General features: G+C 45.1%; 2 protein-coding genes across 4 annotated transcripts in view; both read right to left on the reverse strand.

Annotated features, from left to right (window-relative positions):
- Positions 1-18,198: 18,198 nt before the first annotated feature.
- Positions 18,199-92,493, reverse strand: LOC136572954 (alcohol dehydrogenase 1-like). 3 transcript variants are annotated; one of them, XM_066574001.1, is made up of 10 exons: positions 92,440-92,493; positions 80,862-80,908; positions 61,968-62,069; positions 58,273-58,414; positions 35,027-35,114; positions 32,782-33,001; positions 26,561-26,821; positions 26,281-26,416; positions 24,130-24,268; positions 18,199-18,553 (listed from the first exon to the last, which is right to left on the reverse strand). In XM_066574001.1, exons 2-10 carry the CDS (start codon positions 80,898-80,900, stop codon positions 18,529-18,531), a joined length of 1,152 nt encoding a protein of 383 aa, XP_066430098.1. In that variant the 5' UTR covers positions 80,901-80,908; positions 92,440-92,493; the 3' UTR covers positions 18,199-18,528. The 3 variants fall into 3 exon arrangements, with proteins under 3 accessions (XP_066430098.1, XP_066430097.1, XP_066430099.1); XM_066574000.1 differs by lacking the exon at positions 92,440-92,493 and adding an exon at positions 85,109-85,159; XM_066574002.1 differs by lacking the exons at positions 80,862-80,908; positions 92,440-92,493 and adding an exon at positions 85,109-85,207.
- Positions 92,494-132,244: 39,751 nt separating this feature from the next.
- The window catches only part of LOC136572955 (alcohol dehydrogenase 1-like), a 135,162-nt gene continuing 123,227 nt past the window's right edge, over positions 132,245-144,179 (reverse strand). Inside the window, exons 8-9 of the mRNA XM_066574003.1 lie at positions 138,002-138,140; positions 132,245-132,427 (exon numbers count right to left, since the gene is read on the reverse strand). Of these exons, the coding sequence (XP_066430100.1) occupies positions 132,403-132,427; positions 138,002-138,140 (164 nt within the window). The 3' untranslated portion in view covers positions 132,245-132,402. The remainder of the gene's footprint in view (positions 132,428-138,001; positions 138,141-144,179) is intronic.

Raw genomic sequence — 144,179 nt, forward strand, 5'->3', positions numbered from 1 at the left:
TGGTCTTTGCTTTAGGGGGCTTTCAGTTGGAGAGGAGGTCTGCGACATGTGAGGTGATGGGACGGCGCCATTTTGGAGGCATGCTGTAAGTGGGGAATATGTCTCTTCCCTCTTGGCTGAGAGTGTGGCGGGGGAGTATTGTTTGCACTCACCCGTCCATGCGGTGGTTGTCTCGGTAGGAAGCCGTCAGCTGTGACCAGGGGGAGCCGCTTCTTCTTCTCTGTTCTCTGTCTCTGAAGCAGGGGAAGCCAAGGAATGCTCTGCAGGAGCGCGCTGTACCCTGGAGGCTGAGAAGAAGTCGTTCAAGCGCTTCAGTTGTGTGCGGGAGGCTCTGCGTGCCATGACAGGAGAGAGAGGTAATCAGCCGACGCTGCTAAAGGAGAGAGGGACCCGTTGGTTGCTATAAAGTCGCTTCCAAGTGGGTTCTGGAGAGGAGCTCAAGGATTAAGCTGCCATGTTCCTGCTTTGACAGCCCTACCTTCCCCCCTCCCTCCGCTGTGATATCGGTTTTGATATTTGAAAACTTCAATAAAACTTGATTGAAAAAAAAAGGAAAGGGTGTTCAGCACAGCTGGAGGGGTGTGATAGCTGACAGGTGCATCTGCCTGTTTGCAGACAATGTGAATCGCCTGACTTTTAAAACAAGTAGCCACCATCTGTCTTACTTGGCACAATTTTTGATCTAGGAGACCCTTTATTGGCCTTCTGTTGTTTTCAGTGAAACCCCTGTACTACGATTGACCCCCTATACCACTGTCACTATTTTAACCAATTTTTAGAAGAAGACAGTGTTCCCCAGATGTGTTGCTGTATCCCCATACAATTTGGGGGTATTTAGCTGCACTGAGGACCTTCTGGAGGAAAAATTTGATTTGATTGTGATTTTTACTCCCATTGGCCTTATTGGGAGCTGTAATCGACCATCCCAATTCAGGATGGTTTTCATTAAACCGGACCAATACCAGCACAAATTGATTATTCCATTAATCACTGATTAATAGCTTAAATGCTTCAGAGCAGTAGAATTATCTACATTGTGTGGAATGCTCCATATGGTATAACACTATGTGATATTATGTTGCATCATGCCAAATGACAAATTCATATTTGTGGCATATCATTAACACAGCTCTGATACATCATTACATGACATCAATTAATAAGGCAGGAAAGACTAAACATACTACCTTTATCCGAACTTCATGTAGTTTTGGTGGTTGAACCTCCACTGTTTTAATGGTAAGTGGCTGACCTGCGCCCCAAGCAACAGCTGCTCTGCATTTTATAACCTGTAATACAATTAGCGGTAGGGAATAGGTAATCTATACAGTATATGCATACTAATATTATAAATGTGAAAGTAACTCTGTGTGTTACCTTTTCACGGTTAAACCGCTGAAGCAATTTTAAAGAAATTTGGCAAGTAGATAGCTTCCATCTTTAGGAAGGACATAGGCTATGTTTTATGCTGAAAATTTATTTGGTGATGCCTGCTGGAGCCACATGGCAAGTCAGAAAGGAAGGGAGTGCACATCATAAGCTATGCCTACACAAATGGGCAGACACATGAGTGCAGATGTCTTTGCCGCAAGTATGCGATTATTAAGCTAGCAGGGATACCCATTGTTGCCCAGGATTAAAACTTGAACGAAAGACACATTAACATTAATTGAGATTTTAAAGAAAATTTGTGTTGCCCATAGCAGCCAATCACAGTACAGCTTTTATTTAACATCAGCAGTATAATAAATAGCAACCATTCACAGCGCTGCTTTTATTTTACCTCAGCTGTGTAAGAAATGGTTTCCTTTTGATAATCATCCTATCTATTTTTTGGTCTTCTTTTAATATACCACACAAGGGCAAGTCAGGTCTAACATACAGCTTTGCTAGAGCTTTATATTCCAGCAAAAGATTACAAGACCAAAAACGTAACGTACAGAACTGCGCTAACATAGCGTATTGCAGTTACATTCCTTTCACTATTTCAACTTTTTACAGTTTAATATCCAGCAAAACAGATCAGAGTAAAAAAAAAAACAAATTCCTCAGCGCAACTTTTTACAAGTAAGTCTTACCGGCCTGTAGTTTCCCGGTTCACTTTTTGACCCCTTTTTATTGGCACCACATTGGCTATGCTCCAATCCAGTGGAACAGACCCCTATTGACTCCTTAATGCCATCAGGACCTGGCAATTTGTATATTTTAATCTTTTTAAGATGGCTCTGCACTTCTTCCTGGGTTAGACTGGTGACATTTAGTGAGAGTTTACTTTATCAGGCCTCGGTCACACGGGCGATTTTCTGTGCGATATGCGCATGCGATGTGCGATTTTCTAAAACGGTATCGGACACATGAGCGCTTTTTATGCGCTCGTCCGATAGATTATAGAACAGAAATCGCAGATCGCACCTATCTGTGATCTGCGATTCCTGTTCTCTTCTCTATATGCGCTCAATGGGGCTGGCGGCAGCAGCGCCGACCCCATTGAGAACATATAGTAGACATATCATTCTCCTCTGCCACAGCTGTAACAGCTGTGGCAGGGAAGAATGATGTTTGCCCATTGAATTCAATGGAGCCGGCAATACAGCCGGCTCAATTGAAAGCAATGGGCTGCTGGCGATCGCACGATGAATTTTCGGGAAGGGCTTAAAAATATAAGCCCTTCCCTGAAATTCATCCAGAAATGTGTAAAAAGTAAAAAAAAAAATACTCACCTTGTCCCGGCAGACGGAGTTCAGTTCTGAATGACATCTGAGAGCTGCCCCTGATTGGTCCCTGCGCTGAGCCAATCAGAGGCAGCACTCACTCACCCATTCATGAATTCATGAATGGGTGAGTGAGAGCTGTCTCTGATTGGTGAGGCTGTGACCAATCAGAGGCAGCTCATTCAGCAGGCGGGGATTTTAAATCCCCGGCTGCTGAATACTACTCACAGCAGTTCAGGAGAACTGCCGGCGGGCCGCGGCTGAAATCCGTCTGCCGGGACAAGGTGAGTATATTTTTTTTTTTTACTTTTTACACATTTCTGGATGAATTTCAGGGAAGGGCTTATATTTTTAAGCCCTTCCCGAAAATTCATCGTGAGATCGCCCACAGCCCATTGCTTTCAATGGAGCCAGCTGTATTGCCGGCTCCATTGAATTCAATGTGCTGGACAGCTCCGGCCCATTTCTAATGAAACGCGGCTAGGAGCAGTTTTTTCGAGCGATTTTTCGGCCCTGGTCACACGATTTGCGGATGCGCATCCGTCATGCGATCCGCAAATCGCGGGAAAAACGCCCGTGTGACCGAGGCCTCACTCTCTCTCTGACATTTCATTTTCTTCTGTGAATACACTGGAGAAAAAAATATTTAATAGATTTGCTCTCTCCTCCTCAGCCTCTACAATTTTTCCTACATTATTTATTAAAGAACCAACACTTTCAGTATTCTGCCTCGTTCACATGAGCATGGTTTACATGCTGCTTGGTGTGAGCACTTCCATAGCAACCTATTGGTTGCTATAAAAGCGTGGTTTACACGCTGCTGTAGTCGCATGTAAACCACAGTCGTGTGAACAAGACCTTAATCTTATTACTATTTATATAACTAGATTGACCCGATGTTCGCTGCATGAACATAAAATGTTTCAAAGGGGGTGGTTGTGAACGTCTAAACCTGCTTGGTTAGCTGATTATTTAGAGTGTCACTTTGTATTTGGAGCAGATATCTAATATAAAAAAGCCTACATGTCTCTCTCTGTTTGTCTGTCTTTCTCTCTTTTTGTCTGTCTGTCTCTCTGTCTCTCCCTGTTTGTCTCTTTCTCTCTGTTTGTCTCTCTAATTGTCTGTCTGTCTGTCTCACTGTCTGCCTCTCTCTCTATCTGTCTCTCTCTCTGTTTCTGTCATTCTATCTCTCTCTCATTCTGTCTTGGTATCGCTCTGTCTGTCTGTCTCTTTCATCCTCTGTCTCCTTCTATCTGTCCCTCTCTCTCTGTCTCTTGCTCTCTCTCTATCGCTCTCTCTTTCTGTCTCTATAGCTCTCTCTATGTCTCTCTATCACTCTCTGGGTCTCTCTATCGCTTTCTCTTCCTTTCTATTGCTCTCTCTGTCCATCGCTCTTGTTCTGTCTGTCTATCGTCCTCTTTCTGTCTGTCTATCACTCTCATTCTATTGTATTCACAATTATATTAGCAGCACTTAAGTCCCCGGTGTCTTTCAAGGCCGTATTAGCAGGCGAGGAGGGAAAAACTGCAGAGCCCAGCCTGGGTCCGGATCATGACCCAAAACAGAAATCCTAAAAAAAATATGGTCTAGGCAACATCAGATGTATCCAAAATATTTTCTTTATTCCTCCATAAAAAAGTGGCGACATTTCGGTCCGTCCCAGGGTCTTTATCAAGCTCCTTGATAAAGACCTTTGGACGTGTCGAAACGTCATCAGTTTTTTATGGAGAGATAAAGAAAATATTTTGGATACATCTGATGCTGCCTAGACCATACTTTGTTTATCACTCTCATTCTGTCTGTCTATCGCTGTCATTCTGTCTGTCTATTCCTCTCTCTCTGTCTTTCTATCGCTCTTTCTGTCTGTTTCTCTCTGTCTCTATTGCTATTTCTATTTGTCTCTCTATCGCTCTGTCTGTATATCACTCTCTTTACGCTCTCTCTGTGTTTCTCTGTCTCTCTATCGCTCTCTCTCTGTCACTGTATCACTGTCTCTCTATCATTCTCTCTGTCTGCCTCTCTATCACTCTGTCTCTCTATTGCTCTCTCTCTCTGTTTCACTATCTATCTCTCTCTTTCTATCGCTCTCTCTCTCTGTCTCTCTATTGCTTTCTCTCTGTCTTTCTATCGCTCTTTCTCTCACTGTCTCTCACTCTATCACTCTTTCTGTCTCTCTATTGCTCTCTCTAAATCTCTCTATCGTTGTCTCTCTCTCTCTCTATCGCTCTTTCTCTCACAGTCTCTGTCTCTATCGCTCTCTCACTCTCTCTAATGCTCTCTCTCCCTTCTGTCTCTCTATTGCTGTCTCTCTTTCTCTGTCTCTCTATTGCTCTTAGTTGGACAGTGTATGGTGCAGTTTAGCAGATTATGCTGCATTGCTTAGCAATGTTTCACTCATTCCAGTGCATGCCTGAAGCACAGCAGTGCATGCCCATAGATCAGGGGTGTCAAACTCATTGTCACCGAGGGCCGCATCAGGCTTATGGTGACCTTCAAAGGGCCAATTGTAATACAGTATAGTAAGGGCCTGTTCACACAAGTGTATTTGCGTACATAATATGCAGTGAATAGAAGCCATTGATTTCAATGAGTTCATTCACATGATGTATATTTTCACACATTTGTTGCGTACTATGCACCCCAATAGGCCATTGAAATGAATGGGCTGCGCAAATACATGGTGAATGGGCAGGAAACCTGTGTATTCACTGCATATTTGCACACCATTTCAGTGGGTCCATCTGCGATCTTTTTTTGCATGTCCAAATATGCAGGCATAAGCCATTTTTGATTACGCAAATACGCAACGTATTTGTGCAACCGAAATACGATTACACCCATGTGAACGAGCCCTAATAGTGACCCCTATTGTGGTCTCAGTAGTAATAGTGACTCTGATAGTGGCCCCAGTAAAATAGTGACCCTCATAGTGGCCCCAGTAAAAATAGCGACCCTCACAGTGGCCCAATTAGTAATAGTGACCCCCACAGTGGCCGCAGTAGTAATAGCGACCTCCATGTATTGCCACTAGTCTTCTAGTATCTGATTGGTTCTCAAGCACTGTGGCTCAGCCAATTAGAGACAGCATTTAATGAACCAATCACAGCCATTCAGTAAGATTCAATCAGAGTAATCACTTGCTGGAGGTGGGGTTTCAAACCCCGTTACAAGCAAGCGATGTTCTGTCAGAGCTGAGAACTGCCAGGAACAGCAAAGACCAGCAGGAGGACCCAGAAGGTGCCTGCTAGGTCAGTATGAGACATCCCACGAAAATAAGACCCTGTGCCTCTTTTGGGACAATAATAAAAAAAAATAGTAGGGCTTTTTAAGGGGTAGGTCTTTTGGGGAAACATGGTGGGAGCAGAGACAAGCTCTAGGATGGGAAGAGGTGAATATGTGAAGTCCCTAGGAGATTTGCCTGATCTTGTGGGAGTTCTGAAGATCTCCCCTTTTTCTGGCAAAAACATGATATGTCCTAAAAATACATAACACCTAAAAAATGGCTCCTAATGTGTCATTATAAGCACATACGTTTTCTGTCTACCATTATTTAATCATTTACTCGATGCACATTCAGTGGGAATTTATCAAACTAGCAACTTTACAATTACTTCTGACAGAATTTGACATAAGTTAAAGTAAATATGGGCAACCGAAATGTATACAAAATTTATTAAGATACGTTTACTGGGAGCTTTTCCCAGAGTATAAATAACACTTGAACTTAGGACTCAAAGCACAGTTTTTTCAAAGTTCAGCACTGTTAGGGCTCTTTCACATGGGTGTCTCTCGCAGCATGTGCTGTGGGCATTACAGCCCAGACGCAATGTCGGCAGAGACCACATACTGGCTGCATATGATACGTGGAGAAATAGAGCCTGCTGCTGTAGTGACCCAGCGAGTCCTACAGAACATTCACAATACATTTGTCCTGTCTCACCTGTCTGGATGCCATCCCTGAATCCAGAAGGTGCCATCTGTGGGAGAGACCCTGTGTCTCCCCTTCTGCTCTAAGCAACAGAGCTCAACCCTGATGTCAGCTGGTCTCTCATTGGCTGACAGTCAGTTTTAATCTTACTGGTGCAGAGCCCATGGGCGGGAAGCAAGTTACGAGTCCCTATGAAAGAGTGCAGGAGAGAGAGGTTATAAAAGGAAGTGACACAGAGCAGTTAGGCAGACTCAGCCAGGAGCGAATGAGGAGAGGTTGCATTTCTGTAGTCGGCGACAAGGAGTATTTCAGCAATTATCATTTCCTAAAGTAGTGTGTGGTGGTCAACCTGCTCTCTTGGCATCCTGCAGCAGAGAACACAGAAGATCCTTCCAGAGGCCTATCTTCCTCTAACAGTGAGTTATAGCTACCCGGTGAAGATAATACCAGGATTAGCCATACAGCCACTTGTCCCTCTCAAATCCTACAGTTAAATTTGACGTAATTGTTTCATCTGAATCACTAGCGGGGAAATTGTCTAACAAATCAAACCTTCAGGAAAATAAGAGAGAGTGTTGAATTTAAAGTATTATAATAGAGATGAGCGAACGTACTCATCCGAGCTTGATGCTCGGGCGAATATTAGGGTGTTCGGGATGCTCGTTACTCTTAACGAGTACCACGCGGTGTTCGGGTTACTTTCACTTGTATCTCTGAGACGTTAGCGTGCTTTTCTGGCCAATAGAAAGACAGGGAAGGCATTACAACTTCCCCCTGCAACGTTCAAGCCCTATACCACCCCCCTGCAGTGAGTGGCTGGCGAGATTAGGTGTCACCCGAGTATTGAAATCTGCCCCTCCCGCGGCTCACTACGGATGCATTCTGACATTAGTTCAGGGAAAGTGCTATCGTGTTGGAGCTGCTATAGGGAGAGTGTTAGGAGTTATTATAGGCTTCAAGAACCCCAACGGTCCTTCTAAAGGCCATAAATCTTCTGTATATGCGCTCAATGGGGCCGGCGGCAGCAGCGCCGACCCCATTGAGAACATATAGAAGACAAATCCTTCTTTTCTGTAACAGCTGTGACAGAGAAGAACGATGTTTGCCCATTAAATTCAATGGAGCGGCAATACAGCCGCTCCATTGAAAGCAATGGGCTGCCGGCGTGCGCGGGGTGAATTGTCGGGAAGGGGTTAAATATATAACCCCTTCCCTGCAATTCATCCAGAAATGTGTAAAAATAAAAATATATACCGGCGTATAAGGCGACGGGGCGTATAAGACGACCCCCCAACTGTCACCTTATACGCCGGTAATATAGCGGAGCAAAGAATAAAAAGCATTACTTACTTCTTCTGACGTTCTGCGGCGCTGCTGCAGGCTGTTGCTCCCTCCTGGTCCACGGCAGACTATTGCTTTCTCTACGAAAGGCTTTAAATCCCTGCCTCCAGAAACACATGTGCCTTCAGCCAATCACAGCCAATGACAATGATGTCATTGAATGGCTGTGATTGGCTGTGGTTCTGGAGGCGGGGATTTCAAGCCTTTCGTAGAGAAAGCAATAGTCTGCCGGGAACCAGGAGGGAGCAAGAGCCTGCAAACACCAGGAGGGAGCGACAGCCTGCAGGAGCGCCGCAGATCGTCTGAAGAAGTAAGTAATGCTTTTTATTCTTTGCTCCACTGTATTGCCGGCGTATAAGGTGACAGTTGGGGGGTCGTCTTATACGCCCCGTCGCCTTATACGCCGGTATATATTTTTATTTTTACACATTTCTGGATGAATTGCAGGGAAGGGGTTATATATTTAACCCCTTCCCGACAATTCACTCCGCGCACGCCGGCAGCCCATTGCTTTCAATGGAGCGGCTGTATTGCCGCTCCATTGAATTCAATGGGCAAACATCGTTCTTCTCTGCCACAGCTGTTACAGCTATGGCAGAGGAGAGCGATCTTTACGCTGACAGTGCGGGGGGGGGGGGGCCCACTCTTGCCGCTATTGTGGCTTAATAGTGGGACCTGTGAACTTGAGATGCAGCCCAACATGTAGCCCCTCGCCTGCCCTATCCATCACTGTGTCGTTCCCATCACTTTGTAGAATTGCCCAGATTTTCACAAATGAAAACCTTAGCGAGCATCGGCGAAATACAAAAATGCTCGGGTCGCCCATTGACTTCAATGGGGTTCGTTACACGAAACGAACCCTCGAGCATCGCGGGAATTTCGTTCCGTGTAACGAGCACCCGAGCATTTTGGTGCTCGCTCATCTCTAATCATTAATTCAACATTACTGTATCTTGCTTGTGTATTATTGCATTCTTGAATATCTACCCTAAACCCTAAGATACTTGCAAAGTTAACCCGTTGTTGCAAAATACCAAAGTTAGTAAATCTGCTCACTCTCAGATTGCTAAACTAAACTGGACTTGTCTCCATTATTTCTGCTCCATCTTCCGGAGTGTGCAACCAGAGTGTGGCGTCACAGAGAGTATAAAGACAGTGGAAGACATTATGGCTAGGCTGCAGGCTATCTTTGATAAACATACAATGTTGGAAATAAAGAAATGCTTCTTTAGCCCTTTCCAATCCACTGTCTGACGCCTTCCAACATACTGATTGAAGCCTGTACAGCTCTAATGTCGTAAGACGTCCGGCAGGGTATTCTTACTGTATGTTACTGGCTGCTTTGTCGTTGGGGGCCTCTCCGGCATGTCACATACTGCAGTACTGGCTCTAGCCAGCAGATGGTACCATTGTAAAATGGTAGAAAGAGAGAACCCGCTTGGAAACTCTGAATCCAAAATTAGATTGCAAAGGGTTAATAAAAGACAAAAAGTGGGGGAGACTCTATGAGAATATGCACTGTCCCTGCAGGAGGACATGAAGGCCATAATAAGGGCCGATCCTAAGGAGCCCGCTGGTGCTGACTAGGCTCTTAGGGAACAGTTTATTGACTTGGCTCATTAACAGAGACTCTCAGGAGTCAGTTGAAGATGCTGTCGGTGAAGCACCACGATAGTACATTTTTACAATTTAAAGAACTGGCCATTGCTATTTTGGGTATGGAGCCTAAGGTGAGAATGAATGCGTTGATTGACGTGAGCTTGTCCCCCCCTACAAGGATGATGTGTACAGACAGGCAGAACAATCTAGCAGCTGACCCGCAGTGTTGCCGTACTGTGTCCGAAAGTCAGCAAGCTAGAAAGCCCACGTTCAATACTCCAGCTCTTACTGCCTGAGTGCTGGTTACCACCAGGACCATATCGGACGGCCGGAGTCTATCCATGCCCCTCGCAGCCATTTTGTGAGCATTGCCGTCAAAGCAGACATGATATCCCAACGTGCTTCAGTTTAAACGGACAACCCCTGGGCAGAAGGACCGCCGCCCGGTAGGACAGACAATCTATATATATAAAGCTGAAAGCCCTCACTGACTCACTGACTGACTGACTGACTCACTGACTCACTGACTCACTGACTGACTCGCCAAAAGTTCTCCAACTTCCCAATGTCGTAGAAACATGAAATTTGGCGCAAGCATAGATTATCTCCAAAATAGGAAAATAAATTGGGTCCCAACTCGATTATTCAATTCTAGCGCAAAAGAATTGGCGTCGAAATTTACCATACATAATCTGAATCACTCACTTCCCAATGTCATAGAAACGGGAAATTTGGCAGGAGCATTGATTATGTCATAAATAGGAAAAGTTAATGGTTCCCAACTCGATTATTCAATTATATGCGCAAAAGAATTAGCGTCCAAATTTTATGTGCGGAATGTAATTTTCTCACTTTCCGGTGTCATAGAAACGGGAAATTTGGCACGAGCATTGATTATGTCATAAATAGTAAAAGCTAATGGGTCCCAACTCCATTATTCAATTCTATGCGCAAAAGAATTAGCATCCAAATTTTACGTACGGAATCTAATTTTCTCACATTCCGGTGTCATAGAAACGGGAAATTTGGCACGAGCATTGATTATGTCATAAATAGGAAAAGCTAATGGGTCCCAACTCGATTATTCAATTCTATGCGCAAAAGATTTAGCGTCCAAATTTTACGTGCGGAATGTAATTTTCCACATTCCGGTGTCATAGAAATGGGAAATTTGGCACGAGCATTGATTATGTCATAAATAGGAAAAGTGAATGGGTCCCAACTCGATTATTCAATTCTAGCGCAAAAGAATTGGCGTCGAAATTTTACGTGCGGAATGTAATTTTCTCACTTTCCGGTGTCATAGAAACGGGAAATTTGGCACGAGCATTGATTATGTCATAAATAGGAAAAGTTAATAGGTCCCAACTCGATTATTCAATTCTAGCACAAAAGAATTGGCGTCGAAATTTTGCGTGCGGAATGTAATTTTTTCACTTTCCGGTGTCATAGAAACAGGACATTTGGCACGAGCATTGATTATGTCATAAATAGTAAAAGCTAATGGGTCCCAACTCCATTATTCAATTCTATGCGCAAAAGAATTAGCGTCGAAATTTTACGTACGGAATCTAATTTTCTCACTTTCCGGTGTCATAGAAACGGGAAATTTGGCACGAGCATTGATTATGTCATAAATAGGAAAAGCTAATGGGTCCCAACTCCATTATTCAATTCTATGCGCAAAAGAATTAGCGTCCAAATTTTACGTACATAATCTAAATCTCTCACTTCCCAATGTCATAGAAACATGAAATTTGGCACAAGCATTGATTGTGTCATAAATATGAAAAGTTAATGGGTCCCAACTCGATTATTCAATTCTAAGCGCAAAATAATATATAATAATAATAATAATCTTTATTTGTATAGCGCCAACATATTCCGCAGCGCTTAAGAATTAGTGTCCAAATTTTATGTACGTAATCTAATTCTCTCACTTCCTGATGTCATTTTATATGAAGGAAACGTCGCATGGTTACCTCCACGTGGTGTTTCCTGGGTAACGCAGAGAACTATGCAAAATGGTGAACATATGTTTTTCCTCAGTATCTCTAAAGTAACCACGACTTCATAAGATTTTCCGTGTGAACACCAGATAAACACCAGTACCAAATTAACTCGGGCGAAGCCGGGTATATCAGCTAGTAGGTTCATATGTGGCAAAGGGCATTTCTAAATATGTAGTTCACATCCAGGGAATACTGGTGGTAGATGTGCCTGACAAAAATGAACCAATCATCACGCTTGGCATGAATATATTAAAGAACTTCTATGCAGAGATGTTAGAAGCGCTGCAGAGTAATGTGCACGCAGCATACCAGGCCCAACGAGCTGTACTATAAAAGCCCTATCAGCTCAGCAGCGATTTGCGAATCTGCAAGGCCATGTGAGAAGAGCCCACGTGAAGGACATCAGTCCGGTTGTAGTCTGGCCAGAGTCTGAATTTTTCTTCTGATGCCAGACACATCCAGGCTTACACAGCTGTGTCTGTGAAGCACTAGTGGAGCCCATTCCCATAGATGGTCACCCATATCTACTGGCTGCCGGAGCCTGACTACTGTGACTAATGGAAAGGTGCTGGTCCGCCTCATCAATATTGGAAATATCTCTGCACAGCTAAATAAATATACTGCTGTGGCTTAAGTGTCTCTGATTGAGCCCAGTGATGTGTTTGAGAGTGAGACTGACAGTGTGTTGCAAGGGGCACAGTCTGCAGAGGCAGGTCCTACTTAAGCTCCCTCCTGGCTCTCTGAGCTACATATCGGGGATATTCAGACATCTCTTGATCAGGTGCAGAGAATAAAAAATGTGGCTCTAGAAAAGAAAGATGCTTTCAGCAGACATAGCCTTGATTCTGGCCAGATCAAGGACCTTTGCCACTCTATCCGAAACCAACGGCCATGTGCCACTTAAGGAGCGATATAGGCCTATTTCGCCTTCCTCATAGCACCAAGTTAAGAATATGATTTAAGAAATGAAAGATCATAATGTTATTCGAGAGAGTTATAGTCCCTGGGCTGCTCCCATAGCACTTGTAAAGAAAAAAGATGGAGGCATCTGCTTCTGTCTGGATTACAGAAAGCTTAATAGTGTGGCACACAAAGATGCCTATCCTCTCCCTCATTGTGAGGAGTCTCTGACGGCCTTGAGTTCTGCTGCATATTTTTCCACTCTGGATCTGACCAGTGGATATTGGCAGGTACCCATGAGTGAGGTGGATAGAGAAAAAACTGCCTACACCACCCCTATGGGGCTATTTGAATTCAACTGTATGCCCTCTGTAACATTCCTGGCACTTTCCAAAGACTACTTAGGCCATAAAAACTTTGAATCTGTCCTACTATATTTAGATGACGTAATCATTTACTCCAGATCCTGATAACGTAAGCACTGTAAAGAATTGGTCTTCTAAAAACTTAAATGATGTCAGGAGCTTCCCAGGGTTTGTGGAGTATTACAGATGTTTCATCCCCAAGATTGCGCAGATTGCAACTCCATTACAAGAAATTTTGCACGGTCATCCAAAAGAAACTCTTAGTAGTCCCATCGCCATAAACTGGGAAGAAGAGCAAGAGCAGGCCTTCCGGGTCTTAAAAGAAAAGCTAACTACTCCACTCATTCTTGCTTATCCTGATTATACACAGATGCTAGCTCTAAGGGTGGCTTCACATGAGTGTGTTTTTGTGCGTACATAGGTGCGCACCCATGTACGTGCAAAAACATGCGTGAATGCAGGTCCGTGCATTGTTTTCAAACAGCTCTTTCAGCAGGCAGGGATTTTAAATCGCTGGCTGCTGATAGATCAGCACCACAGTGCAGGGGACAGCAGGAGACTACGCGGCTGAGCCCCGGAAGCTGAAGGGAGGTTAGTATGTATTTTTTTCTGCTTTTTAAACCACTTTTTCTGGATTTTCAGCGAAGGGCTTATAGTTAAAGCCCTTCCATGAAATCATTTGAAGGGGTTGCCGGCAGCAGAATCCTCTACCGCAGCTGACATGTGTGACAGCTGCGGTAGAGAATTGAAGAGTTCCTCTGCTCCATCTGTCACAGATGTGGCAGATTTAGCAGCAGGGAATTCTTTTAACTAGCAGGGATGAAAGAAACATCTGCCGAATGCGGCAGATGTGTTCTTCATCCCCGCAGGGGTCACGACAGCGGGGGGCAGGTAAGTATATTTTTTATTTATTTATTTATTTTTATTTTTTACACTAAAATTTTCTTTTTCAGGGAAGGGCTTATATGTAAAGCCCTTCACTGAAAAAGAATGCAGGGGTGTCGGCTGAGCATTGTTTTCAATGGAGCCGCCAGCAGTAGCTGCTGCTCCATTGAAAACAATGCGGGCATTCCCTATGGTGCACGCATGTCCTATCTTTGCAGGCATACGCCTGTAAAGCACGGACATGTGAACACACCATAGGGAATGCATTGTGCAAATAGAAGTGTGTTTTTGTGCTGCTGCCACCTTTATAGCATACACGGATAACAACCCAGTTGCCCATCTGAACTCTGCTGAACCAGGGGCATTGAAACAAAGATGGTTATCCTGCCTAGCCAACTTCACTCTCCAGGTCAAATACCGCATGGCAAAGAACAATAGAAATGCTGACGCTCTCTCTCGATTACCCACTAAATTAGACAATATCCCTAAAGAGGACACATGGGAAAACGTTGAGATGCCAGATTTCACTTTATTGCAAGCCCACCAGAATCACCAAACTAGTTCTTCTAAATGCCCAACAGAAGACACTTTAAAAAATGGTTTCTATTATAGCAAGACAGTAGGACCTTCGGAGAATTACAAGAATATTTGCTCACGGGAGCCATCCCAAAGGGTATACTGCGTAAATCCATGGACCTCGAGTTCCAGCAATTATGGAGACAGCAGAAAAGCCTGTTCTTGAAGAAAAATATCATATACTGAAGTTCTATTCATCCTGCCTCTGGACATCACCTACACCAAATAGTAATTCTCCGCAGTGATGCCAACCAAACATTCCTTTCCCACCATGATCAATCCAGACACTTTGGAGTTCACAAAACTGAAGCTGTGATCCACCAGCACTTTTACTGGATTGGCATGAGGAATGATATAGAAAAATGGTGTCAGGAGTGCACAGTTTGTGAAATCAAAAGAAGAGCCCCATTCCATCCCATCATTACCACCAAACCCTTGGAAAACCTCGCCATTGACCATCTAAATGTAGAAACCAGTAAGTCCAGTTATAGCTTTGTCCTCATGTTAATTGATCACTACACAAAGTTCACAGTTGCCATCTCTGTCAAAGACCTCACTACCTGAACTACTTCCGCCATCTTCTGGAAACACTTCATTTTCAGTTATGGATGCCCTGATCATATATTTTCAGATAGAGGACCCGCGTTCGAATCCCAGCTCTTCCAGGAATTATGTGACACTTACGAATGTAAGAAGCTCTGTACCACCACTTATCACTCTCAAGGAAATAGACTCTGTGAAAAAGCCAGTCAGACCCTACTAGAGTTACTCAGAACCATCCCAACCAAACAGAGAGAATATTGGCCCACATTATTACCAGAATTGATCTACACATACAACAATACCCCACATTGTTGCCTCGGATACAATCCCTATTATCTGATGTTCGGCTGTCAAGATCTAAAACTAGAATTCCAAAAAGCTGATGATCACAACCCAATGCCCAAATCCAATTAGATCCAAGACCACCAAAGATGACTCAAAGAAGCTCAAGAAATTGTCGACACCAGCTTAGAGGAAAAAAAGAGAAAAACAAGCTCGTGATTTTGACAAACATGCCCATGCTTCAGACCTACAAATTGGAGACTGGGTCTGGCTGAAGAAAGAACACCATGTCAGAAAATTAGATACCCATTGGGAACTCACGCTCTATATAATCATCACAGCCATATCCCCAGAAAAAAAGGCTTTACCGTATAGCTCATCTGGATGGAAAAATTCAAGTTGTCCACTATAATAGTCTTAAAATTTGCAGCACCCAACCTGTTTCACCTACAGATTCAGAAGAAGAAGTGGAAAACACCAAATCTACTCCCCAATCAGCCCAAAAATGTCCATCTCCAGTCAGCCTGGAAAATCAATCACTCTGGTACTTGAATCCGTTCTCACGTTTAGTATACCACGCACCAGCAACTGATTCCACAGAAACATTGCCAAGTCCTTTAGCTTCAAGTTCTTAACCCCCAGTTCATCCACTTCATCTAATTTAACCAATTCCATGCCAGCTTTGCCAACACCATCACCTACTCCTAGAAGATTACCAGCATTGTCTACAGACCTAAGAAGATCCACAAGGTCCAAACATGGCCTACTACCACCAAGATTTTGAGAATAAACTAGTTCTACAAGCTTCAGTTTATCAATCCTATGGATTCAGATATACCTTTATTTTTTTATTACAAAATTTGCCACAACCAAGCTCTGTGACCTGAGAGACTACTCAGAGTGCCCTACCAGTTCCAAGTTTAAAAAGTAATTGCAATTTTTAAGATATATGCCTCAAGAGACTTCTTGAAGTTTGCTACCAGTTTGTTGTTTATGCTCACATTTCTTCTGCCCTCTTTCCAGAGACGCTTGTATTAGTGCACCACAGCATCACATTGTGGACTCATTATGTTTCCTATGGACTCTTGCACATCCTAGTGGCTGTCATGCAGTCAACAGAAGGTTTGCCAAGAATCAACCTGTTGTTGTTGTTGCATGTTTTCTTCCAGGTTATATTTGCTAAACCTTGCATGGGACTCCAAAAAAATGTTGTGCTGTGTTTGTTGCTTAACCTCAAAAATTCCCTTCCTTACATGTTTTCTACCATACAGTACATTTCTCATGCCTTTATTGCATCAAATGTTATGCATTTTCTTTGTGCCTTTGGGGAGAAGAGCTATCTACGTGCCCAATAGCAAGCTGGGAGTTAGCATTCAGTCCTTACCCAACCAAAACCACCTAACCTAACAAAAACCTCAACTTATGTACTGTCACACATACCTGATAGGCACACCTTTCCACCCCTCATAGTTCAATACAGCCTAGGGTGGCTGTGTTTTTTAAGTAGGGGGAGCTGTAGTGGCCCAGCGAGTCCTACAGAACATTCACAATACATTTGTCCTGTCTCACCTGTCTGGATGCCATCCCTGGATCCAGAAGGTGCCGTCTGTGGGAGAGACCCTGTGTCTCCCATTCTGCTCTGAGCAACAGAGCTCAACCCTGATGTCAGCTGGTCTCTCATTGGCTGACAGTCAGGTTTAATCTTACTGGTGCAGAGCCCAAGGGCGGGAAGGAAGATACGAGTCCCTATGAAAGAGTGTAGGAGGAGAGAGATTGTAAAAGGAAGTGATGCAGAGCAGTTAGGCAGACTCAGCCAGAAGCAAATGAGGAGAGGTTGCAGATCCATAGTCGTCGAGGAGGAGTATTTCAGCAGTTATCGTTTCCCAAGGTAGAGTGTGGTGATCAAACCCACTCCCTTGGCGTCTTACAGCAGAGAACACAGAAGATCATTTCAGAGTTCCATCTTCATCTAACAGTGAGTTATAGCTATCTGGTGAAGTTAAAACCAGAATTGGCCATACAGCCACTTGTCCCTCTGCTTCATCAAATCTTACAGTCAAATCTAACTAAATTGTTTCATCTCAATTCACTAGTGGGGGAATTGTCTAACAAATCAAACCTAAGAGAGAGCGTTGAAGCTAAAGTATCATCAATTTAACATTACTGTATCTTGCTTGTGTATTATTGCATTCTTGAATACCTACCTTAAATACATCTTCAGAAAATTGTAAAGTTAACCTGTTGTTGCAAATTACCAAAGTTAGTAAATCTGCTCTCTCAGATTACTAAACTAAACTGAACTTGTCTCTGTTATTCTTGCGCGATCTCCTGGTGTGTCCAGCTAGAGTGGGCATCACCGTGACAAAGTTTAGGCTTCCGGCCATACCTACAGTGAGTTCATTTGGGGCGTTACACTGCAATTTATTTCTCCTGTGTATCGATACACAGTGCCCACAAGCAGCCAAAAACAGTGTGTTACACATGGGATGTACGTGTGTGTAATACGTGGTGACAATCTACCCGTATGAATGAGCCCCTGGGCTGGTTTCACATCTGCATCAGAACCTCTGGCAGGAGCTTCTGTCAAAAAGGCGGCTGAAAATACCAGAAGAAAAGATACTACATGCTGTGCTTTTTCTTCCATCCCAAATCCGGGCAGCTGGGTGGAAAGCAGGCGGACGCAACTGAATGTTGCAGGAACCGGAATCTCCACCGCAGTTGTGAAACAACCCTACATAGATTTCTTGTTGTGTACAAACAGCATGCCAGGCAAAACTGCTACATCCTGCAATAGGCATAGCCCAGTGTAACAAATGATACAAGCCCTGTGGATGTGTTTAGTGTCCTTCAAATCCCCATATCGTGTACCAACTCTGAGGCCCTGCAGTTGGCAGAACACAGTGTATCAGTTTATATCTAGAGTATTCCTTTAATTGAATTAAACAGGCTTTTCAATTTACACTAGATATAATAAAGGATGCACATCTATTAGTTTATGTAGACAATTTTCCTGCTCCTACTACCGAAATGACAGAAAAAAAAATATTTGCACACAGTTTTCAGAGCTATACAAGGCAAAATTGTATTATTTATGACAAATACTCGACAGCAGTGCCAATATTTAAAATAAGACCTCACAAAACTGGAGCTTCATATAACAATAATCCATCTGGACAGCTCAAATGTGTTATTAATGCATGCTGCAGTACAAGGAGAACCCTGGTAGATCTTCAAAGCTATTGGTACACACTGACGATATTCTGTAAAATTCAACTTTCCGTTATACAATCAAAGTGAATACATTTCTTGTAATAAATGAATATTGCATCTTGCATGTAGACAATGTGGGGGATTTCTTCATTAGATGAGGACCAGGATTACGCTCTTCAAAGACACACCACTGAACGGATACTAGCAGAAGAAAATACATTTGTTAGACATCAATGGTACGTACAGTATCTAACTATATGCATTTTTCAAGTTTTAACCCCTTAATGACGCGGACCTTTTTTTCCCCCATTTTCGTTTTTTCCTCCCCCCTTTAAAAAAATCACAGCTCCTTTATGTATCCATCGACGTTACTGTATGAAGGCTTGTTTTTTGCGGGACAAGTTGTAGTTTTCAATAGTGCTATTTAAAGTGCCATATAATGTACTGAAAATATTTTTAAAATTGGAGTAAAATGAAAAAAATCGAAATTCCGCCATCTTTTAGTGCGTCTTGTTTCTACGGCGCACAAAATGCAAGAAAAACGACATGATAACTTTATTCTATGGGTCAGTATGATTGCTACGATACCAAACTTGTGTATATTGTTTTTTACTATACTATTCTTTTTTTTTCAGACATTTAATTTTCTTCAATTATTTTCTGCGGTCATCTTGTGCGTGCAATAACTTTTTTATTTTTCCATCGACTTAGTTAAACTAGGGCTCATTTTTTGTGGGATGTCCTGTGTTTTCCATTAGTACTAATTTGGAATACATACGACTTTTTGATCGCTTTTTACTGTGTTTTTTCTGGGAGACAGGGTGACTGAAAAAGTGCATTTCTGGCGTTCTTAATTTTTTTTTCAGACAACATTCACTGTGCGGGGTAAATAATGTGCTACTTTGATAGATCGGACTTTTACGGACGCGGCAATACCAAATATATATTTTTATTTTATGATTTAGATTTTTTAATTACAGATATGGCAATAGGGGGGCGATTTAAACTTTTATTACTTTTTTTACAATTAAAAAAACTTTATTAATCTTTTTTTCACTTTACTTTTAAGCTTCCCTGGGGGACTACAATATGCGATGCTTTGTATAGCATTAGGTCATACTGCATTCTGACAGGCAGCCCATCAAGCCACCCCACGTGGGATGGCTTGATAGGCAGTCTCCCAAGGCAGCCCTGCGGCCTTTCAGAAGGCCCCTGGCTGCCATGACACTTGCACGGCTCCTCCGACCTCACCGCCGTACGGGACCCCCGAACATCGTTTGGGGGATTTAAATTCTGCTGTCACTTCTGACAGCAGAAAATTCCATGCAGGAAAAAGTGTCATCCACGCTTGCTTGCAGAATAAAATGTATAAAACCAGACGCGTATCGGCTGCACAGAGCCTTCGTCAGTGGTATACCACTGACGAAGGCTCTGTGCAGCCGATACGCGTCTGGTCCAGAGATGTGTATACCTGGCAAATTTTAAATATGTTTAAATAAAGGAAGATTATACATTTTATTCTGCAAGCAAGCGTGGATGACACTTTTTCCTGCATGGAATTTTCTGCTGTTTAAGCCCAGGACCGGGGGCAGGTGAACCCGTTTGAGCAAGCAGTGGATCGTGAGACATATGAAGTGAGCAAGTTGACAGCACAGCACACTATTGTCAAGTGTCTTTTTCTTTGGTGTCACTTCTGACAGCGGCATTTAAAGGGTTAATAGCTGCAATCGGCCGAATGGCTCATTACAGCTATTGCCCGCGGGTGTCAGCTGCAGTAAACAGCTGACGCACGCGCTGTATGAAGAGAGGTCGCCCAGCGACCTGTCTTCATACATACCCCGACGCTCCAGGACGTAAATGTACGTCCTGGAGTGGGAAGGGGTTAAAGGCCACTGTGAGGAAATATTTATCCATCCCTAAAGAAATGCTGTTTCTGCTAGGATTATATTTGGATGTTCTGGAGAAATTGCAATAAATTCCTTAAAAGGAATATGTCATTAATATAAAAATGATATTTATAGAATTTGATAATTTTTTAAACAGATTTAACGATTTCTGATGTTTTTTTATTTATTTCAATGCTACAATCTATAGTATATTAAAAAATTGCCATGTAAAGATAACAGAATTCACCCTTCACAATGGCTAATCACAAACAGATATCTATGCAGGAAGAAGCGCTGCTTCTACATTTGGGGGGTTGCTAGAGAGTCTTGTGACATCATTAATGACATCACATAGATTTCCTCTGCAGACTGGGGTAACATGGCAGGCAGAGATTACAAGATGTATCTATGAATTCAGATCATTGTAAGAGTGCCTGTTACTGCTGTTTATCAGCGATCTGTATGTGTGGACAGTAGGGAAAACATGGGTAATGTGTTCCCTGCTAACCTATGCCCCCATAGTAAAATGAAAAATAGATGAATAGGGTAAAAGGTAAAAAAACGTGAAGAAATTTTAAAAAAGCCGCCTAATTATAAGGTGTTCACCTCTCCAAACTCTGTATACCAATTTTAGACATCCTGCCTAATAGATGAATGTTATATAAGTGCCAGATACTTATGCATTAATACATTCCTGTCACACAGAATGTGTGTTATGTGCAATAATTACTTCCAATACCAATTTTAGTTTGTTCTACCATGACCCATCAGCTTTTGTGCCCTTAATAAAAAAAAATTCTATGCTTTGCTGATTATAAACCAGAGGCTGCAGCTAAAGCTCAGAGAAAGAAATACATTTATAGCTCACTAGCTGATATACCCGGCTTCACCCGAGTTCATTTGGTACATGTGTTTACTTGTTGTTTACACAGAAAAGTTTATGAAGTCATGGTTACTTCAGAGGAATAAAATATTTATACACATAGAAGTTTTAGATTTTACTCAGACTGCATGTACCAATGTCCCTCTGCAGAAAGTACCACCCCTCCCACTCTCCTCACTATTTACCCTTAAAGGTAACGCCCCTTTTAATTCAAATTTACCCCCCAGATTGGAGGTTTCAGCCTTTTCTTAGCCTTGAAGGCATGCTTCATCCCTGCAGCCGATGGCTGCTTCCTTATCTTTTTTATCTACTTTGACTATATGCACATAGAGGTCAGTTAGATTGTTCTCATTATATACACACAGAGATCAGTTATATTATCCTCAGCATATGCACATAGAGGTGAGGTAGATTCTCCTCAGTATTACACACAGAGGTCAGTTATATTCTCTTCAGTATATACACATAGAGGAGTATTAGATTCTCCTCAGTATATACACATAAAGGTGAGGTAGATTCTCCTCAGTATATACACATAGAGGTGAAGTAGATTCTCTTCAGTATATACACATTCCTCCGTATATACACATAGAGGTGAGGTAGATTCTCTTCAAGTATACAAATCATTTCCCTGGGCTTTATGGTTTCTGATAAAAGAACTCTCTCGTATCGCAGATTGTCATTGTGTTTCACGCTTGGAATTAAATATTGAAGTTGCGACACCTTTATTTTGTGTTGTACAGATGTGTGTTATTAGTTACATTACATAGGGGGTCACTTACTTTCACGCTTAGAATTGAATTATCAAGTTATGACCCTTTTACTTTTCCTATTTATGACCTAAAGAATGCTCATGCCAAATTTCAAGTTTGTGCACTACAGATGGTTGTTAGTTACATTACATAGGGGTTCACTTACTTTTGCACTTAAAATTGAATAACCAAGCTATGAACCCTTTACTTTTCCTATTTACAACCAAAATAATAGTTGTGCCAAATTTCAAGCTTCACGTTTGTACGACACCGGGAAGTTAAGGATTTAGATTAGTTACATTACATGGGGGGGGGGGTCACTTTATTTTGCACTTAAAATTCAATAATCAAGTTGTGATACCTTCATTTATCCCATTTAGGATCTAAAAAATGGTTGTTTACAAATTTCATGTTTGTACGATACCAGGAAGTTAGAGAATTAGATGAGTTACATTACATAGGGGTCACTTACTCTTGCACTTAGGCATCCTACCCACTTGCTTTTTTGTTTTAACGCTGCTTTTTTTTAAAGCGAATGTCAATGGGACTTTCTAATGTGAAAAACACATTGCAAGTTTGTGCTTTGCAATTTTTGTGCAATGTGTTTTTGAATTAAAAATGCAAGTGGGTAGGAGCCCTTAGGATTGAATAATAAAGTTGTGACCCCTTAAAAAAAAAAAAAAAAAAATCTTTGTATAGCGCCAACTTATTCTGTAGCGCTTTCCGGCAATTTTATTATTACCCCCACCAAGCTGGTTACTCATTTTACCGACCTCAGAAGGATGAACAGCTGAGTGAACCTTGAACCGGCTACCTGAACCACGCAGGGATTGAAATTGCAACCTTCAGGTCATAAGGGAGAGCCTAGGACTGCATTTCTACTGCTTAGCACTCTGCACCACAGGGAATTTTAATTTTCCTATTTAGGACCTAAAGATTGGTTGTGCCAAATTTCAGGTTTGTATGACACCGAGAAGTTAGAGAATTAGTGTCAGTCAGTCAGTCAGGGCTTTCGCCTTTATATATATAGATACAGGGTTTTTGGTTTTCGCGCTATAGAGAGACATCATATATTACACAACGTGCAAACATTTGATACTGTTATTCATGGGAGAAATAGAGAATTCATTTTAGGGTGAACATTATTCTTTTTTCTTCCTATTTCTGACTATTTTCCCCATCAAAAAGATCTACAAAATTAATATGTATTGCAATTTTAAATAATATGAAATCCCTATATATGTAAAAAAAACAAAACTCACTACTTTTTTGGGATAAAAATTTTTTAAAAAGCACCATTAAAATGCAACTCCAAAAGGTGAAGTTTTGCTCTGGGCATGAACACCTAAAACACCGAAACGGTTAATATTTTAAGCCATTTATCATCTGTAGTAGGTTTGTATAATTTTTGTACACTAGGTATATGAGTAAGTTGGACCTTTAAAGGCATTTTGTCTTTGTAAAATTCTTTTTATAAACTTATACTTTTTGCTCCCAGTAAGATTCCGAAACTATACTCCAGGTGTAAGCCATGCTCTGAGATATCCACCAGGTCATGTGAGAGTGCCAAATCCCGATTCTTCCATTTCCAATGATGTAGCGTACCTTACGGGCCTTTTACTTCCAGCCAGGGGAACTGATCGTTACATCACTGGTGACGCAGTGTTCATTCCCTGACTGAAACTGCTGAATTCTCGGTCGATTAAAAACTACAGTGTTTGCTGTCCAACTGGTCATTTCTAATACCGATAAAGTCTGGGATGGTGGAAGTCTGGGACACTGCAGTACGTCCGAACTACATGAGGGAGTGCTACCAAATGCAGTTTTAGACTCTGACTCAATGGGAGTGCGCAGAATCGTTCAGCTCAAATGTATGCGTTCAATAACTTGAATCTACAGCGTGAATGGCTATAGGAGGCTGGAGTCTCAATAAGTATGTGCTAAAGTGAAGTAGGTGGGACTAGACTTTATATTATAGCGTGGCGAAATGGGCGGAATCAGTGCTCTGAGGGTGGAAGCAGTGCTCCAGGGCTACCGGTACTGTACTACTCATAGGAATGGACACAAGGTGAGCTCAGCAGCAGAAATAAAGTATGCAATTTGAATGCTGGATCATATCTTATCACAGGATCATATCTTAGGGTGTGCTAAAAATGGACAATTTAAAATTAAGCTTTGACAAAACCCCTTTAAATATAAATATAATTTTTAGATATAGTAGTTTACAATTGGATTATTTTAAGACTTAAAGCATACCTCTCTCCCTTGCGCAGAAGTTCAAATCCTTCATTGATCTTCTCAAGTGGTAATTTGTGAGTTATCAGCCCATCAAACTCAAATTTCTTATTCATATAGTCATCCACAAGTTTTGGCACATCATCTTTACTCTTCCAACCTTTCCCAACAAATAGAATTGTTATACATAGTCCAGATGAAGCCGTTGGCAAAAAGTGCATCAGGTGTGTCACCCCTTATTCCTCATAGATGCTAACTTCTTGCCCTCACTTCTATTCTTCAGACTACTTATTAGTAATATTGTATGTAATGACTTATTCGGTCTGCACATGTACCCTCTGCTCTGGTTTGAAAAGTCCTGTCGATAAGGTTGTTGCTATATAAAAAAGATTACTATTAATTATCATTTTTATCCACATGATATAAAAAAAAAACCAACATACAAGGGTGGAATTGTCTTTTTTACAGTGTTTACTTTAACCTGTGAGGACAGCCAATAAACATTCCTCCTCCACTTTGTGAGTGTCTGACCACTGCCACTAATTGATGAAGGGAGGGAGAGAGTAAGTATGAATGAAAGTGAGGAAGAGGAAGATTGACAAGACAGACAAGGATTACCTATCACATTCCCTCTAGTACTTTCCCCATCTGGTCTGTGCTTCTATCTGTCTCTGCCATGTACTGTACTGGCTGCAGGGATATTAAAGGATGAAGATAGAAAGCATAGGGTCAATAATGTAAGGCGCATTGGGTTACCATCTTGGTACTTCTATATGTTTTACCTTAGTAACACTGATGTGATGTAAATGAGAATAATTACTATAGAATAGTTTACTTTAAATGCACCCATTTCGTTATTAATTTAGCACCCCTTTGCACCTCACTTTAGTAACTCTATGGGGCACATTTACAAAACTGTTGTACTAGTTTCTGCCCAAAAAAGGCGTAAATTTTTGTACAAACAGGTTTTTGATGAAAGAATTGCGACTTTTCTTTCTGCGCCGACCCAGACATTTTTTAAAGTGTAGGGGGCATGGCCACCCTGGATCGAAACATTTATGTATAATTTAAACCAAAAACTGGTGAAAAATTATACCAGAAATGTACACCAGGTCGGACCTGTCGTATATCTCTCTAAAGGTGCACTGGAGAGCCAGGTATTCTCTGAATAAACGAAGAGGTGCGCGCCTCTTTATGTATTTAGTGCACGATGCATCAAGGAGAACTGTACTAAGCCCAGGGCAGGAAATGCAGGTTTAGTAAATTTTCCTCTGTGTCTCATATAATCCTCATGTGTCTCATATTAGAAGCTCCAATTTGCCTCACAGTACTGGGTTTCCTCGTAAATAGGTCACTGTCTTATATTCATTTTTGTTCCAAAAAGGGTACAGTATCTTATTTTCGGCGGAAGGAGCCTTATATTCACCTGTTCCACAGTGTCCCGATGCCTCCCGATGGTCTTCGGCGGCACTGCAGTCAATTGCCTCCTCCTCATCGCACAGCTGAGCTTCTTCCTGGTGACGGGGCTTTGAATACCCTGCCTCCAGCAAAGTGATGTCATTCACTGAATGGCTGTGAAGGCTCATTGAGAGCCGGCTGTGATTGGCTGCTCGATTAGCCAATCACAGCACTCGCTTTGCTGAAGGCGGGATATTTAAAGCCCCATCACCAGCAGAAGCTGAGATAGCAGACAAGGAGAACTCAGCAGTTTCCCGCAGCACCGCCGGAGACCATCGGGATTCAGCGGACCAGGTAAGTATTGATTTTTTGGGGAGGGGCATGATAATTAGGTCCTATTTAGGTAGGTCTTACTATCAGGGTAGGACCTATTTTTGGGGCAACACGGTAGCATTAGCAATGCGAGATATATGGGATTAAAATGAGGCAGATGTACTTTAGTAACCCCAATGTGCCAAGTTTTAACTAATGTGAGCTACATGGTGTTCTTAATTTAGTAACTCCAGTGTGCTTCATTTGACCCAAATTCACCTTGATTAACTGTTGGTGTTCAGCTCAGACATTCACCTGTTGGCAGACTCAAGTAAGTTGACTTTTATAAAATGTGGTTGACTACCTCTGCGTTGCACAATGCAAATGAAAATTAGCACCAGTGGCACAGTCTTTACACAAGTTCTAATGCCAGAGCTCAAAAAGCTCTATTAAATGTATTACCTCCAAAAACGGCTCCATGCAGAATTCGCCCGGTCAGCATTAACATTGGATCAAATGTCATGGTAGCATTTGAAGGAGCTACGCCTACAATCACAGTTTTTCCACAGCCAAAGAAACTGGATGAAAGAGCAGATGTCTAATGAAAAACACAAAAAAAAACTAAATAAAAAAATAAATAACAACTCATTATGACTACTATGGTTACTGTTCTGCCAATAGATGGCTAACATTTATTATTTGATAATTTACGATAGTAAGAAGGTTTTTGTCATCCACATACCATGACTCCAGTGTTTCCAATAACCTCAAAGGCATAGTCTACTCCGCCATCAGTCATCTCTGCCAACACTTCATGGATAGGCCGGTCGTAATCTTTGGGGTTGATACATTCAGTGGCTCCAAACTCTTTGGCTTTAGCAAATTTGTCGCAGTTTATATCAACTGCAATAATCTTGGCTGCACCAGCTACTTTACATCCAATAATCACAGACAAGCCAACTCCTCCCAGACCAAATACTACGCAGGAAGAGCCGGGTTTAACCTGTAACAAGAAAAAGTTGCTTCAAATACTGGAAATGTGAAAAGCCAAAGCATAAACGTGTTTTTCCAGTCCTGTAAAATTGATGATCTCTTTTCTGGATGAGTTATCTATACCACATGAGCCTGGCTCCAACACCAGACACCCTGCTGATCAGCTGATGTGAGTCTTCTGCCACGCCGCAGCTCCTTCACAATTCTATCACTTGTTCAGTGACCCAGAATGGTACTGCAACCCTCTACCATTGACCTTGGAATCAAATACGAAAAATCCTGACAATTCTGTTTTAAATTTACAGTGTTCACTGTGGAGCTTAAATTACATGTTCTTTGTTCTATATACTACTAGTAATTATTAGGGAATTATAGTACCAGTGTTTCTTGAGGCGCAATGTGCCACACAGTTGTGCTAGATGGTACATCCATTATGATGCCCAGACATCACACACAATGCTCTACTACATCCATCCTGACCCCACACATTACACAGCTCTACTAGATCCATCCTGATTCCCAAACATCACACACACAGCTGTACTACATCCATGCTGATTAACACATTACACAAACAGCTGTACTACATTCATGTTGATGTGCAGACATTACACACAGAGCTGTACTACATCCATGCTGACCCCCACACATGATACACACCGCTTTACTACATGCATCCCGATTCACATATATTAAACATACAGCTCTACTACATCCATGCTGATGGCCAGACATTACACCCATCCTGATTCCCACACATTACACACACAGCTCTACTACATCCATCCTGACCCAACACATTGCACACACAGCTGTACTATATGCATCCTGACCGCACATATTACACAAACAGCACATTACACACACAGCTCTACTACATACATCCTGATTAACACACATCTCACACACACAGTACACTACACACAGCTCTGCTACATGCATCCTGGTTCACACACACAGTCATTACACACACAGCTCTACTACAGCCATCCTGACCTCACGCATTACACACACAGCTCTACTACATCCTGATTAACACACATCACACACACAGCACATTACACACAGCACTGCTACATCAATCCTAACCCCACACATTACATACACAGCTCTACTACATCCATCCTGATTCCCACTCATTATACACGCAGTATATTACACACACAGCTCTGTTACATCCATCCTGACCCCACACATTACATACACTGCACATTACACACAGCTCTGCTACATGTATCCTGATTCACACACACAGCTCATTACATACACAGCTTTACTACATGCATCCTAATTCACACACATTACACACACACAGCTGTGGTACATCCGTGCTGATTTCCAGACATCACCAGCTCAACAGACTTGTGTGTACAGTGATCAGCCCCTGGTCATGCAATCCCTGACTCCACACACACAGGTGATCACATGACGGTTGCATCATCACAGGTCCTGCTGTCGGCTTATCCAGTATACAGTACTTTCTACCAGAGTGCACAATAGCTCCTCCCACAACAGTGAGGCCACCGCAGGTTTTTTAGCTCACCGGATCTCTTTTACCAAACCGCAGAATGGCTCCTCTCACAGCAGTGATGTCACCACAGGTCCTTCAGCCCACCAGATCTTTGTGATGGCGGTAGGTCAGTGTCTTCTGTCAGGACCGCTAAGTTGTGTCTGAGATAATAATAGCTTAGTTGTATTCTCAATTTTTTATTTTTGGCCTCCCCTTCCAAGAGCCCCAACGTTGTTGTTCTTCTGTCGGTCAGGCTCTGTGTTTTGGCTCTGTGTTGTAGGATCTGTGATGATGTCACCAGGGGTGGAGCATGAGACGCACACACATACATACTAACTGACAAGCGGTCGTTAGTAGTTTGACTATTGCACAATAATAGAACATTTCATGAAAAAAATAAGTTTTTTGTTACCGGATTCCAAAAGCATAACTTTCTGTCAATGTAGCAGAATGAAGACACTTTTTGGCAGGACGAGCACCACCTCAGCCAATCAAAGCCAGCACTCGATGAACCAATCACAGCCATTCAATGATGCGGCACTCGTGAACTATTTAGAGCAATCGCTTGATGGAGGCGGGGCATTCAAGCAGCATTACCAGTTAGAGATGCTCCATCAGAGTTGAGGACTGCAACGGATGGGGGCCAACGGATGTGACCCAGATGGTGCCTGCTAGGTTAGTACTGCTTTCAATTTTCATGTAGTGTAGCTAGGGCTTATTGTCAGGGTAAAGATTATATTTACTTATATTACTATGTGGGAACACTAAGAGAAGCACTATTACTGCTTAGGGCTACTGAGAAAATCACTGTCTGCATGGAATACAAAACATGGTGCTTTTACTGTGCAATGTACTATTAACCTCTGAGGCACAATATCGGGCATTGTGTTTGGCACTATTATTTTAAGGATACTGTCTGTGTGGCACTATTGTTATGGGGATACTGGTAGTTATGATAGCATTATTTCTGAAGCATGGTATTTGGGGTCACTGTACAACACAACAGGTACAGTAATAGGGGCAGATGGGGCAGGAACAGGCACAAAATTGGCAGTAGCAGCATGTCGACCTCCTACAGTCTGGCTTCCGACCCCAACACTTGACAGAAACTGCCCTTACAAGGGTATCAAATGATCTCCTGACAGCCAAATTGAGGGGCGATTACTCCCTACTGATTCTCCTCGACCTCTCCTCAGCATTTAACACAGTTGACCACAAACTCTTCCTCAGTATTCTTCGCTCCATCGGCCTAAAGGACACTGCTCTCTCCTGGTTTTTCTCCTACCTATCCCACCACTCATTCAGCGTCTCCTTTGCTGGCTCTACCTCCCCTCCTCTTCCCCTTGCTGTTGGGGTCGCCCAAGGCTCAGTCCTTGGCCCCCTCATTTTCTCTATCTACACAGCCCCTATTGGACAAACTATCATGAGTTTTGGCATCCAATACCACTTCTACGCTGATGACACCTAGCTATACACCTCTTCCTGTGGCATTTCTGCACCTTTCCTCCAAAACATCACTGACTGTCTGTCCGCTGTCTCTAACACTATGTCCTCTCTCTACCCAAAACTAAACCTCTCTAAAACTGACCTACTGGAGTTTCTGCCCTCTACTAATCGACCTCATCCTGACATCCCCATCTTAGTATGTTGTGCCACCATAACTCTCAGACAGCATGCCCGCTGCCTAGGGGTCATATTCGACTCTGATCTCTCCTTTACCCAATACACCCCTACATCCAATCTCTTGCCCAAACATGTCAGCTGCACCTCAAGAACATCGCAAGAATCTACTCTTTTCTCACTGTAGACACGCTAAAAACGCTTATTGCTGCCCTCATCCACTCTCGGCTCGATAACTGCAACTCGTTGCTGATTGGTTGTCCCCTGCACCAGACTCTACCCCCTCCCATCAATCCTGAATGCTGCAGCCAGGCTCACCATCCTGTCCAGCTGCTACTTGGATGCCTCTACCCTGTGCCAGTCACTGCACTGGCTGCCCGTTAAATACAGAATTCAATTTAAATTCATTACCTTCATCCACAAAGCCCTCCACAGCGCAGCGCAACCCTACAATGCCTCCCTCATCTCAATCCATCACCCAGCCTAGACTCTCCACTCTGCTAACGAAATTAGACCGCGCGCCCCTCTAATTCAAACTACTCGTTCCCGCCTCCAAGACTTCTCCAGAGCACCACCAGTCCTCTGGAACACACTACCAAAGTCTATCCGGGCAATCCAGGACTCACAAAACTTCAGGCGTGCTCTAAAAATGCACCTCTTCAGGTAGGCATACCGCATTGCCTAAACGAACCCCTCTGTATGCCACCTGACAACATGCTCCCTGACCTACTGAGTGCAATCCCTGCTAGCCACCATCAACTGCCCCTGCAGTCATACCGATTCTGCCGTCACATGGCTAAATGTCTGACCCTTGTTTATGTGTATAGCATCCCTCACTCTCCACCTCGCCATATTGTGCACATCTCCAGCCCCTTTACCTTCTGTATCACCCCATTATTTGTAGTATGTAAACTTGTTGGAGCAGGACCCTCACTCCTATTGTTTCAATCAACTGATTACTATGTAACCATGGTTCTGTAATTTTTGTACTTTTGTCTTTCTGTATTCCCCCTGTCTTTTTAAGCGATGCGTAATATGTTGGCGCTAAACAAATAAAGATTATTAGTATGTACTTTGTGTAAGTTATTAAAAGGTAGGGATGGCGCTGGAAAAGTGAAAAGTCATAGACATTTGTTTTGCAAACTTTACGAGACAAGTCGTGGCTGGAAAAACTCATCACGAAACTCTGGGCTGGATGGAAAATATGGGAAAAGTGAGCAACTCCTGTCAGAGAGGATATAATAGTACTGTAGTCTCTTATATGGCCTTCAGAGTAACCATACAACTGGTAACTACCACAATATTGTCACTGTGTGGTGTAATATGTCTTTGTACCATAAATTTATTAAGGAATAGTGTGACACTATTATTTGGGCATTGTATAGAGGTATTATTGGTCTTTATTCAGTAACAGCAATGTAATATTCATCAGTCATTATTTAGTAGTAATGATATGGTGGGGCAGTAATAATTAGGCTTGTACAGTGGTATTACTGGCTTAGCTTTCGTGTAGGATGTTTTGTTCAGTAACAGCATGAGGATGACATTCAATTAACCACATAAAGTGGAATCAATATTATATGACAACTGTATATCTTTTTTTTTCTATTTACATTTTTTTTTTTCGAGAGGCACAACATATGCCTTGGTATTGGGGCTTGTGCGCATGATCTTGTTAGACCCCAGTAATACCCCTGGGACATGCATTGTACATGCACATGTATTAAAACTTTGAAATAACGATGGGAATTATTTTACTGTTCTTTTATTAAAGTAATTAATAGAGATGAGCGAACGTACTCGGATAGGCACTACTCGTCCGAGTAATGTGCCTTATCCGAGTACCTCCCCGCTCGTGCTGAAAGGTTCGGGTGCCGGCACGGAGCGGGGAGCTGCAGGGGAGAGCGGGGAGGAACGGAGGGGAGATCTTTCTCTCCTTCTCTCCCGCCCGCTCTGCCCCGCTCCCCGCTGCGACTCATCTGTCAGCAGCGGAGCGCCCCGAACCTTTCAGCACGAGCGGGGAGGTACTCGGATAAGGCACATTACTCGGACGAGTAGTGCCTATCCGAGTACGTTCGCTCATCTCTAGTAATTAAACATAAAATATACTAGTATACAAATTTATATGCAAGTGGATTTCTAGCGATGCCTGCACTTGTATGGTCTGTCATTAGCTGCCATAAAAATAAACCTTCAAAGAAAAAGGGACTGGTAAAAAACTTTTTAAACTATTAATGTACAGAACTAAGACGGGAGGGGTATCATCGCTCCTTAGGGAGAGCACCTAGAAGGTGACTGAGGAGAATTATAAGACAATGCATGCTCCGCTGGGAAATATATTCAAATAATTAAGATGGAACAATACCTCTGCAGCGCCACCTATTGGGTGGCAGCATTCCTGCAAATCAATGCACGACTCGTTATACAGGTCTTTGAAACAATCCTTGGGAATTAGAAATTGCATTCTAATGCAACAAATATGTCAACTTTCTGTTATTCTTTGTTTATTATAATATCTAAGAAAAATTATTGAAAAGAAAACCAAGCTAGAATCCATGCACAGACAGCTGTTTCGGGGTGTTTGCCCCTCATCAGTGTACAGTAGGTTTCTGGCTTAGATAGTGAGATGCCTATGACGTGGGTCAGGGTATCATCCCTCCTTAAGGAGAGCACCTAGAAGGTGAGTGAGGTTTTCAATTCCCAATCATTGTTTTAAAAACCTGTATAAAGGGTCAGACATTGATTTGCAGGGATGCTGCCATCCAATAGGTGGCGCTGCAGAGTTATTGTTCCATCTTCCTTATTTGCATGTACAGAACTAAATCACACCTAGAACTTACCTTAGCAATATTCACAGCAGACCCATATCCGGTAGAGAATCCACAGCCAATGAGCCAGACCTTATCCAGCGGTGCATCCGGATGTATCTTAGCAACTGCAATTTCATCAACCACTGTGTACTCTGTAAAAGTACTGGTATTGACAAAGTGATAAACAGGTTTCCCCTTGCAGGTAAATCTAGTAGTGTTATCCAGAAGTACTCCACTGTATTTTCCAATGCTATTTTAAAGAAATAGAAGGAAATCATTAACTGGAAACCTTCTATAATATAAGGTTTGTCATGGTTATGGAATTATCTAGTAAATTTCAATTAGATTAAAGAGGTTATCTCACCTCTAGCTCTTTTGCTGCAGGAAGCAAACAGTTCTACACATTGCACTGCGGCCCGGGTTGGTTTTCCAGGCTGAGTCCCATTCAGTTCAATAGAAAACATCCTGCAGTACCAACCTGGGTCATTCTGCAGGCTGCAGCAAAATAGTGAGAAGTGGGACAAGCCTATAAAGTGTTGCAGGGTTGTCTAAAGAATTAGAAATGCTAGAGCTATATTTTAACCCATTTAGGACCAGGCACAGTAAATTTACGGCGCTTAGTCCTGGGCTTTAAACCCAGATGATTAGTAAGAATACAGCAGGGGTTTAACCCTTTCCAATCCAATTTTTGATTCAGGGTTTCCTAAAAAGATTTCTTTTTTGCTGTTATACAACAGTGCCATCTGCTGGCTAAAGACAGTGAGTGTGCCAGAGAGGCTCCGACAGCAGAGTAGCTGGCAATAGACAGTAAGAATACCCTGTCGGACGTCTTCTGACATTGGAGCTGTGCAAGCTTCAATCAGAATGTAGGAAGACGTCAGACAGTGAATTGTGTTAAAGCCTCTGCTTGTGGAATAAATCAGAAGCATGTCGGGATGTCAGCTGTTAGTGACAGGTGAGAACCTGCGGGAGAAGGCAGGAATGGGTGTTAACCCTTTCTGCCTTCTCCTTTCTCTAGTGCACAGTGTTCAATGCGCGCTATGTACTAAAGAGTGAAAGTTAAAATCGTTCTTTTACTACGCGACCCGGCTTCCGCGATCCCTTGTCACAGCAGAGCTACTGGGTCCTAGCAGACATTGATCAGCTCTGCCAGTGACAAATGTCACTACAGGGGATGTTTTCCCTGTAACTCGGGCTCCTATGGATGCCCCAGCTACAGTGGAAAGTGTCAAATAAAAATAAACTAAAAACATGTGAATGTCCCCCAGAGGTCTTATATAACAACATGTGGGGACATAGATACAAAAAAAAAATAATTACATAAATAAGTAAAACAAAATTACAGAACAAAATAAAAATATACACGTAAAAAAGAAAATAACCCAATGCCAACCAAAACAGTTGCCATATGCGCCCTGCAATCCAAACCATACATATTATATATCAAAATGTTAAAAAAATTAGGAATCCATTCCTATACTTTATTTTAGTGTAAAGATACTAGTTTTAAAAAAATTACTATAAATGTTAAAAACATCTTTTAAGCTTTTTATCCCCAATAAAACTAAAAAGAAGGGGAAAAAAATTAATGAAAAACACTTTCCAGTCTAATTTGTATTCTGGTTTTCCTAGGGTGCTTATTCTTTTTCTGCCATTATACAATGGTGCTATATGCTGGCTAAAGCCAGTACTGCATGAGGTGACATGTTGGAGAGGCTCCGACAGCAGAGAGCCTGGCAATACACAGTAAGAGAACCCCTGACGGAAGTCTAGTAACATCGGAGCTGTACAGCTTTAAATCATAATGTCTTCACAGGCCAGACAGTGGATTGGAAAGGGTTAAAAGCACCACATGGGTGAAATCCCTAAAAAGTGTCTGGTCCTTAAGGTACAAAACAGCTTGGTCCTTAGGGCGTTAATAAACACATTAAAAGTCAACCTCTAGCCAAAATTGATTTAATCACTGTTGTATTTAATGTGAACACAAAGTTTCCTCCATTAAGAATGACAAAGAATGGACAATCTGAGCTGCAGAATACATTACAGAAGATATCTTCTAGTAGGGCCAATGTATCTAAGCACTAACTAGGATGAATATTAACTTGAGATTTCAGAGCCCCACATGCCAAGTGACATTTAGAATATTGGATTCTTGTGTTTGTCTGAAGGTCTCCTGAAGCACCAGATTTTGGGTACAAGTGTTACTTTAGATTCACTATATCTGCAGCTCCGAGGTTAAGAGAATGTTAAATTATGAGATTACATAAATCCTTACTCAGATTTGTAGCACAGATTACTGTCTGGATTTTTACAACATCTGCATGATCCACATTGAGGAACAAACAATGGAATGACTTTATCTCCTGTAAGATATAAAATGTGAAATGAATATATTGTTATTTTACTGTTTAGTAAGCAAAAACTTATACATGAATACTCAAGTCCATTAACTACTTTTTTTTTCCAAATATTTTTATTAGTCATTTTCAAAGCATACAAATAATTAAATTCTTACAGTAGTAAATGGATGCTAATAAAGAACATATGCTGTTAGGTACATTGTAACAGACTTTCGGGTTATGCTGCTATATAAAAACTTAGGTAATAAAAGGTGGCCATTGCTGGCACCTCAACATATATAACAACTAGAGACGAGCGAGCATACTCGTCCGAGCTTGATGCTCGTTCAAGTATTAGGGTGCTCGAGATGCTCGTTACTCGAGACGAGCACCACGCGGTACTCGTCTCGATTAAACGAGCACTGAACATTGAATTCAATGGAGCCTGCAATACAGCCTGCTCCATTGAGAGCAATGGGCTGCCGGCGAGCGTGGGATGAATTGTCGGGAAGGGCTTAAATATATAAGCCCTTCCCTGCAATTCATCCAGAAATGTGTAAAAATAAAAAAAATATATACTCACCTTGTCCCGGCAGAACGATGTTAGCCCATTGAATTCAATGGAGCCGGCAATACAGCCGACTCCATTGAAAGCAATGGGCTGCCGGTGATCGCGGGATGAATTGTTGGGAAGGGCTTAAATATATAAGCCCTGCCCTGCAATTCATCCAGAAATGTGTAAAATAAAAATAAAAATATATACTCACCTGGTCCCGGCAGATGGAGTTCAGCGCGGCCGGCGGCAGTCCTCCTGAACTGCTCTGAACAGCTGTGAGTAGTATTCAGCAGCCGGGGATTTAAAATCCCCGCCTGCTGAATGAGCTGCCTCTAATTGGTCACAGCCTGACCAATCAGAGGCAGATCTCACTCACACACCCATTCATGAATTCATGAATGGGTGAGTGACTGCTGCCTCTCATTGGCTCAGCGCAGGGACCAATCTGATCCCGCTGAGCCAATGAGAGGCAGCAGTCACTCACCCATTCATAAATTCATGAATGGGTGTGTAAGTGAGATCTGCCTCTGATTGGTCAGGCTATGACCAATCAGAGGCAGCTCATTCGGCAGTCGGGGATTTTAAATCCCCGGCTGCTGATTACTACTACTCACAGCTGTTCAGAGCAGTTCAGGAGGACTGCCGCCGGCCACGCTGAACTCCGTCTGCCGGGACCAGGTGAGTATATATATTTTTTTTATTTTTACACATTTCTGGATGAATTGCAGGGAAGGGCTTCTATATTTAAGCCCTTCCCGACAATTCATCCCGCGATCGCCGGCAGCCCATTGCTTTCAATGGAGCCAGCTGTATTGCCGGCTCCATTGAATTCAATGGGCTAACATCGTTCTGCCGGGACAAGGTGAGTATATTTTTTTTTATTTTTACACATTCCTGGATGAATTGCAGGGAAGGGCTTATATATTTAAGCCCTTCCCGACAATTCATCCCGCGATCGCCGGCAGCCCATTGCTTTCAATGGAGCAGGCTGTATTGCCGGCTCCATTGAATTCAATGGGCTAACATCGTTCTTCTCTGCCACAGCTGTTACAGCTGTGGCAGAGGAGAACGATCTTTATGCTGACAGTGCGAGAGGGGGGGGATCTCACTCTTGCCACTATTGTGGCTTAATAGTGGGACATGGGAACTTGAGATGCAGCCCAACATGTAGCCCCTCGCCTGCCCTATCCGTTTCTGTGTCATTCCCATCACTTTCTTGAATTTCTCAGGTTTTCAGAAATGAAAACCTTAGCGAGCATCGGCGATATACAAAAATGCTTGAGAATGGGGTTCGTTACTCGAAACGAACTGTCGAGCATCACTGCAAGTTCGACTCGAGTAATGAGCACCCGAGCATTTTGGTGCTCGCTCATCTCTAATAACAACGAAAATTTGCATTGCTTTATATAGTTGCATACATCTTAATCCTATACTAATGAATACATTTTAAAATAATTTTGTTTATTGTTCTAGTATCGGTAATGGAGTAGTAAGATGTAATTGTAAACATAGGTGGTTAAACCAGCTTAGATCATTAATATTTTACATTAAAACAAAATTTTTTTAACTCAAATTGCTGCCAATACTTCCAAACATAATTGAAATTATGTAAACAGTTATTATTTTTTGCATATAGTTTTTCATAGCAGTGGTGGTCTGACAACATGACCAACACTTCTTTAAGAGTAGGGGGGGATACCTCTCTCCACTTTCTCACTATAGTATTTTTTGCAGCTAGGAAAAAGTGGCAAATCCATTTTCTGTTTTTGCTGGGCATCGACTCACAGTCTAGGAGAAGAAGGAACAATTGCGGAGAGTAAGTTTGCTTTACCCCAGTAATAATTTGTATATTGTTAAATATTTCTTTCCAAAATAATTGAATTTGGGGGCATTCCCAGAATAAGTGGAAAAGTGAGACCTCATAGCCACAGTTTCTCCAACAATTCTTGCTAGTGTTTGAGAAACATTTAGCTAGTCTCGTAGGTGTGTAATACCACCTGGATAAAACTTTATGGTGGGTTTGTAGTAGACTAGGTGAGAGGGTGGCTTTGTTTGCCCAGTTGAAGGATTTCAGCCATTGCGAGGGATGAAATTTTTTTCTTAGGTCACTCTCCCAGTTTAATAAGTGAATTCTTTTGACGTTGTTCATGTTGTCAGAAATATTATCATAAGTTATTCTAGTTAGTGAGATTGGGGAGGTAGTACATCTGTGAAACAAGGATTCCAATTCCCTAGGAAAAGAGAGACTCTCCACGTGAGAGCTGTGGAGAAAGGAGATGATCTTCATATATGTATAAGCCTCTGTGTTAGGTAAGTTAAATTTGTTTTGAATTGAGTTGAACATGAGAGGCTTTCCCTTTTCCAATAGGTCCGAGACATGTTTAATCCCTTTTTTGTTCCAATCTTTGATATTTAAATCTTGTATAAAATACGAGAGAATTTCCAAAGGGAGATTTACTGGAGTATTCCTGGGGGAGGATTTAAGTTTATCCGCCAGTAAGCTCCAACAGTGTAGAGTTGTTTTCATTAAAGGGGAAAGATGTTGTGCATGTATGGGCGAGGGGATCTTGGGGTATAAGATTCCCATGATTGAGGCTGATATCAGAGAGCCTAAGGTTCTGCTATGGTTTCTATATTTTTCTATGTAGCCCCATGGAGGAAGTTGGGACTCTCTCAGCCATGCTCCATATTGATTTATAATAATTGCTTGATAATAAGCTAGTAGGTTTGGGACCCCGATACCCCCTTGCTTCCTGTGAAGATATAAGATTGAAACAGCCAGTCTGGGTTTTTTTCCATTCCAGATAAAGCTTAGTAATTGTTTTTGGAAGTTGTGAATAATGTTAGGGGGAATGGGGTAGGATAGTGTACGGAAAATGTAAAGGATCTTTGGTAAGATCAGCATTTTATATATCGCTTTTCTGCCAAACCAGGAAAATTTTCTTTTTTAGGTTGGCCAGTTCTTTATTAAGTGTAATTATTAGTGGGTCTAGGTTAGACTATATGACTTTCGACATAGATTGGCAAATTTTGATTCTAAGATGGGGTATTTCTGATTGCCACTGAAAGGGGAACTCTTTTTGGATATCTACTTTTAATTTCTTGTCTATGTTGATTCCCAGAATTAATGATTTATCTGTAGAGATGAGCGAACGTACTCGGATAAGCACTACTCGTCCGAGTAATGTGCTTTATCCGAGTACCTCCCCGCTCGTCCTGAAAGATTCGGGACGCACTGCGGAGCGGGGAGCTGCAGGGGAGAGCGGGGAGGAACGGAGGGGAGATCTTTCTCTCCTTCTCAACCACCCGCTCTCCCCTGCTCCCCGCTGCGACTCACCTGTCAGCAGCGGAGCGCCCCGAATCTTTCAGGACGAGCGGCGAGATACTCGGATAAAGCAAATTACTCGGACGAGTAGTGCTTATCCGAGTACGTTCACTCATCTCTATTTATCTGAGTTTAATTTGTAGTAGGAAGCGCAACTAAATTGTGAGATACATTCGCGAACATCTCTCAAGGAGCTTAAAGGGTCAGATAGGTACAAAAGAACGTCATCGGCAAAAAGTCCGATTTTGTGTTGTCTTAAGCTAATTGGGAACCCTCTTGTCGTGGATTTCCTTTGTGAGTCCACGGCCTACTCAAATGGGAAATGTTTGCACCCTTCCAGATTAATTAATTGGTTATGAGACTGTGCGCACAGTCTGAAGCAATCACACTGACACAAGTTCAGCATATGAAAACTTCCTCAATTCTGCTTTATTTGTGGGCGCGCAGCCTCTTTTAAAGAGTTTAACATATCTGCCCATCTGGGCAGGTCAAAGATTACATAGATACAACGTATTGTTTAATTATTGGATAAGCATCTTTAAAGGGGTTGTCCCGCGGCAGCAAGTGGGTCTGTACACTTCTGTATGGCCATAATAATGCACTTTGTAATGTACATTGTGCATTAATTATGAGCCATACAGAAGTTATAAAAAGTTTTATACTTACCTGCTCCGTTGCTGGCGTCCTCGTCTCCATGGTGCCGACTAATTTTCGCCCTCCAATGGCCAAATTAGCCGCGCTTGCGCAGTCCGGGTCTTCTCCTCTTCTCTATGGGGCTCCGTGTAGCTCCGTGTAGCTCCGCCCCGTCACGTGCCGATTCCAGCCAATCAGGAGGCTGGAATCGGCAATGGACCGCACAGAAGCCCTGCGGTCCATGAAGACAGAGGATCCCGGCGGCCATCTTCAGCAGGTGAGTATGAAGACGCCGGACCGCCGGGATTCAGGTAAGCGCTGTGCGGGTGGGTTTTTTAACCCCTGCATCGGGGTTGTCTCGCGCCGAACGGGGGGGGGGTTTAAAAAAAAAAAAACCCGTTTCGGCGCGGGACATCTCCTTTAAATTCTTTCATCATCCGGTCATCTGTTATTGCCCATCACGTGGTAGCAGTCCGGAGAGGGCAGGACGAGATGAGTGGGTTGTCTTGGACTCACGTGTGGTTTCTTCAATATGATTGGAGGTTACAGCTTGAACTATTAATTGCATAAATTTCCCATGTCATTTGCATAAGTTTCCAGTAAAACTGCTTGGGTTATTATTGCGGTAGCTAAAAGCGGTACTGCTTCAGACTGCGGTTATTTATGTCTGATGTACCCCAGCTAAAGTTACTAAGAATCGGGAAATAGAGCGTTCTTGCTAACTGCTAGCTTCTGCTTGCATCTATAGGAGTTTAGAGAATGGAAAGTTTCAACATTTTTACTAGAGATGAGCGAGCACCAAAATGCTCGGGTGCACGTTACTCTGGACGAAATTATCGCGATGCTCAAGGGTTCGTTTTGAGTAACGAACCCCATTGAAGTCAATGGGCGACCCGAGCATTTTTGTATATCGCCGATGCTCGCTAAGGTTTTCATTTGTGAAAATCTGGGCAATTCAAGAAACTGATGGGAATGACACAGCAACGGATAGGGCAGGCGAGGGGCTACATGTTGGGCTGCATCTCAAGTTCCCAGGTCCCACTATTAAGCCACAATAGCGGCAAGAGTGCCCCCCCCCCTCCCAACAACTTTTACTTCTGAAAAGCCCTCATTAGCAATGCATACCTTAGCTAAGCACCACACTACCTCCAACAAAGCACAATCACTGCCTGCATGACACTCCGCTGCCACTTCTCCTGGGTTACATGCTGCCCAACCGCCCCCCCCCCCCCCCGCACGCGCGCGCACAACGCAGTGTCCACAGCGCACACCAAAGTGTCCCTGCGCAGCCTTCAGCTGCACTCATGCCACACCACCCTCATGTCTATTTATAAGTGCGTCTGCCATGAGGAGGAACCGCAGGCACACACTGCAGACGGTTTGCACGGCTAGGCAGCGACCCTCTTTAAAAGGGGCGGTGCGATAGCCCACAATGCTGTACAGAAGCAATGAGAAATATAATCCTGTGCCACCTCCATCAGGAGCTGCACACGTGGGCATAGCAATGGGGAACCTATGTGCCACACACTATTCATTCTGTGAAGGTGTCTGCATGCCCTAGTCAGACCGCGGTTTTTTATAAATAGTCACAGGCAGGTACAACTCCGCAATGGGAATTCCGTGTGCACCCACAGCATGGGTGGCTCCCTGGAACCCACCGGCTGTACATAAATGTATCCCATTGCAGTGCCCTGAACAGCAGAGCTAACGTCAGATTAAATGCAGGTGGGCTTCGGCCCACACTGCATGCCCCATCCAGACTGGGGTTTTTAATTCATAGACACAGGCAGGTACAACTCCCTGTGGACCCACAGCATGGGTGGGTGCCAGGAAGCCACCGGCGGTACATAAATATATCCCATTGCTTTGCCCATCACAGCTGAGGTAATGTCATGTTTAATGCAGGTGGGCTTCGGCCCACACTGCATGCCCCAGTCAGACTGGGGTTCTTTAGAAGTAGACACATGCAGTTACAACGCCCTGTGGACCCACAGCATGGGTGGCTCCCTGGAACCCACTGGCGGTACATAAATATATCCCATTGTAGTGCCCAACACAGCTGATGTAACGTCAGCTTTAATGCAGGTGGGCTAAAAATTAATTGGATTACACTGTAAGCGAGGGCCCCAAAAAATTGGTGTACCAACAGTACTAATGTACGTCAGAAAAATTGCCCATGCCCAACCAAGAGGGCAGGTGAAACCCATTAATCGCTTTGGTTAATGTAGCTTAATTTGTAAGTAGGCCTGGAGGCAGCCCAGTTAAAATAAAAATTGGTTCAGGTGAAAGTTTCAACGCTTTAATGAGCATTGAAACGTATAAAAATTGTTTACAAAAATTATATGACTGAGCCTTGTGGGCCTAAGAAAAATTGCCCGTTCAGCGTAATTACGTCAGGTTTCAGGAGGAGGAGCAGAAGGAGGAGGATGAATATTATACACAGATTGATGAAGCTAAAAGGTCCACGTTTTTGATGGTGATAGAGAACAATGCTTCCATCCGCGGGTGCAGCCTACGTATTGTTTAGATATCGCTGCTGTCCGCTGGTGGAGAAGAGAAGTCTGGGGAAATCCAGGCTTTGTTCATCTTGATGAGTGTAAGCCTGTCGGCACTGTCGGTTGACAGGCGGGTACGCTTATCTGTGATGATTCCCCCAGCCGCACTAAACACCCTCTCTGACAAGACGCTAGCCGCAGGACAAGCAAGCACCTCCAGGGCATACAGCGCGAGTTCAGGCCACGTGTCCAGCTTCGACACCCAGTAGTTGTAGGGGGCAGAGGCGTCATGGAGGACGGTCGTGCGATCGGCTACGTACTCCCTCACCATCCTTTTACAGTGCTCCCGCCGACTCAGCCTTGACTGGGGAGCGGTGACACAGTCTTGCTGGGGAGCCAGAAAGCTGTCAAAGGCCTTAGAGAGTGTTCCCCTGCCTGTGCTGTACATGCTGCCTGATCTCTGCGCCTCCCCTGCTACCTGGCCCTCGGAACTGCGCCTTCGGCCACTAGCGCTGTCGGATGAGAATTTTACCATCAGCTTGTCCGCCAGGGTCCTGTGGTATAACATCACTCTCGAACCCCTTTCCTCTTCGGGTATGAGAGTGGAAAGGTTCTCCTTATACCGTGGGTCGAGCAGTGTGTACACGCAGTAATCCGTAGTGGCCAGAATGCGTGTAACGCTAGGGTTACGAGAAAGGCATCCTAACATGAAGTCAGCCATGTGTGCCAGGGTACCTGTACGCAACACATGGCTGTCCGCACTAGGAAGATCACTTTCAGTATCCTCCTCCTCCTCAGGCCATACACGCTGAAAGGATGACAGGCAAGCAGCATGGGTACCCTCAGCATTGGGCCAAGCTGTCTCTTCCCCCTCCTCCTCATCCTCCTCATGCTCCTCCTCCTCCTCCTCAACGCGCTGAGATATAGACAGGAGGGTGCTCTGACTATCCAGCGACATACTGTCTTCCCCCGCCTCTGTTTCCGAGCACAAAGAGTCTGCCTTTATGCTTTGCAGGGAACTTCTCAAGAGGCATAGCAGAGGAATGATGACGCTAATGATTGCAGCATCGCCGCTCACCATCTGGGTAGACTCCTCAAAGTTTCCAAGGACCTGGCAGATGTCTGCCAACCAGGCCCACTCTTCTGTAAAGAATTGAGGAGGCTGACTCCCACTGCACCGCCCATGTTGGAGTTGGTATTCCACTATAGCTCTACGCTGCTCATAGAGCCTGGCCAACATGTGGAGCGTAGAGGTCCACCGCGTGGGCACGTCGCACAGCAGTCGGTGCACTGGCAGATGAAACCGATGTTGCAGGGTGCGCAGGGTGGCAGCGTCCGTGTGGGACTTGCGGACATGTGCACAGAGCCGGCGCACCTTTCCGAGCAGGTCTGACAAGCGTGGGTAGCTTTTCAGAAAGCGCTGAACCACCAAATTAAAGATGTGGGCCAGGCATGGCACGTGCGTGAGGCTGCCGAGCTGCAGAGCCGCCACCAGGTTACGGCCATTGTCACACATGACCATGCCCGGTTGGAGGCTCAGCGGCGCAAGCCAGCAGTCGGTCTGCTCTGTCAGACCCTGCAGCAGTTCGTGGGCCATGTGCCTCTTCTCTCCTAAGCTGAGTAGTTTCAGCACGGCCTGCTGACGCTTGCCCACCGCTGTGCTGCCACGCCGCGCGACACCGACTGCTGGCGACGTGCTGCTGCTGACACATCTTGATTGCGAGACAGAGGTTGTGTAGAAGGAGGAGGAGGGTGGTTTAGTGGAGGAAGCATACACCGCTGTAGATACCACCACCGAGCTGGGGCCCGCAATTCTGGGGGTGGGTAGGACGTGAGCGGTCCCAGGCTCTGACTCTGTCCCAGCCTCCACTAAATTCACCCAATGTGCCGTCAGGGAGATATAGTTGCCCTGCCACCTGTGCTTGTCCACGTGTCCGTTGTTAAGTGGACCTTGGCAGTAACCGCATTGGTGAGGGCGCGTACAATGTTGCGGGAGACGTGGTCGTGCAGGGCTGGGACGGCACATCGGGAAAAGTAGTGGCGACTGGGAACCGAGTAGCGCGGGGCCGTCACCGCCATCATACCTTTGAAAGCCTCCGTTTCCACAACCCTATACGGCAGCATCTCCAGGCTGATAAATTTGGCTATGTGCACGTTTAACGCTTGTGCGTGCGGGTGCGTGGCGGCGTACTTGCGCTTGTGCTCCAACACTTGCGCTAGCGACGGCTCGACGGTGCGCTGACAGACATTGGTAGATGGGGCCGAGCACAGCGGTGGTGAGGGTGTGGGTGCAGGCCAGGAGACGGTAGTGCCTGTGTCCTCAGAGGGGGGTTGGATCTCAGTGGCAGGTTGGGGCACAGGGGGAGAGGCAGCGGTGCAAACCGGAGGCGGTGAACGGCCTTCGTCCCACCTTGTGGGGTGCTTGCCCATCATATGTCTACGCATGCTGGTGGTGGTGAGGCTGGTGGTGGTGGCTCCCCGGCTGATCTTGGCGCGACAAAGGTTGCACACCACTGTTCGTCGGTCGTCTGCACTCTCAGTGAAAAACTGCCAGACCTTTGAGCACCTCGGCCTCTGCAGGGTGGCATGGCACGAGGGGGCGCTTTGGGAAACACTTGGTGGATTATTCGGTCTGGCCCTGCCTCTACCCCTGGCCACCGCACTGCCTCTTCCAACCTGCCCTGCTGCTGCACTTGCCTCCCCCTCTGAAGACCTGTCCTCAGTAGGCGTAGCAAACCAGGTGGGGTCAGTCACCTCATCGTCCTGCTGCTCTTTCTCCGAATCCTCTGTGCGCTCCTCCCTCGGACTTACTCCAATTACTACTACCTGAGTGATAGACAACTGTGTCTCATCGTCATCGTCCTCCTCACCCACTGAAAGCTCTTGAGACAGTTGCCGGAAGTCCCCAGCCTCATCCCCCGGACCCCGGGAACTTTCCAAAGGTTGGGCATCGGTCACGACAAACTCCTCCGGTGGGAGAGGAACCATTGCTGGCCATTCTGGGCAGGGGCCCGGGAATAGTTCCTGGGAGTCTGCCTGCTCCTCAGAATGTGTCATTGTAATGGAGTGAGGAGGCTGGGAGGAAGGAGGAGCAGCAGCCAGAGGATTCAGAGTTGCAGCAGTGGACGGCGCAGAACTCTGGGTGGTCGATAGATTGCTGGATGCACTTTCTGCCATCCACGACAGGACCTGCTCACACTGCTCATTTTCTAATAAAGGTCTACCGCGTGGACCCATTAATTGTGAGATGAATGTGGGGACGCCAGAAACGTGCCTCTCTCCTAATCCCGCAGCAGTCGGCTGCGATACACCTGGATCAGGAGCTCGGCCTGTGCTCACACCCTGACTTGGGCCTCCTCTTCCTCGCCCGTGTCCACGTCCTCTAGGCCTACCCCTACCCCTCAGCATGGTGTATTACCAGTAGTGCAGAAACAGAACACTGTAATTAAATGTGCCGCTTATTGGCCTGTGGTTGGAGGCTGACTTCGCTTACGGAACGCACAGCAGAGGCAGGAAAGAATTTTGCGCAAGCCTGCTGTAACACTTAGCTGGCTGCGTATGAATTAGGACAACTACCCCCAGCAGAGACCCAGTACACAGACGACAGACACAGGCAGCCCAAATAGATTTTATTTCCCAAATGTTTTTGGAAAGGCCCACTGCCTATATACACTAAATATGTCTTCTGTCCCTGCCTCACCACTACTGGCCCTGGACAATGTAAAATTACTGCAGACTGTTTCACTGTGGACAGGAATACAGCGGTGATGTAAGAGGCAACACAGAGGCAGGAAAGAATTTTGCGCAAGCCTGCTGTAACACTTAGCGGGCTGCGTATGAATTAGGACAACTACCCCCAGCAGAGACCCAGTACACTTGTGGGCAGGAATACAGCGGTGATGTAAGAGGCAACACAGAGGCAGGAAAGAATTTTGCGCAAGCCTGCTGTAACACTTAGTGGGCTGCGTATGAATTAGGACAACTACCCCCAGCAGAGACCCAGTATACTGAGGACGGTCACAGGCAGCCCAAATAGATTTTTTTTCCCAAATGTTTTTGGAAAGGCCCACTGCCTATATACACTAAATATGTCTTCTGTCCCTGCCTCACCACTACTGGCCCTGGACAATGTAAAATTACTGCAGGACGCAATGCTCTGCACGGCCGATATACAAAAAAAAAAAAAAGTGCAACACTGCAAAAAGCAGCCTCCACACTACTGCACACGGTTAGATGTGGCCCTAAGAAGGACCGTTGGGGTTCTTGAAGCCTAAAATAACTCCTAACGCTCTCCCTATAGCAGCTCCGGCACCAGCAGCACTGTCCCTGATCTCTGTCAGAATGCATCTGTGGCGAGCCGCGGAAGGGGCCGATTTATATACTCGGGTGACACCTGATCTCGCCAGCCACTCACTGCAGGGGGGTGGTATAGGGCTTGAACGTCGCAGGGGGAAGTTGTAATGCCTTCCCTGTCTTTCTATTGGCCAGAAAAGCGCGCTAACGTCTCAGAGATGAAAGTGAAAGTAACTCGAACATCGCGTGGTACTCGTCTCGAGTAACGAGCATCTCGAACACGCTAATACTCGAACGAGTATCAAGCTCGGACGAGTACGTTCGCTCATCTCTAATTTTTACATATAAGGAAGTAAATACATTGGAAACATACGGAATATATCTATATTTGTAGAAGAATAAACAAAATCGAATAATACTATCATTGGTATACAGGATGCCTACATTTATAAAAACAGGTCCCCTGTCCACATGAAATGTATGTCCATTGTCCCGAAAATATAGATATGGCCGATATCCACTACACTCTAATCTCAGCAGACATTCTGATTGATTCTGCCAGGGGCTCAATTATCATAACGAATAATAAAGGAGAAAGAGGGCACCCTTGGTGGGTACCATTGGATATGTAGAAAGCAGAAGATAAGGCTCCATCCACCAGAACCCTGGGAGAGGGCCTCGCATACAAGGCCTGTACCGCATTAAGAAAGTTGTCGCCCAGTCCAAACTTCCGGAGGACAGCAAAGGCAAACCCCCAGTGAACCCTATCGAACGCCTTCTCTGCATCCAGGGAAAGGAGAAGAGAAGGCGTCCGACTCGAGCCCATCAACTCCACCAGGTTCTGGGTTCTCGGTGCTCCATCTCTAGCATTTCTGCCTCTCGTGAACCCCACTTGGTCATTGTGTATGATCTCAGGCAAAACCTCCAATAATCTTGTTGCTAATATTTTAGAGTATAGTTTTGTATCTGTATTTAAAAGCGAAATGCGTCTAAAGTTCGCTGGGTTAGTAGGGGGCCTGCCTGGTTTAGGTAGCGTAATTATTGTAGCTTGTAACATCTCCTCTGGCATTACCCCTTTTGTCATTGAGTCGTTGAAAGTAGAGGTTAAATATGGGGACAAGATAGGTGCGAAAATTTCATAATATTCGTTGGATAGGCCATCTGGACGCAGGGATTTGTAATTTTTGGATATGTTTATAGCTTTGTTTACCTCTATGATAGAGATAGGTTTATTGAGAGCTTCTTTTTTCGAGCCCACAGAGGGAAGAGTCACGCTATTTAAGAATCTATTTATGATGTCTGGGGAAGGTTGGGGAGTATTTGTGTTATCTTTTAAATTGTATAGATTAGCATAGAAGGATTTAAATTGTTCTGCTATCTGTTGGGGATGGGAGATTTTGGTTGTAGGGTCAGTTATGTTATTGATGTACGGGATTTTTGCTTTTATTTGCCTTTTTTGCCAGTTTAGCCATTAATTTTGTAGGTTTATCTATATGGGATGAGAAATTAGCTCGGGAGTAGGTTAGATTTTTATTATAGTAGTCTAAAAGGGTTTTCCTAAGTTCTCTCCTCAGAAGAACAAGTTCCTGCTGAGAGTTACTTTGAGGGCTTTCTTGTTCTATTTTTTCTTGTTTTTTAATTTTTTCTAGTAGGGTGTTGATTTTTGCTTGTTTCTTTTTTCGTTCTTGTATTTTTAATTTTATTAAAACCCCTCTAAATCACCGCCTTATGGGCGTTCCATAGAGTAAAATTGTTTATGTCTGGGTTTGTGTTTAAAGTAAAGTACTCCGTCAGAGCTTTTCTGATTTGTTCCTGGATGGTGGGAGATTTTAGCAAATATACATCATTGCACCATATTCTTGTTGGGTTAAAGGGGGAGCTAATGTTCAAATTTATGGAGATAGGAGAGTGATTGGTCCATGTTGTTGTTCCTATTATGGAACTTGTGACAGAAGTGAGGGTCCATCTGTCCACTATAAACAAATCAATACGAGAGAAGGTTTTATGTCTCGTTGAATAATAGGTAAATTCCTTTGATGAAGTGTTAAGGCATCTGAAGGTGTCATATAGGCCTTCCTTGTGTAGCCAAGGTTGTAGAACCGCCGCTGTTCTTCTGCACGCTGTGGAGTCTATATTTTTATATGGTATGATATTGAAATCACCGCAGATGATTAACTTGCCTCTATGGGTTTTTTTTACTTTCTTAATTAGCTTATTTAAGAACGATATTTGCGCTTTATTGGGTGCATATATGTTAACTAGAGATGAGTGAAAGTACTCGTCCGAGCTTGATACTCGTTCGAGTATTAGCGTGTTCGAGATGCTCGTTACTCGTAACGAGTACCACGCGATGTTCGGGTTACTTTCAGTTTCCTCTCTGAGACGTTAGCGCGCTTTTCTGGCCAATTGAAAGACAGGGAAGGCATTACAACTTCCCCCTGCGATGTTCAGGCCCTATACCAACCCCCTGCAGTGAGTGGCTGGGGAGATCAGGTTTCACCCGAGTATAAAAATCGGCCCCTCCCGCGGCTCGCCTCAGATGCGTTGTGAGATAGCTGAGGGACAGTGCTGTTGGTGCCGGAGCTGCTATAGGGAGAGCGTTAGGAGTTAGTGTAGGCTTCAAGAACCCCAACGGTACTTCTTAGGGCCACATCTAACCGTGTGCAGTAGTGTGGAGGCTGCTTTTAGCAGTATTGCACTTTTTTTTTTTTTTTGGTATATCGGCCGTGCAGAGCATTGCGCCCTGCAGTAATACTACAGGGACAGAAGTGGTGGTTAGGCAGGGAGAGTGTTAGGAGTGATTGTAGGCTTCAAGAACCCCAACGGTCCTTCTTAGGGCCACATCTAACCGTGTGCAGTAGTGTGGAGGCTGCTTTTTGCAGTGTTGCACATTTTTTTTTTTTTTGGTATATCGGCCGTGCAGAGCATTGCGCCCTGCAGTAATACTACAGGGATAGAATTGTGTAGGCAGGGCCAGAAGACATATATGGATTGAATATACGCAGTGGTCCTTTTGAAAAAAATATTTGAAAAAAATCTATTTGGCCTGCCTGTCACTGTGCTCAGTGTTCTGGGTCTGTGTCTGCTGGGGGTAGTAGTTCTCCAAATAAATACGCAGCCAGCTAGGTGTTACAGCAGGCTTGCGCCAAATTATTTCCTGGCTCTGAAATCACCGTCTGTTGCAGTTAATAACATTGCAACACTGCAGTTCCGTCACACAGTCCAGGGCCAGAAGACATATATTATAGATTGAATATACGCAGTGGTCCTTTGGAAAAAAATCTTGAAAAAAAATCTATTTGGCCTGCCTGTCACTGTGCTCAGTGTTCTGGGTCCGTGTGTGCTGGGGGTAGTAGTTCTCGAAATAAATACGCAGCCAGCTAAGTGTTACAGCAGGCTTGCGGCAAATTATTTCCTGGCGTTCCGTAAGTGAACTCAGCCTCCAACCACAGGCCAATAAGCGGCACATTTAATTACAGTGTTGTGTTTCTGCATTCCTGGTAATACAGCATGCTGAGGGGTAGGGGTAGGCCTAGAGGCCTAGAGGACGTGGGCGCGGCCGAGGACGCGGAGGCCCTAGTCCGCGTGTGGGCACAGGCCGAGCTCCTGATCCTGGTGTATCGCAACCGACTGCTGCGGGATTAGGAGAGAGGCACGTTTCTGGCGTCCCCACATTCATAGCATATTTAATGGGTCCACGCGGTAGACCCTTATTAGAAAATGAGCAGTGTGAGCAGGTCCTGTCGTGGATGGCAGAAAGTGCTTCCAGCAATCTATCGTCCACCCAGAGTTCTGCGCCGTCCACTGCTGCAACTCAGAATCCTCTGGCTGCTGCTCCTCCTTCCTCCCAGCCTCCTCACTCCATGAAAATGAGACATTCTGAGGAGCGGGCAGACTCCCAGGAATTGTTCTCGGGCCCCTGCTCAGATTGGGCAGCAGTGGTTCCTCTCCCACCAGAGGACTTTGTCGTGACTGATGCCCAACCATTGCAAAGTTCCCGGGGTCCGGGGGATGAGGCTGGGGACTTCCGGCAACTGTCTCAAGACCTTTCAGTAGGTGAGGAGGCCGATGACGATGAGACACAGTTGTCTATCAGTGAGGTAGTAGTAAGGGCATTAAGTCCGAGGGAGGAGCGCACCGAGGATTCGGAGGAAGAGCAGCAGGACAATGAGGTGACTGACCCCACCTGGTTTGCTACGCCTACTGAGGACAGGTCTTCAGAGGGGGAGGCAAGGGCAGCAGCAGGGCAGGTTGCAAGAGGCAGTGCGGTGTCCAGGGGTAGAGGCAGGGCCAGACCGAATAATCCACCAACTGTTTCCCAAAGCGCCCCCTCGTGCCATGCCACCCTGCAGAGGCCGAGGTGCTCAAAGGTCTGTCAGTTTTTCACTGAGAGTGCAGACGATCGACGAACAGTGGTGTGCAACCTTTGTCGCGCCAAGATCAGCCGGGGAGCCACCACCAGCAGCCTTACCACCACCAGCATGCGCAGACATATGATGGGCAAGCACCCCACAAGGTGGGACGAAGGCCGTTCACCGCCTCCGGTTTGCACCGCTGCCTCTCCCCCTGTGCCCCAACCTGCCACTGAGATCCAACCCCCCTCTGAGGACACAGGCACTACCGTCTCCTGGCCTGCACCCACACCCTCACCTCCACTGTCCTCGGCCCCATCCAGCAATGTCTGTCAGCGCAGCGTCCAGCCGTCGCTAGCGCAAGTGTTTGAGAGCAAGCGCAAGTACGCCGCCACGCACCCGCACGCTCAAGCGTTAAACGTGCACGTAGCCAAATTTATCAGCCTGGAGATGCTGCCGTATAGGGTTGTGGAAACGGAGTCCTTCAAAAGTATGATGGCGGCGGCGGCCCCGCGCTAATCGGTTCCCAGTCGCCACTACTTTTCCCGATGTGCCGTCCTAGCCCTGCACGACCACGTCTCCCGCAACATTGTACGCGCCCTCACCAACGCGGTTACTGCCAAGGTCCACTTAACAACAGACACGTGGAGAAGCACAGGTGGGCAGGGCCACTATATCTCCCTGACGGCACATTGGGTGAATTTAGTGGAGGCTGGGACAGAGTCAGAGCCTGGGACCACTCACGTCCTACCCACCCCCAGAATTGCGGGTCACAGCTCGGTGGTGGTATCTGCGGCGGTGTATGCTTCCTCCACTAAACCACCCTCCTCCTCCTCCTCGAACGCAACCTCTGTCTCGCAATCAAGATGTGTCAGCAGCAGCAGCACGTCGGCAGCAGTCGGTGTCGCGCGTCGTGGCAGCACAGCGGTGGGCAAGCGTCAGCAGGCCGTGCTGAAACTACTCAGCTTAGGAGATAGGAGGCACACGGCCCATGAACTGCTGCAGGGTCTGACAGAGCAGACCGACCGCTGGCTTGCGCCGCTGAGCCTCCAACCGGGCATGGTCGTGTGTGACAACGGCCGTAACCTGGTGGCGGCTCTGCAGCTCGGCAGCCTCACACACGTGCCATGCCTGGCCCACGTCTTTAATTTGGTGGTTCAGCGCTTTCTAAAAAGCTACCCACGCTTGTCAGACCTGCTCGTAAAGGTGCGCCGGCTCTGCGCACATTTCCGCAAGTCCCACACGGACGCTGCCACCCTGCGCACCCTGCAACATCGGTTTAATCTGCCAGTGCACCGACTGCTGTGCGACGTGCCCACACGGTGGAACTCTACGCTCCACATGTTGGCCAGGCTCTATGAGCAGCGTAGAGCTATAGTGGAATACCAACTCCAACATGAGCGGCGCAGTGGGAGTCAGCCTCCTCAATTATTTTCAGAAGAGTGGGCCTGGTTGGCAGACATCTGCCAGGTCCTTCGAAACTTTGAGGAGTCTACCCAGGTGGTGAGCGGCGATGCTGCAATCATTAGCGTAACCATTCCTCTTTTATGCCTCTTGAGACGTTCCCTGCAAAGCATAAAGGCAGACGCTTTGCACTCGGAAACAGAGGCGGGGGAAGACAGTATGTCACTGGATAGTCAGAGCTCCCTCCTGTCTATATCTCAGCGCGGTGAGGAGGAGGAGGAGGAGGAGGAAGATGAGGAGGAGGGGGAAGACACAGCTTGGCCCACTGGTGAGGGTACACATGCTGCTGGCCTGTCATCCTTTCAGCGTGCATGGCCAGAGGAGGAGGAGGAGGAGGAGGAGGATCCTGAAAGTGATCTTCCTAGTGAGGACAGCCATGTGTTGCGTACAGGTACCCTGGCACACATGGCTGACTTCATGTTAGGATGCCTTTCTCGTGACCCTCGCGTTACACGCATTCTGGCCACTACGGATTACTGGGTGTACACACTGCTCGACCCACGGTATAAGGAGAACCTTTCCACTCTCATACCCGAAGAGGAAAGGGGTTCGAGAGTGTTGCTATACCACAGGAACCTGGCGGACAAACTGATGGTAAAATTCCCATACGACAGCGATAGTGGCCGAAGGCGCAGTTCCGAGGGCCAGGTAGCAGGGGAGGCGCGGAGATCAAGCAGCATGTACAGCACAGGCAGGCCAACACTCTTTAAGGCCCTTGACAGCTTTATGGCTCCCCAGCAAAACTGTGTCACCGCTCCCCAGTCACGGCGGGAGCACTGTAAAAGGATGGTGAGGGAGTACGTAGCCGATCGCACGACCGTCCTCCGTGGCGCCTCTGCCCCCTACAACTACTGGGTGTCGAAGCTGGACACGTGGCCTGAACTCGCTCTGTATGCCCTGGAGGTGCTTGCTTGTCCTGCGGCTAGCGTCTTGTCAGAGAGGGTGTTTAGTGCGGCTGGGGGAATCATCACAGATAAGCGTACCCGCCTGTCAACCGACAGTGCCGACAGGCTAACACTCATCAAGATGAACAAAGCCTGGATTTCCCCAGACTTCTCTTCTCCACCAGCGGACAGCAGCGATACCTAAGCAATAGGTAGGCTGCACCCGTGGATGGAAGCATCGTTCTGTATCCCCCTCAAAAACGGGGACCTTTTCGCTTCATCAATCTGTGTATAATATTCCTCCTCCTCCTCCTGCTCCTCCTCCTGAAACCTCACATAATCACGCTGAACGCGTAATTTTTCTTAGGCCCACAAGGCTCAGTCATATAATTTTTATAAACTATTTTTATACGTTTCAATGCTCATTAAAGCGTTGAAACTTTCACCTCCACCAATTTTTATTTTAACTGGGCTGCCTCCTGGCCTAGTTACCAATTAAGCCACATTAACCAAAGCGATTAATTAGTTTCACCTGCCCTCTTGGTTGGCCATGGCCAATTTTTCTGATGTACATTAGTACTGTTGATACAGCAATTTTTGTGGGCCCTCGCCTACAGTGTAATCAAATGAATTTTTAGCCCACCTGCATTACAGCAGACGTTACATCCGCTGTGTTGGGCAATGCAATGGGGTATATTTATGTACCGCCGGTGGGTTCCAGGGAGCCACCCATGCTGTGGGTCCACAGGGAGTTGTAACTGCATCTGTCCACTTCTAAAGAACCCCAGTCTGACTGGGGCATGCAGTGTGGGCCGAAGCCCACCTGCATTTAACATGACACTACTACCTCAGCTGTGATGGGCACTGCAATGGGATATTTTTATGTACCGCCGGTGGGTTCCAGGGAGCCACCCATGCTGTGGGTCCACAGGGAGTTGTAAATGCATCTGTTTCCACTTCTAAGAACCCCAGTCTGACTGGGGCATGCAGTCTGGGCCGAAGCCCACCTGCATTAAACATGACATTACTACCTCAGCTGTGTTGGGCAATGCAATGGGATATATTTATGTACCGCCGGTGGCTTCCTAGCACCCACCCATGCTGTGGGTCCACAGGGAGTTGTAAATGCATTTGTCCACTTCTAAAGAACCCCAGTCTGACTGGGGCATGCAGTGTGGGCCGAAGCCCACCTGCATTAAACATGACATTACTACCTCAGCTGTGTTGGGCAATGCAATGGGATATATTTATGTACCGCCGGTGGCTTCCTGGCACCCACCCATGCTGTGGGTCCACAGGGAGTTGTAAATGCATCTGTTTCCACTTCTAAAGAACCCCAGTCTGACTGGGGCATGCAGTGTGGCCCGAAGCTCACCTGCATTAAACATGACATTACTACCTCAGCTGTGTTGGGCAATGCAATGGGATATATTTATGTACCGCCGGTGGCTTCCTGGCACCCACCCATGCTGTGGGTGCACACGGAATTCCCATTGCGGAGTTGTACCTGCCTGTGACTATTTATAAAAAAACGCGGTCTGACTGGGGCGTGCAGACACCTTGACAGAATGAATAGTGTGTGGCACATAGGTTCCCCATTGCTATGCCCACGTGTGCAGCACCAGATGGAGGTGGCACAGGATTGGATTTCTCATTCTGCTTCTGTACAGCATTGTGGACTATCACCCCGCCCCTTTTAAAGAGGGTCGCTGCCTAGCCGTGCCAACCCTCTGCAGTGTGTGCCTGCTTTTCCTGTGGCAGATGCACTTATAAATAGACATGAGGGTGGCGTGGCATGAGGGCAGCTGAAGGCTGGGCAGGGACAGTTTGGTGTGCGCTGTGGACACTGGGTCGTGGGGGGGGGGGGAATTGGCAGCATGTAACCCAGGAGAAGTGGCAGCGGAGTGTCATGCAGGCAGTGATTGTGCTTTGTTGGAGGTAGTGTGGTGCTTAGCTAAGGTATGCATTGCTAATGAGGGCTTTTCAGATGTAAAAATTGTTGGGAGGGGGGGCCCACTCTTGCCGCTATTGTGGCTTAATAGTGGGACCTGGGAACTTGAGATGCAGCCCAACATGTAGTTCCTCGCCTGCCCTATCCGTTTCTGTGTCGTTCCCATCACTTTCTTGAATTGTCCAGATTTTCACAAATGAAAACCTTAGCGAGCATCGGCGATATACAAAAATGCTCGAGTCGCCCATTGACTTCAATGGGGTTCGTTACTCGAAACGAACCCTCGAGCATCGCGAAAAATTCGTCTCGAGTAACGAGCACCCGAGCATTTTGGTGCTCGCTCATCTCTAATGTTAACCTATGTGATTGGGGTTTGGTTAAGCGATCCTTTCAGGATAATACATCTTCCTTAACTGATCGCAAATCTGTTCCTCTAAGGAGAAATGTTGACTCTCTTTAAAGGCTATTAATACTCCCGCATGTTTTTTTATTTTGAGCGTTAGCCGAGAAAATTTGGGGAAAGAATTTGTTTGTGAATTTAGAACAAGTATGTTGTGTGAAGTGCGTTTCTTGGAGACAAAGCACATCTGCATTAGATGTTTTTGCGTCTTTCCATATCATCGCCCTTTTAAAGGGTGTGTTTAGACCCTTCACATTTTGTGAGTATATTTTAATAGACATGGTAAGATATAAAGAAAATTTCTTTGTTTGGAGTCAGTTTGGCAGCATAGTTAACAAACAAAACAAGCAAATCGTAACATGGTAAACCAAACACAGGTCTTCTATCGGTTAAAGACATGGGAGAATATCTTTTAAAGATACGACTGAAGACCTGAAACTTAGAACGTGTAAACCAATGTGAAAAATCAGGCATAAAAACCTGGTTCTTTTGGGGGACAGAAAGTTTGCCTTGCAGTTTAAGCCTTTTGTATAACTCACGTTACTTGATAAAACCAGCATAACAGTTCCTTGGGGGAGTCATTCGGGATTGAGTTGTTCTCCTCATGGGGGAGTAGTTGGTAGCGTGCGGCGATTAAAGGCCTTTTGGGGTCTTTGAGGTTTGGTCATTTGCGGGTTTTCTGGGAGCAAAATATCCCATTTTGATAAAATTTTCTCTCCGGCTTCTGGAGAAGATATTATATGCAAAGTGTTGTTCTTGTGGATTAGTATTTTTGCTGGAGAGCCCCATTTGTAAGGGATTTTGGCAGATCTTAGAGCAGTGGTCACCTGAGAGAAGGTCTTCCTAGCTTGGATTGTGGATTGCGACAAGTCTGTGAAGAGACTGATGTTAGCATATGGGGGTGGAAGAGGACGGGAATTTCTGGAGGATAACATCAACTCTTCTTTTATGTGGTAAAAATGTAATCTTGCGATTACGTCGCGTGAAGTAGAGTCTGGCAGGAAGCTCGGCTTTACCAGTCTGTGGGCTCTGTCAATGATGCAGTCTTGTTCTGTGGCGTTAGGAAGAATGTTTTTTATTAGTTTAGTGAGATAGCTTTTTAGATCTGCTTGAGTTACATTTTCTGGAATACCTCTAAATTTGACGTTATTCCTTCTACTCCTATCCTCCAAGTCGGTCAGCTTGTTTTTTATAGATTCCATCTCTTCCTTTAGAGTATAGTGAGCGTCTATTAAATTGTTATGAGAGGCTGTAATTTCGCCTATTTTGGTCTCGATGTGATCTGTGCACATTTCTAGTTCCTGTACGGAGCTGTTAAATGTGGAGGAAAGAGCCTTGATGTCCTTTTGTAAGGACCCATGCAGGGCCAGCATCATACTTTTAATAAAGTCCTCCGATGCTGGGAGGCTGGATGAAGGAACATTTTTAATTAAGACTTCATCTGTTATGTCTAACAGTAGATGTGGGCTAGATGAGGGGGAGAGACGAGGTCTCTGTTTCTCTGGGCTTGTAGAGAGAGATGAATAGGGAGACTGGGAGTGGGGGCTCTTCAGCGCCATTTTAGGTGTGTCTGGCGCGCTGATGTCGGGCCTTTCGGCGCTGTCACTCACCCCACTCCGTGAGAAAGCCTCTGGTATTCCTCTACTCAGCAGCTCCTGTCAGCGCTAGCAGCTGCATCTCCGGAGGTGGTTGCTGAAGGTCGCTGTCTCCCTGTTCCCACTCTGAGGCTCGTGTCTGGCAGGGAGCCATCTTTGCTGGCAGGCTGATGCTGTCCCGAGCCGCGGGAGGAGAAAAAGTCAGATACCTTATGAAGTGGTGCCTTTGTGTCCTTCCCTTCGGCATGATGTCTAGCGGGGTGTGAGGAATCTTCCCTAGTATTTAGGCTGTGCTGGGGTTGCTTTTGGTTGCTTTAAAAGGCTTGAGAAAAGCGGAGCCTAGTTCAGCACGTCCGTCCTGGTCTGCATCAGGCCATGCCCCCCAAGTCCATTAACTACTTTGACATTTAGTGGGAACTGCCATCTCTATCTGCAAGTGTAATATTGACGAGCAGGAGGAGCCAGCCAGACTGATGTATAGTCTTGTGGGAAAAGACCTGATATAGTTTGTAATTTACAGATGTAAATCTTGCTAATTCTGGGTTTATGAGTCTAGTGAGTGGTCATGATGACAGCCATCCCTGTGTGAGCAAATATACAGAATAGCTGGCAGTCATAGAGAACAAGATTACCTAAATCAATAAGTTACTACCAATTGCATCTTAACAAAAGGTAGGGGACAGATTGAAAGGAGTATGACTGCTGGATCAGCGTATTCAGGATTTGTTTTATAGTCACACCCAAGTCTACATAGGAGCTCTAGACACGACATGGTAAGGCATCTTTGATCAAAACTATTTGCAAAGTGGTTTCATTTTTGATGCTTGAGCAACAACAACAAAAAATTTCTGAAAAGTTGTACGTAGCCTTTGATGTATGTTTTAGGCCGGGTTCACATCCACACTGGAACCTCTGTTTATAGGGTCTGTTGCAGATCCGGCATGAAATAGAAGAAGAAATAGCGCTGCATGCAGTGGTTTTTCTGACAGTAAAATGCTGGGTAGCTGAGAGGAAACCGAACGCACCCCATTATAATTAATGGGATCCATTTGACGCTGTTCAGTTCTGTCATATGACACACCAGTTTGGCGAGGGAATTGCACTTTCTTGCTCCCTGCTGTGAAAAGCAGCCTTCGACCCCTTTCCTCTTATAATGCTTACTTTTTCAATTAAATCTATATGAGTTTATATTTTTTACCATTAGGTTAGCAATCTTTCAAATTACAAGCCTTACCAGGTTGCAGATTTGTTACTCCTTCACCAATACTCTCCACAATCCCAGCAGCTTCATGGCCCAGTATGACAGGGTAGTTTATGTTACTTATTGCACCAGCTATAACATGATCATCTGAACGACAAATTCCAGTTGACACAATCTGGAGGAATACATAACATTTTACTATTACTAATTGAGACACTACCAAGTCAAACTAAAATATCGCAGGCAGCATAATCTGTGGTTACATTTACAGCAGGAAGGTCCGTTTACCTTGCTCAGAATATTTCCTAAGATTTGTGTATTTACCAAGGACAACTTCTGTATGGAGGCTGTATGTTCTCTTTCGGTTTCTTCTTGTTCTCCTCCTCCAGAGAAGAAAGAATCATGGAGGCTCAGTGGTTAGCTTGCAGTGATAACGAAAGACAACATCTGCATGGAGTTTTCCAATACCATGCAGATGTGGTCCTTGGTGAGCTTTGAACCTTGGACCCTAGCACTGCAAAGCAGCAGTGCCAACCAGTGAGCTGCATAAATTCAAAAGGCACTATCATCACCACCACTTGTTTTTATAAACTTCTGATTTGTTTTTAAGCAAATGTTTTCACTAAATTCAGAGAAACAGGCAAACCGAACTTTTGAAAGGTTTACTCATCTCAATTTGTAATGGTCAATGTTTCATGAAAATTCATGGTATATCCACAAGGACTTACCATGGGATTGATTAGCGCCTGCTGTTAATTGCAGACAGAGTTTTTTTTCAATTTTCTTAAATTTGGGGGGAAAAAAACATGAAGCAAACAGTGTCAACAGGTAATGTTTCTCATATAGTGAACAGATTATACAGTATCAGTTCTATCAAACAATACATATAATTTATATATTTTAAACCCTTCGCAATATCTATCTTGATGGAGTGGAGTAGAGTGGGTCCAGGAGTCTGCCGGATCCATATGCAAGAGATACTGACGAGAATATATAGTTGACGCCCAGTCGGAAAGGCTGGGACTGAAGATAGCTAAAAATAAGCCCTCATACAGCTATGTTAACGGAAAAAAATGTTTAAAAAAATTTAAGTTAGAAGATAAAGATTGAAAAAAAAAGAGAAAAATGCCACTGCTGAAACTGGTATATTGCTTATGATGCTTGGAATGTTAGCCATGCCCACAGGATTTTCTATAAAGACAAGTTTGGAACTGTCAAGCCACCAATTTCTTCTTGTGAAAAATTTTGTTCACTTCATAAAGTTTTATGCTATTGAGGAAGGCAATTATTAAATACGTTTCAGGTATGTAAGGAGTGGAGAGATCCCTGTCCACTGTATATTGAGACAGTTGCCCTTCAACTGCAATAGGACTGTGGCATAGCATACCCTGATATTTTGATTTCATGCGATATGTTCTCCTATCCACCCTTGTTACGAGTATGGAGTACAAGTACTAATGTCACAAACACTTTGGGGATTTTCATTTCCAAGCGACATGGGAGACTTGATGCTGCAGTGCAGACCTAAGGGAAGTGCTGCAGAATTTGATGGACATTGATACAAGGGAAAAGGGCTACGTTATGCAAGAATTGTTGCAATCTCTGGGCTTTTCTCCTATAGTCCTTTTGTGTACCAGTACCCTTAGCTTCCTCAGCTTTACAGTTTGGCAAAGGAAAGTCATGCACTAGTGATTCTGGAGCAATGAGGTAAAGCTGGAGGTGGAAATGACAAGCCTAGCTGTGACAACTTTTGTCACAAGGAGCAAGATCCCATTAATCATTAAAGAGAGGCTCACCACAGAGTGGAATGTGAAATGTTAGTTGAGAATGTGGCAGTCAGTCACTGTTCCCAGAGAAGGAAACCTTAGAGCAGCAAATGATAGAACCAGAGGCATGAAGGATCCAACTGGAAGAGTGGGTCTGAGGCCTGGTAATTGGTCCCTTGAAAGAGAAGATCCATGGTCACATGTCGTTCTGCATAAAATATAGCTAAGGATTGGTGGAGGAAGAAGTTAGTGGAAAGCACCTCATTGTGCACCACCAGTCAGTGAAAATAAAAATGCCCAGCCAGAGCGGATGCACAACATGCAAGAAGTTGGGTATATCAGAGTATGGCAAACTAATGGAGAGGCCAGATCTCACCAGAGGCCTGGGATGACAATAAAAAAGACAAGGCTGTGAAAGATACTCAGGAACCTGTCCTTGTTGGGTGTAAAAGCTAAGGAAGAGTCGACCCCATCTTTGGCTCTCCACTGGAAATGATCTCATGAGTTGCCTATACCTGCTTTGCGAGCCCATCTTGAGTCTTCACCACCCCATGGCCAGAACAGCACCATGCTGGGTGCATGGAGACAGCTGTGTGCCAGCCATCTGTCAGCAGAATCAGGCCATCATCCTACAGTATAGTCTACTGTACAAATTACTAGGTTAAGGGCCTCCATACCTGCGATGCCTCAGTATGTGCTTCCTAGTAAGTTGTGGAGACCAAGCAGCCTGACAGAGACTAGCTGAGGCTGCAGCCAGCGAGTACAGTGAATGACCATGGTGGCTTAATCTACCATAACTAGCTGTACCCTAACTGTTTATATTCATTGTAGGCTTTGTAGGCATCAGTAGCCTGATGTGGTGTGGAACACAATTGAACCAAGAGGGAGGGGGATGTAAAAGGGCAACATTCTATGTCAAGACTTTTGCCCTCTGATGTATGGAATATAAAATATATCTGCATGTAAGGGGAAACCCCAACTTGAACTGTCTGGGTACATAACCACCTGCTTCCACAAACCATATGCTTGAAATATAACTGCCATAACCTTTATTAAATATAATTAAAATTAAAGTAGATAGCTATTGAAAATTAGGACTAAATAGTCAACAAAAAATGCATGACTAAGAAAAATCATTAAAAGAGTCTTGATCCGCCCCTGCGAGGAGATAATAGCCTAGGTCGCAACAAAATGTAGAATTAATCATAAAAATAAAAATGTCCTTCCACATATAAGGCAAATTCACATGAAAAAAACCTATGCGCAGTAGGAGTATAGCACAGCTCTTGTGACTACCTAAAAAAGGGAATATTGCTAGGCAGATAGCAAAAAACTCAGTGTAGAAAAAATAGGCATGGATATCTTGCCTAAAAATACACTGAACTTCCTACCCTATTAAATTCCCTAGGAGGTAGATATTACCTACTATTAAACTGTCCTAAGTAAATGAACCTACCAGACTCAAAGGGGCTAGGTTCCGAACTGTAACACCTGGCTCAATGCTTTTCTAATGTCTAATAAAAGACTTTCTAATTAGAAGATATAGACCTAGTACCAAAATAAGTGCATATCCCTGCAAGAAAGCCAGCAATACAGCACCCAATGGTCTTGATAACTGAGGGCTAATCAAATAATACCGGGCTCACAGTGAGACTCGGATTTAAGAGCGCATAAACTTGCCTCATTACCATGGAGCCTCAATGCTGAGCGGCCCCACAAGGGTATGCGCAGGAGGACAAAACACAAAACTTGTGCAGTGACTTTCACTACTAGTACAGTGTCCACCGCTACAACAGCATGTTATGAATGTTGTAGTAGCGGTAGAGGCCACTGTAGTAGCGGTAGAGGCCACTGTAGCAGCCGTGAAGGTCACTGTAGTAATGGTAGAGGTTACTGTGCATGTGTTTACTTGGTTGTAGAGTGATTTAGGGTGTGAAAGGGTGAGGTCGCAGTAAATATTACCTTTATGCGAATTTCATGAGCCTTTGGTGGTGCAACCTCAATCTCTTCAATGGTGAGTGGTTGCTTAGGTCCCCAGCAAACAGCAGCTTTACATTTGATGACCTAAATGTGAAATAATAAAACCGAGTATAGTCAACTTCAATGTCAAAAAATAACATCCACTCTGTTTCCCGATTCACAGTTTTCAACCCATTCTCAGATCCAATTTTAAAATTATATTTTATCCTGCCTCCCCCAATGCCTGTAATGTTCTTGGCTTATAGAATCATAGAACGGTAGAGCTGGAAGGGACCCTTAGGCCTCATGTCCACGGGGAAAATCAGATCCGCTGCAGATTCTACATGTAGAATCTGCAGCGGGTCCCTCCTGCCCCGCGGACATGAGCGCCGAAAATAAGAATTTAAAAGTATTTACCATCCGGCGCGGGCGGAGAAGATCAGCTGTTCCTCGCGGCCGGATCTTCATTTTCGGCCGGCGGATGAATTCCTGACGCCGGCGGCACGTCGCCGGCACGTCGCCGACGTGCCGCGCGCATGCGCCGGGCACATCCGCCGAGCCGAAGCAAGGAAGATGCGGCCGTGAGGAACAGCTGACCTTCCCCGCCCGCGCCGGATGGTAAATACTTTAAATTCCTATTTTAGGTCTCCCGCGGATCCGGACGGCTTCCATAGGCTTCAATAGAAGCCCGCGGGAGCCGTCCCCGCGGGAGACCCGCACGAAAATGGAGCATGGTCCAGATTTTTCCATGCTCCATTTTTTTTTAAATCCCTTTTATTGACGATCCGCGGGTATTTATCTACCCGCGGGTGGTCTATGCATCCCTATGGGATGCGGATCCGCATGCGGGAGATCCGCTGCGGATCTTAAATCATATTTTGCCCGTGGACATGAGCCCTTAGGGTCATCGGGTCCAACCCCCTGCTCAGTGACAATATCATATTATGTCTAAAATTGGAACAGAAATAGCTTCTATTTGAATACTGAAATTGTAGGGTTGTAGGATAGGTCATGCATTTTGCACACGTCCAAGCCAGTCGATGAACACAAAGACATAGATTACAATTGATAGTATCTGGCAGCCTTTATATCTAATCTTGTAAATATAATTAGAAGCTGTAGGCGGTTTAGATTCATTCCCAGTTCTGCCTTCAAAAGATGCCAAAAATTCTGTTTGCTGTTTAAAGGGAACCTGTCTTCAAATATAAGCACCATAAACTAAGTGATGGTGCTTGTAGTTCGGGTGATGTGGAGTCCGGAGAGACTCTTTTCATGCTCACCTGGTCCGCCATTCCTGCAGGTTTCCATATAAAGTGTCAGCGAAAATCATTAAAGCTTCATCACTGTTCAGGCCAAATTCAAACTGTTTAAAAAGCCGTCTGTAAAGAAATGGAGACTTTCCATCCAAGTGGAGCTCTGCATCATATCACAAGGTGGCGGAATTATTCCGCTGCAAATCCCGCACCAAATCCCTCAAGTCTCATTGCAGATTTTGGTGCAGAATCTGTGTGTGGAATGTAGACCAATTCCGCCCAACTGAAAGCACTCTGTTTTTTTTACTTTTTTATGTGATCCATTTTTCACAGTCACAAAAGAAAAAAAAATAGATGCTAGATTAAGGGCGGCTTCAGATGGGCGTGTGCACAAATAGACTCGCCTCAGCGCAACTTATTTGCACAGTGAATGAGGTTGATTTGTGCATGTATTGGCACGCAGTACCTGTTCCTATGCACACACATGACACCCCCCTCCAATCCTCCCTGTAATTTAAAAGGCTATTTAGCCTAATGAGGTCCAGATGTATTCTCTTTTTCACAGAATTGCACAGCATACTGCACATATGTGCACCTCTATAGACTTCTGTGTGGCCCTTGGTGTGCAAATACACAGGGAAATAGAGCAGGTCCTATGTTTTTTCCTGCACTAGAAATGTGTGCGCAAAAAAAAGGGAAATGACAATTAACCAATTGATATCAATGGGTTCAACTTCTATTCTCTGCGTATTGCGCATGCAAAATACATCAGTCTGAAGCCACCCAAAACACAACTTTTTGGTAAGTCAGTTTTTCCATTTTCTGCGTCGATTACCAATGGAACCTTGAAATATGCATGCATATGGATGGCCACTGTGTGCTGTTTTTTTGCATCCCCACTGACTTGAATGGTCAAGCCTTGAAATAAAATAATGCAATTTTTTTCACACCGACTATGAACTATGGGGGAGATTTATTAAGACCGGAGTTTTAAATGCCAGATTTAATATTATCCTGGTGGGTGGACGATGTGCCTATGTATGCAGAGGTGCACGTCTCTTCATATGTTAGGTGCCTCCTGGGCAATCCCAGCACCTAGGCAAAAAGCTCTGCCAGCTAGGAGCCGGAATAGATTTCTAACATAATTTTGTGCCCCCCCCCCCCAAAAAAAAAAAACCACACAAGCAAAATCCAAGGCTCTGCAGCATTTTTTGGCACACACGGAATGTGCCACGTCAATGGGCAAAATCTGGATACAGCATTCCGAAAAAGAAATGAGCATTTTAGCGTCATGAAGCGACATGTCAATACTGCCGTGCGAACATGTCCTTAGGGTATGTTTGAACATAGTAGATTTGTTGTAGATTTTCCACAACCCCAATTCCAAAAATACGGGACTCTGTGTAAAATGTAAATAAACGTAAAGAAAAAAAAAATGCAATGATTTTGAAACCTCATTTAACCATATTTTAGTCACAATTGAACAGATATCAGATATCAGAAGGTGAAAGGGAGGCATCTTACATTTCATTAAAAAATAAACTAATTTAGAAATTGATGGCAGAAATTGATGTCACAAAAGTTGGACATGGCCATGCCTACCATTGTGTAGTATCCCATCTGCTTTTTACAAAAGTTTGTAAATGTCTGAGAAGTGAGGACACCAATTGCCAATTGAAGAATTGTGGCAACCTGGACCAGAATAGGAGGAGGGAGGGCAGCAGAAAAGCAGCTGGGTTGTCACGGTGGCACCGCTGCTCTGCTCTCTGGAAAAAATGGTGCTGGTGTGGTTCTACACAGTGGTAAATGGCAGTTCTATTCTGAAGGTCTACCGGCGAAGATGGGCAGGGCAAGATGCTAATTATCAGTTTGTGATGCCAGTCTGTATGCAGGCCTAGAACTGTGCTGGACAAAAATGATAACAAAAATGGAAAAAAAATAAAATAAAACTTTTCTCTCTCTAGAAGTGTAGAGTGCTACCTAGCTCAGATCTTAGATGGTGGGAAGGAACTCCAGGAGGCAGAATTAAAGGTGAAAGCATAGAATGGTTTATTCCTTCACATGGGCAACAGACTTCAGCTTTCCTAGTGGAAATTCAGAATTATTTTACTTTGAGGTGGGTTATTCCATAAACAATTTCTCGTACCATTAGAACACATGTGCAGGCATGAAATGCAGACTTTCTATCTGAACACAAACATGCTCTGACAGTAATTTACCATGAGAATCCTTGCTATCCTCTAAGCTTTGCCCTCCTGCTTTTTTCTCTTTTCTGTAACTTCTAGTTATTAAAGTACCAAGATTCACTTTCCTTGCATCGTAATTTCTTTAGACCTTTTCTGATTCTTCTATTTGTTAGCTCCCTTCTCTCTAGCTTGCTGGAAGTCTTAATTTACTTTAGCTATTCTTTACTCTTTTAGGGCTCATGTACACGGCCGTGATGGTCTCCGCAAGCGGAATACCGCAGCTGAGTCCGCCAGGGCGCCCCCTCAAAGACCCCATACTCACCTCCAGATTCACTGCGGAGCTCCCGCATGACACTGCCGCCGCGCATGCACAGCACAGCACATGATGTGCCAGTGGGGTCACATCCAGCAACGTCATATAATGCATCCGGCAGCGTAAGTAAAGTGCTACAGCGGAAGTATAGCGTGATGGGCAGGTTCCATTGACTACAATGGAAGCCGTCTGAGTGTATTCCCGCCGCAAATAGGACATGCTGCAGGTAATTTCACACTGCGGAATTCCGCAGTGTGTACATTGAGCTATTAGGTTCAATAGAACTTAATAGCTGTGGTGAAACACGGCATAAATCCGTCTGTGGGCATTAGCCCTTAGGTAAATACTTTAGAACTTTGGGGTACTCACACTTTATCTCCTTCTCTTACTAGCACTCCATCTCCATCTTTCTGAACTTCTTTTCTCATTCTGACTGTTTCTCCTCTTACTAGGCTCCTCCCTTTCTTTTATACTAACCCATGCAAGGGGTTCATCAACCTTTCACAGGTTGCCTATCCCCTCGTTACCTGAATCAGTACTTTAACTGAGGCTTCTTTCACATGAGCGCATATCGGCCGGCCATGAAATCGCCGGCCGATATGCGCTGTGATCTGATGCATTGGATTCCAATCCATCAGATCACATGGGTGTATTTGTGAGACATAAAAACGCCCGGCCGGCCAATATAGCGCCGGGCATTTTTACGTCGAGCCCAAAACATAGTTCGGGAAGTATGCTTGGGCCGGAGTACGTCAGGGAGCCCATGGCAGTAGCTGTAGGTGGGAGGGAGTTTAGCACAGTGGCTGCTAAACAAACTGCCTCTGTTCTCCTCCCCTTCCCTGTGCAGGCTTACCTCTCCTCCCCGCTCGGTCTCTGCAATGGGAGGGGGCGGAGTTAAATGCCGATCCGCCCCACCTCCTACCTTTGATAGACAAGGGCAGGACATGGGCGGAGCCAAGTGCCCGCCTTGTCCTCGCCCCTTGTTCATAGCCATCAATTGGAGGAGGCAGGGTTGACCGGTGCTTAGCTCCATCCCCGTCATTGCACAGATGGAGTCGGGAGGAAGATACGTAAGCCTGCAATGGGGAGGGAGGGGAAATGGGCGATGGCCTGGTGAGGTTTGATTTGTGCACCCATTCACCAGTTTTATTGCCCCTAATGTAGCATATATCGGCCGGCCGTGAAAACGGCCAGCCGAAATGCGCTCGTGTGAAAGAAGCCTTAGATTGTGCTTTCATAAACAAAGTATAGTTGACCAATGATAAATTAAACATTTCTTAAGTGACATTTACATTCATTACATCACCTCAGAGTCAACAGTTAAATTAAGGACAAAAAAGGAATGGCGTACAGGACTTACTAAAAAATTACATTTTTTATTGTGTTTATATAGACAGGCATATAACAAAAAGGCGAAACATACCTACAGGATAAAACAATTAAAATATTACCCACTGGTGGGAAATAACGGAGAACATATATGTATACATGCAAATAAATATCTGGTGATGCTCAAAAAATACACATATGTTGGGGGGCATGGCCTGGATGGAACCGATGGCGGACATCTTCTTGTGAGCCCCCCTAAACTAATCCACCCTGAGTGACTAAAAGCAACTGCAGAGGACAATAAATACCTGTAAGTGCTGGCGGGAGAGTCCCTGCTTCTAGCAATGTCACAGAGAAGACAGAAGAAGCCGGGTCCCAAGCGCCTGACAGAGCTCTTCTCGGCGCACTGTACAGAAGAGGAGCGGGAAATGGAGAACACAGCAGACAAAGCTGGGACCAGCGAGGTCTGTGCATAGTATGGGTGCACTAAGTTTTCCCATCGCGGTGTTCTACGTATCTGGCCCTAAAAAAAAACCCCAGACTGACTAGGGCATGGAGTGTGGGCCGAAGCCAACCTGTATTTTATCTCACGCTACCTCAGCTATCCGGGACACTGCTATGGGATTTATTTATGTACCGTCGGTGGGTTCCAGGGAGCCACCCATGCTGTGGGTGCACACAGACTTCCCATAGCGGAGTTGTACCTGCCTGTGACTATGAAAAAAGCCCAGACTGACTAGGGCATGCAGTGTGGGCCGAAGCCAATCTGTATTTTATCTCACGTTACTTCAGCTATCTGGGGCACTGCTATGAGATTAATTTATGTACTGTCGGTGGCATCCTGGGACCCACCCATGCTGTGGGTCCACACAGACTTGCCATAGCGGAGTTGTATCTGCCTGGCACTATGAAAAAAAAAAATCACAGACTGACTAGGGCATGGAGTGTGGGCCGAAGCCAACCTGTATTTTATCTCACGTTACCGCAGCTATCCGGGGCACTGCATTGGGACAAACAAGAGGAGCAATACAGTGGTAATGAGAAGTTCACAGCTATGCTAGCATTGGAGTCTGCTCTAGGCCCGCGATTGCTGACGGTTTGTGCAGCAATGAGGCCTATGTCCTGGGTGCAGTGAAAGTCCGCTTCCCGCCTACGATTGCTGAAGCTGTTAGCCAAGGCCTATGTCCCGGGGGAACTGCAACTGCGCCAGGTTGGGGCTGTGCAACTTTTTCCTGGCTAATCCAGTCATTGGAGTGGTGAAAGAAAATGTAACTGATTTACTGAGCCCATCGCAGATGAACTAGCATTGAAGTCTGCTTCATGCCCGCGTTTGCTGAGGGTGTGGGCTGAGGTCTATGTCCCGGGGGAAGTGCAAGTACGTCAGGTTGGGGCTGTGGAGCTTTTTCCTGCTAATCCAGTCATTGGAGCGGTGAAAGGAAAGGTAACTGATTTACTAAGCCCATCGCAGATGAACTAGCATCGAAGTCCGCTTCATGCCTGCGTTTGCTGAGGGTGTGGGCTGAGGCCTATCTCCCGGGGGAAGTGCAAGTACGTTAGGTTGGGGCTGTGGAGCTTTTTTCTGCTAATCCAGCCATTGGAGCGGTGAAAGGAAAGCTAACTGATTTAATGAGCCCATCACAGATGAACTAGCATCGAAGTCCGCTTCATGCCTACGATTGATGAAGCTGTGGGCCAAGGCCTATGTCGTCGGCGCGGTGCAAGTCTGCCATATTTGACCGCTCTGATTTATTTATTGTTCATGTCTTGGGTTGCCTAGGACCCACCTATGCTGTTGGTGCACACTTAGTTCCCATCGCGGTGTTTCACCTGTCTGGCACAAAGACACTGACTGACTTGGGTAGGGGGCAGAGTGCAGATGGCTTTCCCCTTGTGGTGTCGATTGAGCTATGCGACACCTAGACAGAATGAATACTGTGTGGGCACATGGATTCCCCATAGCTATGTAACTCATGCCCACGTTTGCAGCTCCTGACGGAGGTGGCACAGGATTGGAATGAAGACCGAACGTCAATTTCTCATCGATTCTCTACAGCATTGTGGGCTATTGCCCCGCCCCTTTTAAAGAGGGTCGCTACCTGGCCCTGCCAACCCTCTGCATTGTGTGCCTCCGGTTCCTCCTCATGGCAGATGCACTTATAATAATAATAATAATAATAATAATAATAAATAATAAACTTTATTTGTATAGCGCCAACATATTCTGCAGCGCTTACATAGACAGGGGATACAGAAAGACAAAAGTACAAACATTACAGAACCACAGTTACATAGTAATCAATTGATGGAAACAATAGGGGTGCGGGTCCTGCTCCAACGAGCTTACATACTACAAGTAATGGGGTGATACAGAAGGTAAAGGGGCTGGAGATGTGCACTGTATGGCGAGGTGGAGAGTGAGGGGTGATATACACATAGACAATGGTCAGACATTTAGCCGTGTGACGGCAGAAACAGTATGACTGCAGGAGCGGTTTATGATGGCTTATAAATAGACATGAGGGTGGTGTGGCTATGCAGCCAGCATGTGGCATGAGGGCAGCTGAAGGCTGCGCAGGGACACTTTTGTGTGTGCTGCGGACGCAGGGACGTGCGCGTGGGGGAAGGGGGTGTTGGGCAGCATGTAACCCAGGAAAAGAGGCATCGGTGTGTCCCGCAGGCAGTGCTTGTGCTTGGTTGGAGGTAGTGTGGTGCTTAGCTAAGGTGTGCCTTACTAATAAGGGTTTGTCTGAAGTAAAAATTGTAAGGGGGGGGAGGCTCACTCTTGCCGCTATTGTGGCTTAACAGTGGGACCTGGGAGCCTGAGATGCAGCCCAGCATGTTGCCCCTCACCTGCCCTATCCAGTTCTGTGTCGTTTCCATCACTTTCTTGGGTTTTCCAGATTTTCACAAATGAAAACCTAAGTGGAGCACTGGTCATATACAAAAATGCTCAAGTCGCCCATTGACTTCAATGGGGTTCGTTACTCGAAACGAACTCTCGAGCATCGCAGAAAGTTCGACTCGAGCAACGAGCACCCGAGCATTTTGGTGCTCGCGAATCTCTATTAGAGAACATAAAATTCTCTAGAGATGGGGCTTCCCCACCAAGCTCCTCATTAACAAAGATGGTCACACCAATGTCGTTACTACATATGACGAAGGCCTCTCTATACTGAAAAAATGAAAACTACCTGCTCCACAGGAAACTACTCCTTATGTCACCAAAGATTAGTCTCAAAAGGCTGGTAGACAACCGTCTCCTCATCGTTAGCCAAAACTGCACTACAACTCCTATCTTTTTATTTTTTTGACATCCTCAACCCAAGAAAAAAGGGTGCCATCCAACATCGGCTGAACTTTAGTACCCCGATACATGGCCTTATACACTTGTGACATGGTTGATCCCAAGCTCTACAAAGGCCCATTTTTGTTACACTGCCATAAGCTGACTACTCAAAAATTGAGACTTAACAGTTTTCCCACCAATTTTTCTGTTTCAACCCTTACCCTCCAAATTAGGATCTACTCCTGTGATCTTCTCTTCCACATTTGGATCTACAGCTCGGGCGTTCAGGTCCAACCCAAACGTATTTTCAGGAATGTAAGCCGGATCCCAAGAGCTCCGTCCTTAAAATTCAAATGGAGCTGAATTTGCTATCTTATAAAGCCAGAGGCCTTAATACACCCTTCAAGAGATCAGCCTTGTGGAGAGAAGCTTCCACCTCCAAAGCGGACACTGTTTGCGTACAAGAAACTCATTTTGCCTGAAACAAGGTTCTCATCATATCGAACAATGGTATCCCAAGATCCTATTAGCATGTGCCTCCAAAAAGAGGGCGGGGGCATTGGTGGCCATTAGCGAGTCAGTGAACTTTCAATTAATTGAAGAAATTGCAGATGCTGAGGGAAGATTTTTAGTGCCGATTTGTAAAATTGTTGGTTTCCTCATAGCCCTAGTTAACCTGTATGCTCCTAATACGAAACAACTTAAATACTTGGGTGCGGTGATGAGGAAAGTCAAGAAGGTTCAGCAGGGTAACTTGCTTATGTGTGGGGACTTTAACGCAATTGACTCCCTAGACACCAGCTTCCAGGACAGAGGGAGGGTTCCAACCCTGTCCTCCAGGATCCACAGAGCTGACCTGTTTGATTTCTTCAGATGTCTAAATCTTAATTCTAGAGAATACACTTTCTATTCATTTCGCCACAAAATGTTCTCAAGAATCGACATGTTTCTGGTAGACGTTCCAATCCTCAAGAGGGTGCAAGAAGCAAAAATCGGAACATCATGGTCAAACCATGCCCTAATTACACTCAAATTGAAACTGGGTGCTCAGACTCCATCATTTGGAAGTTGGAGAAATAACACATTCCTAATGAAGGAGCCCAAATTTCAAAAGAAAATCAATCAAATATTAAATTAATATTTTAAGTTTAATGACTCCCCAGAAATGTGTTGATTTACCCTATGGAATGCACAGAAATCTGTAATTAGAGGGGTAATGATCCAGCAGGGCTCCATTTATAAAAGACAAACTTCGCAAGAACACTAACACAATTAAGGGACATAGGAAAAAAAAATCTACAAAATAACCCATCCCCCACTTTGCATAACACATTAGTAGAGATGAGACTTAAAATATGAAATATTCTTATAGACAAACACAAAAAAAACTTGAAAAGTCTAAAGTCTTCCTTCTACATAAGCAACAACAAATTCAATCAGATGATGGCCAATAGGGTTAAACAAAAAAGGACTAAAGCGAAGATACCTTTTATAGTGGACCCAACCTCTGATAGTAAAACCTCCAACCCTCTAGAAATTGCTGAAATTTTTAGAAAATTCTATGCCTCACTATATAATCTCAACAAAGAACCCTTCCTATCACAACCGACTAAAGAGGAGATTAACTCAGTCCAGCTTCCAAAATTAAAAAGTACCTAGCTAGACAAACTAAACGCCCAGATTTCCCTACAAGAAACTTTGAAAGTTATTAGCAACTCTAAAAAAGATAAAGCCCCGGGACCAGATGGTTTTACCAATGAATATTATAAACTCTTTAAATCTTAATTAGCTTCCCAGCTGACAGACATATTTAACCAATCTATGTCAAAGGGTTACCTACCTCCGGAAATGCTACAAGCAAAAATAGTAACAATACCCAAACCCGGTAAGAGCACATCTTCCCCTGCCAACTTTAGACCAATATCTTTGCTCAATGATACTAAATTATATGCAAAAATTCTGGCCACCCACCTACTAGAGATAACTCTTGACCTTATACACCGTGATCAAGCAGGTTTTGTTAAAGGGAGGCAAACATCAGACGCCACTAGAAGACTGATGGGAGTGCTGGGGGAGATGGAGACCTCTCGAACGCCTTGCCTGCTCCTAACATTGGACACGGAGAAGGCATTCGTCAGGATTCATTGGGGATATGCCTTCTCGTTCTTGAGAAAGATGGGGTTTGATGGAGTAATTCTGGGGGCAATTCAGGTGCTGTATGGAGACCCTTCTGCAAAAATCTTAAATAAATGGAGCTTTCTCCAGCCCTTTCGAAATCACAAATGGGACGAGACAGGGGTGCCCACTGCCCCCCACCTTGTTCATTCTAACCATGGAACCTTTGGCCAAGGCAATTCGTATGGAGACCGTCATTAGAGGAGTATTTCTCTCCTCTAGGCAACATAAAGTTGGCCTATTCGTGGACGATGTAATTTTAATGTTGACTTCTCCCCTGGAATCTCTCAGAGTGGCATCTTACCTCCTAATTAATTTTGGCAAAATTTCTTATTAGAAAATCAACCCTACTAAGTCTAAAATCTTGGCGGCCAACATCTCGGCCTCGCTCCAGTCTCAGATTAAGAAATTATTTCAGTACATGTGGGAGTCAACGGGAATCCAATACTTGGGAATCACAATTATATTTTCCTCAGAACACACAATGTTCCTTAATATTAACTCCTTAGTAGACGAGATAGAGAGGTGTCTTGTGGATTACAACAAAGTGAAATTTTCCTGGCTAGGGAGAATTGTCATTTAAAAGATGATGGTCCTTCCAAAAATCTTATATAGGCTCTGAACCATTCCAATCAAATGCCCCTCCAAGTGACTTAAGAAGTTACAAAAGCAAATTAGGTCCTTTATCTGGTGCAATAAGAAGCCAAGAGTAGCCTTATCATAATGTATAGCCCAAGGAGATATGGAGGTACGGGGGTCCCTAATATAGATGCCTACTATAAAGTGAATATCATCAAACAAATAAGAGCATGGTGCGTTCCCCAGATGGGGATCAGTTGGCCAAATATTGAGCAATGCGCAGTAGGGAAAAAAACACTACGCAACCTATTGTTAGCGTCCAGCTTAGATTCCAAGTAGCAATACCAAAGAACCCTACAATAGAAATAGCAATCAATACCTGGAGACTCCTTTTGCAAATCACCAGAAACCATTGCCCTAGAAGGTCTGTTTCCCTTCCTATAGAGATACTAGGGTTTTGGTCTAACGATCTTTACATATATAATTGAAAAGCTAAAGGTATCAAAACACTTTCGGACTTAGCAGAGGGAAACAAATTGAAATCCTTCAAGCATTTAAGTTTAGAATTTGACCTTTCAGATACAGACCTCTTCTTATATTTGCAAATATCTAGCATTTGGGCCTCTTTCCCGATCCTGGTACTTACATTACCAACATATCTATACAGATTATTTTTTGATCTGCCCCCATACAAATTAAAACTTAAGTCCTTATATGAGATCTTTTGTGGGGATAGCGATTTTGATCGCAACTCACACAAAAAGGCTCACCTCCTGAACTGGGAAAAAGAATTGGGGTGTTTGTTCTCATCTGACCAATGCAATATGGTGCACTCTTGGGCAATCAAAACCTCCTCGTGCGCTAACCTGATGGAAGTTCACAGAAAAGTTATGACAAGGGGGAACAGGTCTCCAGTCCGGTTATCTGACTTTCTCCCAAATTACTCTAATAAATGCTGGAGAGAGTGTGGAGATGGAGGCACACATTTGCATATTTTTGGGAGCTGCCCCCTCATACAGCCAATTTGGCAAGTGTTCTCTCTCCTCCTTGAGAACTTAATAGGGTTGAGAATTACCCCCTCACCTGAATTAGGGATAATGTTGTTGGGAATGAAAGACATCCCCTTCAGCTTTAGAAAATTGGTCACTCATGGACTTCTCTCCATTAAATTACTAATATCAAGAAATTGGTGGACGACTCATTCACCTACACTTCCAGACTTAACACATCTGATCTCAGAACACTATATATATGAAAAAATCCTAGCATATAGAAACAATAAAATGAACCAATATAGGAAGAATTGAGGGCCCCGGCTGGATCATTTTCAATTAAACAATTTTAATACTTAGATTTGGACTGATTTGGATGCTTGAGCTTAAGTCACATGCAATGCTATAATTACCTTTTAGGTATATTTCATTAGATACACTATTCTATGTTTCATACTAATACTTTTAATAAATTAAGTCTTGAGCAGATCAAACTGGATCCTATACCCCCCCCCCCCCCCACACACACACACACACACACTACCCCCTTTCCCTAGTTATCCCCTTACCTCAATCTCCCCCTCCTCCTTACCAACTCCTCTCCCGTAACTTTTCCTTCCTTTACATAACTCTGGATTGGTTACTTTAAGGGCTCAGTTACACGGGTGCATCCGGGCACCGTTGCGCCCGTGTTACTGCATGAAGAAGACTGTCCACACCGCCGGAAGAAAGAATACATGATCGGCAAATCTTTGAACAGTAAAAAATACACATATGTCTAAGGCTTACAAACATATTCCTCCATAAGTAGATTAAAGTCGGGGATGGCTTAATAGGCAGTCTCCCAAGGCAGCCCTGGGGCCTTTTAGAAGGCCCCCGGCTGCCATGACACCTGCACGGCTCCCCCAATCTCACTGCTGGGGGGCCATACAGGACCCCCGAACATTGTTGGGGGGATTTAAATGCCGCTGTCAGAATTGACAGTGGCATTTAAAGGGTCAATACCAGCGAGATTGCATCTCTTGCCCGCGAATGTCAGCTGTAGTGAACAGCTGACGCCTGCGCTATATGCAGAGAGATCACCCCGCAACCTCTCTGTGCACAAAACTTGACACTCCAGGATGTAAAAGTACGTCCTGGAGCGGGAAGGGGTTAAATTCTGCCCTTTCCTTTGTACAGGATGTAGTTTTGCTCTAGGCACTAATGAACTTATAAACAAGTTCTAGAAACTTTTGGAAAGTGTGAGGTGACTCTTTGTCACCAATAAGGTTTGCACCAAGCAAAACAACTCTCAGAAAATGTGGGGTCTTAGGCCCCTTTTCCACATGCGTTTGTTCAAATAAACACCAGAACTTTCTTTGTACTTAATAATGCCAACCCCCTGATTGTTTAGGAGACAATCATTTTAAAATATGGAGGGAAATATGTCAACCCTACTCTAAATTTGTACCAGCTTGGTAGAAAATATCTTTCTGTAGTTGCTACTTCAGTTCCTGCAGAAAGAATGTTTTCAAAAACTGGTGAAATTTTGTCTGCTCGAAGGAGCATTTTGAAGGGAGAGCATGCAAGCAAATTAATATTTCTTGGCTCATTAGATAACGATTATTTGGGCCAATGATAAAAAAACTTCTTTTCATATACCTAATTTTAATTATATGTTTCATTTGTAATTTTTTATTTTCATTTGTAACTTTAATATATTTTCATGATGTTATTAATAGTTAGAAGTTAATAATAAATTCAACAGTTTAAAGTTTTAAAATAAAACTATATATTTTTTTGTTGATTGTGTTGTTTTATTAAACCTAGACCTGTTATATTTTTATACAGAATTTTAAAAAGTCGATATATTGAAATATCGATAGTTTTCCACCGATATTTTACAATAATCGATGGTTTGTTCAGCGATAGTCGATACTATCAACTATCGATATTTTTGTGTCAATGTCCCAACCTAACTCTAGAGAGAGAGAGGACAGATAATACTAAAAGTACAAGGAAGAAAATAAAGAAAAGAAAGACTGTTTTTAGGAAAACAGAAAGTGCAGTCAGTACAGACTCTGAGTTACAATTGCCGGTCATGTGTTCTCTCTTCCGGCGGTGCAGAGAGTCATCCACACCTGCAGTGCGGCCGTTTTCTTTATGCAGTAACACGGGCGCATCGGCGTCCAGATGCGCCCTTGTGACTGAGCCCTTAGAGTAAAATGTGAGTTTACAATCCTAGACTGCATCATTGTACTGTCAATATTTATGACCTTAAAGAAGCAATTTCATTATAAACCAGATAGTGATGCCATATGTTACTTTCTATTCTGTTATGACTAGAGATGAGCGAGCATACTCGTCTGAGCTTGATACTCGTTCGAGTATTAGGGTGTTCGAGATGCTCGTTACTCGTAACGAGTACCACGTGATGTTCGAGTTACTTTCACTTTCTTCCCTGAGAAATTTGCGCGCTTTTCTGGCCAATAGAAAGACAGGGAAGGCATTACAACTTCCCCCTGCAACTTTTAAGCCCTATACCACCCCCCTGCAGTGAGTGGCTGGGGAGATCAGATGTCACCCGAGTATTGAAATCTGCCCCTCCCGCGGCTCGCCGCAGATGCATTCTGACATTAGTTCAGGGAAAGTGCTATCGCGTTGGAGCTGCTGTAGGGAGAGTGTTAGGAGCGATTTTAGGTTTCAAGAACCCCAACGGTCCTTCTTAAAGGAGATGTCCCGAGGCAGCAAGTGGGTCTATACACTTCTGCATGGCCATAATAATGCACTTTGTAATATACATTGTGCATTAATTATGAGCCATACAGAAGTTATAAAAAGTTTTATACTTACCTGCTCCGTTGCTAGCGTCCTGGTCTCCATGGTGCCGACTAATTTTCGGCCTCCGATGGCCAAATTAGCCGCGCTTGCGCAGTCCGGGTCTTCTGTAGTCTTCTATGGAGCCGCTCGTGCCAGAGAGCGGCTCCGTGTAGCTCCGCCCCGTCACGTGCCGATTCCAGCCAATCAGGAGGCTGGAATCGGCAGTGGACCGCACAGAAGAGCTGCGGTCCACGAAGACAGAGGATCCCGGCGGCCATCTTCAGCAGGTGAGTATGAAGACGCCGGACCGCCGGGATTCAGGTAAGCGCTGTGCGGGTGGGTTTTTTAACCCCTGCATCGGGGTTGTCTCGCGCCGAACGGGGGGGGGGTTTAAAAAAAAAAAAACCCGTTTCGGCGCGGGACATCTCCTTTAAGGCCATAAATCTTCTCTATATGCGCTCAATGGGGCCGGCGGCAGCAGCGCCGACCCCATTGAGAACATATAGAAGGCAAATCCTTCTTCTCTGCCACAGCTGTAACAGCTGTGGCAGAGAAGAACGATGTTTGCCCATTGAATTCAATGGAACCAGCAATACAGCAGGTTCCACTGAAAGCAATGGGCTGCCGGCGAGCGCGGGGATGAATTGTCGGGAAGGGGTTAAATATATAAGCCCTTCCCTGCAATTCATCCAGAAATGTGTTACAATAAAAATATATACCGGTGTATAAGGTGACGGGGCGTATAAGACGACCCCCCAACTGTCACCTTATACGCCGGCAATACAGTGGAGCAAAGAATAAAAATCATTACTTACTTCTTCTGACGTTCTGCGGTGCTGCTGCAGGCTGTCGCTCCCTCCTGGTGTTCTGCGGTGCTCCTGCAGGCTGTCGCTCCCTCCTGGTGTTCTGCGGTGCTCCTGCAGGCTGTCGCTCCCTCCTGGTTCCCGGCAGAGCATTGATTTCTCTACGAAGGGCTTTAAATCCCCGCCTCCAGAAACACACGTGCCTTCAGCCAATCACAGCCAATGACAATGATGTCATTGAATGGCTGTGATTGGCTGTGTTTCTGGAGGCGGGGATTTCAAGCCCTGCGTCCAGAAAGCAATACTCTGCCGTGGACCAGGAGGGAGCGACAGCATGCAGGAGCGGCGCAGAACGTCAGAAGAAGTGAGTAATGATTTTTATTCTTTGCTCCACTGTATTGCCGGCGTATAAGGTGACAGTTGGGGGGTCGTCTTATACGCCCCGTCGCCTTATACGCCGGTATATATTTTTATTGTAAAACATTTCTGGATGAATTGCAGGGAAGGGCTTATATATTTAACCCCTTCCCGACAATTTATCCTGCGATCGTCGGCAGCCCATTGCTTTCAGTGGAACCTGCTGTATTGCTGGCTCCATTGAATTCAATGGGCAAACATCGTTCTTCTCTGCCACAGCTGTTACAGCTATGGCAGAGGAGAACGATCTTTACGCTGACAGTGTGGGGGGGCACTCTTGCCGCTATTGTGGCTTAATAGTGGGACCTGGGAACTTGAGATGCAGCCCACCATGTAGCCCCTCGCCTGCCCTATCCGTTGCTGTGTCGTTCCCATCACTTTGTTGAATTGCCCAGATTTTCACAAACGAAAACCTTAGCGAGCATCGGCGATATACAAAAATGCTCGGGTCGCCCATTGACTTCAATGGGGTTCGTTACTCGAAACGAACCCTCGAGCATTGCGAAAATTTCGTCCCGAGTAACGAGCACCCGAGCATTTTGGTGCTCGCTCATCTCTAGTTATGACATGTCATAATTACTGTTTCCAATCAATAAAAAAATCTTTGAACAGTAAAAAATACACATGTCTAAGGCTTACAAACATATTCCTTCATAAGTAAATTAAAATCAGAGGCATGTAAAGAACCAGGAGGCTGAAAGTGTGGTTGCCGTGAGGCAAAGAAAAGTTGCAGACAGCATTTAAAGAGCCAGGAGGCTGAAGTTGCTGTGGAGCTACAATAGCTGCAGTCAGTATTATAAAAGGGCAGGAGGTTGAACTTTTTGGGTTGCTATGGGAGAAACAAAAGGTCCAGACAGAAGACAACGTTGAACACAGGTTGGTAGACTAGTGTTGTCTTTGTTTATATTGGACTTTATAGGCAAGATAATAATAATAATAATCAACTTTATTTGTATAGCGCCAACATATTCCGCAGCGCTTGCAAGATGGCAGTGGTCATGGAAAACCACCTAAAAGAGCCTTGCGAGGGTTCTGTGCATGATAGCACAGTAAGAACTGCATGGTATTAGTGTACCTTGACGCCACCGGAAGATAGGGGTTTGAAAGGAGGAACTCCCCTCTCAGACCCCTAGCTCCCGATAGTGAAGGTACAAAGGTCCTACCAGGCAGTGGAGATATTTCTGCCAGCTTACAGTGACGGTTGCAGCAGTTGTTAGACGTACAGTATTACCTGTAAATGCTGGCAGTAAGATGGCAGCATTAACATGTAATTATGTAAGGCTAAGAAAATTAACCGTGAAGCTAACCCTCCACGGCCAGCAGAAATGCCAGCACTGACTGCAGCATCTGAGCTGAGCAATAGCCGGCATTTCTCCCATTTCTTGCCGCCCGCCCGCTGCCTCACCGCATCGTCTCTGCTGCCACCTCATTGCTCCATCCTGAGCGCAGGCAGACAGCTTTGTAACGCCGCCAGGCGGCCACATGTCTCCTCCGTTACCGGCATTCCCCTACTGACATGTGCCAATGCAAAAGTTTGCCCTCCTTGCTGACCAGTGTCGCCGGGGAAGCGATTTTCAGGAGTAGATGCGCGGCTACACTGCTGGCAGATGCTGTATGGCTTTTGTTGCAGTCTTCAGTGCCCTTCAAGGACCTGGTGCCGGAGAAGCACTGCAGCCAATCAGGTACAGGGGGAGTCACCCCCTTTGCCAATGTCTAAGGACTATTTTTCTGATAATGTGGTGACGAGAAAGTTGTTTAATAGAGATGAGCGAGTGTGCTCGTTTAAGACTGCTGCTCGAGCAAGTAGCAGTCTTATTATCGAGTAACTGTGTATTCGCCTGAGTAGCATGGGGGTGGCGGGGGGGGGGGGGGGGGAGGGAGATCTCCCCCCCCCCCCCCCCCGCATGCTGCTCGGGCGACTACACAATTACTCGATAAGACTGTTATTCGCTCGAGCAGCATACTTAAACAAGCATGCTCGCTCATCTCTATTCTTTAACCCTGAAATGCCATGTGTGGGGGATTGTGGGATGTTTTTGCTATATGATGTGCCTACAATTTATAGGAAGGTTTCCTATAGGGTGTGAATAGGTGGCTACAGAAAGTTCAGCAACCGCCCATGTTAGTCCCCATAAGCCCTTCCCTGAAAAGCAAATTAAAAGTAGTGTAAAAAAAAAAAATTACTTACTTGTCGGCCGCTGCTGTGTCCCCCGCGGGGATGAATAACACATCTGCTGCACGCGGCAGATGTGTCCTTCATCCCCACTAGTAAAAAGAATTCCCTGCTGCTATACCTGCCACATCTGAATCTGATGCAGCAGAGGAATTCTTTAATTCTCTACTGCAGCTGTCACACATGTCAGCTGCGGTAGAGGATTCTGCTGCCGGCAATTGATTTCAGGGAAGGGTTTAAATATAAGCCTTTCCCTGAAAATCAAGTAAAAGTGGTTTAAAAAGCAAAAAAATACTCACCTCCCTTCAGCTGCCTGGGCTCAGGCGTGTCTTGTCCGGCTGTCCCCTGCACTGTGGTGCTGATCTATCAGCAGGCGGTAATTTAAAATCCCCGCCTGCTGAAAGAGCTGAATGTGATTGGCTAAGGTGCTCAGCCAATCACGGGCAGCTCTCGCCCGTCATTCATTCGGGGAAAAAAATAAATAATAAATCGCTAATCAGCAATCGTCTTAGCGATAATCAGTGTGTAAATGTGCACCCATAGTCTGCTTTTGGCTGATGGTTAAATTCAGTCCAACATAAAAATCACTCACTTTTATCAGTAGTTCTCCATGGCAGAGTGCTGATAGCATTGTTTCCCCTGTGGTGAATAAAGGATAGGAGCATATTAATTGCATTCAGTGAAGGCTTCATTTGCATACATAATTGGTATTTAGCTACTTAAATACCAATTATTTTTTATGCAAAATGATCGCTCAAAGTTGGCACTCAAACTGTTGTTTGAACGATTATCTGCTGGTGTAAATGAGGCTTCATTCACACAAGCGCATATCGGCCGCCCGTTTTCAAAGCCGTCCGATATACGCTACGTTGTTAGTGAAAGATTTGGTGAACGGGCGCACAAATCAAACGTTTGTGCGCCCGTCCATATGGCATGGTGAGCCTCGCGCAAATGCACCGAGCTCACCAGGCCATCGCCCACTTCCCCTCCCTCTCCATCACAGGCTCACCTCTCTTCCTCGTTCGGTGCAATGGCAGGGGCGAGATGGGGGCGGACCTAAGCGCCGTTCTGGTAGGCCTCCTCCCATTGATGGCTATGGACAAAGGGCGGGGATAGGGCGGGCACTTAGCTCCACCCCACCCTGCCCCCTCTCATTGCACAGAACGAGATGGGAGGAAGACAGGTGAGCCTGCACGGGTGGGGGAGGACAGAGGGAGGGAGTTTAGCAGCCACGCTGCTAAACTCCCTCCCACCTACGGCCGCTGCCATGGGCTCTCATAGGAGCCCGTGCAGTGGCTGGATGTATTTCGGCCAAAACATAGTTCCAGAGCTATGGTTTGGCCCTGACGTAAAAACGCCCGGCGCTATATTGGCTTGGATGGGCGTTTTTACATCTCACAAATACGCCCATGTGATCTGATCCATTGGATTCCAATGCATCAGATCACAGCGCATATCGGCCGGCTGTGAAAACGCCGGCCAATATGCGCTCATGTGAAAGAAGCCTTAGGGCGCCCACCCACTGGCGTTTTTTTTTCCCTGCGAATTTCGCAGCATTTTTTTTCTCCTGGGGTCTATGGGACTTGTAATGTTAAAATCGCGATCGCGCAAAATCGCAATTTACCGCGAATCGCGGTAAATTGCGATTTTGCGCGATCGCGATTTTAACATTACAAGTCCCATAGACCCCTGCAGAAAAAAAATGCTGCGAATTTCGCAGGGGAAAAAAAACGCCAGTGGGTGGGCGCCCTTAAGAAGGAGCTTTTACAGATGTACGTAATCAAACTACAGGTTTGCATAAATCAACTTGCAGAGTTAAGGCCCATTTGCAGCAGATGATCTCTCAAAAATCGCTCAAAGGACAGTTTGAGTGACAGCTTTGAACAATCATTTTGCATAAAGTATTAAGTACTACTCAGCTACTTAAATACCAATTAGGTGTGCAAATGAAGCATTTACTGAATGCAGTTAGTAGCCCAAGGCTATTATCTGCACTCAGATCTTTTGTTCTATCAGCACTGCCATGGACAACTTCTGATAAGGGTGAAGGACCATTGTTAGGTTAGCTTGAATTTAACAATTCAGCTAACAGTGCCCGAAAAGAGCATGATGGGCGCACATTTACATGCACCGATTATCGCTTAAATGATCACCGATTAATAATTTTTTAGCAGTCATCGGCTGGTGTAAATGGGCCCTGAGAAATGCAGTTAGCAAAGAGAAATGGTGAATGGGAGTTGCAGATAACTGATCTCAAACAAAAACTGGAAATAGAGAAAGCTGCTTGGAGACTGGCAAATCCGCATGGGGCCGCTAATCCCGGGATTAGCCAGCCATGTGGACGAGATTTCTCAGAAATCTCATCCACACGGAACGGCAAATCCGCTGCGGCTAAGCCGGCAGAAGCCGCCGCTGCGGCGCGGATTTGCCGACCGCAGCAGGTTCTTTTTTTTTTTTGCGCTGCGGCCGCGCTCTGCTCTATGGGAGTGCCGGCCGCAGTGGAAGAGCGAGTGGCCGGGCTGGTTCAAAATCACCGCAGGTTTTGAAGCAGCGGTTCTCCCGGCGGAAATCTCACGGTTTTTCGCTGCGGCCAAACCGTGGGATTTCCGCTGGGAATCCGTCCAGTGAGAACCCAGCCTAAGGGGAAGCGACAGCGCAGCAGAGTTGAACTGCTGCAGGCTGGAGGTCCAAGTTGGACAGGGATGACTACCCTCGACTCATACCCCATATTGTAAGACCTTGAGTTTGACAGGAAAACAACCCTAAACTCACACCCAGGTGGGGTGCGGAATATGGACTATATGATAGGCTGTACACTTTTGCTGTGATCTAAAATAAATGCTGGCAGGTGTCAGATTTAAAAGAGCTGCAAGTCTCCGGAGCGTATTCTACACAAGCGCTGCTAATTTTCGGACCGAGAGGCCGGCGATCCAATAGGTACCCCCCCTTGCTACAATCTATATAAAGCAATACTAATATAATGATTAAATATATAACATAATATTAGTATAATCATTAAATATATAAAGTCCATAAGTGTTTATGAATTAAAAAGTGCAATTAATGCAATTATATTAATGCAATTATAAAGTGCAATTAATGCATATAAATAACCTAAGCTGCAAGTGCATATTTACTATATGCATATTTACTATAGAGAGGGAAAACCCACCACACACGTGTTTCACAGAGGCTTCTTCTGTACCCCAGACTAAGCCTCAGCGAAACATGTTAATATCTACACGGGTTTTGTGCAAATGTTTTCCACAGCGTGTGGATGAGATTTTGAAAATCTTATCCACTTTGCTGCTATAGCTATTGTAAATTCTGCAGCAAATCTGCCCCGTTTAGTAATAGTGACCCCCCACAGAGGCCCCAGTAGTAGTAGCTTCCCCTATTTTGGCCCCAGGAGTAATAGGGTCCCCCATTGCGGCCCCAGTGGTAATAGGGTCACTCATTGCCTTCCCAGTAGTATTTGGGTCCCCCATTGCTGTTATGCTCTTCAGATGCAGAGAGAGGTTTAGCAGTGCGGTTTACAATAGGGGTGATTGGGACAGCCATGGGCCCCCTTGGCGGTCACCCCAATCGTCCCTATTATAATCTGCCATTGGTCTCAGCTCTACTTACCCCTGTAGCAGTGTCCCGATAGCCTTTACTAAAGAAATAAGCATGGACCTATGGTTGGCATTGCAACGCAGATCACATGACTGTACCTGGCTCATGTGATTCACGTTGCTATGCCGGCTACAGGTCTTGCGTGCTGATTTCCTCAGTACATACTATCCAGACACCGCTACAAGGGTGAGCAGAGTAGGCCATCTATCGGAGCCCCTGAAAAGCTCTTGCAGACCCCCAAGGACTCCATGGAGCATACTTTGGGAAATCCTGTTCTATATTCTATTGTGAATAAAATATGGTTATACGAGATTTTAAAATTGTTGCATTCTTTTTTTCATTTACAATTTTACAAGTGCGATATTTACTCAGACCGATATCGCACTCGTTTGTAATGCACCCTAGATGATTTGTAACATCTGAGTGAGGGCGAGCACCCACTGGCGATTGCGTTTTCCGCGGGAAAAAACGCAGCGTTTTCGCCGCGTTTCCCGCGATTTTTCCGCGCGTTTTTCGCGGCGTTTTCGCGGCTTTTCCGTTAATTTCCATTGACATTCATGGGTGCATTAGGAGAAAAATAAGGACACATATGCAACTGACAGTTCCTATGTTAAAAACGCAAACGCAACGCAAAAAAAACGCCAGTGGACAGGAACACATGTTATCTCTATGCCTGTGCAGGAAAAACGCAAAACGCAAAACGCTGGTAAAAAAACGCCAGTGGGTGCTCGCCCTGAGGGTGCATTCAGACTTTTACTACAATTGCACTGAAAGCCATGGCGGATTGCAGCAAAACCACATGCAGTTTCAAACTACACAAACTAAATGAGCCAGAAAGAAATCTTTGTACGGCAGCATGTCTCTGAATTCAGGAATGTAAGGTCATGGCCACACAAAGTGATCTAGCAAACATTTCAGAATAATACAGACAATGTTCCATTGGCCATTTTTAAGCAGAGGACATGGACAAAATCCTTTTTTTCTGCACTGACTGCCAGTATCAAAGCCTTGAGTCGTCTTACAAATGCATTAATGTCACACATTCAGCTGGAAGCCCAGAAATGGCATTAAACAAGGACAAACATCAAGTTATCCAACAGGAAATATTCTTACATTATCTTTTGCTGAATGGAAAAAAATAAACAATTATATAAGTGGAGCAGCTAGAATATTGTCATGCTCCACAAGTGAGGAAGATCTGGACACATTAGAGCTCTTACTTACTTTTCCAGCAGTTGCCATGTTATACTTCCTTTCACAAAGATGTCTGGAGATGAATGTGAACCCTACACACACTTTTCAGTTACTTTTCTAACTTACACCTCCCATCTACTCTTCTAACTTACACCTCCCATTTCCTTCCCTTCTACATAGCTATGTGCCTCATTCTCCTCCCTTGAAAGCAGCATTTAAGGATCCTTCAGAAAGCCGTGTTTTTACGTGAGGGTAAATCATGCGTGCAAATGCAAAATTTCATTCTAATTTCTTTCTTTTACAAATGATGTTCTCGCGGGTGGGAAATATAGGATCTGCTCTTTTTTATGCGCATTTGCATACTAAAGAGTTCTCTAAAGCTCTGTGTATGCGCCGGTATGCGCAAAACGCTGTGCAAACCCGCACGCACCTGAACCTTGTTTGGCGATTAAATCATGGCAGAATGATTCCCGTCCCCCCATGTGAACTTGCAGTGCCTGCGCAAATACGCACTCGTTGTGTGCAGGTAAGTGCGCAAAGCGCCCTCGCTCACTGCGCAAAAAAGTTGCAATATGCTCGTCCAGAGGCGTAACTTGAAACTTCTGGGCCCCAATGCAAAATTTGTAACAGGACCCACAAATATAATGTTTTAGTCATAGTACTTGCCTCCCTATATGCGGAAGAGAGGCCTTTTGGGCCCCCTAAGATTCCTGGGTTCGGGTGCAACCGCATCCCCTATAGTTACGCCCCTGTCATCTGAAGCCACCCAACATTCACTCAGCCCAAGAAACTCGGCTCAATATCCCACTTGCCAACATGTATTTTTCATGCAGATGCAAGGTGTTTTTAATTCAAAAACGCCTTGTATCGCTTTGTTAAATTGCGGTCCTCAGGGGCATGTTTCACGTGCATCAAAGGATCGTGATTTCAATGAGAAGCACCACATTGCATTCATATGCACATCGTACCACATGCAAGTGCCATGTGATGTCTTTAAAGGTAATAATAATCTTTATTTATACAATGCCAACTTATTGTGTATATATAATAATCTTTATTTATATAGTGCCAACATATTCCATGTAGTAATTAGTTGGTGGAAAAAGTAGGGGTGAGGGACCTGCTGCAATGAGCTTACATACTGCAAATAGGGGGCGGAGCCTGACCGCTGAACCCGATGGCTGCTTGAGCCAGGAGCTCCGTCAGCTTGGCGCCTGCAAGGGACCCTCATAACTGCTAGCAGCGGCGGACATGAAGAGGATCAGCAGAGACAGAGGGAACCCCTCGCTCTCTCAAAAATCAGCCCCTAATGCAGAAATACCTGAAGGAACGCGGCGCCCGCTCACCTCATCCTGCATCTAAGATGGTGCCGGCCTCTGAGGCTGCTTCTTCATACAGTAAGGAGGGGGAGGAGGAGCTCTCTTCGGATGAGGAAGACAGAGAGTTTTTATCTAAAGGGTTTATGAAAGAGCTTATAAAGAGCGCTCTTCACCCTGTGATAGCAGATCTCGCCGAAATTAAGGAGGACATTAAGCATATGGGGCGCAGAGTGGAGGATCTGGAGACGTCCTCTGCCTCCACCACCCTGCACACCCAGGCTATGGCCCAAGCCTTAAAGGACCAACACGACCATCTAAACCGAGCCCTGATCATGCAGGAGGACTTAGAGAATCGCAACAGGCGTTGCAATATTCGCATTAAGGGGCACCTGGAATCCTGGGCAGCAGAATCCCTATTTAAAGTGGCTGGTGAAATTTTTGAGCTCTTGCTGGGATCCGATAGGGCGACCTCTATTACCATCGAGCTCATACACAGGGCGTTCAGACCCTCCCGCCTGCCATATTGAAAGCTGCCAGAACCTCGAGAGATTTCAGATATGGGGACACTCCTCTCCAAATCTTTCAGGACGTAGCTTCTTCTACCTTGACAAAGCGTCATCTCCTTCGCCCTCTCTTGGAAACTCTGAGAGCTAAGGACATAAGATACGCTTGGCTTTTCCCCTTCGGCCTGAGTATTTCGCACAAAGGGCGTAGATTGATTATCCGCTCTCCCGAAGACCTCAGTAGCTGTTGGGCCCACCTAGAGTTGGATCCTATTGAGCTTCCTTGCTGGCTTCCTCTCCCGGAGTTCCCTAGACTCCCGAAGTTGACACCCCCAGAGGCCTGGCAACAAGAAAGTAATTTGAAGTCGCTGACAGGCAAGAAGAAAAGGAACAAGGAATCAGCGAATACAACTGACACTTGACTCAAGTTCCTTCGGAGCTGTCGCCGGTTTGACTCTCTCCTTGAGGACTCAGGTCCTGTTTTTTAACCTATGGAGAAGAGTCAGAATTGGGGGGTCCTCATTTCCGTGACTTTTCTCTCCTGGACGTCTGACCGGGCTTTAGTCCTCCAGACAACATCTCCCCAGCCTATGTTTAAATTTACTGTTTGCATTATGCAAATGTTCCTCTCTGTCTTTTTCCTTGAGAAGGTTTTGTTATTTTTCTCATCTATGTCCTAAAATTGTTTAGGGTACCAGTTGGAGCCTGACAGATCAGGCTGTGTACACAGTTAACTGCACTGCCCTTTTGCTGTTCCGTTAACTCGCTCCCACCTAAAAGTGACCCCGAGGATTCGGGTTGCGCCTCATTTGCGTTAAGAAAATTGTTTTTTCCTTTCCCTAGTGTTTGAAGCGTATTTGTCTACTCCCTCCCTTCTGTTCCTTATCCCACTCCCCCCCCCCACCCCCTGTAACTCCTCCCTTCTCTTCCTACCGCTCTCAGACCCATTGCTGTGTGGTACACAGGGACCTACATACCATATCAGAGTCCTCCTTTCCTCATTTAATATATCTCTTTCTTTTAGTATAACTGTACGTGCTTGGCTGCTTATCCTGCACCATCGGCATGGACGACTCCCTTCGCCTCACCTCGTTTAATGTGAGAGGCCTGTACTCCCCCTCCAAGAGACACCATATAGCGCTTCTCCTAAAGAGGTATGGTACTAGAGTTGCTTTTCTGCAGGAAACTCATTTCAGGGAAAATAGATGTTTATCTCTCCCAGGTAGACAGTTCCCTCAGGGGTTTTATAGCTCCCACCCAACGTCTGCCTCTAAAGGAGTTTCGATCCTGTTTCACAGATCTACTGCCTTTTCATGCGAAGTCCAATATTCTGATGAGGAGGGCAGGGTTTTGTTCCTGAGAGGCTCTCTAAATAATGTTAAATTGACCTTTGCAAACTTATACACGCCTAACATTAACCAAGTTTCTTGGCTAAGTAGGCAGCTGGAAGTGCTTAAACACTTCGCCATAGGACCTATTCTCCTGGGTGGGGATTTAAATGTTCCCCGTTGCCCCCTTTTGGACTCCTCGGTGGGGAAATTCCAGATGTCACAGACTAGACTGAGGAGACTTGGCCGTTGTCTGTCAGAGCTGGGGGTAGTGGACGCTTGGCATTATTTATCCCCATCCGTCAAAGACTATACATTCTACTCCTCCGTCCACTCCTCTTTTCAACGCCTGGATTATGTCTTTGTCTCCTTCGCCCTCCTTCCTTCTGTGGTCAAGGCCTCCATTGACTTTATCACAGTCTCGGACCATGCCCCAGTGCATGTAAACATATGCCCACCAAAATCCTCTTCACGGGAATGGCGATGGAGACTTAATCCCTCCCTACTTGACATGGAGAGCAACAGAGCACAACTAAACACCCTCATTGAGGAATATTTCCAACTCAACAAAGCTAAAGGACAGTCAGTCCCACTAGTATGGGAGGCCCATAAGGCCTTTTTAAGAGGTCTACTGATCGCAGTGGGCTCTAGAGTCAAGAAAAAACAACAAAATGAGATTGACGAGAAATTGTTTCAAATTGCCAGACTCGAACAAGGGGTAAAGGCTTCTAACAACAAAGCTACGCTAGATAAATTAATCTCTCTCAGGAAGGAACTTTAGCTCTCCCTGGAAACTAAATATAATAGGAAACACCTCTACCTTAAATACGTAGTATATGCCCAGGGTAATAGGGGAAGCAAATTTATGTCCGCCCTGATCAAGAAGGCCCGCTCTAGAAACTTCATAAACTCTATTAAAGCTAGTTCCGTCTCCCTAGTCACCTCCTCTCAAGATATAGCTAAAGAGTTTCAGGCATTTTACTCGAGCCTCTATAACCTTAAGGAGACACTAACACCGCAAACTAGACAGAGTATCAGGAACCAGATCGATTCTTTCTTGAAGGGAATAAATCTCCCTAAAATAGAAGAGAAAGATGCAGCAGCCTTTTTGACTCCTGCCACCCCTCAGGAAGTGGAAGACCTATTACTTTCCTCCCCGGCGGGTAAGAGCACCAGCCCAGATGGCCTCCCTCTAATTTACTACAAATCCTTCAAAACCACCTTAATCCCCCACCTCACTCAATTCCCTTCTACAAGGGGCCCCGCTCCTTAAACAGGCCCAAGAAGCCCACATTATCCTAGTACAGAAGGAGAACAAGGATCTTGAGCTATGCGGGAGCTATAGGCCCATCTCCCTGATAAACTTTGACATGAAACTCTGGGCTAAACTTCTCGCCAAAAGATTGGAGAAACACATCCCTAATTTAATCAGTCCTGAGCAGACGGGTTTCGTTGGAAGGAGGGCAAGGACAATTGCCTTAGGCTTCTACATGCTGCGAGATTTGCCCAAACCCACAACATTCCCCTAGCTTTAGTAGGCTCAGACGCCGAAAAAGCTTTCAATCGAGTAAATTGGCTGTACATGGAACAAGTCCTTTTACATTTCAATATCCCGCCAGAGTTTGTATTGGCTATTCTCTCTTTATATGCTACGCCTTACGCCAGGCTTAAAATCAATAACTCTTTGTCTCCTCCCTTTAACCCCTTAATGACACGGCCTATTTTGGCGTTGAGGACCAAGCGATTTTTTGGTATTTTTCCATCTCCATTTTTCAAAAGCCATAACTTTTTTATTTTTCCGTGGACGCGACCGTATAAGGGCTTGTTTTTTGCGTGGCGATCTGTAGTTTTTATCGGTGCCACTTTTGGGTATATAGACAATATCGTAAAATTTTTATTTTTTTTTTTAATGATAACAGGGAGAGAAAACGCATCAATTCTGCCATAGATTTTTATTTTTTTTTACAGCGTTAATCATGCAGCATAAATGACACACTAAATTTTTTCTGCGGGTCGGTATGGTAACAACGATACCAAAATTGTTATATTTTTTTTAGGTTTTTACACTTTTTTGCAATAAAACCCCCTTTTTTTGGAAATCTTTTTTTTTTCTCTATAGCTGCATTCAAAGTCCTGTAACTTTTTTATTTTTCTATGTACGGAGCTCTTTAAGGGCTTATTTTTTGCGAGACGAGCTGTAGTTTTTATTGGTACCATTTTGGGAAATGTACGGCTTTTTTGATCACTTTTATTGCATTTTTTGTGAGGCAAAATGCTAAAAATTAGCATTTTGCCTCTGTTTTTTAGCGGGTTTTTTTTACGCTTTTTGTCGTACAAAATAAAAAGCATGTTCAACTTTTTGTACACGTCGTTACGGACGCGTCAATATCCAATATGTGGGGTTTTAGTTTTTTTTTCCCTTTTTTTATGCTAATATTAGAAAAAGCATAAAAAATGGGTTTTTTTACATTTTTTTTTTACATTTTTCTTTTTTTTTACACTTTTCTTTTCTTTTTTTTATACTATTTGAGTCCCTCTGAGGGACTTACATCACTGTGCCTGTGATCGCTGTCATAAGGCATGGCAGAGCTACTGCTCTGCCATGCTTTATCGCTTGTACAGCTATTATAGGCACAGGCAATACAGGACGCTAGTGTCTGGCGTCCTGTTGCCATGGTGACAGGCCGGGCTCTCGCGATAACATCGCGAGCTCCGGCCGGAGACACACAGGGATCGCGATCCCTCTGTGAACTCTTTCCCTGCCGCGATCTACTTGGATCGCGGCAGGGAAGGGGTTAACAGCGGCGGGCGCATCTCCGATGTCCCCCCGCTGTTGGAGCGGGACGCCGGCTGTGACTGACAGCCGGCTCCCGCTGCGGGATAGCGCGGGATCTTATGTGATCCCGTGCTATCTCCAGGACGTACTGGTACGTCCTTTTGCGGGAAGTACCAGGCTCCCGGGACGTAACGGTACGTCCTGGAGCGGGAAGGGGTTAATATCAATAACGGCACACGGCAGGGCTGTCCACTCTCGCCTTCTCTCTTGATTCTTGCATTAGAACCCTTTCTGCAAAAATTTAGAATGGATCCTATGATTGAAAATCGACAAAGAGGTTCTCTCTACCGCTGCTTACGCTGATTTCATTGTTTTCTTAATAACAAATCCAGAAGTAGGCCTTTCTAGACTTATCTATCTACTGGAGGAATTTGGAGTTTTATCTAACTTTAAAATAAACTTCGCAAAATCCACAGTCCTCGACGTCTCTATACCTGCGGCCCGTTGCACAGCATTAAAGACTAACTCTCCTTTTGTTTGGTCCGAATCCGACAAAGACTTCTTAGGCATGAAGCCCACCAAAAAAGCAGAAAATCTATTCTCTGCAAATTTTCGACCCATACTAACTAAAGTCAGGAGCCTCTTGCGATCTTACGACCTCCCATTCATATCGTGGCTGGGTAGGAGAAACGTCCTAAAATCTTATGTGCGCCCTATTATTTTATATAAGATCCGCCTTCTCCCGATATACATTCCGGCGAGTTTCTTCAAGACCCTTTGAGCAGCCTTTTCTGGGTATATATGGAGGAGGAGGAGACCGAGATTGGCCCACTGTCTTTTGATAAAGAGAAGTAGCGAGGGAGGAGTGGACTTGCCATGTGTCCGTGAGTTTTATCTTGCCTCCCAATTGAACTATTGGATGGAACTGACCCATCCAAACAGAGAACCCCTTATCTACTTATTAGCTAGAGGGTCCCACGGCCCAACCCTCCTTGAAGATCTGTGGTTCCCCAGCAGTGGTAGACATAGGATAATAATAGTGAATCCCCTTCTCAGGGGACCTTTTGAGACATGGGCTGGTATGGGAGAGATCCTGGCTCCCAGGCCCTCCCCCTGCACCCCCCTGTCTGCATTATATAAACTTCTAGATCTTTCTGTGGATACATGCTCAGCTAGCTACTGGAAAATTTTTGCGGATAAGAGCATCTGCGATGTGCAAGCTCTGGCCCATAAACCCCCCCCTCTATCATACTAAAAGACCTTCTCCCCAACTACTCACTTCCCTTCTTACTCACAACACATGTGACGAAGGTGCTTGGGGATTTCCTTAAATTACACAAATCATCTAGACCTCTAACCCCCTTTAAGCTTGCTCTAAAGGGAAACAATTCAGCCATGAGGAAAGTAGCATTTATACGCAAAAGCTTCATCTCACCTCCCAGGTTGGCAAAACCCGCCTTCCTCACATCTTTGAAAAGAGAGTCGCGAATAACCCTCTCCCAGAATGTTACTAAACTCATTCTAAAAACGGCTTTCGGTCTCTCTCCTTGCATTACGTCACAGGAGTCTCACTATAAACTCCTAGTGAGATGGTATAGCACCCCACAGTGGCTGTTTTATCACAAACTGATTTTGCATGATAGGTGCTGGAGATGTGAGGCAGAGACAGGCTCCTTTTTACACATCTGGTGGGGGTGTTCATTGCTTCCCGCTTTTGGAAAGACGTTGGGATGGTCCTGAGACGGCTGTCCCCGAACTTGAATCTCTCCCCTGAGATGGTTCTCCTGTGGAAACCCTCTGCCTCCTTTCACCCCCTCAAACATAAATTGATAGCTTTCCTGCTAGATACAGCCAAAGCCCTCATTCCTCTACTATGGCGACGAGACCCCCCCTCCATGATCATGTGGAGGGACAGAGTAGATCTCCTGGCAAACCTGGCAGAGTTATCCAGCTGGTCAAAGGGAACCCACGACAACTTCCTAAAAATCTGGAGCCCGTGGCGTACTATCAGAGATGAGGTCAAATAGAACACTCTTCATGCCGGTGGTGCATGGCTGACCGGACAAGTTCGTAGGACATTTGATCAGTAACTATTCCATCGTTAACCTCAGAGGCCCACACTCCCTAAGCTCTAACACCCCAGGTCTCCAACCCCACGGTAGGCGTAGATTCGAGTAGGCGCCACCGGAGACAAATCTCCCATGCAACTTAGAAGAGATCTCTTTCCCCTCCCCCCCTTCCCCTACCATCCCCCCCTTATGTTCTCCCCCCTTCCAGTATAGTCTGTTATATACTCCCCTTTTATATTCCTTGTTTTTTGCTGTTTTAATGGAGGCACAGAGGTAGTCTTTAGCCGCTACCTGACTGGATCTAGGCCTCCTCTGTTTTCCGTAGTCTAGCGATGCCGCGACCAGCTATTAATGTCAGCTCAGAGATCGCATTCTTAATTTTCTCGCTAATGACCTACTATAATGCAGTTATTTACATGTCTCGTAACGCTGGATTATGTTTTGTCCATCTTTGTAAAAATCTCAATAAACATTGATTTATAAAAAAAAAACATACTGCAAATAATGGGATGATACAGAAGGTGAAGGGGCTGGAGATGTGCACGGTATGGCAAGGTGGAGAGTGTGGGATGCTATACACATAGACAATGGACAAATTGTGACTGCAGGGGGAAGTTGGTTGTGGTTAGCAAGGATTGCAGTCACTAGGACAGGGAGCATGTTATCAAGTGGATTAGAGAGAGGTTTGGTTTGGGAGATATAATAAGCCTCCCTGAAGAAGTGCGTTTTCAGAGCACGCCTGAAGTTTTGTGATTCATGGATTGCCTGGATAGTTTTGGGTAGCACGTTCCAGAGGACCAGTGCTGCTCTGGAGAAGTCTTGGAGGCAGGAATGGAGATTCAAATAAAAGAGGCACTTAGTCTGATTTTGTTAGTGGAGCGGAGGGCATGGGCTGGGTGGTGGATTGAGATGAGGGCGGCGGGATGCTGTGGAGAACTTTGTAGATCAGGATGGAGAGTTTAAAAAGAATTCTGTATTTGATGGGCACCCATGCAGTGACTGACACAGGGCAGAGGCGTCCGGGTAATGGCTGGACAGGTAGATGACCCTCGCTGCAGCATTCAGGATGGATTGGAGGGGGAGAGAGTCTGGCATGGGGGAGGCCAATCAGCAGCGTGTAGCAATAATCAAGCAGAGAGTGGATGAGGGCAACAGTGAGTGTTTCTAACATGTACATGGTGAGAAAAGGGTGGATTCTTGTGATTTTCTTCAGGTGCTGGTGACATGTTTGGGCAAGAGATTGGATGTAGGGGGTAAAGGAAAGATCAGAATTGAATATAACCCCAAGACACGGGGCAAGTAATGGTGGTGCCACACACTGAGATGGAGATGTCAGGATGAGGTTGTTTAGCAGAGGGCGGAAACACCCTTAGGTCAGGTTTTGAGAGGTTAAGTTTTAGGTAGAGAGAGGACATAGTATCAGAGACAGCAGACAGACATTTGGTGGCATTCTGAAGGACTGGTGCTGTGATGCCATGGGAAGAGGTGTATAATTGGGTGTCGGCACAATAGTGATGGTACTGAAAGCCAAATCTCTGATGGTTTGTCCAATAGGGGCTGCGTAGATGGAAAAGAAGAGGGGGCCAAGGATCATGCCCTGGGGGACACCAACAGCAAGGGGAAGAGGAGAGGAGGTAGAGTCTGCAAAGGATACACTGAATGAGCGGTCAGATAAGTAGGAGGCGAACCAGGAAAGAGCAGTGTCCTTTAGGCCAATGGAGCGAAGCACACTGAGGAGAAGTTTGTGTTGAACAGTGTCAAATGCTGCGGAGAGATCGAGAAGGATCAATAGGAACTAGTCGTCCCTTGACTTGGCCATCAGTAGGTCGTTTGCCACTTTAGTCATTGCAGTTTCTGTTGAGTGTAGGGGGCAGAAACTGGACTGTAGGGGGTCAAGAAGAGATTTTTCTGAGAGATAGCTTATAAGGCAGGAGTAAACCAGGCATTCTAATAGTTTGGAGATGAAGGGGAGATATGAGATGGGTCGGTAGTTGGCAGCATTGGTCAAGCCAAGAATCGCTTTTTTAGCAGTCGGGATATGATGGCATGTTTGAATGAAAAGGGGAAGATGCCAGGGGTCAGAAAGAGGTTGAATATAGTGGTAAGATGACAGATTACAATCAAGGAGAGGGACCGGAGGAAATGTGAGGGAAGAGGGTTGCTAGCGCAGGTGGTGAGGTGAGCAGAGGAAAGCAATCTGAAGGCTACTTCCTCTGTCATTGGTCTGAGTACAGAGAGAGAGCAGGAGCTAGATGCAGTACTGACAAGGCTAGGGTTGGGGCTAGTCTGGGATTGGGAGGTTATTTCTTGCCAGATGTTGTTGATTTTCTTTTCAAAGTAAGCAGCCAGCTCTTCAGCACTAAGATCCGTCACAGGGGGCCGTAATTTAGGGCTGAGGAGGGAATGAAAAGTGTCAAGGAGTAGACTTGTTTGGTGTGGTGGAGGGCTAGGTTGTAGGTTCTGAGCATGAGTTTAAAATAGAGAAAGTCTGCCGACTTTTGTGACTTTCTGCTATTGAAAACAGTGGGCAAGTCGTTCTGAGGGAACACCAAAAGATAGGACATGCAGCGATTTTTAGGCCTTATGTCCACAGGGACAGATCCGCAGCGGGTCACCCGCACATGCATGATCCGCGCCCCATAGGGATGCATTGGACACCCATTTTCATTTTCCCTTGAGGCGCGGATTGTGTGTGCTGGAAAACACCCGCAGCATGCTCCATTTTAGTGCGGGTCTCCCGCAAGGACAGCTCCCACAGGCTTCTATTGAAGTATGAGAAAGACGTGTGTCGAAACGTTGTAACTGTTGGGAGGAATAAAGGAATACCTTTCTGAAATAGCACCGTTTATGCTGCCATCATCCTTTCTTTGTGCTGGTTGGTAGGGTAGTCAGGGAAGCCAGAGGTCAGTACACAGGTAGGTATATCCGATAGCAGTATGGAAAAGAGGCAGGTAGAGAGAGCTTGACTACCTGCAGGGAGCACAATAGTCTCCCAAGGATGGGAGGTTCTAGGCCAGGTTTATATGGTGTGGCTGCTAAAAGGGACAGAATGGGGCCAGTCAGCTATCCAAAGGGCGGATAAGCTCAACAGGTAGAGCTGCCGTCTGGAGTACAGGTTTGAGCCCCAACATCTGTGCTGCACTGAAGAAAACCCAAATGCATGTGCTCTCATCGCAGTGAAAGAGAAGAGAGCAAAATACTGATATATCTGCGCCGATAGCGGCAATAATACCAAATAAGTTCTGCTGGTTAGAAAAAAGCAAAACAGAGCCTCTAACAATAATGAAATAGGACACGACTGTCAGATGAATAGGCCATAGGCCAAAATTAAATTAGGTTGAGGGACAGATGCACTGGGACATACAATGAAAGTGATTGATATCATACAAATAGTATGTTCAATAACAACTCACAACAACAAACAGCCTAAATAAAAATGGCAAAGATTTATTACCATCTATGGGGTACAGCCATGGGCAGCCCCTACTTATGCTAATTTGTACCTGGGCTGGTGGGAATAGAGATTTGTATTCACTGAAACAAATGCTGATCAGACTCCTAGTATTATACTCTGACTTTGTTACATAGATGATGTTCTAATCCTGTGGTCTGGCTCTGTTCCTACTTTCTTGGAGTTTGTTAAATCTCTTAATGATAATTATTTGGGACTCAAATGTACACTGGAAATTCATGAGTCCTCAATTATTTTTCTTGATCTTTTGATTAAAAGGGGTGTGGATGGAGACTTTGAGACTACAGTATTTCAGAAGCCAACGGCTATGAATAGTCTTCTTAGTTGGCACAGTTTCAATCCCACCCTCTGAAAAGATGGATCCCCAAAGTCAATTTCTGAGATTAAGGAGGAATTGTACTGATGATGAGAGTTTCAAAAAGGAATCAATACTTATGAAGAATAGATTTTTATGACGTGGTTATTCAGAGAGAGTCGTATCAGAAGCCTTTAATCATACTTTAGGCCAGAATTGAAAGTGACTTTTGTTGCCACGTTCATGCTCCAATACTGACCACAAAATTAGAATGATTGGTACATTTGATTCAAGGGGTATTGACATTCAGAAGATCTCTGGACAATGTTTGGATATTTTGTGCAGTGACAAGGACTTATTGGATGTTTTAACACCAAGACCATCAATCCTCTTTAGAAGAAGGTGGAACCTGGGGGACAGATTAGTACATAGCCATTTAGAACCAAGTATAAATCAGGATATGGTTGCATCATAACATTACAAAAGGGACGTTTTTATGTGGTGACTGCAAGGCATGCGGGTATATTTGGAAGAGTAACTCTTTTGAAGGGGCATCAAAAGGCCAAAGATTCTTCAATAATGAATTTATTAATTGCAAGTCACACAATATAGTCTATTTAGCGACACAGCCCAGGGATTAGGTAGGAAAGGTGGTACAACAATTTAGGTGACGAATGGTATATAGGCAGGTAGGAACTATTAGGGGTTGATCCAGGGAACAGTCTGATTGCCATTAGGGAGTCGGGAAGGAATTTTTCCCCCAAAAGGGCTAATTGGCTTCTGGCCTTGGAGTTTTTTGCCTTCCTCTGGATCAACACAGTAGGATAGACAGGCTGGACTAGATGGACAATGTCTTCATTCGGCCTTACATACTATGTTACTATGTTACTATGAATTCTCGCCATGTTGGCTATATCCTGCGAAATGAGAAAACACCTTGGCATTCAACATGAAGAATTATCATCAAGGGGATGTTGATTTGCTGACTTTGTCTTTTGCTCCTTTTATTTAGCATGTTTGTTATTGAGAGTTGTTTTTGTAACTGTGACTCCTATTGCACATATTATTTGTATTATGTCAATCACTTTCATCGTAGGTCCCAGTGTATCTGTCCCTCAACTTAATTTAACTTTGGTTCATAGTTATTCATCTGACAGTCTTCTATTTTTCTATTACTAGGAGGTAGTCATACGGGTGTTTGCTTTAGCTAGTTAAGCAGTCATAATCCTGCTTACATCTAGTGATAGATTTCTTACATGTTGAACTATCTAACTGAGCTATTTTGCTTTAGGCTGAGTTGTTTATCTTGAGATTATCTAGAACTGTTTACCTTGAGCTATCTAAGGCTTGGCTGAGCCGTTCTACTTGAGGCTATTTGCAAATATTGCATCTGAGGCTATCTAGTCTTTTTTTTATCACTGTGCCATTTTAAGACTATTTAGTCTTCTTTTATTAAATGGTTGAGCTGTTCAACTTGAGGCTGTTCAGTTGTTTTTCTATCTGTAGTTTCAGATTTTCTAGGTGTTTAGGATTTGTTGGTATCTGCATATTTGAGCTATTTATGATTAGGGCTCATTGTGCCCATTTGAGGTAGTCGGAGTATTTTTTGTACTTTGTGTCATATTGACCCTAGTTTTTAGTTTTACCCTATTAAAGGTTATATTTTAGGGGTGTCACCTGTGACTTTTGCTTATTTATTGACACACTCCTTGGCTATGCTGTGAGTCTGTTTATAAAGGTGCATTCACATGGACGACTTTCACATGTAATATCTGAACGATTGTAATATGGTCAGATATCGCCTGCGAAAAGAAGACGGTGCTTTCAATGTGTTTATTTACATCTTTTGCATGTTGCAAAGATGTGATGCATTTTTCTTGCAAGACGCATGACCCTCGCAGGAGAAATTGCAGGTTTAAGATATCTGTCCGAGTTTCTTTGACTGATACACACGTGAAGAATGCACCTTAAAAAAGAGGAAAATTTCCAAAGATACTACTAATTTGCAATTGTTTTAACTGCTTAGAAGGATGGGAGATGGGAATATCCCTCTCAAGCCTTCTCCTAAACCCTCAGTGACCAGTTCTGATCTCTCATGGTCTGGATAGCGATTTAGCCACAGACACATTTCCTTCAACCTCCCTGGTGGGCAGGCTTTTTCCAAAAATCCCTCTTGTGGGGGACTAGGCAAGAAAATGTACCCTCGCAAAGCATCAAGACACAAAGTGTTCCCCCTCAACAAAATGAGAACCTGTGCCTGTTTTTGCATGTTTGAGGCCATTTGTATTGTGACTCAAATGCAAAGCAAATGCCTTCCGAAGTGTACCTACAAAAACACTATGATGCACCATGGCTTTCTAAGGATGACCATAAAACTCATCACAGACCCACATCTTCTAAACCCCACTTCAAGAGGAAAAATGCCAGCTTTTGCTGAAAATTTTAATGGCACACAAACCAACTATAAACCCAAAAATGTCTATATGCTTTCAACATGATGTCTACATGCCAAAACACAGATCTGCACATTTGACTGGGAACCTTTTGCCTGCAGCCAGTTGTTAAGTAACTTGAATAATAGATGCAGTCTAACCTCTTAGGACTTGTTCTTGTCAAACCTGTTTAAAATTTTCTGTCAAGCAGGTAAAAGGCATACCAAACCCACATACTCATTTCCAATTTTTTTTATAGCAAGTGACAAATGATAACCTGAAGGAAAGATTGCACAAGGTTTGATAATGGGAGACTCTATAGAATCTGCATCACTTATCCTGATTCTGGGCCATATCCATTAGTACCTCATATTCTGCTTACGTTTAAAAGGTTTACAGAAACCCCGAGAGATACAACTCTGGTATTAACTGTGGCTGCAGAGGGAAATAAAGACTCAATGAAACAGTGAGTCAGAACCAACATCATATAAATAAGGACATAGTGACACCTGATCCCATAGTATGTCGTATAATGGCAGCACTATATCAGAGGGTACCAAAAAGAAAAAAAAAAAGAAAAAATGCTGAATTTAAGTTATGATTTTATTGTATAAAGAAATTCAAATCATTATAAAAGATGAGCTGCAACAAGAAATTTAAGCCATATAGATATCTATACATAGTAAATACAGTACAGCACCACATAGCAAAGTATTACAATACCATATAACCATAGATTATATAAAGTTCAAGTGGAAATACAAAAAACATATATTGAATATACTTAGTTCCGCCTTCGTCTGGTAATATATGTCAGGGCCTTTTGTCATATGGATTATTTACACCTTTTATGGGTTAAGTAAACACAGCTCATATTCCTAGGGGCTGAATATCAGAGAACGACCGGACCCCTGTGGTGCCGCGCCCTGCAGCATTTGAGTGTTTGGGAGAAGAAGGAGTCTCCCTCCCTGCGATGCTAGACACCATGACAGCAATGCCAAAGAATTGCACTGCCAGTGTAGTGACAGCAGTGCCAAAGTAATGTGTGATGACTTCTGGATATATTAGTGGCGTCGCTCTGAGGCTCAATAAACTGCATGAATTGTGAGCATTAGCGGCAGTAGTGTACTAGCACCCTAAACTATTTTGCAACCACTGCAGTCTACAAGATTGCATATAGGGCTTATTCACATGGGCGGGAATCTCACATGGGTCTTGTGTGTTGCAAGTGGCACAAGTGGTACATGAGACCCCTGTTCTCAGGGTTGGTGGGGCTCTCAGCAGTGAAACCATCACTGATCAGACCTTTATCTAGTCTATCTTGGGAATATCCTTTTAGGTTAATGACTAAAGTTATGGCGGTTTAACACATGAGTATTTATGCGCACAAATTCTGTGTGTGCAATACAGTACACAGAAAACAGAACCTATTGTTATCAATGGGTACATTCCCATTTTCCCTTTGCGCATGCGAAATGCAAAAAATACTGCAACTTGCTCTATTTTGGTGCACATTTGCACCATTGAAAGCCAATTTTGGGCACACAAAATTTGTGAATCTGCCATTATTCACCCATTATAGGCTATGGAGGTTTTAAACAGCACAATATACATACATGTTATATGGGTATTTAACTGTGCACTGCGTATTGTGAGTGTGAAGAGTATGTGTGTAAGGGCAGTTTCATTCAAGTGTTTTATGCAAAAATCTTGTTCCTGTGCAATTTTTTTGCGCAGCGAAAGAAAGTATTTGTGTGTGTACCTGCATGAATACTGAGCATATTTGCACAGGCACAGGTCGTTCACATTATTGGAAGAATCACCACCACCCTGATTTAAAAGGCTAATTAGCCTAACAAGATGCGGGTATACCTGGCATTTTGTGCTTACCAATGCTTACAGATGTGCGTGTCTGTGCAACTCCCATAGACCTCTATGGAGATGGAGGTCATTGGGGCACAAAACACCAAAAGATAGATCAGGGCTTATTTTTTTCACCCGCAAAATCAGTGGGCGCAAAGAAATGAGAATGAACCCATTATAATCTATTCTGCCCTTTTTGTAGGTAGAATTTTTTTCATGCTTGTTTGAAGCTGCCCTAATACGTATATTTAATGTACCATATAATGTAGTGAAAAACTTTAAAACATTTCTTAATGGTCTGATGGTCCTTGTGAAAAAATTGCAGCATGTCTTATTGGCCGCGGGACTCAGACTGCACATGGAACTGTGGCCCTGTGTTCGTTTGCTGTCCTTTGTGAGTTCGGGCTCCTTCACACAACCATATTTGCATGGGTATTTTTTTTAAGTTTGAGCTAATTTGCCATTTTTATGTCTCTGAAGTATTTCTAGCAAGCTATGACTCCTAGCGAGGACATGTGCAATGCCAACATTGTTTATTAGGTCTAGTCGGGCGCTCTTTGTGATGCTTTATTTTGTAACTATTGTACATTTTTCACTTTCTTCAAGTATTTGTGCGCAATCTAAGTTTAGCAAACACTTGTACAGTGCACCTGTATACCATTAGTTTTGGACAGCCTCATGCAAACTGTTGCAATTACTGAGAAGCATTTTTTGCCCGCCCTGCCACATTCAAAAGCGCCCTATGGAACACTCAATCCGCATGCAACAAACTCCAAACTATCCATGACCTCTTCACCACCAAACACTTTAAACTGCTCGCCCTCACGGAAACCTGGATACAGCAGTCCGCTGTTCTACCTCCCCCGCTGCATTGTCCTATGATGGCCTGCAGTTCTCCTACACCCCCAGATCAGATGACAGACTTGGAGGAGGAGTAGGCATCATCCTCTTGCCTAACTGTACCTTCCAGGTTATTCCCTAAGCCCCCTTGCTTACCTTCCAGTTCTTCGAAGGCCCCCTGCGTGTCGCAGTTATTTACCAGCCCCCGCGTCCCACCCGCCTGTTCCTAGACCACTTCGCTGCCTGGCTCCCCCACTTCCTATCCTGTGAAATTCCAACCCTCATTCTTGATGATCTCAACATCCCTACTAATGACCCCATCTCCTCATCTGCCTCCCGGCTTTTAATGCTTGCCTCCTCACTTGGCTTATCACTAATCTCTGACTCCCCCACTCACAAAGATGGCAACACTCTCGATTTAGTCTTCCACTGTCTCTGTTCTGCTTCTCACTTTACTAACTCCCCCCTTCTACTCTCAGATCACAACCTTCTCTCTTTCTCCATCAGGCACCCTAGCATCTCCCCTGACCCTCCTATCTATCGTACCTCTAGGAACCTCCAGTCCATCCGCACTAAACAGTTTACTGAGGCCATTCAGTCCTCCTTGTTCCCTATCTCTCTCCTCCCCTGCCCTAACCTGGCAGCCGAACACTACCACACCACCCTCAGCTGTGCCCTGGATGAACTGGCACCACCCGTGACTCGAGTCATCAAACGCAGACCACGGCAATCTTGGCTCACGTCCCAAACGCGCTTCATCCAGTGATGCTCTAGGTGCGCGAAGTGGCTGTGGAGAAAGTCAAAGTTGCCAGCAGACTTCCTCCACTTTAAATTCATGCTTAAAACTTATAACCTAGACCTTCACCATGTCAAGCAAGTTTATTTCACCTCCCTTGTCTCCTTACTTTCCCACAACCCCAAACAACTCTTCGAGATATTCCACTCCCTCCTCAGCCCCAAAGAACAGGCCGCTGCGACAGACCTGACTGCTGGAGAACTAGCTGCCTATTTCAACGAAAAAATCGACAACATCCGAAAAGAAAGCTCTGAAAACTGCATGGCTAGCCCCGATCCCAGTTTCCTCAGCACTGCTTCCAGAACTTACCGTGTTTCCCCGAAAATAAGGCACCCCCGAAAATAAGACACATTAAGAAATTTGCAGAAATTGCTAATATAAGACACATCCCGATAATAAGGCATACTAAAGTGTGCAGGCAAGTCGAGAGGCCTGTCCCCTGCTGCCATCCCCGTTGTCTCCTACCTCCTCCTATGCTGTACGATTGTGCTGTTGTTGTAAGCTCCCCTTGCTGGCTGGAAAACTCCATAGGATCATCCTGTTGCTGCTGCACACGTCTGCTGTGATGAGCTCCCTCTGGTGGCCGGAAGCTGCAATACCATCCCTGGTTACAAGTGATACAGAAACTTCTGTCTGCAGGTACGTTACTTTTTTTTATGGCTCTGTGTGTGAGTCAGGCAACCATATGTGTGATTCTTAAGGCTGGGTTCTCACAGAGTGTATTTCCAGCCTTAGGGGGTGAGCATTACAGTCTCCAGACAGTGTGTGGGAGCCAGGTAAACAGTGTGTCATTTTGATTCAATAGGGGGTGTCTGCTTTTTTGCTGAAGAGTCTAAAGTACAAGAAATAAACAGTGTTGCTACCGTATATTTTTACCCCTAGACATGAGCGCAAAAAGAAAGAGCTATTCCATTGAGTACAAGAAAGGAATCGTGGAAGATTCTTGGGGCAAAAAACTTCCTGCTTTGGCCCGAAGATTTTACAAGAAATGGAGTGTCAAGAAATTCAGCAGGAGATTTCGGGTTCAGATGTTTATGATGATGTGCCAGAAAATGATGATATGACTGTCATTGAGTAATTTTTGCTTTGTTTTCACAGTTTGTCTAGCTATATTGGTTTGTGGTGACAACTACGGTACTGTGCAGTATATGCGGTAATTAATGTTCATTTTTTTTGTTAAACAATAAATGTGAATTCTTCTTCATTGAAAAATAAGACACCCCCTGAAAATAAGACATAGTGCATATTTGGGAGCAAAAATTAATATAAGACGCGTCTTATTTTCGGGGAAACAGGGTACTCACTTTCTTCATTAGAACCAATGCCAGAGGAAGAAGTCTCCAGGCTGCTTTCTGCTGCCCGCCCCACCACCTGCGCTAGCGATCCTCTCACCTTCCCCCATCCCTTTCTCCAGCTCTCCTTACTCACCTCACCACAATCTGCAACCTCTCCCTAACCTCTGGCACTTTCCCCTCCTCATTTAAAGGGGTTGTCCCGCAAAACAAAGTGGGGGTATACACTTCTGTATGGCCATATTAATGCACTTTGTAATGTACATTGTGCATTAAATATGAGCCATACAGAAGTTATTCACTTACCTGTTCCGTTGCTAGCGTCCCTGTCTCCATGGTGCCGTCTAATCTTCAGCGTCTAATCGCCCGATTAGATGCGCTTGCGCAGTCCGGTCTTCTCTCTTCTGAATGGGGCCGCTCGTGCCGGAGAGCGGCTCCTCGTAGCTCCGCCCCGTCACGTGTGCCGATTCCAGCCAATCAGGAGGCTGGAATCGGCAATGGACCGCACAGAAGACCTGCGGTCCACCAAGGGTGAAGATCCCGGCGGCCATCTTCACAAGGTAAGTCAGAAGTCGCCGGAGCGCGGGGATTCGGGTAAGTACTGGACGGTTTGTTTTTTTATGCCTGCAACGGGTTTGTCTCGCGCCGAACGGGGGGGCTATTGAAAAAAAAAACAACCCGTTTTGGCGCGGGACAACCCCTTTAAACACTCCATCATATCCCCTCTGCTTAAAAAACCAACCCTGGACCTGACTGATGCTGCCAACTACCGACCCGTCTCAAACCTCCCCTTCATCTCCAAATTATTAGAACGCCTGATCTACTCCCGCCTTACACGCTTTATCTCTGACAGCTCACTCCTTGACCCCCTCCAGTCTGGTTTTCTCTCTCTACATTAGACTGAAGCTGCCCTCACAAAAATATCAAATGACCTGATAATGGCAAAGTCGAGAGGTGACTACTCCCTACAAATCCTCCTTGACCTGTCTGCTGCATTTGACACTGTACACCATGACCTCCTTCTCACTTTGCTCCGCTCTATTGGTCTAAAGGACACTGCTCTCTTCTGGTTCTCCTCCTATCTCTCTGACCACTCTTTCAGTGTCTCCCTTGCTGGCTCTATCTCCTCTCCATTTCCTCTCGCTGTTGGGGTACCCCAGAGCTCTGTCTCTGGTCCCCTTCTCTTCTCTATCTATACTGCCCCAATTGCACAAATCATCCACAAATTCGGCCTCCAATACCATCTCACGCTGACGACATATCCTTTTTAAGGGCACTATAGAGAATGGCCGCTTGTGAAATTGTATATCCTGAGCACTGTATTTTATTACATCATATAATGGTGGATTTGAAGACCAGCTGGCGGACCACCAGAGATCAATGTCACCGTGAGCTCAGCTTACATATCCGAGGAGTGGCTCCAGGGGCCCCACTAAACGGCCCTATATTGGCTCCCTGAACAGCAGACAGATACTTACCTGTGCTTACTTACTTAATAAAAGTATATTTGTTACCTGGTTTTAACTTTGCAAAGAACACAACAATTGTAAGAAACTGTTTGCTCTGTTTTTTCTTCTATTAGTTCGTTGGATAACTTCCCTGAGGAAGATCTGGAGGAAGGCAATGGAGCGGAGCCAGCAGGGACAACTTCTACACCACCCCCTAGGTTCCCTGAGGTCCAGGAAGGAAAGGAGGAGGGTTCATAGCCCTCCACTTGAGTAGTAGGACTCCAGGCTGGCTCCAGCTAGACAGTGCGGCACAGCTGCCCAGTCCATGCTGGGATTGCAGGTTGGCCAAAATATCAAGACCTACTTGCAATCCCGGTGAAAGGAGGACTAGGCAGACGTATTCTGTTGCAATTGTGTGCAGTCCTTTTGCTGGCTGCCACAACACAAAGTGCATACAATGCAGGCGGTAAGCTCAAGTTTTTTTAAAGCATGCTTCCTCCCGTTGGAAAGCAAGGAATGCTTCCTTGCTTTGGTTCAATGGCATATGAGTCATTGCAGGCAACTACAAGCTGTCGCCAAGCATTTTGACCCACCAACTCCTCCCAAACACCATTACTCCAGATACATGCTCTATGAAACTGGTCATGGGTCTCAGAGTTCCTCCGAGAAAGCCCATGTACAGTTTTATAGCCACGATCCCTATTATATCCCCTCTTCTGCCCACCATCCACATCGCCCTCCTATACTAACACACACCCCAAGCTGGCCTTGGTAATTATGGCAGAAGCCAATGGCTTGAGCCCCACGGCCCACAGGGCGGCGAGCCTTTCCATAGGGACCTGTAAAGGCAGTTTTTTTTCCTTTAGCATGTTTTCTGTTTTTGTAAATACAAGCAAAATATTTATATATTTTGCACGAAAAAAAATTGGGGTTCAGCAAACAACGTTGCAGTATGTTATGCATCCAATAGGTGGAAACAGGTGCATCTATATACTTTCACTATTGTGGAATGTTACATTTTGTGTCCGGAGTCATACAGTCGCCTCCTAATGCGTCACTGTATGTTTACAAAGATGACAACCAACACATGGTTGTTTCAGGCTTGTGCGCTGCTTTCAGACATTGTGCTCCCACTTTGTTTCTAAGCTATAGAGCACAGGCAAACGGTTTGGCTGCAGTATCACACTACTGTACTTGTCAGTGTTTGATGGCATTGTCACTACTTTTCAACACACTGGTAATCCTACACTCCAAAAAAAACTAAGCCCAGGGTGACCAAGAGTCTTTCCTCAGTTGATATATACCGGCACATGTTGGTGTAGCTGTATGTAATTCCAGAGCTGAACCGACAAACAATAGAATGCGAAAAACTTTTCAGAAAAAAGTATTATTTTTGTCCCCACACTCTTGTCCCCATATCTTTTAGATTTTTCTGTCAATTAAGTCAAGCGAGCACTTATTTTTTGCAGGGCTAGCTTTAATTTTTATTGGTACCAATCTTTTATGGCAGAGAGACAAAAAAAAACAAAAACACAATTTTGGCTTTGCATTTTTTCCTCTTACGGAGTTTTCTGTGCATGATAAATCTTGTGAATATGTGCAAAAAATGCTAGGAAAAAAATTTCTGCACTCAGTGGATTGAGGGAAAAAAGGAATAGCCACTGGAGTTATATAGCAATCTGCATTTATTAGCTCAAATACATAAAAGTATGCTTGAAAAAGGCACTTTTGCGTTGTATTTGAACTAATAAATGCAGATTGCTATATAGCTTTAGTGGCTATCCCTTTTTTTCCCTCAATCCACTGAGCAGACATTTTTTTCCTAGCATTTTTTTTGCATATATTCTCCATATATGTGCCCATCAAGACTGTGTGGGCATGCTCTTCTGAGCTGCTCTCCTGATGTTTTCTCTTGGTACAGATGGGATAAGAAGTACTACCACCATTAATACCAGGCCAACCCAGACTCAGAGGTGCCAGCAGGTAGTCTCCTAACCAGGTACCCGCTGGGCACCAGGTAAATCCCATTTTTCTTTTTCTGTTTTGCTTATAAATTGGCTGCATTAGTTTAACACGAGGCGCTGTCCAACTCCTTTGTGAAAAATATTGTGATATATTGATATTCCTAACTTTTACAGATGCAACAATGCAACATTGCTTTAATTTTTGCATGGAAACTGGGAATAAGTTTTTTGAACTTTTACAATTTTTATTTTTCCTAATATATGTATATATTTTTTAATTTAACTAAGGTGGGCTCTCATGAAAAGGGCCGACACGTGCACACGAGTAGTGACTTAAACGCAGACCTGCCAGTTAAAATATGCAAGTCTGAACCGACACCAGAGCAATACATATTTATCCGCCAGTTGTGATCAATTTGTGGACAATAATTCATATTTGGACAGCACTTGCGGGCGACGCCATTGCTGGGTTGAAAGAAATAATCAACAGTAGGAAGCGCTCTAGTGATCAAAGTAGAGAAGACAATTCAGTGCAGGAGAGAAGATTAGGTGCCAAAGGAAGTGAAAAGATGGGATATGACTCACCTGGCATGATCGGCTACCCCTGGATGAGGGCAGTCCCACACGTCTGCAATCCCAGTAGGCAATGATAAATATTAGAATATCAGTAGGTTCATCCACCCTGGTCATACAGATATCCAGCCACAGGCGGAGTGCATCAATGGGGGTTCCGAACGGGTTTTTCGGATAGTATGCAGGAAAGTGGACAATTGTCAAACTTAAAAAAGCCCCAGAGCTCAAGGAGATAAACAAATTAGTCGAAATATAAATAGAGGATTTACTTCACAGGGATGTCTCAGATGAGAGCACCCCTAAATCCAAGTGAAAAGTCAAATCACCCAGATTGTTTCCCCCTTCTTGGAAGGAATTCAGCGAGCCTGGATAATATTATTATTATTAATAATATTATTATTGATCATAATCAAGTATTATTCTTGTTTTATTATATAAAGAGACAATGCAGGCTAATATGTGAGGAGTGCCATTTAAATATCATATATCCTGCCCATTAGTAGTCTTCTCCTGGACTTCCGGGGGTGTGTGTTCCTCCCTGGGTGTCAGGGCTAGAGCCCACAACCTCTTGTGTTCCAGTCGGCAGCTCTCTCCACTAGGCTATCCAGGACTTTGACTGTTCCATTGCTGAAACCTAGCCTTGTTCTGTATTTCTCAGTTACCTAGTTTCTGCCTACTGGTTCTGTCCCCGACCCTGTTCCTGATTGCACTTCCTATATAAGCCTAGCTCTGCCACTTCAGTGCGTGATTATTGTGTTTCACCACTTTGATCAAGCTCCTCTTCCTCCAGCTCCTCTACAAGCATACCGATACCTATTGCTGCTGACCTTTGGCTTCCATTAACTATGTTTCTATCTCATCCATTTGTACTGCATACTGATACCACCTGCTGCAGACCTTTGACTTTCACTGACTGCGCTTCCATCTCTTCCCATTTGTAGTGCATATTGATACCTGCTGCTGCTGACCTTTGACTTCCATCTCATCTAATTGTACGGCATATTGTGACTTCCCGATAATGACTCCTGGCTATTCTGACTACTTTCCAGTGACCGGCTTGGCTACTACACCTGCGGCTCTAATCCTTCATCGGTAAGACGCGACAAGATAATCATGCCTCTAAAATGGAGTCTGCTGTATCCACACTCAGGAAACAGGTCACAGAGGTCCAATAGTTCTGTGCCTCCTACCAGGGAAAGGTTGCTGCTATGCAATGTGAGATTGAGGGGCTTCAGAGGCAACTCATGGAGATACACAATTCAGGGCTAGATGTCCATATGCCATTGCCACCAAATTTGCTGGAGATCATCACCAATACCTAGGTTTCCTAAATCAATGCTAGCTATATTTCCAGGTGCAGTCCACCTTGTTTACTAGTGACAGGAAGTAGGTTTTTTTCATCATTAACCTCCTCGCTGATGAGGCGCTTGCATGGGCCTCACCGTACATAGAGGCTAATAGTAATCTGCTTGACAGCTTGATACCTTTACAACCACTATGGGTCAAATTTTTAATGATCTGAACTGCTGTGCCATAGCCGAACAGAGGTTACATAACCTACGACAGGGGTGACGTTCTGTTGCAGAGTGTACAGTGGAATTTCATTGCTGGGTGACTGATACCACTTTGAATCCAGCTGCACAACAGAGGCAATTTCGTTGAGGATTATCGAAGTGGGTAAAGGATGAACTTTCCAGACTAGAGACTCCTGACAACCTGGAAGACTTCATTCAACTGTGCATCCAGATTGACAAGAGACTTTCCAAATGGCAAAAAGAGAGACTGTGGGGTTAGGGTACTAACACACTTTATTCTTTCAGCCAATTCACATTCAGTCCTCTGCTGAGGACTGAAGCCGCACTAGAACCGATGCAGGTTGAAAAGGAAAGATGCTGTATTGATAATCTGTGCTTTTATTGTGGAAACTCGGGACACTATGCTTTGAACTTTCCAAATAAGTTCCAAAGGATTTTCACCCTGGTCAATGTTAAAGGGTTTGTCCCGCGATAGCAAGTGGGGTTAAACACTTCTGTATGACCATATTAATGCACTTTGTAATATACATCGTGCATTAAATATTAGCCATACAGAAGTTATACACTTACCCCCTCCAATGCTGGTGTCCCCGTCTCCATGGCGCCGACCAAAGCCGCCTTCTGCCTGGATTAGACGCGCTTGCGCAGTCTGCCCTCTTCTGTCCAGCTCCGGCGTGCTCGCGGAGCGGCCCCTTCAGCGCCTAATCCAGGCAGAAGGCGGCTTTGGTCGGCGCCATGGAGGCGGGGACGCCAGCACCGGAGTTGTAAGTGTATAACTTCTGTATGGTCATACAGAAGTGCTTAACCCCACTTGCTATCGCGGGACAACCCCTTTAAGGCCACAACCAATCTAGCCATCACGGAACAAGGGGATGCCACCAAACATACCTTTGCACCAATAATTCAAGATGGTGGGAAGACTCTTCTCACGCTCCACCATTTTGTTCTCCAAATAGAGATCTTTGTGGGAGATCAGATGACACAGTGTTCAGCGATGCTGGATTTGGGAGCAGGAGGAAATTTTATGGATTTAAAATTTGCTCTTGACAAAGACATTGCCAGCAGACTTAAACCCATACCAATTGAAATGGAAACCGTGGATGAGTCACTCTTGTGCTCAGGACCTATCACACAGGAGACAGTCAAACTACAACTCTGCATGATGAATGGAAGATGGCTTTTAAAACACTTTGAATCTCTAGTGATGTTATTCGGTCTCTGCAATGCTCCTGCTACCTTTCAGCACTTCATCAATGACGTATTTCTAGACCTGTTGGACCAAATCGATGACATCCTCATTTTCTTTGAAAACTTTGAGGAACATCGCAAGCATATGTCTGAACAGGCTTTAATGCATAAACTAGGCCCCGCATTCTAAGGAACTAACCACAGACCTGTTTTACATGTTTATCATGTGTAAGTGAGAGAATGTTTGTTGCATCCACAAATGATACCAATCAATCTGTCTTTGTAGGAGACTGCCATATACATATCTATTGTCTAGGAGGTAGACATTGTTTGACTAGATTTTATCACTCTATAGAAACTGGTCAATTCTAGAGTTTGATAACATCATTGATGCATAGCTTGGGGCATATGGCAAATGACTAAGCAATTATAATGTATAAAACAGGAGTCAAATTGTAATAGATGAGAAGCATATTGTACCTGTAAAGAGAAGACAATCTCTCCATGAAACCTGTCTGCTTTTCACTGTGGCTTCAGACAGAAGTGTTTAACCCCGTCATGACGCGGCTCTTTTTTTATTTCCATTTTTGTTTTTTCATCCCCCCTTTAAAAAAAATCATAACTCCTTTATTTATCCATCTACGTCACTGTATGAAGACTTGTTTTTGACGAGTTGTAGTTTTTAATCATGCTATTTAAAGTACCATATAATGTACTGAAAAACTTTTTAAAAATTCTAAGTGGAGTAAAATGAAAAATAAAATGATATTCCGCTATCTTTCAGTGCATCTTGTTTCTACGGTGCACAAACTGCAACCAAAACGACATGATAACTTTATTCTATGGGTCTGTACGATTTCTACGATACCGACAGTTGTATATTTTTTTTTACTATACTACTTTTTTTTTTCCAAAGACATTTAATTTTTTTCAATTATTTTCTGCGGTCATCTTGTGCACGCAATAACTTTTTAATTTTTCCATTGACGTAGTTCAGCGAGGGCTCATTTTTTGTGGGATGTCTTGTATTTTCTGTTAGTACTTGGGTATATATACGACTTTTTGATCACTTTTTATTGCGTTTTTTTGTGGGAGACAGGGTGACTAAAAAAGTGCATTTCTGGCGTTCTTTTTTTTTCCGGACGACATTCACCATGTGGGGTAAATAATGTGCTACTTTGATAGCTCAGACTTTTACGGACGCGGCGATACCAAACATGTATTTTTATTTTATGATTTAGATTTTTTAATTACAGATATGGCAAAAGGGGGGTGATTCAAACTTTTATTACTTTTTTTTTTTTTACAATTAAAAAACTTTATTGATCTTTTTTTAACTTTACTTTTAAGTCCCCCTGGGGGACTACAATATGTGATGCTTTGAGCGCTCCTGCAGGATGACATAAGGCTATAGCATTATGTCATACTGCATTCTGACAGGCAGCCTATCAAGCCACCCCACGGGAATGGCTTGATAGGCAGTCTCCCAAGGTAGCCCTGGGGCCTTTCAGAAGGCCCCTGGCTGCCATCACACCCACACAGCTCCCCCAATTTCACTGCAGGGGAGCTGTACGGGACCCCCGAACGTTAAATGCCGCTTTCAGAATTGACAACAGCATTTAAAGGGTTAATAGCCGTGATCGGCCGAACTGCTGATCGCGGCTAATTGCCCACGGGTGTCAGCTGCAGTAAACAGCTGACGCCCGCGCTGTATGCAGAAAGGTCGGCCCGCGACCTCTCTGCATACATACCCCAACGCTCCAGGATGTAAATATACGTCCTGGAGTGGGGAGGGGTTAAGGAAAGCTCCTACTTATTAACGGATGCAGTTTTATGTTGTAAGTATGTCCATATATGTCTTTTGTATTGTAAAGTGTGTTTATGTTTTATCATTTGCTGAATGTATTTATCTGTGGAGAATCATTGTAAACATTTACGCAATATCACCTGTTTTTATGTACATTTGTTTTATCATAATTATTTAGTCATTTGTATTAATAAATTGTGTTTTTCCAACTCACTTGTCATTCTTTGAAGTCATATATGAACTTTTGGTTTTCCAGTTGGCAAAACAGAATGGGAGATAAGATGCAACTACACCCTTGCGCATTTCTATCCTACAAGTTATCACCTGCAGAGAAAAGCTATGATGTTGGGAACAATTTGCTCCTGGCCATCAAAGTATCTTTCACTGAGTTGAGATACCTCTTGGAAAGAGACCATCATCCAATAACGGTTCTTACCATAAGGGCTCCCACCCACTAGCGTTTTTTTTCACTGCGAAATTCGCACGTTTTTTTTTCTACAGGGGGTCTATGGGACTTGTAAAGCTAAAATCGCGATCGCGCAAAATCGCGATTTACCGCGAAATCGCGATTTTAGCTTTACAACTCCCATAGCCCAAAGACCCCTGCAGAAAAAAAAAAACGCTGCGAATTTCGCAGTAAAAAAACGCTAGTGGGTGGGAGCCCTAAGAATGTAGAATTCCTTCGCACTGCCAAGAGGTTATCTCTGAGACAAGCACGATGAGCCTTGTTCTTCTCCCGGTTTAATTTCATTCTGCTTACCGCCCTGGTGTCCGAAATGGCAAGGCAGATGCATTGTCCAGGATATATGCAGAGTGAAGAGGAGGCAAATTGAGACAACACAATTCTGTCCCCAAAACTTTTTTTGGCATCTTACACTCTGAAGACCTCCTAACAAAGCTTAAAGGGGTTGTCTCGCGCCGAAACGGGATTTTTTTTTTCCATAGGCCCCCCGTTCGGTGCAGGGCAACCCCAAAGGATGTGTTAAAAAAAAAAATATATATATTTCTTACCCGAATCCCCCTCTGCGATGTCTTCCTTCTTCCTTGTTCTTCCTTCACCAAGATGGCCCCTGGGATCTTCACCCACGATGCACCGCGGGTCTTCTCCCATGGTGCACCGTGGGCTCTGTGCGGTCCATTGCCGATTCCAGCCTCCTGATTGGCTTGAATCGGCACACGTGACGGGGCGGAGCTACGAGGACCAGCTCTCCGGCACGAGCATTAACTACACTACCGTCTTTTCCATGTGTACTGCATACTGTGATTTACCTATAACAATTCCCAGCAATTCTGACTACTCTCCAGTAACCAGCTCAGCTACTATACATGTGGCTCCAATCCAACATTGGTAAGACATGACAATTTGCGTCAGTTGCCATGAAGTCCATGTGGAATTCTAAAGCATCCATGGATGCCAGGGTGGAAGTGTATCTAATGGTGGGCGTGGAATTCAGGAGGGGGGAAATGTAGAAAGTGAAAAAAATAAACGGACTCTGCTAGGCAATCTCCATCTTAAAGTGTGGCATCGCCAAGATTCACAGTAAGCTGCCGTCATAAACATTAGCAATAGGTGTCTGGGGAGCATTTCTAGTAGCGTCTAGATTCTAAAATGGGTGGGTATTAGAAATGAGCGAGCACCAAAATGGTTGGGTGCTCATTGCTTGAGTTGAACTTTTCGCAATGCTCGAGAGTTCCTTTTGAGGATCGAACCCCATTGAAGTCAATGGGAGACTCGAGCATTTTTCAAGGTGACTGATGCTCCGCATAGGGGAGGTTGTGTGAATCACTTGTACCGGTTTTCATCACTATGGACTCATAATGTCTGATAGTGGAGAGTTGGTCATTATATATATATGTTCTCGTTGTGCATTTTCAGACATTCAACTTGTTCAGAATAAGGGAATGAAAATCCAGAATATGTTACCCCTCTAGTGAGTAGCAGGTAGCTAATACCGGTAACTATAGCTAGTGTGCAGTCACATGCATGGATTCAAAGATACATGCATAGTTACTAGAAATGAGCGAGTACCAAAATGCTTGGGTGCTCATTACTCGAGTCGAACTTTTCGTAATGCTCGAGAGCTCGTTTCGAGTAACGAACCCCATTGAAGTCAATGGGAGACTCGAGCATTTTTCAAGCTGACCAATGCTCTGTATAGGGGAGGTTGTGTGAAACACCTGAAAACATCAGAAGGTCATGGAAACACCACAGAAACGGATAGGGAAAGGTAGGGTCAGCATGCATGGGTACATCTGAGATTCCCAGGTCCCATTATTAAGCCAAATTGTGGGCAAGAGCCTGGCGGTCACCCCCTAACAATTTACTTGGGACAGACCATAATCAGCAAGGCACACGTGCTGGCATATCTTAGCTATGCACCACACTAGGTGCAACCAAGGACAATCACCGCCTGTGGGTGACACCACTGCCTCTTCTCCTGTGTTACATGCTGGCATTGCTGTCCAATCCCTCGCACGAGCCTGCGTCCACAGCGTACTCAACATTTTTTCCTGCGCAGCATTCAGCTGCCCTTATGCCACACGGTGGCTTGATAGCCACACCACCCTCATGTTTATTTATAGGTGCGTATTGGATGGAAAGGAACCGGAATCACACACAACAGAGGGTTGGCAGGGCCTGGCAGCGACCCTCTTTGAAAGTATGGGTGATAGCCCACAAGGTAGATGAGAATTGCTGATAAATTAACGTTCGATCATAATTCCAATCCTGTGTCACCTCCGTCACAAACGTGGACATAAAGGGGACTCAGATGCCAGTACTTCTACACATCTCCGCAATACAGCAACACCTTCTTAAACCAAAGATTGGTTTGAAGCAGGAGGTGTCGCCAAAGTAGCCACCACAGGTATACAATGACCCTGTGAAAGTCTCATGAAATCACTCACACTTCCTGTGAACGCTCCAAATCAGTATCTCAGATAACTGTGGTAACACAAGAGATAATACATGACGACCAGCGCTGACCCCCAGGGATACGTGCGTTTATCAGACCCAAACCAATCCAGCTGTTTACCACTCAGGGCATTATACATCAGTGGACATCCAAAAACAGGCAGTGTACTATCAGTTTTCCTGATATACAGCCGGGATGCTTGCAAATGCCTTGTGTGCACTACTGGTCCCAGGCAGCCAAACTGCTGATGCACACAATGAGAGGAGTAGTAGTTCTAGTAAAGGACTGTTGGGTCACAATTATTCCAATCCCGTGCCACCTTCGTCACAAATTTTCAGGGGCCACAAACATGGGCATAAAGCAGATACTAGTACTTCTAACCATCAGCACAATTCAACAACCTATTCTTAAACAAAAGATTGCCTTGAAGCTGAAGGTGTCGCAAAAATTGCCACCACTGGTATGCAGTGACCCTGTAAAAGTCTCATTAAATTAGTTACGGTTCCTTTGATCGCTCCAAAGACAGCATGAACTATGAAGAAATTTGAGTGGCCAAACATGGCAGAGTTGCACCCCGCCCAGAACCTTGGCCTCTGCCCACACCCTTAACCCGTGGGTATAAAGTGGACTTGGATGCTGGTACATCTAAGCATCAGCATAACTCAATAACCCTTTCTAAAATAAAAGATTTGTTTTAAGCGGGAGGTGTCGCAAAAGGTGCCACCACAGGTATACAGTGACCGTGTGAAAATCTCATTAAATCAGTTACAGTTCCTTTGATCGCTCCAAGGACAGCATGAACCGTGAAGAAATTGAAGTGGGCAAAGCAGGACAATTCATTCTGTGTATGTGCCAGATAGCTGAACACCGCGCTGGGAAACCTTTGTGTACCCAGAGAAAAGGCGAACCCCTGAAACATTTGTGTACCAAGAGTATAGGCGAACCCCTGAAACATTTCTGTACCAAGAGTATAGACGAATCCCTGAAACATTTCTGTACCAAGAGTATAGGCGACCCCCTGAAACATTTCTGTACCAAGAGTAAAGGTGAACCTCGGAAACATTTGTGTACCAAGAGTATAGGCAACCCCCTGAAACATTTCTATACCAAGAGTATAGCTGACACCCAGAGAAATTGGTGTACCAAGAGTATAGGCGAACACCTGAAAAATGTAATCTGTAAGAGTATAGGCGAAGCCCGGAAACATTTGTGTACCAAGAGTATAGCCAACTCCCGGAAAAATTGGTGTACCAAGAGTATAGGTGAACCCCTAAAAAATTGGTGTACCAAGAGTATAGGCGAAGGGCCAGAAAAATTAGTTTGCTATGAGTAAAGGTGGAGGCCAGAAAAAATTGTTTCCTATAAGTATAGGCGAAGCCAGGAAAAATTTGTGTACCAAGAGTACAGGAGTACCCCTGAAAAATTTGTTTACCCATAGTGCAGGTGAAACCCTGAAACAATTTTTAAATATAGAGCTCGTAGTTGTTAAATTGGCTAACAGAGCCTGGAGGCAACCCTCTGAAAAATGTAGTTTTAACAGAGACTTTTAGCCCTCTGAAAAATTGGTGGTTCAGCGTGATGACATGCTGGTTTAGGAGGAGAAGAAGGAAGATCAGAGAGGGATAGACCAAGCAACTTCTCCCCTTTTTGTGGTGATAGAGGATGCATGCTTCTCCTGTTCCAGCTGAAAGAATCTTTATGTTCCGCTGCTTTCCACTGGTGCAGAAGAGAAGTCTGGGGAAATCCAGCCTTTGTTCATCTTGAGTGTAAGCCTGTCGGTGCTGTCAGTTGACATGTGGGTACGCTTATCCGTGATTATCCCCCCAGCAGCACTAAACACCCTCTCTGATAAGACGCTAGCGGCAGGGCAGACCAGCATCTCCAAGGTGTACAGTGCAAGCTCGTGCCACGTGTCCAGCTTTGACACCCAATAGTTGCATGCAGCAGAGGGATCATGGAGGACGTTGGTACAGTCGGCTATGTACTTCCTGACCATCTTTTTACACTTTTCCCTCCGACTCAGCCTAGACTCGGGAGTGGTGACACAGTCTGTCTGGGGAGCCATAAAACTGGCAAAGGCCTTGGAAAGTGTTCCCCTGCCTGTGCTGGACATGCTGCCTGATCCCTGCGCCTCCCCTGCTACTTGGCCCACTGAAGTACGTCCTCTACCGCTAGTGTTGTCAGACGGGAACCATAGCATTAGCTTTTCCACCAGGGTCTTGTGGTATTGCATCACTCTCGTACTCCTTTCCTCTTCAGGAATGAGAGTAGAAAATTTCTCCTTATGACGTGGGTAGTGAAGGGTGAACACCCAGTAATTCATGTTGACCAGAATGCGTCTAACGCTAGGGTCACGGGAAAGGCAACTTAACATGAAGTCAGCCATGTGTTCAGGAGTCCCAGTACGTAACACATCGATGTCCTCACTAGGAGGATGACTTTAATGATCCTCCTCTTCAGCCCATACACGCTAAGGAGAGATGTGAGGGAAGTAGTATGGGTAACCTCTGCAGTGTGGCCAGCAGTCTCTTCCCCCTCCTTCTTCTCCTCCAATATGCTCTGAGAAACAGGCGTGTGGGTGGTCTGGCTATCAAGCAACATATTGTCATCCCCCATCTCCTGTTATAACCACAAAGCCTCAGCCTTTATGCTTAGCAGAGAACTTCACAGCAGGCAAAGCAGCGGGATGGTTACGCTGATAATGGCTGCATCGTCACTCACCATTTGTGTAGACTCCTCAAAGTTTCTTAGGACCTGACAGATGTCTGCCATCCATGCCTACTCCTCTGTGAAGAACTGCGGATGCTGACTACCACGCCAATGACCATGTTGCAGCTGGTATTCTACAATGGCTCTACGCTGCTCGTAAAGCTTGGCCAACATGTGCAACGTAGAATTCCAGCATGTGGGCACATCGCGCAGCAGTCGGTGCACTTGCAGCTGGAAGCGATGTTCCAGTGTCCTGAGGGTGGCAGCATCTGTGGTGGACTTCCTGAAATGGGCACACATGTGACGCACCTTGCTGAGCAGGTCAGACAAATGGGGGTAGTTTTTCAGAAAGCGCTGAACCACCAGATTGAACATGTGGGCTAGGCATGGCACGTGTGTGAGTCTTCCAAGCTGCAGAGCCTCCACCAGGTTACGCTCATTATCACACACAACCATGTCTGGATGAAGGTTCAGTGTCGGAAGCCACTGGTCGGTCTGCTCTATCAAACCCTGCAACAGCTCTTGGGTGGTGTGCCTCTTCTACTACTTGCTACTGACTGCCGGGGACATGCTCACACGTGGTAATTGAGAGGTGAAGGGGGTGGAGGAGGAGGGAGGGTGTTTGGAGGAGGTAGGACCTGCAATCCTTGGTGTGGGTAGCACGTGAGCAGACCCAGGGTCAGACTCTGTCCCAACCTGCACCAAATTCAGCCAAAGTGCCGTCAGGGAGATGTAGTGTTACTGCCTACCAGCACTTGTCCACGTGTCCGCGGTTAAGTGAACCTTTCCAGTAACCGCGTTGGTGAGGGCACGGTTTATGTTGCGCGAAACGTGCTGGTGTGGGGCGGGGATGGCGCACCAGGAAAAATAATGGTGACCGGGGACCGTGTACCGAGGGAACGCCGCCGCCATCATGTTGCGGAAAGCCTCCGTTTCTAGTAGCCTGTATGGCAGCATCTCAAGGCTGAGTAGTTTTGAGATATGCACATTTAAAGATTGTGCATGCGGGTGGGTGGCCATGTATTTCCCTTTTGTTCCAATGATTGGGTTACTGACAGCTGAACGCTGCGCTGGGACACATTGGTGGAGGCAGTGGAGGACCGTAGAGGTGAGGGTATAGGTGCAGGCCGTGAGGAGCTCATGCCTGCATCCTGGGAGGGGGATTGCATCTCTGTGCCAGGTTGTGACACTGGGGAAGAGGCAGTGGTGTGACCCGCAGGCGGTGAATGGCCTTCGTTCCTTCTTGTGGGGTGCTTAGCCATAATATGCCTGCGCATGTTGGCGATGGTCAGGATAGTAGTGCTGGCTCCCCAGCTGATCTTGGTGCGGCACAAGTTGCACACCACTGTTCGTCTGTCATCCGCGCTCTCAATAAAAAACCTCCAGACTTTCCAACACCTAGCCCTCTGCACGGAAGCTTGCCGTGAGGGGGTGCTGTGGGAAACAGTTGGTGGATTTTTTGCTCTGGTCTTGCTTCTCCCCCTGGTCACCACACTGCCTCTTCCAACCCGTTATGCTGCTGGTCTTGCCTCCCCCTCTGAAGCCCTGTCTTCAGTAGGCTTTGCAGGCCAGGTGGGGTCAGTCACCTCATCGTCAATCAGCTCTTCCTCTGACTCCTCAGTCTGCTTCTCCCTTAGACTTACTGATAATGATAACATTCCACCCTAACTTAAAGATTTAACTTTGGGTGGAACTATTGTATCTCTGAGTATAGAAATGACTTAAGGCTTGCTGAAAAGTGAGCACACAATGTAGAGGACAAAAGTGCCAAATATTTGTATTAGGACCTTATGTGACATTAAACTGAGCAATGCACATGTGCAATTCTTCTAGTTATATTGCCTTGTTTTGCTCATGCTCCAAAAATATTGTGTCACTTTTAAGAAATATTTGAACCTTTGCAGGACTTTCTTTTTTAATGTGTGCTATAGATGTTGATTAGCAGATCTATTTGTGTCACTGTGCACTTGGAAAGACCAGTCAATCATCATCTTGAAGGAGGAAGAAAGTGGGAGGAGCCTATATGAATATGCATAAGGGTCATTGGATTCCTCTCCAGTTGGCTTGCAAAAAGTAAGATTTGCAAAACTACCAAGTTGATTGGTGTGACACTACTGAAATCAGTGCTTCTATCACAAGGTGTGTATGGAGCAGGATCGGCTCCCAGTCGTGCTTCACACAAACCCTACACATGAAGGACATACATATATATTCTCTACAGTAAAGGGGTTAAGGAATACAGTATACTTTTATTACTACTAGTAGTATTACAACATGGTATAGTGTAATTTTAATGAAAGCTTTATACAGTGGCTTGTGAAATAACAATTGCTATACAGTATATGCTATCAGGGTCCTAATTTCAGCATTTGTGTCTTTAAATGAGCGAAATACAATGTCACATTGATGAGATGACTTTAGCCTATTTGTAACAATATGCTATGAAAACCAGAAACACGTGGATTTTCCCACTGTGGACAACTCATTTTCATCCCAAATGATTTGACCTTGAATCACATTCAAGTTACTTTCCAAGTGGATGCTGATTGCTAGTGTTGCTTTTTTTCTGGGTGTAACATTAAACATCTGGTTTTAACTCAATAAGATAATAAAATGGATGGAGAGTGCAGTATGTGAAGTTAGTATGAGACATATACTAGTTGTGCCCGCGGCTCTGACAGAGATAACATTAAATTTAATAGAAAGCAGCTGTGCTCACAGTTTTGCTCATGTTATAGTTTCTTTATATACTATATTTTTTGCCATCCAGGGTGAGGAGATGAAGATTACTTTTAGAGCTTACGTGTCAGCCCGCCACATAAAGTTGACTGTGCAATAAACACAGAGTGCTCTAATCCACACCTACTAGCCTTAGCATTTGTCCCTGTGGTCTCTGATAGCAAAAAAATGTTTGATTGGCTTCAAAGGTTTTCATTTGAAAAGCGTTATTGTACCTGTGGATACGCCTCAAATTCTTTAGATAACTGAAGCTGTTCAACAGCGACAGGAGAGGTTCTGGGGGACACAGTATATGTTCTAGTTTAGCTTTATCTAATTGACAACACAGTCCATATGATTCATTTTTAAAGGTAATGTTTAACTTTTCAATCTTTCTTTTTTTCTTTGAATCAACATTTTTAAAATTAAGACTTTTTGTAATTGCTTTAAATTAAAAAATGTCAGATTGATTTCTACGCTTCTATTATTTTCCAAGTCACTGCAGACTGTAAGACTAAAATCATAGCAAATTCTGTCAGAGTAAGCTTACTGACTAGAGATGAGCGAACGTGTTCTTCCGAGCTTGATATTCGTGCGAATATTAGGGTGTTCGTGATGTTCGTTATTCGTAACGAACACCATGCGGTGTTCGGGTTACTTTCACTTCCTTCCCTGAGACGTTAGCGCGCTTTTCTGGCCAATTGAAAGACAGGGAAGGCATTACAACTTCCCCCTGTGACGTTCAAGCCCTATACCACCCCCCTGCAGTGAGTGGCTGGGAAGATCAGGTGTCCGCCGAATATAAAAGTCGGCCCCTCCCGCGGCTCGCCTCAGATGCCGTGTGAGTTAGATGAGGGACAGTGCTGTTTGTACCGGAGCTGCTGTAGGGAAAGAATTGGTAGTTAGTGTAGGCTTCAAGACCCCCCAAAGGTCCTTATTAGGGCCACTGATAGCTGTGTGTTGGCTGCTGTTAGCAGTGGCAATTTTTTTTTTCTCAAAATCGCCTCTGCAGAGCGTTGCACCCGGCATTAGGGACAGAAGTGCTGCATAGGCAGGGAGAGTGTTAGGAGTGAGTGTAGCCTTCAAGAACCTCAACGGTCCTTTCTAGGGCCATATTTAACCGTGTGCAGTACTGTGCTGGCTGCTGTTAGCTGTGCTGCATTTTTTTTTACTTCTCAAAATCGCCTCTGCAGAGCATTGCACCCTCCATTGATACTGCAGGGAAAGAATTGTGTAGGCAGGGCCACAACACAGTTATTATTCATTGAATATACGCAGTGCTGCCTTTTGGTGCAAAAAAAACGGAAAATATTTCTATTTGTCCTGCCTCTGTCCGTCCTAAGGGCGGTGGACACGTGTCGGCTGCGTGTGCAACCTTTAAAAATCAGACGCACCCAGCTACGGTTTACTGCTGGCTTCGCCATTTGCTTTCCTTAATTGGGAAAAAAAATACCTGCTCTGCCAGAGTTAATAACTCTGCTACCCTCACGTTCTGTGACACATTAGCAGGAAAACAGCACAGTTATTAAACTTAGATTATACATTCACTAGAGGCAGTGGGGCCTTTCGTTTTCAAAAAAGGGAAAAAATTATATTTGGCTTGCAGTCTTGCGCCAATTTATTAGCTGCCTGTGAAATCAAATCACTGGTAATACAGCATGCTGAGGGGTAGGGGTAGGCCTAGAGGACGTGGACGCGGCCGAGGACGCGGAGGGCCAAGTCAGGGTGTGGGCACAGGCCGAGCTCCTGATCCAGGTGTGTCGCAGCCGACTGCTGCGCGATTAGGAGAGAGGCACGTTTCTGGCGTCCCCACATTCATCGCCCAATTAATGGGTCCACGCGGGAGACGGTTATTAGAAAATGAGCAGTGTGAGCAGGTCCTGTCCTGGATGGCAGAAAGTGCTTCGAGCAACCTATCGTCAACCCGCAGTTCTGCGCCGTCCACTGCTGCAAATCCGAATCCTCTGTCTGCTGCTCCTCCTTCCTCCCAGCCTCCTCACTCCACTACAATGACACCTGCTCAGGAGCGGGAACACTCCCAGAAACTGTTCTCGGGCCCCTGCTTAGATTGGGCAGCAGCGGTTCCTCTCCCACCAGAGGAGTTTATCGTCACTGATGCCCAACCATTCGAAAGTTCCCGGGGTCCGGGGGAAGAGGCTGGGGACTTCCGCCAACTGTCTCAACAACTTTCTGTGGGTGAGGAGGACGATGACGATCAGACACAGTTGTCTTGCAGTGAGGTAGTAGTAAGGGCAGTAAGTCCAAGGGAGCAGCGCACAGAGGATTCGGAGGAAGAGCAGCAGGACGATGAGGTGACTGACCCCACCTGGTGTGCAACGCTTACTCAGGAGGACAGGTCTTCAGAGGGGGAGTCAAGGGCATCAGCAGGGCAGGTTGCAAGAGGCAGTGCGGTGGCCAGGGGTAGAGGCAGGGCCAGACCGAATAATCCACCAAGTGTTTCCCAAAGCGCCCCCTCGCGCCATGCCACCCTGCAGAGGCCGAGGTGCTCTAAGGTCTGGCAGTTTTTCACAGAGACGCCTGACGACCGACGAACAGTGGTGTGCAACCTTTGTCGCGCAAAGCTCAGCCGGGGAGCCAAAACCAACAGCCTCACCACCACCACCATGCGCAGACATATGATGGCCAAGCACCCCACAAGGTGGAACGAAGGCCGTTCAGCGCCTCCGGTTTGCACCCCTGCCTCTCCCCCTGTGCCCCAACCTGCCACTGAGATGCAACCCCCCTCTCAGGACACAGGCACTACCATCTCCTGGCCTGCACCCACACCCTCACCTCCGCTGTCCTCGGCCCCATCCAGCAGTGTAGTTCAGCGCACCGTCCAGCCGTCGCTTGCGCAACTGTTGGAGCGCAAGCGCAAGTACGCTGCCACGCACCTGCACGCTCAAACGTTAACCGTCCGCATAGCAAAATTCATCAGCCTTGAGATGCTGCCGTATAGGGTTGTGGAAACGGAGTCCTTCAAAAGTATCATGGAGGCGGCGGCCCCGCGCTACTCAGTTCCCAGTCGCCACTACTTTTCCCGATGTGCCGTCCCAGCCCTGCACGACCACGTCTCCCGCAACATTGTACGAGCCCTCACCAACGCGGTTACTGCCAAGGTCCACTTAACTACGGACACGTGGACAAGCACAGGCGGGCAGGGCCACTACATCTCCCTGACGGCACATTGGGTGAATTTAGTGGAGGCTGGGACAGAGTCAGAGCCCGGGACCGCTCACGTCCTACCCACCCCCAGAATTGCGGGCCCCAGCTCGGTGGTGGTATCTGCGGAGGTGTATGCTTCCTCCACTAAAGCACCCTCCTCCTCCTCCTCTGTCTCGCAATCAAGATGTGTTAGCAGCAGCATGTCGCCAGCAGTCGGTGTCGTGCGGTGTGGCAGCACAGCGGTGGGCAAGCGTCAGCAGGCCGTGCTGAAACTACTCAGCTTAGGCGATAAGAGGCACACGGCCCACGAACTGCTGCAGGGTCTGACACAGCAGACCGACCGCTGGCTTTCGCCGCTGAGCCTCCAACCGGGCATGGTCGTGTGTGACAACGGCCGTAACCTGGTGGCGGCTCTGCAGCTCGGCAGCCTCACGCACGTGCCATGCCTGGCCCACGTCTTTAATTTGGTGGTTCAGCGCTTTCTGAAAAGCTACCCACGCTTGTCAGACCTGCTCGTAAAGGCGCGCCGGCTCTGCGCACATTTCTGCAAGTCCCACACGGACGCTGCCACCCTGCGCACCCTGCAACATCACTTTAAGCTGCCAGTGCACCGACTGCTGTGCGACGTGCCCACACGGTGGAACTCTACGCTCCACATGTTGGCCAGGCTCTATGAACAGCGTAGAGCTATAGTCGAATACCAACTCCAACATGGGCGGCGCAGTGGGAGTCAGCCTCCTCAATTCCTTTCAGAAGAGTGGGCCTGGTTGGCAGACATCTGCCATGTCCTTGGTAATTTTGAGGAGTCTACCCAGGTGGTGAGCGGCGATGCTACAATCATTAGCGTCACCATTCCTCTGCTATGCATCTTGAGAAATTCCCTGCAAACCATAAAGGCAGCTGCTTTGCGCTCGGAAACTGGGGCGGGGGAAGACAGTATGCCGCTGGATAGTCAGGGCACCCTCCTGTCTATTTCTCAGCGCATACAGGAGGAGGAGGAGGAGCATGAGGAGGATGAGGAGGAGGGGGAAGAGACAGCTTGGCCCGCTGCTGACGGTACACCGGCTGATTGCCTGTCATCCTTTCAGCGTGTATGGCCTGAGGAGGAGGAGGAGGAGGATCCTGAAAGTGATCTTCCTAGTGAAGACAGCCATGTGTTGCGTACAGGTACCCTGGCACACATGGCTGACTTCATGTTAGGATGCCTTTCTCGTGACCCTCGCGTTGCACGCATTCTGGCCACGACGGATTACTGGGTGTACACACTGCTCGATCCACGGTATAAGGAGAACCTGCCCACTCTGATTCCCGAAGAGGAAAGGGGTTCAAGAGTGTTGCTATACCACAGGACCCTTGCGGACAAGCTGATGGTAAAATTCCCAGCCGACAGCGCTAGTGGCAGAAGGCGCAGTACCGAGGGCAAGGTAGCAGGGGAGGTGCGGAGATCGAGCAGCATGTACATCCCAGGCAGTGCAACAGTCTTTAAGGGCCTGGCCAGCTTTATGGCTCCCCACCAAGACTGTGTCACCGCTCCCCAGTCAAGGCTGAGTCGGCGGGAGCACTGTAAAAGGATGGTGAGGGAGTACGTAGCCGATCGCACGACCATCCTTGGTGACGCCTCTGCCTCCTACAACTACTGGGTGTCGAAGCTGGACACGTGGCCTGAACTAGCGCTGTATGCCCTGGAGGTGCTTGCTTGTCCTGCGGCTAGCGTCTTGTCGGAGAGGGTGTTTAGTGCGGCTGGGGGAATCATCACAGATAAGCGTACCCGCCTGTCAACCGACAGTGCCGACAGGCTAACACTCATCAAGATGAACAAAGGCTGGATTTCCCCAGACTTCTGTTCTCCACCAGCGGACAGCAGCGATACGTAAGCAATACATAGGCTGCACCCGCGGATGGAAGCTACGTTCTCTCTCACCATCCAAAACGGGGACATTTCTGCTTCATCAATCTGTGTCTAATATTCCTCCTCCTCCTCCTGCTCCTCCTCCTGAAACCTCATGTAATCACGCTGAACGGGCAATTTTTCTTAGGGCCACAAGGCTCACTCAAATAATTTTTCTGAACAATTTTTATAAGTTTCAATGCGCTTAAAAGCGTTGGAACTGTAACTTGAACCAATTTTTCGTTACACTGGGCTGCCTCCAGGCCTAGTTACCACTTAAGCCACATTAACCAAAGGGATTAATGGGTTTCACCTGCCCTCTTGGCTGGCCATGGCCAATTTTTCTGATGTACATTAGTACTGTTGATACAGCAATTTTTGTGGGCCCTCGCCTACAGTGTAATCAAATTAATTTTTAGCCCACCTGCATTAAGCGCGACATTACTACCTCAGCTGTGTTGGGCAATGCAATGGGATATTTCTATGTACCGCCGGTGGCTTCCTGGCACCCACCCATGCTGTGGGTCCACAGGGAATTATAAATGCATCTGTTTCCACCTCTAAAGAAACCCAGTCTGACTGGGGCATGCAGTGTGGGCCGAAACCCACCTGCATTAACCCTTTCCAGTCCACTGTCTGACCTGTGAAGACATTAGGGTTTAAGGCTGTACAGCTCCGTTGTTGGTAGACGTCCGTCGGGGTTCTCTTACTGTATATTGCCAGCCTCTCTGCTGTCGGAGCCTATCCTACGTGTCAGCTCATGCAGTACTGGCTTTAGCCAGCATATAGCGCCGTTGTATAACGGCAGAAAAAGAGTAAGCCCCCTAGGAAAACCATATACAAATTGGATTGGAAAGGGTTAAGCACGACATTACTACCTCAGCTGTGTTGGGCAATGCAATGGGATATTTCTGTGTACCGCCGGTGGCTTCCTGGCACCCACCCATGCTGTAGGTGCACACGGAGTTTTTACTACATCTGTACACTTATAAAGAACCCCAGTCAGACTGGGGCATGCAGTGTGGGCCGAAGCCCACCTGCATTAAGCACGACATTACTACCTCAGCTGTGTTGGGCAATGCAATGGGATATTTCTGTGTACCGCCGGTGGGTTCCAGGGAGCCACCCATGCTGTGGGTCGACAGGGACTTCACAATAGGGAGTTGTACCTGCCTGTGTCTATGAATTAAAAAGCCCGGTCTAACTGGGGCATGCAGACACCTTGACAGAATGAATAGTGTGTGGCACATAGGTTCCCCATTGCTATGCCCACGTGTGCAGCTCCTGATGGCGGTGGCACAGGATTCTATTTCTCATTGCTTCTGTACAGCATTGTGGGCTATCGCTCCGCCACTTTTAAAGAGGGTCGCTGCCTAGCCGTGCCAACCTCTGCAGTGTGTGCCTGCGGTCCCTCGTCATGGCAGACGCACTTCTAAATAGACATGAGCGTGGTGTGGCATGAGGGCAGCTGAAGGCTGCCCAGGGACAGTTTGGTGTGCGCTGTGGGGGGGAGGGGGGGCGGTTGGGCAGCATGTAACCCAGGAGAAGTGTCAGTGGAGTGTCATGCAGGCAGTGATTGTGCTTTGTTGGAGGTAGTGTGGTGCTTAGCAAAGGTATGCCATGCTAATGAGGGCTTTTCAGAAGTAAAAGTTGTTGGGAGGGGGGGGGGGGCACTCTTGCCGGTATTGTGGCTTAATAGTGGGACCTGTGAACTTGAGATGCAGCCCAACATGTAGCCCCTCGCCTGCCCTATCCGTTGCTGTGTCGTTCCCATCACTTTCTTGAATTGCCCAGATTTTCACACATGAAAACCTTAGCGAGCATCGGCGAAATACAAAAATGCTCTGGTAGCCCATTGACTTCAATGGGGTTCGTTGTTCGAAACGAACCCTCGAACATCGCGGGAAGTTCGTTCCGAATAACGAACACCCGAACATTTTGGTGTTCGCTCATCTCTATTATTGACTTCTCCCCTAGCCTGCTTCCCTGTTGAGAATGTGCATTTACTGCCTTTCCAATGAGCATATACAGAGGGCTCTGTGATAGTGCAAGAGGATGGTGGAGGAGATCCTGAAGACACAGAGCAGAGAAAGTACTGTTACAGAGGTTTGTAAGACTCTCACGGTCAATTTTCTGCTCTTTTTAATATTGAGGGGGAAAAGGGCTAGCAGCTACTCAGAGGATGAGATAGATAAAGACTAAAGAGATAACTGTGTTAGAATTGAATGGGTGTGGTTATGCTACACAGCCTCTGAAAGAGGAAAGGGGAGCAGAAGCTGAGCCTGTACATGTTCATGAGAAAGATCAGCTGATTAGGGCTGATAACAACCCTACCCAGCCAGAAACTTGAATGTAGGAGAGCCTGCAATTTCTAAGAGGCTTTCTAAGAGCCTGGAAAGGAAAACGCTATGCTAAAAACAAGTAAGTGCATTAGTTTTTAACGCAGGGACTTAGTAGGATGCATGTGTATTGATTTTTTAATGCACAAAAGTTTCCACTGCTATTAAATTTCAAAGCTCAGCAAAATTGGCATACATGTATCATTTGTCCAAGACAGACCAATCCGACTCTTCTATACTCAGTGTTTTAATCATACATCAACTATGACCACACTGTGGGATTCTGTCTTGAGGTTTCGTTGCAAAATACCTAAAAGGATATTTAGACAAAACTCCCAAAAGGAACCATTTACATGTTGGTCACTTTGGTGTCTGTTAGACAAGAATTCCATTGGTTCTGTTTTATTTGGAGCATAGAATAGCATAGTTGACTACAACTACAATGCCAGTCACACTTTTAGAACAAGGTACTGTTATCTTCTTATCTCCCTGGTTAGAAGCCAACACCCAGAATACATCCAACTCACAAGAAGCTCAATTCAGCTTTACTTCACAGCAGGCTAAGGGTGAAGTCACACGAACGTATATCGGCTCGGTTTTCACGCCGAGCCGATATACGTTGTCCTCGTGTGCAGGAGGGGGGGGGAGGATGGAAGAGCCAGAAGCAGGAACTGAGCTCCCGGCCCCCTCTCCGCCCCTCTGCACTATTTGTAATTGGAAGAGGCAGGGCGGGGGCGGGGCTAAGTTCTGAGAATTAGCCCCGCCCCTGTCCCACCTTTCCTCATTGCAAATAGTGCAGAGGGGCGGAGAGGAGGCAGAGAGGGGGCGGGAGCTCAGTTCCTGCACTTGGCTCTTCCACCCCCCCCCCCTGCACACGAGGACAACGTATATCGGCTCGGCGTGAAAACCGAGCCGATATACGTTCGTGTGACTTCACCCTCAGAGAGATAAGATCACAGTGCAGGAGTGATTACAGGATTAAAAGCCACATGTAACAAAACACTTGTTGGAGTAATCACTTAATTTAGGTAATACTCAAAGGGTATAGTAGCTTTATCAATCAAGTATGCCTAAAAGCCCATTTACAGGTAACCTTTATCGCTCAAAATTCAATCATTTGAACGAATTTAAGCGATAATAATTCAGTGTAAGGGCTTATTCAGACGACTGTATACCGGCTGGGTTGACACGCCCGACCGTTACACAGTGTCCCTCTCTGCAGGGGGAGGAGGCTGTAAGAGTCGGAAGCAGTGCACTGAGCTCCTGCCCGCTCGCCACTATTTGCAATGCTCCGCCGTCGTCCCACCCCTCCCATTGCAAATAGTGCCCAGAAGCGGAGAGGGGGCGGGAGTTCAATGCACTGCTCCCGGCTCTTCCAGCCTTCTCCCTCTGTAAAAAGGGACACCGTATATCATCTGAATAAACCCTAAATGTGAAAAAATAGCTCACTATTAATTTGTAGTTGTTTAAAAAACTATTGCTGGATCACTGGTTTCTCGTTGCGTGAAAGTGCTTCCACTTTCTATGTAAAGTCTAAATGCTCCGCATAAGCACTGATCATAGCGGTGACATCAGCACTCATGCAGTCATTTAAACAACTATCGGCCTGTGTAAAAGAGCCAATGGTGATTTTACATCTGCGCTGGAACCTTCGGTCAAAGGTTACATCACAGATCCGGCACAACATACAAGAAGGGGTCAATGGGGTCTGCTCGGCGCTGTTCGGTTCCATCCTAAGACAAATCTGTTTGGCCAGGAGATTCCCTTTCCTGCTCCCTGAATGGGGAACATTCAGGGGAGGCACAGGTGTTTACTATTCCTCAGGACTCTCTTCTCAGCCGGTTCTGCACCCTTCAAATGTCATTCCTCTTCTTTTCCTTCCAGCACATTTTTTCGGTCATTCACGGTCGTGAGAATGGATGAGAAAACGCCAATGATGCACTGGAATTAATCAGGGAAAATTGTTCTTTCATGTGATTTTCCGCATACATATTTGTGCAGCTAACTTTAGCGCAAAAAAAAATGTTCCTGTGAAAGAAGCTTTAGCGTATATACTTTTGTCTGGGAATGCATTTATACTATTTTCATATATGCTGCTTTATTAGTTTGCACTTACAGTTTAATTGGTATTCTATATATGACCTCTCTTCTTCACCCCTGGCTCAGTGTTTTTCCTAAGGCATTTCATCTCTTTAGATATTTTTTAAATGGGTTTACAATTAAATACTATTTTAATATGGCATTTTTGTGCACTTTTTTGTAGTCTGTTTATGGTATTTGTGTGGCTTATTACACTGGTTTGACACTTTACCTTATTGTTAACATATTCTTATGATGTGAGTGGTTTTGTGTCTCGCTATATTTTCTACAGGTCTTAGGCCTTATTTACGCGCCCGTATGTATGCAACTGATGTAGCTGCGTCCAAAAATCGCAACCACTTGAAATATTGGATTCCAATGTATTCGTTCAGATGAGCAATTTTTTGCAGATAAAATGCACCAGGAAAAATAGAACATCAACGATCGAAAACGGCGACCGATTTTTTTTTTTTACAGTGCATGAAAAGATTGCTTTTGTGCTATCTTTTGCGGAGGTACGCTGGAGGCTCCCTTTGAACTCTATGGGAGCTAAAAAATAAAGGTAGGGGGAGGGAGTTTAGCTGTGTCCAACACTGGGTAAAGTAGACAGCTGCCTCTTTTTAAGCATTAGAAGTCATTCCAAAGATCTCTGCCAATGGAGGGATTTCTGCGCAGCAGCATATTTTTTTGCTATGACGTGTCAGCCGCCCATGTCAATGGCCGATAATACACTAATTAAGATTGGGTCTTGATCGCAGTTATTCTTTTTTCATGCGATTTTCTTTTTTCTCACCGCATATGGCTGAACATAAAAACGCATACAGCTGTGTGAAAAAGGTCTTAAATGTTTTTGTTTTTTTATTTACATCATTTTATGGTTACAAAAACTTCCATCAATGGTACCTGAAGAGAAAAAAAGATCCTGGTGCACTGAAGAGGAAGACCAGTAGAACAGCAACACTCTATTCAGGTTAGACTCTATAAGGTTACTCCTTATTCTTCATAGCTGCCACTGAAGCGTGTTTTTGCTTTTATGGTGCTGTTTTGCTGCACAACCAGTGGAAGTACGAATTTTTCTACTCCCTTGTTTAATGTTCTCTTTGTTTGGATATCTCTGCACTATGAAGTGCAGTTCTGTTTAACTCTTGCATCATTGCTTGCTGGAGTTTTCATATAACATAGGAGTTTCTTAACTTGGCTGGCCATTAAAAAACAAAAATTGCTTGTGTTCTTGATACATTTCTATTAAGAATCTGACTGTTGTAGCAGTTCGAGTGTTGCTTCCTCTCTGATAGTCTGGTACTGGTTTTATAGGTGTTTCTCCATCTCTTGGCTCTGGTGGTAGTGGTATAGGTGAGACATGTTTTGGTCTCACCTGTATTTGTCTGGGCTATTTAGCCGATCTTGATGGTCTGCTGATATGCTGCTGTTAATTCTTGAGTCTCCCTTTGACTGTAGTGAGAGCTGGTTCTGGATCGCCTATTGACCTGTGGCATCTACAGCTAAGTACTGCATTTGTTTTTCTTTTCATCTTTTGTTTTCTGTGTTATTTGCCTGTCCCACGTAGGGATAACTAGTGGCCGAGGCGCGTGGTCAGGTGCATCCTTGTCAGGACAGGTTGCCTGCATTTAGGCAGGTCTCTTCCCTGGAAAGGTTCATTAAGGATACTTCGTTGCTAATAGCTTTATTGTTTAGCACTGTTTGGGTGCAGTGTGTGTGTTTTCAGGTTTACGGATCCAGTGCATCCCACTTGGATGTAACACTGACACAATTTATTTTATTTCACAAATCCTGCCATAATAAAAGACATCTGACAAAGACTACAATGCATAACATTCATGACCGATGACAGACCACTGACATGCACATGCTTTAATTAGGGATTTCATAAAGCTTTACATTAAATCAGATCAACACAATTTATGGAAAAATTGAGAAAATTTTAATCTAAAATATTCCATTTTCTTTGACTGTAGAAAGTATAACGCCAGGCATAAGCGAGAGCTCCCCTTTAAAGCATCAGGACTGTACGAATGCTGAAAGAACACCAATAAACCATTAAAGTTAGTTTGAGAAGGTACATATTGGTTTATAGCATGTGTGTATATGTATCTATCTGGCTAGCTTTCTTTTTTGATTATATATGTCTATCTATCCATCCAGCCTTCCCATCACTGTGTTTAGAATATGAAGCTTGATTACATCTGGGCGTATAGTCTCACAGAGTGTTTTCACTTTCCATTACACTGTGCAACACAATTTCTGTGGCATAGAAGCCGAAAGGCGGCTCATAGCAATTTTAGTGTGCTGAATTCAAATATGATATCTGGGGTTTTTTTTCCTGCCACGTGAGGTTTTTCAATTATGGGGAATAATGTAATCTGATTACATTATTCTATTATTATTACATTATTCTACATTATTATACATGTAATCTAGAAAAAAATGTCTATACAATTAATCCGATAGACTCACCATTAACCCCCACCACCTTCCCTCCCCCTCACCAGCTTCTCCTCCAACTTGTCCTCTTATCAAATTAGCTTCCCCTAGTGACCAGCTCTACTGATGACCTAGGACCAATCATGCCACTTTGGAAGTCCGCGAAAAAATAGAAGGCAGGACCCACAACCTGATATGTACTGGCCAGACCTCACAACGAGCGGTCTCTTCTACTTTGCTTTATCTACGTAGTGCTGGCTCTCTCTTGAACTGATTATTATGGGATAATAGTTAACTCTTTATGGTTAGGCACGCCTCATAGGCGTTCTTCTAGTTATTAGTTTAGGTTGGTTGTTTTTCTTTTTACATCTCTACCTGAAGGTGATATAATTGCATCTTGAATGTTATATATGATCCAGGGCAAGATGGTTTGGTGGTTGATAGTCACAGCCTCCATCTCTCTATCCATGGTCACGTTTGTGACACTGATTTGGGGAATTTTTTCCCCTACAGTCTTTGTTTATTTGTTGATATTCTTCTATTACCAAATTCCTCCTACCTTGTGTGGTGTTTTTTTTTTTGTCTTCTTGTCTTCTCCTCTCCCCTCTTCCTCACACGGCTTTAGGCTTTTCCCTTTAGGGCGAGGTAACCCAGATGGATCCTCTGAAGTTATTTCTGACCTCTGGCTCTTTACCATGCATCTCTATAGGCATTTTAACATGTGGCCCAAATAGGTCTACTAAACCTATTGCCTTTATCTCACACAGTGTACAGGGGTTTAATCCTCCTATCAAAAGATGCAAAGCTTTTGAATGCTATCATAGGACTCAGGCAAATGTGGTTTTCCTCCAGGAGATGCACTTTGCCCCTGCTTTGACTCTAACATTTTTTAGCGCAGCTATCCAACATACTACCTGGCTTTCATACGGGAGAAAAAGAGAGGTGTGGGGATCAGGATATCTAGACGATCATCATTCACGCTACAGAAGATCCACCAAGACCCAGAAGGTAGGTTCTTAATAGTTAAAGGCATACGCAACAGCTCTCAATTTACACTGGTTAATATTATGCCCCCAACACTAAACAACTCTCACTCTTGCATAATCTTCTATCCATTTGGCTTCCTCACTTTTAAGGCACCATTATTGTGGGTGGGGATGCTAATTTAGCTCTGGATATTTCCCTTGATAAATCAAATTTGGTTAACTCTAAACTCATTCCCCCATCAGCTCCTGCCAACCGATTTGCTAATCTCCTGCACTCCTTTGCCCTTGTAGACATTTGGCAAAATTTGCACCCCTTGAAAAGAGACTATACTTATTATTCAGTAGCTCATAATTTATATACCAGAATAGATCACGTTTTTATGCAAACCAGATTCATTCCCAAAATTGTCCAAGCAAAAATTCTAAGATGCGCCTGGTCAGACTATTCCATATATTTTATATCCATTACAGAACTGGTGAGTTATAAAACTATGAGATATCTGCGGTAAAAGAGACCTATTATTCTTCCTTAATAGGTCATTAAGCTAACCCTTCTCCACTTCTCTTGTCTGATATAGCTAAAGCATGTACTGAACTTAACCTTTGCTTAACTATGATAACAGAAAAACAACTAAGATGGTCCAGATATAAATTTTTCTCACAGGGAGACGGACAGGGTAGACTTTTGGCCTGATGTCTGGCCCCCAGAACCTTCCTTCCAGCAATCCCTAAGCCACGTCTCCAGAATGGAACACTGAGCCAAAATCTTTAAAGGATTTGTTCTTTTCTACAATAGCTTATATACTAAAGACCACTTCCCACAGCAAATGTGCAAGAAATTGTTAGACAAGGTGCTACCGAGACTAACACCAGAACACAGGGACATTCTTGAAGGGAAGGCGTCAGTAGAGGAAGCATGGTAAGCAGTAAAATCACTTAAACCTTCTAGGTTTCTTTTATATATATTACAAAAATTTTTTCGCAACTTTGGGAAATCCAATGATTGGGTTTTTCAACTACCTTCTACAAATTCCATACTTATTTCTAGGGATGAGCGAACGTGTCCGTTACGGACACATCCGCACCCGGACACCGGCTTTGCCGAACACTGCAGTGTTCGCGCGTAAGTGTCCGGGTGCCGCCGGGGGGCGGGGAGATGCGCGGCGGCGCGGGCGGCAGTAGCGGGGAACAGGGGGGAGCCCTCTCTCTCTCCCTCTCCCCCCCACTCCCCGCCGCACCCCCCCGCGCTGCCACGGCGGCCCCCGAACTTTTTCGCCCGAACACTGAAGTGTTCGCAAAGTTCGGTGTTCGGGCGAAAAAGGGGCGGAGCCGAACGTGTTCGCTCATCTCTACTTATTTCCCATCACCAATAAAGCCTTCATTCACATATTTCTCAAAACTAATAAGGTCCACTCGATTTGTGAAAATTATCGCCCGATCTCCCTAATTAAAATTGACCTAAAGATTCTCTCCAAAATCATGTCCATTAGACTCAATACCTTTATCAGTCAGTATATTCATATGGACCATGTCGGATTCATCCCTGGTCGGCAAGCCACTGATCAGATAAGGTGGGCAATTGATATTGTCTTGGCAATGTGGTCTAGCTGCGATGGGGAGGAAGCTAGGAAGAGGCTTCTCCTTAGACTTGACTTACATAAGGCTTTCACACAGTCTACTGGCAAAATGTATTTTTTTATCCTTGAGGAAATGGGATTTGGAACAAAATTCAGAACACTGATACAAGCTCTTTATTCCTTCCCCTCCGCCTCAGTTCAGATCTGCGGCTTTGAGTCCCACACAATAGCAATTGAAAGGGGGACCAGACAGAGCTGCCTTTATCGCCTCTTCTTTTTGCATTGGCAAGTGAGCCATTGGCATCAATGTTTAGAGCGAATGTCAACGTTGGGGGTATCCACATAGCAGGACAGGAACATAAATGTGCTCTTTATGCACATGACGTGCTTACTTTTTTGTTTCCTCTCCTCTCACTTCTCTCCTTAATATATATCAGATTCTGGAAAAACTTGGAGCAGTATCAGGCCTCAGAGTCAATGATACCAAATTGTTGGCTCTGAATCTAAACTTACACTGCACTCCCATTATTAAACTTCCATAACTTAACTTCTCTATTTAGGCATATATCTTACAAACTCTTTTGAAAGCTTATACCAAGCCAACTATCCCTTCTTACTTAAGAATTTAGAGCAAGACCTAAATACTTGGGCATCATAAGACTTATTCTGGCTAGGTAGAATCCATTCTATCAAATGGCTTCCAAAAATGTTATACCTTTTCCGTGCTTTGCCCACTTCTATACCCTCATATCTACGTGTTATATCTATGGCTGTAGATTTGAAATGCTTACAATCTAAACTATTGGCCTTTGTTTGGTCTAACAAATCTGGGCATATCCAGCAGTCTACCCTATATGCACCTCAAAGTGAGGGAGGCCTGGAGGTCCTTAATATCATAAAATATTATCATGCAGCCCAATTAGTGTAATTAACCTCCATATTCACCCTTCACGATAAACCACTTTGGATATTGATTGATGCACAGGCAATCCTTCCTCTGCCATTTGAAGATGTCTTTTGGCACAGAACGGAACATAAAAAAGCACTTATGAACTCTACCATGTGTTCCTCCATGGCTCTCTAGGATAGACTCTCTAAAAATTATAACCTGATATCTAAACACCTCATCATATCAAAAATTGCCAACACCCACGGATAAACTCCCATATATGTGGAGGTGGAAAAAGGAGCTGGGCGAGGATCTGTCAATCTTGGGATGACATAAAATAGCCATTTCAACCGCAAAGCTTTTTTATTAATGTAATAATTACAGAGGCAGGCTATAAGGCTTTAATGTGGTGGTATTTGGTCCCAAGACGAATAGCCAGTATGTTCTCTGGGACATCAGCCTTATGCTTCAGAGGATGCAGAGGTGAGGGCTCCCTCCTACACATTTGGTGGAACTGACCTAGGCTTTGTAAATTCTGGATCCAGGTATATACTCTAATATTCTCCATTACAAACCTGTCACTACAAAAATCGCCCTGGGAAGCTCTACTGGGTGAACTAATTCCTAATATCCCAAAATACACACACAAATGGATATCCTATTGCTTCCTTGCTGTGCATATAGCAGTTGCCTGTCCCTAGAGGAAAATGTAAGTTAGCATTGACTTTGTGATAACAACATTATTGTGGATCATGGCCAATGAGAAGTTGGCAGCTATCCTTATGGAACGTGAAGCGTTGTATGAAAAAACTTAGTCGTCTTGGTACCACTACTCGCAGGCCATGTGTCTATGGAACCCAATAGCCAGAGCTTTGATTCTTACAGGGCAATCCAATTTACCATCAAGTAGTTGAAAAACCCAGTCATTGGTCACACCCCCCCCCCCCCCCAACAGATTTGAGAGACGTAATTTCTGACCATGCTAGTATAAGAATAAGTTCCTTTTAATTTCCCATCTCAGGTTCACCCACATAATAAACCACATTACTTTACTGCCCTATCCCTTCCATCCCTTACGTGTTCCTCCTGCCTTCTTGGTCTTCCCCCACTTGCTACTCTTGTTTATGGTCTTCTAAGGTTCATACTGATTCACTTTATTAGGAGTTGCAGTTATTGAAGAAGTGGAAATCGGCACTTTATTTTTTTAATGTTTACTAGAAATAACATTTAGAAATGTAACTCCTGATTTAGGCTGCCTGTCCACGGGCAATATGTCACTGCGTTATCAGTGGCGAAAATCCGGTCGCGGGTAACGCAGTGAACGCTTTCCATAGGCTAACTATAGAAAGTGCAGCTCAAAGTCCACAAGCGGAGAATCATAGCGATTCTCTGCTCGTGGGATTAAAATCGCGGCATGCTGTGATTTGCCACGATTCTTCGCAGTGAGCCTATCTATTAGATAAGCTCATCATGGAGACATGTCAGTGCTCCCCTCCCCTGCAGCGGAATATCGCTAGCGATATTCCATCACAGCCGTGGATGGGGAAGTCTTAATTGTTCAATCTGGTTACCGCTGGACTTTAGACATGCATGTAATGTTGTAAGTCTTGATTGAAATGTTTTGAACATCACAAAATCAATAAATACTTTGTCAACTCAAATTGTAACAAACTGACAAAATAAAATACAGTTAAATGTGTTTTTTTTTTTTTTTACCTTTGTCCAGATTGCAAAAGGTGAAAGCCCTCGTTGATGTGGTCAAATGGTAAGATGTGACTCACTAATCCATCTACATTAAACTTATTTGACAGGTAATCAGCAACTAATCTGGGAACACAGTCTTTGCTTTTCCATCCTGGAAAATAAAAATAGGAACTTTTTCATTAATTACCCCATAGCGACTAGAATGTTTTGGTCCTAAAAGACTAGACATTTTTTAACAATTTTACCAATGTGGTGGTTTTAGGGCACAATTTTTCTTTTTTCCTCATGACCTGCCAAAATTATTTTTGTTGCTTTTTTTTTTATTGTCACATATAGGCTAGCTTGTTTTTTCAGTACTTTCATTTTATTAGGGGTAACGCATACAAAAAGTAAAAAAAAAGTTTATAGTTCTTAATTTTTAAATAAATTATATCCTTCATGAAGTCATAAGACCTCTGGCGGACATTCACACTGTATTTTATTTTTTAATTTCACTCTTTTCCACTGTAACTGGAGCATCCATAGGAGGCATAGTTAAAGGGAAAAACATCCCCCAAGAGTGACAGTACTCACTGACAAAGCTGGTCGGTGTCTGCTAAGCTCACGCAGCTTTGACATGCCAGGGGTCGAAAGCGATCACCGAGTCTCATGTGGTCATAACTTTTTTTTATTTTTTCATCAGCTGAATTTTAATTTGTGGTATGAGTTCTAGTTTTTATACTAACCAATTTTGGTGTAATTAAAACCTATTTTGTCATTTTTAGGGGGGGGGAGGGTTTATGGCGTTCACCTTCTGGTGTAAATATTATCTCACCTTTACAGGTCATTAACTTTCTATAGATTTTATTTTGTTGTACTACTTTTGCACAGTACAAGGGCTTTTATTTGCCAAAGACTTTTTGTGTGTTACCAAATTCCAAGATCAGAATATTTTTCTTCTGTCAGAGCTTGTTTTTGCATGCTGATTTGTAGTGTTTATTAATTTTGAGGTACAATATTTATGACTTTTTGATTATGTGAGAAATTTAGTTTGGTTCATAGACCTTGGTTCATTCTGATGATCCCTTTAAGGCCTTCAGAAAGAACACGATTCCCTGGTCATGAATCATGTACAGACTTGAGAAGTCACACACTTTCCCAAGTGTTAGGATACAATTATTTGCCAAATCTCAGAAATGGTGTCAGAATGTTGCAAGAATTGCTGACTGTATGGGGGTTATCCTTTAACCGTGCTGTTTATATGACACTTGTACGACATCTGCAAATTCCAATGTGTTTACGCCAAAAATGATTTCTTAAGCCAGGGAAAATCATTTTGTAGACAAAAATGTATCTAATAGAGATGTTCGTTTTGAGTAACGAACCCCATTGAAGTCAATGGGCGACTCGAGCATTTTTGTATATCGCCGATGCTCGCTAAGGTTTTCATTTGTGAAAATCTGGGAAATTCAAGAAAGTGATGGGAACGACACAGAAACGGATAGGGCAGGTGAGGGGCTACATGTTGGGCTGCATCTCAAGTTCCCAGGTCCCACTACTAAGCCACAATAGTGGAAAGAGTGGGCCCCCCCTCCCAACAATTTTTACTTCTGAAAAACCCTCATTAGCAAGGCATACCTTAGCTAAGCACCACACTACCTCCAACAAAGCACAATCACTGCCTGCATGACACTCCGCTGCCACGTCTCCTGGGTAACATGCTGCCCTACCCCCCCTTCCCCCCGCACGACCCAGTGTCCACAGCGCACACCAAAGTGTCCCTGCGCAGCCTTCAGCTGCCCTCATGCCACACGCTGGCCTCATAGCCACACCACCCTCATGTCTATTTATAAGTGCATCTGCCATGAGGAGGAACCAGAGGCACACACTGCAGAGAGTTGGCAGGGCCAAGCAGCGACCCTCTTTAATAGGGGCGGGGCGATAGCCCACAATGCTGTGCAGAAGCAATGAGAACTCCAATCCTGTGTCACCTCCATCAGGAGTTGCAAACGTGGGCATAGCAATGGGGAATCCATGTGCCACACAGTATTCATTCTGTCAAGGTGTCGCATAGCTCAATCGACACTGCAAGGGGAAAGCCGTCTGTGCTCTGCCCCCTACCCAAGTCAGTCAGTGTCTTTGTGCCAGACAGGTCAAACACTGCGATGGGAGCTAAGTTTGCACCAACAGCATAGGTGGGTCCTAGGAAACCCAAGACATGAACAAAAAATTGATCTGAGCGGCCGAACATGGCAAACTTGCACCGCGCCCACGACATAGGCCTCGGCCCACAGCTTCAGCAATCCTAGGCAGGAAGCGGACTTTCATTGCACCGAGGACATAGGCCTCTGCACAAACCCTCAGCAATCGCGGGTCTACAGCGGACTCCAATGCTAGCGTAGCTGTGCACGTCTCATTAGCGCTGTATTGCTCCTGTCGTTTTTTCCAATGCAGTGCCCCGGATAGTAGAGCTAATGTCAGATTAAATACAGGTGGGCTTCGGCCCACACTGCATGCCCCAGTCAGACAGGGTTTTTTTATAAATAGTCACAGGCAGGTACAACTCCGCAATGGGAATTCCGTGTGCACCCACAGCATGAGTGGCTCCCTGGAACCCACCGGCAGTACATAAACAAATCCCATTGCAGTGCCCAGCACAGCTGAGGTAACATCAGATTAAATGCAGGTGGGCTTCGGCCCACACTGCATGCCCCAGTCAGACTGGGGTTTTTTATATGTAGACACTGGCAGGTACAACTCACTAATGTGAAGTCCGTATGGACCCACAGCATGGGTGGCTCCCTGGAACCCACCGGCGGTACATAAACAAATCCCATTGCAGTGCTCAGCACAGCAGAGGTAACGTCAGATTAAATGCAGGTGGGCTTCGAGCCAAAATTGCATGCCCCAGTCAGACTGGGGTTCTTTATAAGTAGACACATGCAGTTACAACTTCGTGTGGACCGACAGCATAGGTGGGTCCCAGGAAGCCACCGGCGGTACATAAATAAATCCCATTGCATTGCCCAGCACAGCTGAGGTAATGTCAGATTAAATGCAGGTGGGCTTCGGCCCACACTGCATGCCCCAGTCTGACCGGGGTTTTTAATACATAGACACTGGCAGGTACAAATCCCTAATGTGAAGTCCCTGTGGACCTACAGCATGGGTGGCTCCCTGGAACCCATCGGCGGTACATAAATGTATCCCATTGCAGTGCCGTGCTCAGCAGAGCTAACGTCACATACAATACAGGTGTGCTTCGGCCCACAGTGCATGCCCCAGTCAGACTGGTAATATGTACCTTAACAGTAACCGCGTTGGTGGGAAATGGCCTCGCCACCATCATGTCTTTGGGAAGCCTCCGTTTCCACACCCCAGTGACATAGCATTAGCAGCGGTATAGGCAGAACCCAGAATTAGTAACATTTCAGCGGTAGCATTAGGGACAGGCCCCAGTAACATATCACTAGCAGCATTATAGGTGGAGCACAGTCTTAATTCCATTTCAGTAGTAGTAGCAGTCAAGACAGGCCCCAGTAACAATTCTGAAGAGCAGTATAGGGGGAGCACAGTATTAGTTCCATTTCAGTAGTAGTAGCAGTCAAGACAGGCCACAGTAACATTCCCGTTGCAGCAGTTTAGGGAGATAACAGTCTCTTGCACATTTCAGTAGTTGCAGTATAGACAAGGCCCCAGTTATATTTATGTAGCAAAATGTAGGCCAAACCCACACACCTTGCTGTACCATGAGTACAGGCGAAGCCCTTAAAAATTACTAGGATTACACTGTAGGCGAGGGCCCAAAAAAATTGGTGTACCAACAGTACTAATGTACCTCAGAAAAATTTCCCATGCCCAACCAAGAGGGCAGGTGAAACCCATTAATCGCTTTGGTTACTGTGGCTTAATTTGTAACTAAGGCCTGGAGGCAGCCCAGTTAAAGGCGGGTACGCTTATCCGTGATGATTCCCCCAGCCGCACTAAACACCCTCTCTGACAAGACACTAGCCGCAGGGCAAGCAAGCACCTCCAGGGCTTACAGCGTGAGTTCAGGCCACGTGTCCAGCTTTGACACCCAGTAGTTGTAGGGAGCAGAGGCGTCACGGATGATGGTCGTGCGATCGGCTACGTACTCCCTCACCATCCTTTTACAGTGTCCCGCCGACTCAGCCTTGACTGGGGAGCCAGAAAGCAGGCAAAGGCCTTGGAGAGTGTTCCCCTGTCTGTGCTGTACATGCTACCTGATCTCCGCGCCTCCCCTGCTTCCTGGCCCTCGGAACTGCGCCTTCGGCCACTAGCGCTGTCGGATGGGAATTTTACCATCAGTTTGTCCACCAGGGTCCTGTGGTATAGCATCACTCTCGAACCACTTTCCTCTTCGGGTATGAGGGTGGAAAGGTTCTCCTTATACCGTGGGTCGAGCAGTGTGTACACCCAGTAATCCGTAGTGGCCAGAATGCGTCTAATGCGAGGGTCACGAGAAAGGCATCCTAACATGAAGTCCACCATGTGTGCCAGGGTATCTGTACGCAACACATGGCTATACTCACTAGGAAGATCACTTTCAGGATCCTCCTCCTCCTCCTCAGGCCATACACGCTGAAAGGATGACAGGCAAGCAGCATGGGTACCCTCAGCAGTGTGCCAAGCTGTCTCTTCCCCCTCCTCCTCCTCCTCCTCAACGCGCTGAGATATAGACATGAGGGTGCTCTGACTATCCAGCGACATACTGTCTTCCCCCGCCTCCGTTTCCGAGCGCAAAGCGTCTGCCTTTATGCTTTGCAGGGAACGTCTCAAGAGGCATAGCAGAGGAATGGTGACGCTAATGATTGCAGCATCGCCGCTCACCATCTGGGTAGACTCCTCAAAGTTTCCAAGGACCTGGCAGATGTCTGCCAACCAGGCCCACTCTTCTGTAAAGAATTGAGGAGGCTGACTCCCACTACGCCGCCCATGTTGGAGTTGGTATTCCACTATAGCTCTATGCTGCTCATAGAGCCTGGCCAACATGTGGAGCGTAGAGTTCCACCGTGTGGGCACGTCACACAGCAGTCGGTGCACTGGCAGATTAAACCGATGTTGCAGGGTCCGCAGGGTGGCAGTGTCCGTGTTGGACTTGCGGAAATGTACGCAGAGCCGGCGCACCTTTCCGAGCAGGTCTGACAAGCGTGGCTAGCTTTTCAGAAACAGCTGAACCACCAAATTAAAGACGTGGGCCAGGCATGGAACGTTCCTGGGAGTCTGCCTGCTCCTCAGAATGTGTCATTTTCATGAAGTGAGGAGGCTGGGAGGAAGGAGGAGCAGCAGCCAGAGGATTCAGAGTTGCAGCTGTAGATGGCGTAGAAGACTGGGTGGTCGATAGATTGCTGGATGCACTTTCTGCCATCCATGACAGGATCTGCTCACACTGCTCAGTTTCTAATAAAGGTCTACCGCGTGGACCCATTAATTGTGAGATGAATCTGGGGACCCCAGAAACTTGCCTCTCTCCTAATCCCGCAGCAGTCGGCTGTGATACACCTAGACCAGGAGCTCGGCCTGTGCCCACACCCTGACTTGGGCCTCCACGTCCTCGCCCCCGTCCACGTCCTCTAGGCCTATCCCTACCCCTCAGCATGGTGTATTACGAGATTAGCAGAAACAGAACGCTGTAATTAAATGTGCCGCTTATTGGCCTGTGGTTGGAGGCTGACTTCGCTTACGGAACGCACAGCAGAGCCAGGAAACAATTATGAGCAAGTCTGTAGTGAGACCTAGGTGCGTATGACTGAGCTACTGGAATTCATAGCGCAGAATCAGTCAAGTGGCCAAAGGCCAGTGGTAGGCCTTAAGTATTTTGCTTCTATTTTTTAAAATGGTGAGGTGAAAAACCAGACAGACACCGTATGCAGTGTATATTATGTATACTGTTTCCCTCTGGCGGTGAGAAGGATACATATATATCCTTGTAGGTAGAAAACAAAACACTGGAATATATACATTTATATAGATATAGTTATGTGCCTTTCTTTTTATATGTATACTAACTTTATTCTCATATGTACTAACTCTATGAAAAACTTAATACTTCGCCTTATATCAGATATGCCAAGATGCTTTGCAAGGCAAACAGAGAAAGAATGTCCAAAGAAACTAGATGAAGGATGAAGGTTAAAGTGAAGGAGAAAAGAGATATGAAGAATGCATGCTTAGCCACTTTGCACTGGAG

Source organism: Eleutherodactylus coqui, chromosome 7 (assembly GCF_035609145.1).
Source record: "Eleutherodactylus coqui strain aEleCoq1 chromosome 7, aEleCoq1.hap1, whole genome shotgun sequence".
Classification (NCBI taxonomy): domain Eukaryota; kingdom Metazoa; phylum Chordata; class Amphibia; order Anura; family Eleutherodactylidae; genus Eleutherodactylus; species Eleutherodactylus coqui.

Excerpts from the sequence above, each read along its gene's own strand:
- LOC136572954 (XM_066574001.1), bottom strand. The coding sequence starts at position 80,900 with ATGCTATCAGCACTCTGCCATGGAGAACTACTGATAAAA. Across the intron at positions 62,070-80,861 it reads ATGGAGAACTACTGATAAAA|GTCATCAAATGTAAAGCTGC; the intron begins GTGAGTGATTTT and ends TTTCACATTTAG. Across the intron at positions 24,269-26,280 it reads GCATGGAGCCGTTTTTGGAG|GTTGGAAGAGTAAAGATGAT; the intron begins GTAATACATTTA and ends TTGTTGGGAAAG.